Here is a 144179-nt window from a genome sequence, read left to right as displayed (position 1 = left end):
TTCAGTTGCAGTTCTTCTTTTTATTTTAATATAAGAAATATTTGAGAGTATTTTCCCATACTTTGCTCAGACCACTTCATCTCAAATTCACTTAGGAAAGTGTTTATGTTCTATTTAAGCAGAAGCTAAGTCTGTGTACTCAAATATCCTTAAAGGAAATTGTATTTTACAAATCATAAATACATTGCTAACAACAAAGACATTCTACCTTTCCTCTGGAAAAAAAGCTTATGAGTAACTGTTGACTACCAAAATAGGAGGTAGCTTTCCACTTTGTTCACAATAATCTATTATTTTAATTCCTCTAAGAAAAAAATTAAGAGAAAAGTAAGCAAGGAGTTCAACTGAAATTCTCTATTTGCAGCAAGGCAGCCTGGTGAATTTTTGCATTATTTACTAATTCAAAGTAAGCAGAGAACAGGAACTCCAATAATGAAACGTGAACTTAAGGTGCAATTGAAAGTCTCTCTTTCAGAGTGCTCTGGATGTCCCAAGTAATGTTTTACTGTTATTCACCTATATTATTTGTACTGTACTTTTTTTCCTAACTTACCTCAAGTGCAACTGAGGCACATACAGGAAAAGATACTTAATAAAATGCATTAATAAAGTGAGGATCATTTAATGATTACACTCACTTTATAATGATCGGGCTGTTAAAAGTTCACATAGTACATTGATTCTTATCTGACAGTCTCCAGGAGCCTGGAGGCAACTAAGAAAGGGAAAGTGTTAGAGACAGTTTGATTAACTACCCCAACCCAGTTACCAAACTCTGGCAAGACCAAAGGCAAACCAAAAAGCACAAGCTGGAAGGAAATTCTAGACCCTAAAGAGAAGAGGCACACATTTGGCATTAACTTTAAAATTGTCATTGCATAATTCCTGCAACAGACCATCCTGCACCTGATAGCAACTGATACTGACTGCAGCAAGGAAACACATACTCACTCCTCTGCTCCTCTGCCCCATTCTGCACCTAAATTATGCAACATGGTGCTATGTGAAGAAACAGATTCCTCCACCCCAGTTGGTAAATATCTTATGCCTGTATGAGGAATTATGACAGATCCTGGTTGGAAGGACTACAAGCTGCAATTCGAGTACTACAAATAAATTTTTGGTGGGTTTTGTTAATGTAAATTGCTTGGGTTTCATTTCATCCTGCAGCTCTGAGTTCCACAAGTTAAATGCATGCACTGTGTACTGCACTTCCTCACTCACTCTAATGAATCACTCTTTGGCCCGTTGTTGTTCTATTTTGAGTTCTTTCTTTTTCTTTTGTTACAGGCAAACGTAATGAGAAGCAGCAGACTGGCCTGATCTATGCCCTTCATTATTTTATATGCCTCTGCCACGTTCCCTCCTGATCTTCTTTCCAAACTAAATAATAATCCTGCCCTTTTTAATGTAGCCTTATGAAAGGCTTTCAGATGGCTCGACTCATTTTCTTTGCCCTTCTCCGGACCATTTCTATTTCTGTTATGTCTTTGAGATAAGGTGACCAAAAGCGAACATTATTTTCAAGGAAAGGACGCGCCATCGATTTATATGGCAGCATTAAAATATTTTCTTCTTTATGATTTATCCTCTTTGACCACCCTCACATTGTATTCTATTTCTTTCTGACTGACAACTACCACCATCCTACAGAGCAGCCATCTTAATTGAACTAACTTCATTGACTCCTACTTTAGTGCTAATTCAAAACATTCAAACATGCCTGAGAACCTGAATTTCATTGTATACCATTTTATTCTATTTGCCAAATACACAGTCTGATCAGCCCTGGAATTCCTCAAAACGTTATGCAACATGGATTAGCCAAAATTATTTAGTCTGGCTAGCATATCACGTCACCTCCCACAGATAGTAGTAGGGAATGTAGGGAAGAGAGGAAGGCAAAGGATGCAAGGAAGGCCAATTTATTCCTGTTTCCTTGGTTTCCTTTTTTTTAGCGGGTGTTCAACTCAAACCAGGACCTACCCTGAAGTTGTTAAGATTTCTTATGTAGTCTTTATGCAGCACCCTGTAAAAATACCTTGAAAAGCTAAATGTACTGAATCCACTAATACTCTTTTCTGGCCTACTTTAAAATAAATCTCAGAGTCACACTGACTTTTAGCATAAATCAGAGTTCCTTCTGATCCTGGAAATACCATTATGCTCCACATTGCTGAAACCATGCTTATTTACGCCTGTGACACACATGTATGTGCCAGGTGTCCCAGTTCTCTGACTGCAGTTAGGCTGAACTCATCTAAGCATTTAAGCCCAATGCTTAGTTTTAAGTCAATGTAACACGCAAATGTACTTAAGAATTTCTCTTAGGCTTAAGGCTATGATTTAGGGAAACACTTAGATGTGCACATTTACTCAATTAAGCAAATGTGATAAGCATGACTTCATATGCTTAACCACCTCACAGGGCTAAGTGAAGAAAGTCTCCAATGAAAACAATGGATGTGCAGTGAGATATGAAAAAGAAGGGTTAAAATTCTTTTTAAAAAAAAAAAAAAATCAGATCAGTCCTTAAGCATCAGCATCTAAATCAGCAATCCATGTTCAGAACATCAAATATATCACGACATCACTGTCTTGCTTTTTGTTCCTTGTTGTTCCTCACAGCTAGCAACTGCAGGAAGAGCTAGGATAGAGGTTAACTTTTCTGCAGGTTTTTTTTCCCTCTTTTAAAAATCTGTTGATAAATGCATCCCTGAAAGACACTGAATCAAAGCCCAAAAACTGTGAAATTTAAGGATCTGTGAAGCATATACAGAAAGAACATATGCTTCCCCAATGTCCTCAAATCTGCTTCAGTCCTAATCTTGGAAGGACCATCTCTAAGGGTGAGAGAGTAAATGAAACCTCAATTCCTCTGTCAAACACAAGAGCACAAGTGCCTATAGCGGCAGGAGTTTTACTGCTACAAAAATTGGGAACTGAACCAAGAACACCAACACATTTCACAAAGGCCACTGGAAAGCCATTAGTCTTTTGCTCACTGAATTACTACTAAGGATAGCCAAATTCACTTGAATAAAAGAAAGACCAAACCAAACATTTATCTAGAACCTTATCAGATATTAACCAGACCTTGCTGAAGCTTTGAAAGTGGTCACATACTATTTTTCTCTTTTTTTTCTTTCTGTTTTGTATATTCTTGAGTTTCCTGGCTTTGGATAAAAGTACCTGAAATGTCAAGATACCAACTGCTCTTGCAGTATTTTCAATCTGTTTTATAGATTCAAGACGCTTGGGTATTTAAAGTACAGTTAAGTATGCCCAATATATAACTTTTTTTAACTGTTCTTTTTTAAATTCCACCCTTGCACTGCACCAGAGTCAGAGGACAGCCACATGGGAAGCTGAATTAATACAGAATGAACAGAGAGAGTGGAAAATTTAGGATCTTCAGCAGTCGCCAGTAAACTAAACTTTAGCTTAAGATGGAAAGAAGCATTTAACTTCAGGGCACTATGGTAGTACCAGTGACAACAGATTTTTTTTTCATTTTTTTCCTTTTGAATTTAATGTTAACCAGAGTACTGAAAATGTAAGTAATACATTATTTCCTTGACCTGTCAAGAAGAATGAAGAGGAAGAAATGTGGATTCTTAATTGTAGGATGGAAAAAAATAAAAGAAAAAAACAACCAGTGCTCCAAAAAAATGAAAGGATCATTTGAATGAAACAGGTATCCACTTCAGGCTTTGCTGGAGTACAGAGATCCTGACCAAGAGTGGCTGTTTCAATCCAGGTGTCTTTATTAAGCAAAGATTGACATATATGCCCAACATGAAGGAGCTTTGTGATTGGTAACAAATGTCTGCCAAGGCTATGATGACAACAAAGCAGTAGACATATGTAGCTTTCAGTAAACGTGATTTGAACATAGGTCTTTCAAGATGAATGGCTAGCAAGCTGACTTGCTTGCCAGCTTCACCTCACTGTCACCTAACTTACAACAATTCCTTAGAGGAAAACACATTATGTAGCACAATGTCTATAGTAAAAAGAATTATATTTACTAAAACTTCCATACACTGTATGGTCCCTGACTTATTCACAGACACCAAACTAGTCTGTCAGGCTTCTGTTGAATTTATTTAGTCAAAACCTCTTGACAAATCCAACGCAAAATGATAACTACAGAGTTACTAGGGTGTAAAGAAATAACATGCAAAAGATGAGGGTCTTACTTTCCATTTTGGTGGCTAAGGACTTAGCTCAAAAGTCATATAATACAGACACATTAATCTTTGGGAGTTCAAACATCAAGTAAGATAGCATCTGGAAGAAATTATTTACATTATATTTTTTTTCTTTTCAATTTATTTGCACAGCCCTGGTTTATACTAAAGGGGAGACAGATGAACAAAATTGGCCCGACACAATTCCCAGTGAAGTGCACAACTAGTACCACATCCAAGGAAGCTAAACCACAGAACACTGAGTCTATACTCTCTACCCTGATGGTGGGTCATCCCAAGAAGTCACCCATGATTCCCTGTGTAAACCAAGTATACATGCCAGCAAGGAAACATAGAGCTTTGACAGGTCCCCTAGCCTGAACAGCCAAGGGAGGTGGCCTCCATACCTTGGGGAAGTGTGAATTAACCCCACAGCTGAGACGTGCAACAGATCTTTCCACTGTATCTCACATTTGGTATCTGCTTAAATGCCTGTTGAAAGCAAGGGTGCCTGTGAGGTGGCTCAAAAGTGATTTAAAACAACTGTTTCAACATTAGTATTAGAAAAAACACAACACAACCCAGCAGCAATTATCGCAGCCTAAACCAATTAGCCATGTTGTTTCTTTGTGTATCTGGTGATGGCTCCTCATCCGCAGAACTCTCCATTCCCTTCATTCTTCTTCAAACATTACCTTGCAAAGTGTCCAGCCCCTAAGCTCATCAGAACCACTGTGACCCGATATTCTGTAGGTAAAAACTTGACTTTCTGCTGATTTATTAAAAAATCTTATATTTTACTGCTCACATGCACTCTCTAGAGCGTGGTCACATGATCACTATAATGACAATCTGTCTCTCTGCTAACATTTCTCTACTTTGGTTATTTGTTTGATAAAGTGAGGAGCTTCCCTTTTGTTGCCCTTCATCAGAGCTTAATGTCTTTACTTTGGGATCAATATACTTTATGAATAATTTTATTTCCTTCTATTTTTATGGTCTTTTCTCCTCATTATCATACTGAGTTTATTAGCTGGTGCTGTCAGTATCTTTACCCTGTCATATGTTCCTGAGGTACAGTAAATATCACTTGTGTTGTAATTAATATGCACACCCTCTGCAGTAATTAAAGCACAGACCCCTTCAACCAGCTGAGCTTCCTACACTAATTCCACCTTATCTTCATAATGAACTTATTGTAATCTGAAACTACCACTGAATATTCTTCAGTAAGGATAGAGAATGAAATCTAACGAGATGCAATAATATTTGTGAACATGTTAATATGAAAAAAATGAATTTAATTAGCCTTAAATCTAATTAAATTTCCCATACAATCAAAATCCCCCCATTTATCCCACAAAAACAATGATGGTGCAACACTAGTGCTCCTTCAGAGATTTACACAAAGATGGAGACCAGATACCTCATCGTCTCCCCACGAAATTCTAACAATTAGCTATCTAGAGGGTTCCCTGACCACAGATGATTATAGGAAGGACTGAGAATCTCTGTTCAGGGATGCGATTTAGAAGTAAGATGGGAAGGTAAAGACGAAGAGGCAATTCAAGCTCCCTGAAAGGGGACGTAGCAATGAAACAGTTTGGCAAGCATTCCCAAAAAGGGAGGGGAGAGGAACATTGAATATATAAGCATGATAATATTGCACAGAACGATTAGAGGGAGACTGGATACAAGAGATTCAGTTCTTATTTTCTGAAAACATTTCCATATGGGAGACTAGCGCCTAAGGTGCAGACTCACACAATAGGAAGAAAACTGGCAGGCTACATAGACTGAAAATTGGCTGAAGGGCAAGAAACAAACAGTGGAAGTAAATGGGATTATTTCAAGGTGGAAAGAGGTTACCAGTAGGGTACAGCCCAGCTTTCTAATTATTCACAGTAATGACTTGGATGATAGTATGGAAAGGATCGTTTCCAAGATTCTAGTAACTGGGAAGCACAGCGGTAATAAATACCAATGTAATCCAATAGCCATTTCATTAATAGTTAATTTGAGAACCAGAGAAGTTGCATAGGAAAGTGTTTGCATGTATCACAAAGCAGGATTGAGACATAAAACGGCACGAGAATTGAATGACCTTCCCTTGTAAATGGTCATTCTAGAAGAGGCTAAGCAACAGCCATTGAGCAGCTCCTTGTGCTTTATTGATTGATGTCAATCTGTCCAGTTCCAGAGTGTTAACTTCACTTTAAAATGTGCCCTTTTCTGTCATTCTTTTCCTGTAACCCCCTAAACATGCCTCATTTCCTACATCAAAAAATTACGTGGTCAGATATTGATTTGTGACTGGCTGACTTCTGAATAGCGAGAAAGCAAATTGACTTAAAGATATATGTGGATAAATAAAGGAAGCAAAAAGCCCCATCCCTAAATTTCTGCTCAACTGGACTGACAATCTAGTGACTAGAGGAGCAGTATGATTATTCTCTTCCAAAGTACAGAGAACTGCCCTAAAATGACAAGATTGCTCCCAAATTCCCTAGAAGAGGAGGGTCATATTTCATAAGCCATTGTGGAGAAACCATTAGTCCGCCCCCCACCCCCCAAATGACATAATCATTATTATTTTTTCTGACTCATGAAAGAACTTACACAGAGATGATTCCATTCACCTTCCAGACCCTCTAAGTAACACACAGCCAATCAAAGGAGGCAGAAAAAATCCCACAGGGCTTCATTTATTCAAAATTCTCCAGGTAACCCTCACAACTCAAACACACTTCTGCACAAAAACTGCCTTGTTTGCCCAAGCAGAGATGACAAAAAGCAACTTATGCCCAACATATAAAACCAACTGGTTTCACACCAGTTTCCCTGCCCTATAAATTGAGAGTTACAAACAGGCACTTGCGGTGCCCCTCACAAGACTGACTCTGCATGTTTGCTGCAGTTGATGGACCAAGCAAGCAACTCTGGGTATTTTTAATTTTCTTTCAAGCTGTACCTGGAAACTAGTGACCTAGGTTTAACTTTTCACTAATATGAAATATTTTGGCTATTACCACTCAAAGCCTTCAGAATTTTCAACTTGGCTGTTGAAAAGAGTACCAGGATTTCAAGCTACAGTGCATCACATCATGCCAGGGAAGGTAAGAGCAGAGAAGGGGCAAGAAAAAAGAAGGTGTAAAACTAGGACTGATAAGAGAGCAGAAATAAAGATAAGGGAAGAAAATACTATAGTTTTGTCTTCTATATCCCTTTCATGAACCCTACAGCCCTTAAGCTTTCTCTTCTATATCCCTTTCATGAACCCTACAGTCCTTATTTTCTGCTTTCTACAGTTTTACATGCGTTCTTTTTTCTCTGGCTCTTATTTCTAGGTACGATCACAGAATTCTCCAGTTTCGAAGAGTAGACTCTTATCGTCAAACTGTATATGTGAGCACACCCTCCAGGAGTCTGTGTCCCATTGACTTGAGTGGAAGAAGTTTTGTGCTTTTCATTTTGCAACTGAAGTTCTGGTAGCTCCTACTCTAACTGTTGCAGACATAATGCAAAGATGGGCCACTGTTCTGACTCAGTAAGGCATTTCTTAGGAACTTAATAATTACATAGATCCATCCCAACAGCAGGACACAGTGAGAGTCCTGTTAACCACAGCTAAGGATCCCTAGCACCAAAGGATCTGAGTGGCAGGGCACAACAAGAGTGGGTTGCTCTTCAAAGGAGATAAGACAGGAGCTGAGGGTGATAGCAAAGCAGGCAGGGCAACGTCCTCCCCATGGAAGCACACAGTAAATAATCAAAAAAGGTCCTGTGACAGTTACCAGTATCAGCCAAGAGACTGCTGATTGTCAGGCAAACTTACAGCAAAAAGGGCAAGTAACTCCTGAAGTCGAGTCAGCAGGTCTGGGATTCAGAACAGGATCAGCGAGGTATGTGGTCAAGCACAGGCTCACCTGCAGGCAAGCTCAGGCAAAGAGTGAGGCAAGTGCCAGAATTTAAAAGCAACTTCTGAGCAAAGGGGAGGAAGCCACCAGCACCATGTTTCAGGCAGCTCTTTTCACAGCATTCTTGTCCAAGGTTACATAGTTGTACGATAGCAGAGCCAGTGCTGAGCACAGGCAGCTAAATTTTGACAAGGTTCCTGACACCAGAAGGAAAAATGTTAGCTTAATCAAAAGGATTGCTACAAATCTCACTTCAATGTCATCCTTAAACAGTCTAATACAAGTTTTTGTCTTCCATTCAAGTATCTCTTATAATCCAGAGTCACAGACTGGTTCTGGCAGTAGCAAACGGCAAAATGCCCAGCCCTGCAGTCTTCCTGCCCTCCAATTCCTTCACCCTCTTTCTCTTTGTAATTCACAAAGCACTATTTTCTTTCTGAGTTTTCTTTTGAATTGCTATCAGCTTTTTTTGAGCAAAGAACACTATGCTCACATATATATATTTGATCATGTAACTACATAGCTCCTCCCAGCTTTCAAGAAATTCTTTATGATAAACTTATGTTCTGCAAGCAACATTTGCTGACCATATCCCAAAGCATCAGAGCGGGTAAAGAAGCAAATTATGAGCAAAGATCTCCCTGAAATGTCTTGTGCTATTGTAAAAAGCAAAGAAAGGAGGGAGTAGGGTTGGCCTCTTTTGTCACAGGTGACTTTTAGACAGTTCAAGAGAGGTATCTAGGCCAATGCCACCACCCTGGACCAGCAGAGGGGCTGGGCAGACATCAGCTAATGAGTATCTCCTGACACAGCTGACAACCCGCTGGGAAAAACCATCATCATGAACCACCTAAGAGCTGCTCAGGACATCTCCTTTTCTTGGGAATCTGGGTTGTGTAATGCAGGCCATGTAACTTTCAGCCACGTAGAGCATTCAGCCAGTGGAGTGGCATTAGTTGTCCACTCTCAGAATGAAGTTACCAGTTTAGTTGTAGGATTCAATAAAGCCCCTGCAGACCCGCTACGTGACGCAGATTTTTAAGGCTCTCATTTTCTTTGCAAATACAGCTTTTCCCCTGTGATTACCTGCAGACACAATAACCTGGTTTGGCACAGCCTAGTCACACAGAGACGAAATCTGAATATCTTGACCTTACTGCTGACTCCAAAACCTTAACAGAGCCCACTACTTACCTCTGGGACAGATTCTCCACTGTTTCCATTCAGAACAACTCTGTGAAAGGTTAGTAAATTTCTGTGAGATGATCCTAACTTATCACTAATTTGTTATAGTCTTTTGAGTTAAAGCAGCCAGATTCCAACCCTGTTAGCAGGAAAAAAAATAATAACAAATTAAACCAACCACCATTTAATACTTGTCCCACTCAGGTGCCTTCTACACTAGCTTTTCTGCTGTCAAGCATGGGAAAGTTGTCTATACCCTCTACCTCTCTGGACCCAGGCCTCCCATCCCCTCCACTGCCAGACCGCTCCTACAACTACTGCCATCCTTCTCCTTAATGAAAGACCACTGGCATCTTTTCCTCATATACTTCATCTCCCTCCTACCAATGCTACAAACCACTTTTGTTCCCCTACTCACAGCCTGACACCTGACCCACTTCACCCATACCAACCCCACTCTGGATGAAGTTTGTATCAGACAGAGTCCCAGTTATTAAACACTTTCCTATGCAACTTCTCTGGTTCTCATATTAAACCAGTACCATTCAGAGTCATAAATACATTCATCTCTGCACCACCCATGGCACTCCCAATGCCAGCAAAATGGCCTGCTGCTATCCCAGCTGGCCATTCCCATGGCCAACAGAAGCCCAGCAGTGCTCAGCAGCACATGCTGTGCCCCATCTCACACATGCTATGGGCTTACAGTTCCTTACGTGGGAGGAAGAGACATCCTACCTGAGGATGGGCTAAATGTAGGACAGATCTTACTAGTGACTAGTGACTAGAATGAATTCTTCTGAAGTCCAGAGGTGGATCAGGTAACAACATCAGATCTGTGTGTGAAACTGTCTGGTTCATCTGATGAGTAATAGAGAGATACAGCTTGTTTACTCAAAACCCATCCTAGAGTTATTCTAGGCCTGACAAGTTCTTTTCTGACACTGAGATTTTTCATTGTTTTGCAGCTTGTTTAGTCATCAGTAACAGTAGAAAAGGTGTGGAAAACGACTGTCAGTTTGCCTTCACATTTTACATCCACTTTGTGTAAGTGTGAAAGAGTATCTAAGGCAGACAGGAACAGAGAAGCAAAATGCCCAAGTCCATACTGCTGACTTTCACAAAATAGAAGCTAGCCTCCTTAGCACCCTATGTTTGGCTTATGCCCTATTTCCAGAGGAAATCTAGCAGGGATCTCCATTGCACTAAGGATGAGGAAAGTGTTGCTACAACTCCAAGAGCCAAACACTGCATTCTGTCACCAAGCAAGCCCCTTTTGAAATCAGTGGGTGTTTTGCTTCTTTAAAGACCTGCCAAACTTTTTCCTAGACAGATATTTAGAGGGAAATTCATTGAATTTATACAGCTAAATACTGTAAGCCTTCTTAGCAAGAGAAGATGCAGACAGTCCTATCCACTAGAAGCAAACACACTTGCTCTGCAGTCTGCTTCTCCTGTGGGTTTGGAGGCACTGACAACATGTACCCACTGAGAAATGGAAATAAGTGGAGGCAGATTAAATTAAACTGAACTTAAAGAAATTAAGTTGACTATCACTTCACCACCATACATCTCCACTTACACAATGGGAGATCTATACCAATGTGGTCAGGAAAAGACAATACTGTAAAAAAAACCCAAGTTGAATTGCAGATAACTGAGAGCTCCATCATCAAACAGAAGTGAAGAAAGTGCCCCTACTTGCTTCTGTCTCTTAGTTTGTGTAACTGCTAGCATGTTAGTTATTTCATTAGCTGAGAGGCTTTTTTTCCTACCTACTTAGGCAATAGAAAGTAGCTTTAGATAATTAAGGTAGTTATCATTTACATTCGCGTTTTATAAAATCCCTGAAGGACCTGTTTCCACAGTTACAGGTTACTAGGCTCTCACTGCAGCTTAAGTCTGAGAGGGGTCACAGCCCAGAAGACTACTGCACGTTGTACAGGCGTCCCCGTTACAATCTTTCCTCTCGCCACTAGTCTATGCTGTTGTATAAAGTTCAGAGCAGGCCTGGGGAAGCTCAGTGCAAATGTTGGGATGATCACTTTTGTCTCAGTCTTCTGAATTCAATTGGAGAACGGTATGCTCTATTGTTCTGTTCTGTAAAGTATATTTAGCTTGCTTAATTAACCTATATTTCAGACAAGTCATGCAGGCATTCACCTAACTCTGTATATGTCTTTGTGATTAAAATTTAATGAAAGGGAGTCTAAAGTAAATTCCTCCATGCTATGGTTCTGAAACAGACAAAAAAAAAATCAAAACATCATTTCTGTCAGACGAATTATTATTATTATGAATTTTTCTCTGCAAAAGGAAAAAGAATATGGATCAGAAGGAACACAGGCTGAGAGAAAGGGTGCTTCTGGTTATGCTTAATAAATCCTACTTCAACTGGAGACAGGTATAAAGATGTAAGAGTGTTCGATGTGAAATCCGGTTGTACTATCACAGGAGCTACTACATAGTTGTCAGAAGAAAGTTTATATTTCCTTGTAATATGTGTGAAAAACCATGTAATTCTTTCTATATGTACTTTCTCCTAAACAAATACGCAGCAGTGCTATCCCTAAATAAGGAAAGAAAAAAAAAATCAATGCCAGGCAGACTAGCACTCATAAGCAGCCCTACAATAGCAAACCAGTATGTGTCCATGAAGGAAGAAAAAGGGATTAGATAGGAAAACAGATTTCACTTTCAAGCCTCTAGTGGATTCTTAAAAACAATGGAGGGAAAAAATGATTTTATCCACTGCTGGGAGAAAAATGCTTTGCCCAGTGTCCTTTAAACTTCTAATTAGAGCAACTCGAGAGTCACAAAATACACCATTTGCTTGGTCCTGTGTTCTATGTTAAAAGATATTTTTAAAAGATATTTATTGCTAGAATGAGATGAAGTTTGGTCTGATGAAACACTGGCATTATTATGATCTTTGTACATATTAATGAACTTTTAAGATGTAAATCATTGACCCACTAGGTGGTCTCATGGTCTCATAAATAGCAATCTTTTGCATTCCAGCATCCAAATACCTAGTTAGGAGCTTTTCAGAATGCACATTATAGGTGATACAGACCATAACAAGTACTTTGGCAAGGGAAAAAGCCATTCCAGCCTATTGTGTCAATTAAAATGAAGGGATTTTTATGTTATGAACCATATGTTCAAAGAACATTACATGTAAAATTACATACAATCATTCTTACTATGACTATGACGAACACAATAATCCCACTATATTAACATATGGCTTCTGGTAAAATCTGATGCTGGTTAGGTTTTCCACTTAGCTTGTATAAAATAATAATTCCTTACTCTCTGCTCCAATCACACACACACACAAAAATCAAGGTTAAGAAGATTAGAGCAATTAGATGTGAAAGTGAGATCTGTAAGAAGTGATGGTGTCCTTTTAGCCAGTGAAAAAGTTTCATTGGTGGTTGAGGAGATGTGATTTAACGACAGGAAAGGGACTCAGATATGCTATTGGCATACCCAGCACAAGCCTCTTTCCCCACCCCTCCTAAATTTCTACAATCTAAACAGACATACAGCCAAAATCTTTGGGTCCTCGAGTAATAGGGTTCACACCTTAGTACAGAACACCTTCAAGTCATACTGCATTAACTGCACACACAATCTTTCATGTGCCCTGAAATAAAAAGCATAGACAGAAACAAATCCTGAACAGCAGTTCGTAACAAGTGCAGTGGCATGCACCCTGAAATATGTAGTGTCCCAGTTGCTGGCATTGCTGTCTGACTGCAGGACTGGGTGGCCTTTGGGGATGCCACCCCATCACTCAGGGCTGAAGCAGGTGCCCAACTTTTCAATTAAGTGTGGGTAGATCAGGCAACTTGTTGGTGCAGCTGCTACTGCAGAAGAGACCCACTGTTTTAAGGAAACATTTAAACACAATATTAAGCTACTGAAAATGTTTATCAGTTTTTAAAATTATTAATTCTATTTTTTACTGATCTATTTACCAAATTAAGACAATATTTCAAAACTAATGTCTTCCCTCTAATTATTATTAATAAAGACTGCTTATTTCCCCTTAACAAGAATTCATTTCTTTCTTCAAATTAGTAACAGTCTGTAGTAACTCAGGCACCACAGGGCCTGATTCCAGGCTCAGTTAATCCATAGTAGCCCCAGAACTTTCATGTAGCAAGACTGCTCCCACGTGTACAGCTGTAAGGAGCTATCCCTCCACCTGTACACTTTCTTGAAAGTTTTCCTGTCCTAAACTCCAAATCCAGCTCTCCCACAGTATTGAGCAAATGAAAACCTACAGCAGCACTATCTTAGTGCATACTTCTGAAGCCAGAGATGCTACATGCACTGAGTTTTACCACATGAGCATCTGATTTGGCCATAATCATTAGAAAAAACATTCCACACATTTAAGCAGATGAAGAAATATGCAGAAAGTATTGAAGAAACATTGCTGAAACTAAGCAAGGCCACCTCAGGAACTCTGGCTACAGTTCTGTGTTTCCCAAGATGCTCGAACAGAAGGTCTGTGCATCTTGGACCATCCTTCCTCTTGCTCTAGGGCTGGCCACGAAATACTGCATCTCAAGCCAGGGCCTTTCACAGCACACCTGCACACAGAAGACACCTGTGAGAACACAGCAAGGAGAAGTCACAACCTTAAGGAAGAAGCAGCTGACATCTACACCTCTGTTTAGACCACAGGGTTTAAGGCAGAGAAAGGGGAGAGACTGAAGGCCCCCTGCCTATTTCTTTGCTCCTGCTGGCAGCAACTGAGGTGCAGGATTCTGGGTGAATCAGGCACCACTGACTCAGCCCCAGAGCAGTCCTGCCTCCCACCAGTCTTATCTCAACTTTTTGCCCCAGTTTCATGTATTTGCTTGGCTTTTGTCCATGTCTTTCCACTGCTTTGTTTGGTGGGGTGTTTTTTTCATTGTCCATACACTGCCCCCTCACCATCACCCCCCCCCCAAGCCCTGGCTGCTGTTTCATAAATGCCCTTCTGACACACACTCGTGCTTGAGGAGGTTAAAGAACTTTTGCCTCTCAAAACTTACGTCCTCAGTTTATCCGCAACCTCTGTACAGTGAAAGCAACTGCAATCAAATACCCTCATGTTACCCAGCATTTAGCACAGCCCTGACCTGACAGTGCCATCCTCTCTAGGGAGGAGAGGTAATTTAGAGTCCCTGATAGCTTTCTTCTGTCCGACTGTATAGTACCGGATGTTGCTTAATTGTATGTGGGCTGTGCTTTGCTTGGTGCCTTTTTCCAAATTAAACCTCCCTTCATCATTTTAGCACAGCTCCTATACTCCTGCTTTAGCTTCCTAAAGCTGCATCTGTACAGCATCTTCACCCAAGCATCATATAAAATGCTAAATGACTTATGTAGGTCTTCTCACTTAAGGTCATTTCAATTATGGCAACATCAACAGATGTATATGTTCATTAATAAAAGTGTGATATGTGTTTGTGTCCCTCTGAAAGTTCAGTCAGAAAATTATAGATTATACTGAGACACTGCAGGAATTGCTACTCTGTAAGTCAAATGCTCTATTATTAAAAATGTCATCCCATATGAATTTCATAAATAGCAAAGCCAAGAACAGAGTAACCATTTTAAAAAGTCTAGAGGGGATTCCATAACAACATTTAAATGCATTACTACTCAAACAATTTGATTGGATTATAAAATATTTAAAACTGCAGCTGTACTTGTGGTGTTTAATGTTGACTATTTTGATTTCTGGAACATCTTACCTAAGAAGAACAAGTTTACAGAACTAATTACATAATTAATATATAAATATATAAGAAAAATCTATCACCCATGGAAATACATAGTTTCTGGAGTACTGTATATAGCTGGCTCATTCTACATACAAATAAAAGAAAACTGAAAGAAAGTATTGGGCGTTAGAGTTCATTTAAGGCTTGTCCCTGGAATAAAGCAGGACCTTATTTTGCCAAAAGTATCCCAATGAATGAAAATAAATATCACAAGAGATAAGGGACAGTGCGCTAAATAGATATTACCAGCCAGATTCTCAGGTGGTGTAAACACTGGCATTGATCTGCTGTAGTTAATGGTTACACTGACAAGTTTGGCTTTATTCTCATCCAGTGTCCTCTATTTTTTTTTCCAGGATCCCTCTTACATATGTATTAGGTATGTTTGGGTTTATAATTAAACCTTCATTGACTTTTTTAAGCAGAAAGGACAATTTAAAAGCCTATTTTTCAGAAGAATAGCTATGTATTAATCCACAAATATATACTGATGCCCATATGTTACAGATATCCTTTCATATGCTAACCATACCTCTTCTGCCAAACTATCTGTCATCTCTGCTGCTTTACCTGGATGAGTGTCAAGACATAATTCATCCAACACATTCCCGTTATTGGTCACTGCGTTTGACAAAAAGCAACCTTGTTTTAGAAGCACAATGACTATCAGAAGTACCTTTTGTAACAGCTGACCTCTTCCTGGATTAGACTAAGGTTTTGCAGCTTTAGCTATGGGATCCATTCCATAAGCACATCCGCATCCTTTCTACACGTGCAGAAAAAAGTGTGGCTTACCTATTGCTGCCAGAACAGTCACAGGAATGCTTAAGTTCAGAGCTGCCACTGGGACCTTGTCAACAGTGCCTGCTTTTCTCCTGCAGGCAGCCTGACCAGCTAACAAACTCAGGCAGCGTACAACTCTTGCCTGTCCTTGCACCAGGGGACAATGGACAAGGTCTTCTCTACTTGACATTGCTCCTCCAAAGGCAGCCAGAATGGCTGGAGGTGCAAGCATGCCTACAACACATTTCAGCATGTGCTACAGGGGATTTCAAAGCTGTGGGTGCAAATAAAGGATTACCCAGCAAGGTCATTCCAAAACACACTTCTACTGGCATAATGTTTAAATAGCAACCTATTTTTGGCCATAAGATGACAGCTATGATGTTTCACTTGAACTTAGAAACACAAGGACAACCTTCCACACTTTCCATTCCTTTATATGACTCATTTCTTAAGACATTTTCTTTTAGGCTGATCTGCACATATGCAAATTCAAAATGCCCTTCTGAAAGTTCTTTAATCCTACCCACCATTTAGACTTGGCATAAAAGCATCATCCATGTGTCTCAGCAAGCCAAATGACCTTGGAGACCCTGTTTTCCTGAGGGAGAGTCACCTGTATTTATTTCTATTAAACAGAAATTAACTTGGACCTACACATACCACCTCATTTGACATAGTTAATTCTAGATTCCAGAGTTACCATTAAAACAAAAAGCACATCCTACACACTGAAATTAGTGGGAATTAAGACTTCAGTAACACACACAAGGCTATAACAAAGATAATCAAACAGCATAAGGATAATCTGCTAATTGTTGAAATGAGGCGGAACATCTCCACGGCTTGTCTCAACAGCTAGCCCTGGGCTGAGTTGTGTTTGGAGTTCAGGAAGTTTTTATCATTTTAAAGTATGTCAACCTCCTGTACTTCAGGGCACAGCAGGAAGCAGAAGGAGGATTTTGCCTGCCCTGAGGTAGGCAGTTCTTGTCAGGGAAATGAAGATCATCACCCAGTCCCAGTTCAGCAAGTGAACGCTTAGGATTCCAGTTGACTGCATGCATATCTACCAGGCCTTCAAAACCAGGCCAGTGCCTAACTGGTGCACATTCTTCTTCCTCAGATGGTCTTTGAAAAATCATCCGGTCTTTAAAAGGAACACAAACCTGAAGTTTCTGTAATTTCTTGGGCTTCTATATGACAAAGAGGCCAAAGGCTGCTGAAGCAAATTAGGATCAAGCTCTCAGTATATCTTTAGAATTATTTTGTTCTCAGCCTGAAAGCAGAATTTGACATTCAGTAACCTTTGTAAGTCCAAAGAAAAGCTATTGACTTCACTGCAACTACTATAAATTTACACTCAATATAAGTGAGAGTGGAGCCATGCCACAGTTTGGTCATTACGCTATGAATTCATAGCATACAGAACAAGCTCTGCAATTATTTCTGGTGGTTTTATTTTAAATGTCTAGCTTCTTGGTGCATGGTAATTTTCAAAAGTAGTCCCTGTCCTTGATCATTTCAAATGGTGTTTGAAGCACTCGGACCTTAAAAATCTCCTTGGCTTCTAGGAATAGTAACTTCCTATGACTGATTCTGAAGTTGTGACACTTAAAAGAGAAGTTCAGAAAAAGGTGTGCTGGAAATTTGTGCATGAACCTATGTACAACAGTGGAGAGGTAAAAACATCACAAAACTTAAAGGAAACAGAATGCCAACAGAGCTTTTCACTTATGGCTGTCTTTACTCCTCTCATTCTACCTATGCATATTTTCCTTGAAAAAAATAACTAGGTATATGGAAAATATATGAGCAAACATTCATAATCAGGTGTAGCATGAAGGAACCTGCAATACCTTTCCCCCTTACTATAGCTTGTTCAAATGATCATGCTGACATAATGTTTGCCAACTTGCAGTTATAGGGTGAGCAGCTCACACTTTGTAAAAGGTCAGTGCCCTACTGCATTCCTATCACCTTGGATATAATGAACATACAAAGACTATTTGGCAGAGTACCTCTGAAAAGGAGCAAGTGAGAACAGGCACCCAGCTCAATTCCTCATCATTAAAGCAGTGTTTAGGATTCAAGTTTTATAGTGGGAGGGATGAATTTTCTCTCACAGAGTTAGTCTTGATTTACACCAGATTAGAATTAGTCCTCACAACTGGAGAAATCTGTTCTACCAGTATGGTGATGGAGGCATTGATCCCAAACAAATAAAATGACTTTCTCTTTCAATTACTTTGGGCTTCACTAATTAAAATAATTTTGCTAATGAAAGCTGCAAAAATATTCACACAGTTCTGTGCAGTCAGACTGACCTTCTGCTGATGTTTCTGATGATGGCAAATACCTTAATCACCAGAAAATGTACAAGCTGTAGAGCCTCTTCTACAATCTAAGAAGCAAAAAAACCTGAAAATAATAGTTCATTAGATACTTCAGTATCAGTGGCAGGCACCAGGTTCTGTGCATACACACATGGTGACTTAAAGGTGCTACCACATCATCTGATCTCATGGCTTCATTATTTCTTGCTGACCAATTGACCAAATCCATTGGTATGATTTATAAGCCACACCTGCAGATCCTGTTGAAACAGGGACAAAATTACCAACTCAAACAGGCAGTCAAAGTTTAGGCAGAACTTTTTTTGAAATCAGGTTATTCCATGAAGGCTGGAAGAGCAGGGCCAAATAGTTTTTCATACACACACTAATATAAGCATCCATAAAGTAATGGCTTAATGCCAGAAAAATGTGTCACTCACATATTTATTAACATGTACACCAGTACATTTCAGAGTTTTCACATATTGTTAAGAGTTGTAATCATTGAGGGTTTTTAATCGGCACCAGTACAGATTGCAATGATATTGTAAACAAAAAGAAAACATTTTGTTTGGGTGGACCGGGAAATGTAGGTGCCCCACTAGAGAGCAAGAGAAGCATATTGATCATTACTAAATTCTTATATTCTTAATTGAAACATACATTTTTTCCACATATTTCGTTCCAAGTCCTAAAAAACCACTGTCATCCTAAAGCGATTGTGTTAATTAACTAGCTTCTGATGCACAGCTCCCATCTTGACTTTTTCAATGTTTTGACACACTGACATATCATTTTTAATTGTGGTGCAGTCTGAGGTCTGCACCTTATCTTTAGAGGTCTCCCAAGAAAAATCCAACCAAACAGTGGTTTAACCATGCACATGGGAATTATTTCCAGATGTAGAAATAAGAAGGCAGACAATGGAGGGAAATAGAGGTGAGGAAGTTTTTGTCAATGCAGAAAAACATTAATCCCCAAAAATATTTTCTATCTTGGAAGCGATATTTAAAGTGCTGCAAAAATACAGATGAATCGAGGAAGTGATCATAGCAGGCAGAGATCAGAACTAACTCCAAATAGTCTCTCATCTCCCTACACTTTCAGTTACATTTGCCATTAATCTAAACCTTTGCATAGATTCAGCTGTATGCTTATTGTTATCAAGAATTAAAAATATGTGCTAAGTACCCTGCTCCACTTGGCACATTTCAGCCTCTGTTTTGTGCAAATTCAGCAATCACATCACTGTATTACAAGAAACTTCTTGGAAAAGTTCAGCCTCCTTTCAAACACAAACTTACCTTGCAAACAGAAATAAGGATCACAGCCCTAAAATGTCCCAGGATTTATTAAAGAATGCATATAACATCTCCTTTCCACTTTATAAAAGAAAAACAATTAATAAAATATTTATGTATCACCAGGCAGACCACAGATCACTGCTGTACTTAGTATCTGTCCCCTGTTCTTGACAAAGGGTTTTACCAATTTCTGCAGAAAGATAAACAGTAAAACCCCTACTCTAATGAGCATGTGCACAATAGGTAATGACTGGCATAAGTTTTGAAGCAGGAGGGTTTGTTCCCCTATAAAAATTCTTCCTCTTCTCTTTAAATATTTGCTGTTAGAAATCTGGATAGTCTTGTTGTATTTTTATAAATGTCACTCCTTAGCCTTCACTGATGTCTTCTGGCAATTAATTATTTATTGTAAGAGTTCACTGTACACTCATTTTTAATGTACAACCTTTCAATTTCATTGTAAGTTCCTTTCCTTCATATTTTAAAAACTGCACGGTTGAAAATCAAAAGGCAGCAATCCCAGAAACCCAGGTCCTAATAGATGCCACATTAACTAGACATTCCTGAACAACCATGTGGTACTACCTGACTGTGTGTGTGTTTTATCCTTATTTACCATTTGTATGGCTGCAACATGCAGAAGACAATGCAACTGTGAGTCATGGTGACCTTATTCTAGGCAGTCTGCAAAAAGACTGTCACATCCTTAAAGGCCTTGCATAGAGGACAAGACAAAACACAGAAGGTTTGCAGAGAACCCCATCTACAGTCATTTAAAGTTCCCAACTTCCAATGGCCTTATACTCCCATTGCTGCACAAATTTTTAGTTTGAGTCTCACATCTCACTGCAGATGCAGAACTGGTTTGATCCAGTAAAGCAACCAGGCAGTGGTCATTTGGCTAATTTCCTCGTAAACTGGTGTACAAGGAAACCCGACACGGGTTTCATCCTGAACAGTACAGGATAAACAACCATGGAGGCTCCCTCTGTTCCTTCCCTCTTTCACAGGAGCCCACTGAAAGCACAAAAACTGCTCCACCTGCCAGGTTGAAGTTGCTGTAGCAAAACAACTCAGTTACCTTTTGCAGCACAGAGGGGTTCACACCCCATTTTCCACAAGCAGGACTCTCCCTCTCACAGTTATGTGTGGGTGCTGAGGAAAAGAAAGGGGGTTGTGTTTATGATACCTTTTCACATTTCATGTAGCAAAATACACGAATTGATACCTGCCTCAAACCAGCTCTGCACAACTTCACAGTTTTCTGGCATTTACAAAGGATTGTGCAAGGCTACATCCTCCCTAAGCAAAGCCTTAATCTGTTTTCAGTCAGTTACTTCTTTTCTAGCAGCAGATATAAGGCCACACAGTCAAATAATGAACTTGTCTTTCATTTGGATATAGTTTATTAATGACAAAAACGCTAATCCATTAATCAATTTAAAACAAGTTGGTAAATGAAAAAAATTCTCAGTCTCCTTTAGTAACAGGATCACATGCATCTTAAAAGGGGGCCATTATCTCCGTGGGTTTCTCAGCTGAAGTTAAAAATCTAAAAATGATTTTCATTCATTTCTCATTAATATGCAAAATTATTCAAATTAGATAGTAATTAACCATCTACTCAGTAGAAAACCTTTTCATGATAATTTATGATAAACTCACTAGCAGCTTTGATTGAGATTGATTTTTGGTGTTGAGAAGCTATCATGAATACAAAAAAGCACCTGAAAAAATATTTTTAAACACCTAACTTACTGCTCAGCTAATTATATGGTAACCATGTTCACAGATTATTTCAAAGGGAGGCCTAAAGGCAAGATACTAATGCTGAATGAAACAGGCAAAACATCCTTTTGAGTTTGTCCTACATTTCATCTTAAAGCTCAGCTTTCTTCACATCTCCCAGCCTAATTCATTTAGAATGTTAAATGTTTAGCACTGTTTAATTCAGCAAATGGATATGTTGGAGCTAGGGCTTTGCTTGATAAGGCTTACAGGATTGCTTTCAAGATAAAACTTTTTTGAAAAAAAAATCAAAATACATTTGAGAAATTGTTGTTTTACAACACAGTGTTCCTGGGAATATCCCTGATTTGTAAACAGACCCTAGATCTATTTTTGCAGATGGCGACGGGAGCTCAGTGGGTTACAGGGTTAATATCACGGGCCTGTTGCACTACGGAGAATGTGGTTTTGTTCTTAGTAGCAAACATGAGCTTCAGAATTGGGGGACATCATAGCTCTAAACACTGGGGATTGCTCTTCAAAAATGTTACTCTCTTGAAGTGGGAAAACCAGAGGGAAGGAAGCATTGACCCTGCGCTGCTGAAGTAGAGGTACAGGGAGAAAAAAAACCCTATTCAATACCTATTGCTACTAGAGGGAATTGCTGTGAGCACCCATGCCAAAGAGGCAGGACTACGGAGGAAAGAAAAAACCTGATATTCTTAAAGGCTTTTCCTCCAAACTTGATCACAGAACTAATGCAACCAAAACCTGACAATATTGTAATAAATGAGATATATACTGCACATTCCAAGGATTTTGTGTTATTATTTAAATAATTGCCAACAGTAACATGATAAATAGGAACCTCAAAGCCAAGCCTCTTGAACTATGTCATCTGGAGGAAAAGAGAGAAGAGGAGGGAAAGGCTGCAGATTTCAGTTACGAGCTCTGTGACTATTCCTACCGCTTAGCTCACATCCAGAGCTGCAAGGCCTGTTGTCCAGAGGAAGTCAAGGCTTGCATGAGCTAAAACACAATGCAGGTAAATCTTTTTCAGTCTTTAAACCAAAACTCTGAATTGAGTACACACATATATATGCCTAATAAACATGTGGCTGGAAAATGATACTGTATGATAGCTTTGAACAAATCCCTGTTCTTATAAAGTACAATGGTATCAGCATTCACATACATTACACCTTGGATGAATTTTATTTCCTGCCCAACTGTAAGCCCGCAAAATCCTTTTCCTCATCAGCATGCTATATAAAAGTCCTTGTTAATAAATAATCCCCAACTGTACTCCTTGGCCCCATGTTATTTTTTTACATTGAAATGTATTTACCCTCTATTGACCTAGTACCTACACAAGCCAAAGACTATTGAATCTGACTGTATTGTTCCTCATTATTTACCCTGCCTCCAATTGCTTCCAGATGGTACTGGTTACAATGACTCTATTCATTCCTCCCTAGAAGACTGAGAGGATGGCAATGGACAACCTTCCCCAAGAGCCCTCCTTTCTGCAGGCATAGAAGGGACCACATTCATATTGACTGCATTCATCCACAGTCATGACATGAGAATATTTTCAAAGGGTAATAAAAAAAAAAAAAACCCTCTGTCAAGAAGTTACTGATGATATTCAAAATAATATTTCTTCTTCCTGGGACACTGCAAGAATCATCTCGGATGTGGTACTGTACTTGCAGAATATTGAAACTGAGATTCCTGCTCAGGTAACATGGCACGCACAGGCCTCCAAAAAAAAGGCAGTTTTGGGGAGGAAAACATCTCTCAGCTGAAACATTTAACTACTAGATCAACGAGAAGGTAGACACACAGGGAAAGATACTAGAAAAGAATTTCAGAAGGACTGATGCATTTAACTCTTTTCTGAGAGAGCAGAGACTACAAGAACAAGAAATTCATCCTACACTTCCACATTCATTGCTTTTCCCTAATCTATTTCTCCTACTTTGAGATTCAAATAAATTTAAGGTATCCATGTCTTTCATAAAAGCAGAAATAATAACAATCCTCCAAGTATTTCTCAGACTTTTATTCCTTCCATTCAGATATGTCAGGGAAATTCAAAAGTACAAACTCCAAGCAATGAAGTAATTTTCTACTTATTTTACTGGTTGGGAAAGCGCAGTAAATGAGAGGTTTGGTTATATGTCCAACAAGCCACAAAGGAATTGCCTGTTGGAAGTAGAAATAGTTACTTAACATTAACCTGCAGCCCTGGGCATTAGTCACCAGATTTTCTTCATGGTTTGGAGACAATACATACCAGTGAGAAGTATGGCTGAGCAAGTCCAGAATTAAACACGCTCTGATAAGCATGTGCTGTTCAGGCAGCTGGCGGGTTATGGTGAACCGCAAGAGCAAATAACATCACACTTTAATGTAGTGCAATTTCTAATCTGACAGACAAAAGCTTAACAATAACCAATGGCTGGCAGTCGACTCCTGAAGAAGTCCAACTGGAAATCAAGTGGCATCTCTCTGACCACTCCGCACCACTTGAATGAGAACAAAGCAGCTGGAAAGCTACCTAAGCCAGCAAGTTAAAGCCATCACAGCTCTTTTGTTGCAAAAAGAATCCAGCTTAGAAAGGTTTTGCCTCCTCAGGAGTGCTGGAGCAACCCTTTTCAAGAAAATGCTACCCAGATGCTGGTGCTAAGTTTGCAGCTTCAAAAAGGATTCAAAACGAGGTGGGATAACATACGGCCTAGTGGTAAAATTAGACAGCAGGGAGAGGACAGTAGCTACACTGGGCAAAATTCTCCTGGTGTCAGCCTATTTACTTATCTTCAGTGGGGGTAAAAAACCCCATAGCTTTACCCTTGTGGTTTTTTATTTTAATTTCTTCTTGCTGCTTGTGGAAATATGAAACAGTTAACAACCTTCTTTCAGTAATATATGACTGTGAGGGAGGAAAAACCAGGGACCTAAGGAACCTGGCTTCTTTTCTCCTCCCTTATTATAAAGTCATTTTTCAAATCACCTTTCTGACACATTTGTCCATATTGATTAGCTGCTTTTAGAATGACATTGTCTGACCTGTCTAAATCCATCAATTGCTCTCCTGCTGATGCTTAATTCCCAGGCTACTTTAGCTTCTAATGGTATGGTATGAATATTATTCATAAAGCCTTTTTGCTGAAAAGATCAATAATCATGTACATCTTAAGTTTGCATTCTGGGTGTTGTTCAAGTAGCCCTTTAACTGGCTACAGACTCTTCTATTTTCCTTTTATCACTGTAGACAGTAAATGTTTCATTAGTAGCATTTAGAGAGTACATACTTGATACTATATCCCCAGGAGTTTCAACTGAGTTATTAGGAACTTGTTCAGCATTAGGATTAATGCATATTCCCAGTAGTTTTCATTGCATTTCCATTCTGTGTGCCACAAACTCTACTGTTAAATATGTTTTGTCCACTTAGAAACTGTTTGGTAGGGAAGGCATGCCTTAATTGTTCCCAAGACATTGGGTAATGCTCTGCTGATGGGCACTAAGGTTGAACTAATAGGCAAGTAAGATGCAGTTTAGCTTCAGCAGGTTTTAAAGTACTAATGAGGCACAATACACTGAAGTTAAGAACTTGTCAAGATGGGCAGTTCATATAAAAACTTGAAACAACCCTTGCTTTTTTTTTTTTTTCTTTAAAAAAAACACAAGCAAAGCCAAGAGAACATGTTCAGGCTAAATATGTTCTAGATTAATTGATAGATATCTGTCATACAAAATCTAAAGGATTCAAACATCGCCTACATTTTGCTAAAAGTATATCATTAAAAGAATTTTTAGGAAGGACTTTTCAAAACTAGAACCCCAAGTTGATGAAAACACATAGGTAATCTGCCTGAACTCCAATAGGTAAGTAGGCTTGTTTTCAGTTTGCAAGCGGGCAAGCTGGATACCCTGTATTCCAAGCTGCTGTTTACACAACTGCTCGCCTATTCTTAGCAACCTTTGCAAGTTGGGAAAATTTTAGAGCCTTATAAGTATGAATACTGACTACTTCATGACATTTTCCTGGAAACCCTCTCAGAACAAGCCCACAAGATTCTAAGTATTTTAGTAACTACAGGATTGATTGGAACTTCATTGATTTTCAACTACCGCATGCCAGGCTGTTGTGATCAGCAACATAAAATATTTCATTTTATGACATAAAAGTTTAGGTGTCCTGCTGCTGAGAGGTATCAGTCAAATTAGAGGTTCAAACGGAATATTATCCTGCTGCTGGTATGAGAGTGAAAATGATACTTCAGTTCACAATTGGTACTGAATGTCTTTGCAGTCAGCAGCAGACTTCTGCATATACTTTTGCAGAGCCATTACTTCAGGGTTCATAAAGTGGAAGACAGCACTTGTGACAATGCTGTAGAATTTATTATTTTTTTCTAGAACACAAGTGTTGCTTACATTGAAAAGGAAAAAAAAATCAAACTCATTTTTAGAAGGATCATTTTAAGACAGGCATTTCAAACAATTAAAGCCCAAGTGTTTTGTGGATAGTGATTTTTCACAGATGCTTGAAAAATTGTTATAATATCTGCCTAAATTCATTTTTATGAAGATCGCTGGAGACCTGCAGTAGTGGGCAGGGACACTGTAGGCTACCCATGGGATCTGGTTGGTTTTGTTTTTTTTAATATGACTGCCTCTCTGACCATGGAGCAGATGATTATTGTAGGTAATTGGAATAAAATCTCCTCAGCGCTTGAAAAGCTCAAGCTATTTTAATGCTGAGGGATGAACAAAAAGCATTTAATTAATTAAAAACATCTTTGTTTATCTTACATTTAAACCTTAAGCAGGTTTTTTCTTACACAGCTAATTTTGCTCACCATGCATGCTTATTATATGGACTTTTATTTGCATGCTTTACAAACTTAATGCAAGCCTGTACCAAGTGGACAGTATGTGTCCTACTTCTAGTGACTCAGTGGAACTATGGAGCATAAGTACTTTTCTTCCACAAGATCTATTCAGCAGTATATTAGGATTTCCTCATTTGGGCATTCTGTTAAAGTATTCAAAGAAAACTTGTTGCTGTAGTTATAGAAGTTTGGATTTGGCTGGGTTTTTTTTTTTCTGTACCTTTCTTTTAGTAAAAGAATAACAAGAGGACTGAACTGCTAAAGTGTTTGGAAAAGAAAGTATGATCTTCAGATAGAAGCCAAATCTGAAAAAAGTCCAGAAGATGAAGTGCTAAGCCTCCAACCTAGATTACATGCTGATTTCCAGTGACTTGGCATGGGAATGGTGACATACCAAAAGGTCTAAATCCGTCAACCAACCAACATATGACTTTTTGCACATCTCTACCAGAATCTTTCAATTCCATGCTATAGTCCAAGTAAATGCTCAGTTTCACAGGAATGCAGGATCCGCTTGAATCTGAGACTCTCCCACTACAGAAGTTAGCCTCCACAGTCTGCATTCCTACATAAAAACAGTCTGCTTTACTCACTGTACCAGAGCACAATGGGAAACAGGTAGCCTCTTGCACTTGGAAGCCACAGAAAGCATTTCTGTATATGCTTTTGATGCTTCTCCTGGCATGCTGCCACTCTTCTCCCTCGATACACCTAGGCCATGTAAGAGTGGCAAAGTTGTCACAAACCAGACACCTGAGACTGTTCTGCATAAAGGTACCAGGGATAAAGCCTAGTAAGTGAAAATCTGCAAACTTTTGGTGCCATGAATTGCTTATTTTCCTCTAGCAAGTTGCTGTCCTTTAAGAGAGACATGAATCAGAAATCTAGAGAGGCACAAACAAGCTTCCAGGATTGGACACTGAATGTTACTCTGAAGATCTCACTTGGTCTCTTACATGTACCACTGACACATCAAACATTTCCCTCCCACACACAGATATACCTTGTTATTTTGCTTTTGCTGACCCTTCAGAAGATGACCTCCTTTGCAGCTTTTCATACTCATACAGTACTTTGAAAGTGCTGTTGTACTGTGCTTAACCCTGACCCCAAGGGCAAAAATCACTATGCTCTAAGGAATACTGCAGCATTTGTGGGGGGTTCACACTTATTTCTTACTGCTAACCTTGTATTTTCTGCCCACCACATCATGTAGGTTTTCTGGACTCGGTATGAAGTAGCAGGAAAGAAAGGGAGAAATCCAAGTAAAGGAATTACTCTGAAGTTTTGCTGCAAAATCTTTTATGATGCTTCCTTAGGAAATTATTAAGAAAGGCTTCATTTAGTATTATTGTGCAGATTTTCACAGTAATATCCTTTTTCTTCTAAGCAAGGTAGATAATATTGACAATGCTGCCAAGCAATTACACCAGCAAAGCAAATGCATGGCAGTGTGCCCCTACAATTCCTCTTCTGGCTGCCCAGCATGCAGCTCAGCAAGCAAGGATACAGGCCACTGGCAGTAGAAGAAACGGTGTTGTTTATTAACTGCAAAGCTTCAGGATAGAGAAATGCCACTCAGGCTTACTACACTTCCCATATAAATAATTGATCATTTTAGAGCTCAGCACAGTTACTACAAGAGCATGTAATGCACAACAGATCAGGTATTTGTTGATACTTAGTGCAGTATGTAGGTTGTCCAGGGGAAAGATGACAAAACTTTTTCATATGGTTCCTTCCTTAACCCACCATTTGACAAGACCAGAAGCTGAATGTAGCTGTGGGAACTGCTAGCTCAAACAGAACACACTATAGAACACACTGCCTCACCCTTTGCAAGATCAGCTTGCTCTGTCATTGCCAGTAGATTTCTTTGAAGTCTCTGGAAGTCAGTGAGTGTCCCTTTAAACGGTAAATAGCATGTATCATCATCCTGAATGTTAATCTGGCACATTGATAAATCTTAGCCTTCCAGCTGTCACTTGGTCAATCCAGCCCATGAATTCCCAGTTCATGCTTTTCATCTTCACCAAGGCACGTACAAGTCAGAGAACCTGACAGAAGCACCACTAGAGCAGACACTGCAATGAACCTTCCTGCTATGAATGGCTCTGTAGCCGTGAATACGCCCGACAGAGCCTTACCCTGAGATTAATATAAGAATAATGTTCCTCAGCATGAGACGCTCCTAGATCTTTTTCAGGATGTTCTATCTCAACTAGGAAGATCACTGTCCAATGCAATGGCAATCCTCCTGGCACATGCTGATTTGTACATGTTAGAAACCTTCAAACATATAGCCATCTTCCCTAACAGCAAATTTTAGTGTAGCGGTGTATGCAGTGGATTTCTCTCCTAATGACTCTTTCATGTCCTATTGTATCATGACACATCCAGTCAGAGACATAAGACAAGTTTGCAAAGCTGATGAAAAGGAGCTGACAAGAGCACTTTAGCCAAACTTACATTTTCTCCTAAATTGATGCCTGTGATTTAGTGACACTTAGAGTAACAATAAAAGCAAACTCTGGAATTGAGTAAACAAAAGCCATTTCCTGCATATGCTCATGCTTTAGGGAAAGGCTTGGGAACTTACAAAGTCCTTACCAGTACGTGAGCATGAAAGTCTTTTCTTATTTATAAGAACCGACTTGGGATTTTTTTCAGCTGTGAATCTAAGTGCTACCAATTTTCTAACATGAATTACATGGCAACCTTATGTGGCTAAGAAATGGTAAGAATTTTTTACCATTAACTCTAGTAAAAAGTGCTGGTTATCTTACTGTGGGATCATCTTTTATTTTTTCCTTTTAACACGTGAGAATTGCCAACTTGATAGCACAGAAGTCTGCATCCCCCACAAGACACACTTATATAATAAACGAAACAGCAAGTTATGTCTCCCTACTACTGTACTGCAGTGTTTCAAGCCTCCTTTGGAAGGACAACTGCAAAGAATTAGAATATAAATCCTTTCTAATGTCCATTCAATCCTCAGTCTATCTGCTATCACCACTAAGCAGAGTGCCAATTAGTGTCAGTTGTAATGGCGGTTTGTGTACTACATTCTTCAACTGGGAATGGAACTAAGAGACCATCATCTCATTTCACACTGGAAACCAAAACAGTCATCATGCAGTAATAACTTTTGGTCACTGCTAACCCAGACCTCATCAAACCAGTGACCTTGAAATGAAAAGGTCTATGCCCCACTCCCCATCCTTCCATTTCTCAAGCAGTACAGCAACACCAACAGTTCTCAGGATTGGAAAGAATCCAAATATAATGGGTATGTCACTGAACCCTGAGCCCTAAACTGGAAGCCAATGAGAACTATTCTCTACCACTCTTCCAAGGGAAGATTAGAAAAACCCAAGCCACCACCCTAAAAATAAAATTAAAAAACCCCACAAAACAAGGATTCCGTTTTCAGCAACAGGCTGTGAACTAATACCTACGAAACTCGTAATTGCTGACCCCAGGACATCTCTCACCACTGGCTGATAGCCATTCAACATTTTCCTATTGCAACCACCTCTGTCAATCTGATTTATACACAGCACATTGCATATTTTGGACTCAGTCCACTGTAACTGACTACTTAAATTATTGGGTCCTTATTTATTTGAATTATTAGCTCCAATTAATTGAAGACATTTGTTACTGAGCCAGTGTGGCTCTGTTACCCCTGTATAACTGGAGCCAAATAGTAAGGTTGTTTGGAATAAGATTAAATTTTGGTTCACCATCTTTCATTTCCACTTTAAAATGTTGTAAATACTGCATTAGCCGTGTTATAATATACACAGTGATCTCTTACTTCTACTCTTGTGTTGTTTTTTTGTACAACAGTTGCTGTCTTTTCACTTTCAGAAAATCAAGACCCAGAATTTCAAGTGAGATCTCTGTATAACTATATATACATATATGTATCTATGTGCTATAAAAGTTACAGCACAAATATCTACATATGCTGTCAGTTTTAAATACATTAATCCAAGCCTCTGAAAATACTCAATATGTGAGCATTCTAATTTAGGTCCATGATATTTAAAATTACTAAGGCTGGCTTTTGCATCACACATGAAGCTTTTTTTTCTTGTTAAAAAAATAACTGAAAGCCTGTTTTCTCATGCCCAAGTAGTCTGTTATGACACACGGATGGAAATGCAGCGTGGATTGTCATGAACAGAGCAATAATCATAAAGTTAGAAACAAAAGAATCAGACAGAACAAAGCTTTTTTTTTAAGATTCTAAATCACACACAAAACATTTGTTCTGCTCCAGCTCTTTGTGAACTAATTGGCTCTCCTGGAGGGACAGGTAATTGTACTTGACTACACAAGCTGTCCTGAAGCTCCCTTGGAAAGCTCCAGTAAGCTTCTAGTGTTAGCAGCCATCAAGGATTTCACAGGTCAGGCATCGGATCGATACAGCTAAAAGCAGCAGGGACTGTAATGTCGACAGCAGGTTTCAGAAAACGCTGCAAGTGCCAGTTTGTTCCCCTTCATGCAGAAGCTCAAGACAGCTTAATTAACCCTTGGAAAATACAATTTATCCAGAGGCTCTGCAGGTCTGTACTAGGCCTTATTGGTGAACTGATAGCAGAGATACTGTAGCTGGCAGCTCTGAATTCCCATTTCCCCCTTTAATGCTGGTTTAGTTCAAATGCAAACAAAACATGATTTTAGGTGGACATGTTCCCCTTGTCCTGAAGAGCATGCTACAGGAGGCTGCCAAGGCAGCTGTTATGTTAGAACTCGCTGGTGATTTCAGCAGAAGCCTGGCCAAGCAGATGCATTGATCAGTCAGGTCTTAGGTTGTGTATGTGTGTGTGTATGTGTGTGCGCGCGTGCGTGTGTGTCTGAGTGTGTGCAGTAGAGAAAAAGAGAGAGAGAGAGTCATGTCCCACAGGTCTAAATGCTTCTTTGCCCTCTTGTAAAGATGTTCCCTTGTTAGTTGTCTATTTTTACTGTCTTTTAATACCACATGCCCATGAAAAGTACAGACAAGGTAATTTTCCACATCCCAAACCACCTATATTTTAGAAAACAAAAAATTTGCCAGGGGTGACAAACCAGTAAGAAGTTAGCTTGTTTGATGTGATATTCAAATTTGTGTCTCCACTGTCAGGCCAGCAGGCCAAAGCATTTTTCCTTCCACAGCTCTTTTCAAGCTAAGGAAATCTAAGACACTGTGCATAGAGCAGCTAGGAAAGGAAAACTATTCATGTTACTGAGCCTTAGCAATTTTAATATATAAACCTGCCTGTGAATTCAGTTAAAATTATTTAAAATATTAACTACTTAATTCCATTAGTTATGTTTTTAATTCGTATATTTTCAATTAAATCATGCAAATGTATCATATTCAGTTTATATTCATTTTCTTTAGTGAGGGAAAATATGCCACTTTTGCTCCAGAACATCAGACCCTCACTGGATTATCAAGGTAGATACCACTTTCTTTTCACAGGTTTGTTACTGTTTCTTATAGTAAAGGACTATGTGAACGAGTAGGATGAAGTAAATAAAACCAAATTTAGATTTAACATGTGTGGCATATGATCATAGATGCTCAAGCATGCAAGTGAAAACTTGTGACATTAACTATACAAATTTGAATCCACATTTTCATCTTCAACAACCACTGAAGTCATAGGAATTTATGACAAAATACAAAAATGCTGAACAACAAGCAACCAGGATTCTTAAAGAAGCAAACACAAGCCAGACTGTATCTGTGATTGTTGTATTAGCACACACCTAAAAACAGCACACAAAAAGCACTCGATAGAATTATGTAATACATCTATGTCACAGTCCTCCTATCCCACGAACTAGATATTAATTTTTCAGGATAGCTTGTAGAAGACAGTCTGCTAGAGGTAGTGAAAGATGCTGCTTGAAGGTCTGCAAGCAAAGGGTGATGATAGATACTTGACACATTTCAACCTGGTATGTTGCTACCTAATGGGGAGCCAGAAGGTTCTGAGGTAGGCCCCCACTCATTTGACATTTGTATTAATGACAGGCAAGAAAAAATAAAACAGTGCTTGAAAGACAAATGCAGAAGTGAGAAAGGGTTGGACTGTTCCCAACATAGGTGTACAAATGCAGAAGATACACAGTTGAAGTGCTTGGGCTTACTCGTGTACAGGTTAGTTTTGCATGAGCAAAATCATCTTAAATACAAGTACACTGCACTCATGTTGCCAGTGAGGAGAGGGTTTTGCAGAGGAATTGACAACAACAAAGAATACATTAAGGAGGTGAAAGGGAAAAAATTACATCCACTTATAGCAACTGTAAGTCATTCTCAAATTCTGGAGACAATCCAACTGTTTTACAGTCTTTACTTATAGCTTGGACTGCAACTAGAACATGCTTGAACAGACCACAGAATCCAGCTAGTTAAGATTTGGGAGATCAAGAAGGGTAAAAGTAGCAGGGCTTAATGTGTTGTCCCAGTTCTTAGAGAAGCTTGAAGCTGGACTGAAGAAGGTGCAAGATACTAGACTGTGCTAAGGACGAGGTTTATCATCGTTGCTAGAATATCAGTCAAATAAATGAACATTTTTGACTGAGTACACAAGCATGTCCATGGAAAGACAATGAGGCATGTAGGATGAAAAGAGTGAATTCTCTTTCTACCTCTGACTCTGATCCCCTTACTGTTTCTGGTTTTCCTGTCACTTTTTATTTTTATCTGCACCTTTAGTTGTGCTTTTACTGTTTGGGGGTGTGTGGTGTTTTGCAGTATTTACCACTGCAAGGACATAGCCTCTACTGGAACTGCTTGGTGCTACCATAACACCCAGCACCCTCTGACCACAGCCAGTGTGTGTGTGAGCACCAAGTTGGTAGTTAATGCCACAATAAGCTCTTATGCTTAACAAATTATGTATAGCTGCACGTCATGTTTGGGAGCTGTTGCAACACATGCTACTGTCCATGCTGGTTAGACTGCTTTCTTTCATCTGTCACTGCTTGCAATAGATTTGGGGGAAAAACCCCAAACAAACATATTGCAAGCATTTTCTTCAGAAAACATAAATGGTTTCCAAGGACACAAAAGTGCTTTGCAGTATTTTATGATATTTCCAGATTATAACAGGTAAAGATCCTTAAGGAGAGCTCAGCTCCAACATGTTCTAAGCAGTGTTATTCATGAGAACCTGCAAGAGCAAAATCTAAACTTGTCATAGTTAACAAAGTCTATTTTAATATGAACAAAGAGCTTTTACATTCCCACAATACAGTTAAACTAAATCCTCCTGTTAATTATCAGGGAGTGCAGGCTCTCCAAGGTTGAGTACCTATTTCTGTTTAAAGGTTGACACTTTAAACTCCCTAAAATCCACATACTTGCTCAAATTGCTTTGAAACTTGGTGTGCCTCATGGGGATGGATGCAAGGTAAGGTTAGAGTCATAAGCTTATGGTCACATTTTCCTGTGCTTTTCATCATATGTCTTGGAAAAAAACCCCAGCTTTTCCTAACTGATAAAAATCTGATAAACTGTTTTTGCATACCCTTAGTGGATCAAACTACAGCTTTCCACAGTGCTCCAAATGTTCTTAACAATCAACATTCGGCACCCTGTGTCTAAATTCCTGATCCTAAGAAACTATAGAACATATTGGGATGTTGAAATCAAGAATGGCTTCCACCTTGAACTTATTGTACAGAAGGATGGATAATATTAGCTTACTCTATACACATTGTATTAGCTTACTCTATACAATGTGGCCGTTCACATTGAAACCTCAAAAGAAATTCTGAAAACCAAACGAGTACATATTATTAGTAATGCAGAAACCTTTGGTGAAAACATGTTTTATTTTTTAGGGTAAATAAAATACTTTTTCCAAAAGAAAGCAAGTTACATGTATGAATTTTTACTTGGTGGACAGTAAAGAGATCAAGGAAGGAAAAGCATTAAGGGACCCAGACAGGTAGATCACAAGACCCTGAAAAAGAACTTGAAGAGACCAAGGAGGAAGGCAGCATGCAATACTCATGTTTTTTCTCGTTGGCTTAATGAATCAGGAGAAAGAGACTGGAAATGATGACTAGGGACACTCTATGTTTTAAGGAAAATTAGGGAAGATAGACTCATTTGTTTTATACTACATATTTAAAATTCCTGTAGCCAATGCGTAATAAAAAAAAAGCCCAAATGTTGGGCAATGTGTCATATTTGTGATGTCTCTGTTAGTAAGCAAGGAATTCCTGATAACATAAAGCATCTGCTTGCTGATGGCTTTGTGAGAGAAATATGGCATGAGTTGATGACCATACGCTTAGTTATTTCCCTGCAACAAATTGTTGAGGGGGCTGTCTCAGCTCAGGGCGTGTGGTGTCAAGCCTTATCAGGAGAAAGTAAAGTTAAGCTTTAATGCTATTTATGCTCAAAAAGTCTTAAAACTAATACATGCCCCTATATATATAAAGATCTGTACTTCATTTATACTCCTCACTATCTGATCCATTTGTTTTTACTGAGAGCTTTGATACTGAGAGTTTGAAAGTCCGGTATCACTGGCCCTTCCTTGTCCACCTTGCCATGTCTACAAATATTTTTGGGGGTAGTGCTGCTACAAAAAACAAATGCAGAGTTTGTACAATATGTGGAATAGAGCTTCCATGTGTGTGCTACTGTTGCATATTAATCAGTAAGATACAGTGAATAACAGTAATCTCAATTACAAATGTGGCTTTAACATCCCTAACTGTTCTTGTAGTCAAGCTGAATTACCTTAGTGGTGCTAGCTGTAAAGAGTACTAGAAGAGAAAATAGCCCAACAGGAAATTTCCAAAAGGAAATTTGACTAGCACCAAAAATAGGTCATTTGAGGTTCTGCTCAAAATTCAGTCTAAGAGAAACTCTTGACAGAAGCATTACTTATTGTAAGTAGGATGTTTTCCATCGTTGTTTTAGAGGCCAGACTGATTTTGAAAAATCTGTATATAAACTTTTGTATTTCATCTAATTAGTTTTTTTAATATTGCATTAATACCTTTCCCCACATATATCACAAAAATCATGCAAAATATAAGCTTTAAATTTTGTCTTTAATTTTAGTGACTTAGCTCTAAGCTTTCATCACTATTGTTCATATGAGTCCAAATGATTTCAGAGAGCCAAAAGGCATCAGATAAATCTTATGAAAACTGCTTCTTGAAGGAAGTACAAACTTCAGCAACAAGAGGTAGGAAGAGCCTTTTGTTCAATCTCCTATAAGAATGCCACAACAGAGCTGCTTGCCCATCTGTCTGAAACACATACACCTCCTGGCACCATATCTAACAGTGTCAGGTTCATAAAGGTTCTGGACTGAGGTTTCCTAGGATTGCCCAGATGGGACATGGAACCTTTTCAGAAAGGATCTAAGCCTTAAGAAACAAAAGAATAAATGCTGTTATAGCATATCAAAGTTGCCTAAGCCTCTGTTCAGAATGTGCCCAGTGTACTCTGAAACACATTATTACCCCCTTCTGATCATATTACAAAGCAGTAGCATATTCTTGCTACAGCACTCAGGCATTTGAGTCTGCAGGTATGTACAACTCATTATACGTAAGAATTGCTTGCAGAAGCCAGGGAAGCAGCATTGGAGAAGCCTGTCTTGCAAACACGAGCATAAATCATGCCCCTGTAACAGCAGACAGCTGAAACTGCAGATGTCCAGACCATATTGCTGAGAGCATGCTGGAGGTCAGAACTGCTGCTCCAGGTTGGTCCAAAGCGAGTGAGAAGGGGACACAGGTGGCATAGAGATAGTCAATACAAACCCATGTGACAGACAGAAGTGTACCTGACACTCCTGGGTGAGCAGCATGCTGCCCATCATGGAGAAAGTCTTAGCTTTTCATGATTTCTTACACTTAATACAGAGCTGAAATTACTATATGAGCCAATAGTTGTATTTCATCTAAGTCCAAACAGATTATGAAAGAATCAGATTGAACAAGATGTCCCAACAACTGGGGCAAAAATTGGAACATTGGGTGTTGTCAGGAAAAATTACCAACTCCATAAAACTAACAGCCACTTCTCCAAAGATGAGCTCACACCCCAGAATGGGGAGACGCAGAACACCGGTACAGAATTAGGACTTCATCAGGATCAGGAATAATAATAATAATGAGATGATCTATGGTCAACCCCCAAGATGGCTAGAAAAGTCATAGAAGCCAACATATGTATAGACAGAACATGTCACAAAGCTGAAGGTCTCACAAAACCATAGAAATTTGTTGCTCTAGGTAGTTACCTAAAGGTGAAGTTAGCCCCAGCTTTCTCTTTCAAGCTGTTGTGGCTCCACTCTAGGATTTTTTTAAAGGGCCACTCCTCTGAAAGCAATCCTGGGAAACAAGCATATAAGAGGGCTTTTTTTTGCCTTGCTAGAAAGAACATAAGGACCATACAGTTAGAAAGAGACAGGCTTTAGTTTCTTTGTCACCATGAGGACGTGTGCACACTACAGTACAGAATAAAGCTTACAAAAACTGTGGAAGAAAATGATTTGCATAAGCTATTGACTCTAATTTTCCTCCATGTACCAGGCAAGCATCCTGTGAAATAGCAGGACCCTCTCTGTGGTTTCAGGGATTATAAAGCAACCCTCAACAACTGTTTAGATAGGAACCTGTTTTAAATCCTGAAAGTCTGGAATCACTTTATTTAGTCAGCAGTGGAGCAAAAGATGATTTAGAAATAGCTTCCTGGTGTGCCTGGAAATACATCTGTATCTCATCAGATAACAGAACCAACATGGCATAGTTCAAATACAGGAATTGGTTATATAGATGATGTATTCATTATAGGTACAAATTAGGAAGCTCCTTTGGGAAGATCAGCCTATTCTGAAGGTCACTATCAGGTCAGATTTATTCCAAAGCAGCTTCTTTTTACAGACCCTAGAACTTACAGACTTCTCATATGCTTAGTTTTTGGTTCAGATGAATTTTCATTTGTGTTTTGCTTTTTAATTTCAGAGAAGCCCCAAACTTCAGCATATGCATTTGCTGTCCTTACAGCACTTGAAACCTTCACACTGCAGTGTCATACCTGGCAAGAACTGACACTTGCCACAACAATCAGTCCATTTCTGCTGATGGTGCAAGGCTCTTAGAGCCCAAGGTGTGTGCACTGAGCCCTGTTTCCCCTGTGGTTCTATGCCAGCAAGAGGAGATTATACATTTCTGAGCAGAGAAGCAGCAGCATAGCTGTCCCTTACCCTTCTCGCCCCAGCTGGTTCTCACACTGCAATAAAGCAACATTAGAGTTGTACAGAACTAATGCTCGTCATGCAAAGGATCTGAAAAGTTTTTCTGTGAAGTAGTAAGAGAGGAGTGTGGAATAATCCAGGAAGGAATAACTGAGAGGTAAAGGTGGGTCTTTTCCAAGAAGAGTGGTGTGCAAGGTGATGGGAAAAGCAAGGGAAAAAGCCAAGATATTAGTAGGAAGAACTGGGTAAAAACCCTTGCAGACACAGACAAGGAAATAAAGGTCACACAGGTGTAAATTAGTATGTATTTCTGCCTTTGGTAATGATTTCTTGTGGGACCTTAGAAGAGACATGACTTTCATATGGGTATGTAAAGTGAAGATGGAGACACTTCCCCATCACAAGAATATGACAGCAGCTTAACTACTTGGAAGGAAACACTGCTGCTTAGATAGGGTACATCCACACCAGAACAAGTACTAATGTTTTTGTGTTAAAAGTGGGTAGTGGAAATAATCAATGCAAAAGCTTAAATAGCTTCTTGTGGCAAGCCAGACTCAGGAAAAATACACAAAATCCTATCTTTTCTTTTCTGAGCAGTTAGCCAAAAACTCCAGAGTTTTAGAGTTTATTCTAGTTAGAAGGCGGAACTGGCAATGGAGCTGCGTATCCCCTCCAGGCAGTTCTGTTCTGTAAAGAGCATACAAAAATCCAGTTCCCTCAAGACAACAGGGCTCAACAAGAGGCACATTTTTCCCCCCACTCAGATTCCAAGACCCCTTCCCAGTCAGTGTCTAAGCCTGTAGCCTTCCTCTCTAGGATTTTCCTATGACCCAAACATTTAACCTTGTTTTTCTTCTCTGTCCCCTACTGTCAGAAGTGCAGATGCACACACTCAGTTAATTCCACTGGTTAATGTTGTAAACATATCAGTGCCCAGAAATACATTTTAGTGCTATTTGTCCTCACTTCTGTCTACTTTTAACAGACAGAGATATGGTGTGCTAGATTTGGTTTAAAACTAAAAAAAAACATGTTTGCTCCTTCTGAAGTCTAGATGGGAGGACAATTCCTAGACTCGCCACTTCACTGTTTGTTCACAGTACTGGCCTTTCTTAAAAATGAGAAAATTATATAATATTTAAAGTAGTTTTAGCTGCTTCTTTCTATTGCATCAAGAATCACCTTTATTGTCACTATTGTGCTCGGATACTTGAAGTATCTCAAAGGCTTCGCTTTCTTATTGAGGCAAATAAAATTTCATCTTGTTCTAAAAAATTGGAAACCTTGTCCTTAAAAGAAGAATTAGAAAACATGAAATCATAGAAAACCAGGACATAAATAAAAACACCTGACAAACATTTACTTATTTTTTTCAAGTCAGGGCTAAAATGTTGCAGAGGTGGATATGTAATTTTGAATGCTTGAGTCTGACAATTCTGCAGATATAAAACCTAAATTTTCCAGTTACATAGAATTTGCATGACAGATGAGAGACTTACAGCTACTTCCCAGCAAAAGCAAATCCATGTATGAAGGTGTGTCCAAGACTGTCAGAAAGCATGAATAATTTTTAACTCTCTATCTAGCTGACATGGAAATGTCACCACTTCACCATAAGTCCATAATATAGGTAATAATTCTTATGACATGGTCCTTACAGAAGATTTTCTTTAGACTAGAAAATACAAGAATATACTTGAATATAGCAGATGCCTTCAGCCTACACTTCTGTCAGAATTAGGATTAGAATTTGAAAAACCTAATTTTCGAACGTGCAGTTGGGAGTGACTGCCTATCATGCAAAATATTAAGTAATACTAAATGGTAAACTGCTTTCAGAAATCTAGCTTTTCTCTAAAAATCGTGATTAAAAACTAAAAAAATAAAAAAGCCACAGCAAAACCCAAACTAACCCCCCCCCCCAAAAGATAATCATTAAAATAAAAGAGGGTGCTCTAAGTACTTGCATCAATTTGGAAATTCTGTAGATTTCTGACTTGATTAGGTGGAAAAGTTAAATGGTTAAAAAAGTCTCTTTCATCACTAAATTAAAGATTCTGCCAAGTATTTTCAGTGAAATCTGTGAAATCAATGGATCACCCTGCAGATGCATGACTCTCTGCAGGTTCAGGGTTTATAACACTTAGGGATGGGTACCAGAAAACTGGCCTAACTCCTAAAGCCAGCTGAAAAATAGAGAAGTTTGGATGCAGTCTCTAGCTGCCCTTAGATACGACAGATCTACCATCACCAAGCAGTTTCCAAGAATGAAAATTCTGCAGTTTTTCAGAGTGTTAAAAAAAACTGAATCAGACTGAAAATACACCTATCCCAGCAAGATAATCCTGTTGAAAAAATACCACATGAGACTCAAACAAGGTTCCTTCTGAATTCTTCTGAAGAACCAAATGCTACAAGGAGAGAAGATACAGGCCCTATTCTGCAATGTTTGTGTATAACAAAGCTCTTGTTTGGAATTGCTTTGAAGAATCTCCTGGGATAAGCATCAAATTATCAAAAGTAATTTTGGGGCCATATTTACAAGAGATGACTAGAGAAAAAAGCAGAGACTGATAAGTATAAAGCAGTCTATTGAGTGTGGCAATGTAATCCATTAGGAAAACATGCCAAAACATAAAGGAGAAAGTGTTCCCTATAATGTGCTACAACGCTAAGGGCTGTCAAACATAATTTAAGCAACATAGCTTCCAAGAAGACTTCCAAAGTTCTATTTAGTGAAGGTTTTGCACAAAAGCTTACCAAAACTTTTCAAATATACACCTCTAAATTTGAAGAATACTAAGCATTTGCAGAAAAAAAAAATATATTTTTATATATATATATGAACACACATATATATAGACTGCACTGGCTGTTTTATCACCTTGACTCAAACAAGTTCACAAAGATTTTAGTCCAAATATCAGCCTAATCAAAATGGTGCTTTTTGGAAAGGTATCCTATTGACCTTATTAATGAATGATCACATAACTACTTTAATCTTTTCTTCCTGTGCAGACCTCCAAACAATATTACATTGAAGTCCAGCTGACCTATTCAAAAATACCATCTTCTGAAAAATCACATGACAAACAGGAAAAAAGTGAGAAAGTGGAAGTGAAAAAAGAATCACTGAGTAGTCTGTTCTAAGCCTTGTTTCGACAGAAAACTGAATTTTCCCTTGGCTTCATTGAACTGGGACTTTACTTCAAGTGGAGAGGAGAAAAAATAAGAGAAAAAAATAGAACATTACTTCAGCTTGCAATATAACTTGTAGTTACACAATGTGTAATGATTAAAAGGAAGTGAGATAAGTAATTTAACCTGTACATATGAGACTTCTCAGATCTTTGAAAACTTTATGCAGACAGAATCATAAAATATCCTGAGTTGGAAGGGACCCATAAGGATCATCAAGTCCAACTCCTGTCAACACACAGGAAGTTGTATAGGAAACTGTTACCTTTCCTTTATTTAATAAATTAAGTTTTCATACCATTAGATCAAACAGAACTTTATGATGCTATGCAAACATTGATTAAATTGAAATTATTTTAAATACTCTGTTCTATACATTATAATTTAATCCATTTGTTCAGAATTGTAGAAAAATGAGAGGTCATTAACAATGGTATACTTCAAATGACAATTTTAACAAGGTGTAAAAAACAGAGAAGAAAACACATTTAAAAGAATTTTCACTTAATTTAAAAAAGTGCATCTAACTGAAAAACTGTTGTTGTAATGGGTATCTGTCACAAGATACACTTTTATGAAGATAAAAATAGTATACATAAATGTTTTAAACATTCTTTGTAATCTGGAAATCATTTGGTATGACACTACCTTCCTGGGATACCAGCAGCACTGTAGTCTACCTCAAAATCACTAAGCAAAGGCACTGTATTACAAGCCTGACGCTTTGCTGCTTTCCTTCAAAGTTAATGGTTTAACTAAAACAAAACACAACCAACCACAACAAACAAAACCCCCTACCCCCAGATACAGACGTTTTATGATTTCTTAAGAATATTTGTTACACACCTTGGACAGGCATCAGTATACTTGAAAAAGTTTCATGAAAGTATGCAAGTTTCATGAAGATCTCAAAACTGGTAAAGGTGAGTTGAGTTCCCTTTGGTCCCTCACACTTCTGACAAATATCTGTTAGTTATGTCATCAGACAAAAAAGCCTGTTGTTGGTCACTGTAGCAAAGACCTGAGATGTGTTTGGATTCCATTTAAACTCCAGGAGCAACTTCAATGCTGTGACCACACAAATAAACACATGTGCTTTTACACTTCTTCCAACTGCTTCCCCTTTCAAAGCAGTAAAAGTTTTTTAACAGTTGCCTTCCCTCTCCGTCCCTTTTATGACAGTCCATAATCTTAAGCTTGTGACAAAAAAAAAAAAAAGACTTGCACTTGTAAGTTAGTAGTTGGATGCATAAACTACAAAGCTTTTGCTTTCCTTGCAAAACTGCAAAGTGCTCGAATGACCTCATATGTGAGCATATGTTCTCTTGAGACAGTCCCTTACATACTAGCTCATAACACGTAAGATATAAGCCTTTTAAATGAATAAACTTGAAAGCGTGTTGCATGCCTTAACAGTAACTAGTAAACCAGAGGAATTTTGGAATCAACTCTTGGACTTTTCAACGCTGTCTACATTTCTGTTTCATCTACGTGTGTTTCATGGCTCATTCAAATGTCAGCATGAAAATCACACTTATAAACACAGCCCTCGAAGCATTTATGGTTTTTTTACCATGCATTCTGAACAAGCTTTTTGATATTTTCATTTTATAACCAATTAATGAAAACACACTCTTAGCTATAAAGAGGAAATAATGTCAGGTTCCGACAGATGTTTTATATGCGTGCTGCATTTATTACAATGTTTTCACTGTAAAGCTGCATAGTGAAGCTGCAAACAATATTTTATTTATCCACCTCACCTTAAAAATAGATCTTGGGGACCCCTCAGGAAAATCAATGAAAATCATTCCAGACATCGAAAACAAAGTCTCTTGAAGTTGCAGAAGTCTCCAACATTCTTGCCCAAAAGAATAAAAAGCTAGGTTCTTTCCTTATTCTCTTTTACTTCTCTTTTTACTATCTCTTTAAACCTGGAATGTAAAGTGTTTATTACCCTTTATCCATTTACTACACTCAGACGTCCTTTGCCTTCTTTTTTTCTGGATTTCACTGCACGAATGAGAAGCTGAGTGATTATCACCAGAACCATTCTGCAGAGGCTGAGCCTCTGTCTTTATCAGAGTGATTATTGTTTGCAGTAGTCTCGTAAAACTGTTTTGTCCTCAACTACAGAGTTCAATATGGAGATAGTTTTTATGCTTTCTATGTTTAGAAATGACCTCTTTGACTAACACACAAGCCTCCTTCTTCTCTTAAATTTATATATATTTTTTTTAAAAAGCTATATTATACTACCAATTTTTCTTTTTCCATCAGGAAAAACACTCTCCCTGCTATAACAACAAAAATTTCGAAATCAAATTACCCCTGAACTTTACCAAATGGCCTTGTACAGAATCTCAGACTAGCCGATGAAAAGAACATAAATCTTTTAACACTGAGACACCTGCTTAAGTTCTGCCTTTTCTAACTGAAAATTATAATGACTTTTTCATCAACCTGCCTTACACGGTTGCGTTAAAGCAACATCCAGCATGAGCAACACAGTGTCAACTAGGGCAGCATGTCTCTGAGAAGGATAGAGCTCCGCGAAGAAGCAAATTCCTCTGAGGGCTACAGTGTAGTCTCTCATGAAGCTCATCAGGAATCACAAGCACAGCTGCATTAAGGCTTTCTGCACTAAACAGCAGGTTACTCATGACAGCAACTGCTCACTAAAAGAGGTGAGTGAAAACAAGGGAGCAGGAGGGTTTCCACAGGGCAAGGTAACTTTTCTGCAGTGGATTGACACCAAGTTTTTGCTCAGTGCTGCTAAGACACTCTAGAGAGGCCATTCACAATACAGATCAAAGGTGATCTGGGCAGCTACCAAGCACACACTCTTATTTAATCAGGAAGGCTGCATAAGAACACTGATTAAATTAAAGCCTTGCATTAGATAAATACAAAAGCATCACAGAATCGAGGAGTCAAAAAATACAGATTAGTTCCCAGAGGGTGTGTTTGGAATTATCTCATTCCTCCTTTTGCTAAAAAATGACCCTGTAATAATACAGAAAAACCAGGGGCACAAAATATCTCCCAAGAACCAGAAATGAACCTCAATCCCTTATACCCTTAACTATTAAAAGAAAGATTTAGAAGTCACAGTGAAATTCCACTATAGAGTCAAAGAACAAAGCACATGAGAACTAGAGAATGACAAGATCACCAATAGCTTGAGGGAAACTTTGAAAACTTAGAAACAGAAAGGAAGCATTGTAAAAATTAAGCAGTTCCAATTCATCTAATTGTAGGGAACAAGTACCCTCTGCAGGGCACTAAGACTGAACAAATTTCTATTTGGATTACAAATTTATGTTGAACAACTGAGCACAATTGCTATAAAACCAGAAACAACACAGATATCTGATAAACAATATGCTATGGCAAACATGTTCCGGTCACTGGATGATGGTGTCTATTTTTGAGTGAACAAGGATACAGAAGCAAGGAACAAGGCTTCCTTTTAATGAAACAGAAGTGGCATCCAGGGCTACAAATATCCAGTGGGTACACCTTTGCTGACAGTGCATACTCTTGAAATATCTAGAAATTTTATAGATGCAAAGGCTGTGACAGCCACCGTCTGGTGAAGGGGCTGGAGGGCAAATCCTATGAGGAGCAGCTGAGGGAGCTGGGCTATTTAGCTTGGAGAAGAGGAGGCTGAGAGGAGACCGTATCACCACCTACTACTACCTGAAGGGAGGTTGTAGAGAAGTGGGTAATGGTCTCTTCAGACAGGTGACAGGAGATATGACAAAGGGAAATGGCATGAAGCTGTGCCAGGGCAGGTTTAGATTAGATATTAGAAAAAAATTTCTTACTGAAAGAGTTGTCAGGGCCTGGAACAGGCTGCCCAGGGATGTAGTTGAGTCACCTTCCCTGGATGTGTTCAAAAAAAGGGTTGATGAGGTACTTAGGGATATGGTTTAGCATAAGATGGGAACGGTTGGACTTGATGATCTTCAAAGGTCTTTTCCAACCTTGTGATTCTGTGATCCTCTGTTCAAATAATCACAATCTATACAACTTCCCCCTGTAACTGCCACATCCAACCTCATTAATGGGGCCAAATCTGTGGCCTGTCATAACTTGGTAGGATGGAAGAGCTCAGAGATTTACTATGAAAGAAAGATTACTTGTATTGCCTGTAGGCAAGAAATTTATCTCACAAGACATCCGTAAACCTTTCCTCTATTCCATACTTCATATTTCACAGTTAGCACTTAAGACAAACCAAAATGGTTTCTAGATATTTTAAAGCAAGCCCAGTTTTGGAAAGCTGAGGCATGGATTTACTTACTCTCTCCCAAACCCGTGACTTGACCATTAACTTTATCTTGTAACTGCTGGCTGGGAACATTTGGCTTTGTGCCATCAAGCCTCATTAAAATAATCTGAAGAAATATAATCTATTTGTCAATATGCATTATGTATAACCATCCACCTAAGAACATCTATACTTGGTGACTGACAGTATTTCCCTCCTGTAGGAGAAAGGACAACCCACGGCCAGGTATGCATTGTATGGCTGATGCAACATCCAATACTGTGCCTGCACAGTATCCTTTGAAATCTGTGGTTCCAGAGTTTAAGGAGGCTTGGCTGCACTGCAGAGGTTTTGAGGTCCATATTTGGGTTGGATTAAAGCAAGGATTCCCGGGAGATCATCACCCTGTGGTTACGGTACTACTTATATATGTGTTCTTGCTGTACTACATAGCACACGTTGCTCTCCTACAATGCTAGTACATGGTAGGCTCACCTTCTGTATGGGTAACTCTTACCTTGCTGCATTACTGGTTTTTTACATGCCTTGCAAGCAGATTTCCAAACAGCTTCTTTATAGATTTTCTGCCACCTATTAGAATAGGGAATGTAACTCCATTTTCCTTATGCATATTGTCTCTCTCATTTGGATTCAGACGCCCTTCACTCCTTAAGAGTAGGGTCAGCTCTTTAACAGAGAAAAAGTGCAAGAGGTTATTTTTCAATCTGAATGTGATGCTCTCTATACAGTGATACAGCTGCTGGCTTACATCTGCTTCCTGTAGTCTTTGCAGTGTTTTCATAATAACACAAATACAATCCTATATAACTTTATATAGCTATGTTGCATACAAACCTGCGTACTAAAAGCTACTACTTTCTCCTTACAATGTTTCATGCCAATCTCTTTCAGGAATTTAGCCACATGCCTACCAAAGCGTCCCACCCAAATTCAGAGAACATCAACTAGCTTTTAGCATCCATTCCTCATGCTCCACCAGACACTGAACTGATTCACATTGAGAGGACACATTGGAAGAGATATACTGACTTAACGTGGGTGTACACAAGCAGTGGTGTAACAGGGGAGAAGGGGAAGCATGGGTGTTTTTCTCTGCTCCAGCTCCACAGAGACAGGAAGAGAGCGATGTGCACATGTATCTTTTCCTAGGTAAAGAATAGTACAGCAAGAGGGAACAGCCTCAAGTTTTGCCAGGGGAGGGTTAGAGTGCATAACAGGAAAAAAATTCTTCACCAAAAAGGTTATCGAGCATTGGAACAGGCTGCCCAGGAAAGTGGTTGAGTCACCAGCCTTGGAAATATTTAAAAGATGTGTAGATGTGACATGTAGGGATATGGTGTAGTGGTGGACGTGGAAGTATTAGTTTTTCAGTTGGATATGATGACCTTAAGGATCTTTTCAACCCTACATGAGTCTGATTATAATCCAGGTGAAAACAGGAGTGGACTAGGATAGATTAGATCCTAATGACCCATTGATTAATTTTTTTTTGTTGAAATTTACTCAAAGTAGGTAGCAGAACAGAGAAGGGAGCTATACTCCACGGGAAGGTTGTCTCTGGAGATTGCCTAGGGTTTGGTGTGTACATAAACAAAGTGAGTACACATTTTCAGTGGTTACAATGAACAGCTCTTTCATTATTTATGTAAAAATAGCAGCATATGAAGACAAGGGTTCTGGAAGGAAATCTTTTTTTCTTTTCTTAAAGACATGCCTCTGGATTCCTGCAAGTGATATTTATTATCCTTAAGGGATTTCATCACACGCCTTCCCATGACAATCTACTTTCCATAAAGCCTCGATCTGATGAGCTACTCAACTACAGTAGGCTACTGTAGTGGTATAATGACAATGTCAGGGACAGACACTTATACAAGGCACTAAGGCAGTTTTATACAAGCAGAAAAATTGTAGTCATCTGAGCTGAATTTTTAGTTGTTTCTGTGCTTTATTTTGGTGTTGGTTTTTATTCTCTTGGTGCAATCTTCCAAGTGAGGCTTGACACAGCTTGCAAAGAGTATGCTCAGCATGGCAAAGTCTGTGCACCATTGGTTGAGATACTGGAAAATTCCCCATGTAACTAAAAAAATTAAAAATTACTGAAGCAACAACTACTTCTCAACACTGCCTGCCCCAAATTTCAATAGGAATCTCCTTCCTACCCAAGCCACTTGGACCTCTGCAGACTCACACATGCAACAACTCTGTTCTTATTTCAGCATGGCAGAAGGTATGGAAGTACTCAAGGAATTGTCCAGATCCTCCAGAACTGTTGTCAGAAAGAAATAATTCTGATGCTCAGAATTATTGTCACAAGAATGACCACTGTACAAATCCTTACTGCAAAATTAAACTGACCCTGAAAGCATGTGACACTGCCTAAACTCAGCTTTCTACTACTCAGCAAATCCATGACAAGGTGGTTTCAGAGTTAATAACTACTTTGCCTTTCTATGTGAGCAAAATTTATTAGCACAAAGAAAAAAGACTTTCAGATGAAGAGATCCTAACAGTTGCTGCCTCTGGCATAAAATTTTGTAATCCATTCATTGGCTACCTCCAGGTCATTGTTTCTCCAACAAATTTATAACTTCTAATATTTTGAGCCCATCTTCCTCAATGATGCTGAAATGCAGACATTACAGAAGTAGGTTAAATGGTATTTTTAGTGGCTATAGGTATCTCAGCATAAAGAGATAAAGCCACTACTAATATGTAAATTATACTCACATTAATTAAACCATAAAGTACCTCAAACTGATGTATATAAACTGTGTAACAACAAACACACTGCTAGGTTACCATGTATAGACATGAATGAGTACTTGCACGTTTTTCTTTAAGGTAGCCAGTAGAAGTCTGTTGGGTTTTCTTGGATTAAATGCTGAATGTGTTCCACTATGATAGACTTGTTTGGGAACACAAAGGTTTACTCCATGTGTTCTCACTGTTCACATAGCATGCACAGATGAGCCTAACTCATGAATCCAGACATTGTGCTGTACAAACAAAGCAACAAAAACATGGCTTCTGCTACTACAAAGAATTTTTACCTTGTGATCATAGCCCACATTTCAGAGAGAAGCCACTTCCACCTCTTTCTACCATGTCTACTATGGACAAGATCCAGTCCTAACAAAGGCCAGTGGATGCCACTGTAATATACGCCTTTTACCACAGATGAGATCAATCAGAGAAAATGCAAATTGCAATAAAACTGCCAGACATTCAACAACAAACTATTACAGCTTTCAAATGACAAGGAAGCTCTGGCCCTGAGCAATTCGATTTAACTTTGAAGACTGATACAACTTCAGAATTGGCCCTGCTGTATGTACTGTCAATGGACCTGATGACCTTAAGAGTTCCTTTGTGGCCTAAATTCTATGATTTTGTGATTACTCTTACTAAAGGGAAATATATATGTTTATGCACTATTAATTTACACCTTGCAACTGCAACTTGTATGTATGATACATTTAACTCCATGAACAACCGAAAAAGCTTCATTAGGTGTGCTGCATCCCAAGAACTTACATATCATGCAAGGAATCAAACCCCCACAACAAATTAATAGAGGGCATTACAGCATAAAACAAAGAAGTCAGATATTTCCTACGAATGTTTTCAATAACCAAAGATTTTATCTTCCTCTGCAATGATATGCAGACTGTCTTGTCTAAAGATGGCAGCTTGATAGTAATGCTTGAGACCTGGACCTGGTTTTGCTTCATCATTTCTCCTAAGCCACAGCTCTATCTCCACCCATGTTTTAGCTCATAACAGGGTTACACTTTCTAAGCAAAGTGCCTGATGGTCTCCCCTTGTCATGCTTTGGTTTGTGTTAGAGAACAGTTGTGGAATATAAGTGACTCTTTTTGGAGCAAATGAAGCTACAGCAATATGACTAGATCTTGAAAGGTATTTCCTGGTGGGTTCTAGGATGCTGTTAAACCGACTCGCCTGTTAGACACTGCACATCAAGCATTACTAAAAATGAGCCCTGTGATATACCTGTAGGGTGAGTAAATATGATCCATACAGTACTGATCACAGGAAGAGAAGCTCAATGTAATGGCCTACCGGTTCACAGCACTGGCAGAGCAACTGACAGAAAGCCAGCAGCATCCTGAGTTCCTCCTCCCTTCCCCTCTTGGGTGTTGAGATTAAATTGGAATATCAGTAAATGAGAACTATTGCAAGCTACTGCTCAGCTGGCCAAAAGTCCTTTTAATGCCCCAGCATGGAAGGAACAGTTTGTGGCTTTCATACAACCTTTGACGCCCTATTTGCAACTTTGAGAGATGACTGCTGTAGTTTGTCCTAATGCCCATCCCCTGGCTTGCTTACAAATTCAGTTTCACTACTGTGCCTATATAATACCTTAAATATTGGCAATATAATCTCGATTCGCTGTTAAAGCAAGTATGGAGTGTACTGTAGTAAAACAAACAGCTGCACCCTACATAGAATAGTTCAAACCTCCAATGAAATACTGAAATGAATCTCTACAGTGCATCTAGCTTTATTGCAGAAAGATGAGTCCGTGAAGACTATATATACAGAAGTATTATTTTTTGATGGAAGTATAGTAGTTAGCTTTTAGAAAAGCGGCACTGACTGGTTTTCCTGTGCTCCACTTGCAAGTACCATGTACCCAGCTGTCCCTTCTACACAGCTTTATGTATCACTATATATTATTTATACTTGGAAAAGTCAGAGCCACACAGGAGTCAGAACTCATCCACATAACAGTTACGTAGTAAGCTATTGACGCTTTTGTGTCAAAAGTATTTTTGTTTATTCAGCAGTCTTACAATCCACAGACAACAAAAAAATTTTAAAGAAGTTTCAATTAAGAGACAGTTGTGATACTTCCAAAATATATTGTAGTTCTATATTGATTTAATGGTCTGTTACTTTTAAAGTGTCTGCTTTTAGAACAGTTGCACATAGTTGCCTTTATTATTACAAAAGCACTGTCAAGTGTGAAAGTATGGAATTAGTGTACTTACATTAAAGAAAATTAAGGCAGAATGCCCATCATCTTAACTTTATGTTCCTTTAATAGGCACTCATTCTTCATCTTTTCCTTTCAAATGTGAGGAAGCTTAAAAGACTTTAACCAGGTTTAGTTTAATAAGAGAAAATAAGAGGACTGCCACACAGAAAATGACTAAATTATGCTCAGTTTAGGGGTTCCACTTTTCTCTTTTGCCTCAGGCTTTTGGGACATTAAGGCCATGTTATAAATCCTGGTCAGTGCTTTTTTCTAAAGAGCAGAAATGAGAGTTTATTAGCATCACAGTGGTTGCCTCAATAATGACAAAACAGTTGCTCATTACTGCTCATTAGATTCATATTAGATTCATTTGCAATAGCAATACATCTTCTATTCATACTCGATTGCAAAACAGCAGATATGATTTGACACCTGCTGTAGTACAGAATTCATTAGAAAGTAATAATACAAATAGGAATTCAATGGATGGACTTAGTCTTCTGCCTCTGATGGGTCTAAAATTTGTCATTTAATGTAGAATTTATATAGGATAAATACCACAGCAGGCAATCAGCTTCTCTGAATCATATGTGCTCCAATAAAACATCACACACAGAAGCAGATACGCAAAGAACAGACATAAAAACAAGCAAATTAACAGTACCATATGCAGTAATATACATGAACTGGCTTTGTTCATATGCCTACTATAGAAATGGAGCTGCTAATCTTGAGAAACAAAAAAATGTGAAAAGTTACATTTTCATCAAAACATTATGTCAACAAGTAAATAGGTTTGATTTTCCCTTAAAAACTTCTGGGACAAACTGAGCCCAGGATACTACTGAAATACTACCCAAATACTACTTAAACCCCATTGTCCTAATTTGAATAGTGCATAACCACTATTGTATCACTATACTTCGAAGTACCAAACTAATAATGGTGTTAAATGGGCCAAAATATCTCTTCTTTTTTTGTAGAGAAACCCATGAAAAAAAAAATATCTCAAAACTCAGTAGTTCTTTACCTTTTTCCTGTGCAGGGGATGAAAGTATACCCAGGGATGAAAGTATACCCAGGTAATAGGTCTTCACATCATGAACTAGAGTTTTAGATGGATAGGTTCAGTCCAAAAATCTACCTGTGTATATTGTAAAAATAATTCATGTTACCCTCAGTCTTGCTATTACCTTTCATGGTGTTTCTGACATAATTTCTCAAGGTACTAAACAAATATCCCCTTTTTGTCCATGGTCAAGCTCCTAATTAATCTATCAATTAATACCCTACTACTTACTGTTTATACAAAGGAGTTAGTGTGTCCCTACACCTCAAGCACACTTAACATCTAAGAAACTATAGACATTTACTTGCACCACCTCTGAAAGTAAGTTTCTTCACAATTTCTTTCCAAATCTAAGATGACCTCTTTCCAGCAGAAGTCATCCTTATCCAACTCAAGTCACAATCCAACTCTGCTTTCCACAACAGAATGGAATATGATCATTCCCTTCAGCCTGCATTTAGAGATAACATCTGTGATTTAACACTTAAGGAAAATACAGGACAGTAAAGATGAATTCTCAAGGAAAGACTACCAAACACATATTCTGAATTGCATAATAAAAATACACAATCTGATACAACCTAGAATCCAGCCTGATGTCATATTACAAGCACACGTCATTCTGTGATTCTTTTTCCTCCAAACCAGCAGTCTAAAAAAACATAGCCTCAAATTTTGTATTATGAAATTCTGTTGTGTTTCTCTTGTGTCAACACTCCAGCGCATCGCAACTTTATATGCGTCAGCAAATAGTATAGGACATTTCTGTCATGCTGTTACTGTTTGTAAAATTAGTAATACTGAATTGAACAGGTCGTGAAGTAGGCCCTTAGTAAGCCAGTAAATTCTTTGCCATTCACAATTTCCCCTTTCAGTTTGTTACTCCTTGCCATTTCCCCACTGGTTTACGTTTTATGCACTTATTCACAATCTCTAGCTTAATTAATCCTGCATTAAATGCCTTGTTGAAGTCCAAATTAATTGGTTCTATCACACTTCTCTTGTCAAGCAAATCAGTTGTCTTAGCAAAGATAGATACCAAGTTAGTTTGGCCTGATGCAAAGCAATACTGAATTTTATTCCATTTTCTAGTATCATGGACTGTTACTATTTCTTTCAAAATTAGTTCTAAAGCTGCAAACTCTTGAAATCAGGCCACCGGTTTTCAGTTGCTCAAATCACTTTCCTTTCTTAATTGTAAGCACTTTCTGTATGGCATTGTGTCATACTAGACACATTTATTGTCCTTGCTGTCTGTAAACTATGGAATGGAAGTTGTCATCTTCCCTCTTGACTTATGTCACCTAACACAAAACACTCAAAACATGTATTAAACAGAAAGAGTGCTCGAAAAACAGCATTTTAAAAGGCATACAAGTATTCCTTCTCCAAGTGGGCACTGTTTTCTCAGGACTTCTAAAAACTGTGCAGTATTATTTAAAGGTTATTTCAATGCATGATCTCTCATCCCTGCTCTTTACAGAGCAGACTTTATAGAAAAAGTCCTCTATGAGGAATATTTAAAGCCAGTGGATCTGTCTTGGCTCAGCTAACCATTAGAACAGCAGTTGAAAGCCTGGATTTAGAGTCCCCCAGATATCAAACCCAAACCATCAAGTTATCCCATTGGTCTCCTTTAACAACTATGGTTCCGCTCATGGAAGTGACTGCATGGCAATGGGTAAGGGAACCCTAACAGGTAAGGACAGCACCTTGCCTTCCTGGGCATGCTGGAAAAGCAACACAGCGCTATCTTACCGGAATTATTATACACTCTATTTGACACTTCACCACTGTTTTTAATTAAAGAACCCCAACAAAACAAGAACCCAAACACCAAAGTACAACAACAAATTGAAAGCAGTCTCAACAGTCATTAAAATCAACTGCTTCCTGATTTCTCCCAGGAAAGAATACATTGGCACCCTACTACTTTCCTTCTAGATGGGATCTGAGAAATAACAATGCAAATATATTAATATTACATGGTCAGGACTACTTTCTATTAATATGCCATTAATATAGTGACCTTTGCACTACATTTAAAGCTCATGAAGATCAATATTTATTCTGAGGTCAGGCAAAAAAAAAAATCAATCTTGCCGTAAAATGAGTCATATTTAATATATTCTATGATCATAATTAAGTTTATATATCTAAAGTAGCATTGATATGTGAATAATGAATGCTATGACAGATTAGTTTCCCTTCTCAAACAACTTTATGGGAATAATTTCAGAAGTGGAAAGATTTATGTGAGTGTATTCACCTTCTCCTGAGTGCTCTGCCAAATTCCTCCTTGTTTCTCTAAAGCTTTTCACATACACTGCTGTATTAAAAAAAAATATCAGTGCTTCTTGTGGAGCAAGAACACTGGTGCGCTACTGCTAATATTCCTGTAATTTCTTCATTTGCATTCCCAGACATCCCTTGAAAATACCTAGCATCTAAGTAATAACCACCACAGAAGCTTAGCAACCTGCCTCCTGCTTTCTGGACCAATGTATCTTTTATACCCAGGATTAAAGGCACAAGAGGACCAGTGAAGGCAAATGTACTTCTTTTTGTTCGCAACACTGTGACAACTTTAACTTCATGCAAATTTTATGTGTTCCATATGTGTTTGGAGGGCAGGAAGCTCCAATAAAAAAAATTTGAAAACTACAGAAAGAACATAAATTCAAGCTGCTTATACAGGAAAACATTTCTAATGCATCACATGTCCCATAGTAAGATAGGCCTAATGTTCATCACCAGGTAATAGCCATGGCAATAGTACGTACACTGTAACTCTCACCTGAGAATTTCAGTGCCTTAAAACAAGCCACTGCACGCTTCAGACAGATGAAACGAAACAGATATGAAATTATTTGTATAAGGTCACTCAGTAGCAGAGCCAGAATTAGGATTCCTGGAATTAGTCCCATAAAGAAAGTCATTCCTGATCCCCTTCTCTGCTCTACCCACTAGACATTCTGCTCTCCCTGCAAATACAATCCATTCTCATAACAACAATAAACTTACATTATCTCTTTGCACATTTCTGAAAGTCAATAAACATGGCTAAGTAAACACTTCTTCAATGCTCACAAATAATTGCTTTCTAAAGGTATGAGCAGTAAAACCTCTGACATATGAGTTAAGGAACACACCCAGGGTCCGACTGTCTTTGCAGTGGCAGGACCTAGGAATAACATTTCATCCCAACAGCCATTAAAACAATGCGAGGGCACAAACAGACTTGGGGAGAAGAAATCTGAACCTGGATGGACAGACAGATTCTGTAGCTTATTTGAAAACTAGACATTACTTTCTCCCAGTTTCCAGGCTTCTGTTGCAAAAGATATGGCTTCCTTGTATTAATCCTTTATTCTGGTTAGTTCAGGTTGTAGAACTGATTACACATTTCTCTGGTATCAGTAGCAACACAAGTGTTAAAGAGAGACCGAACTTAAAGTTGCAAAGGGTAAAGGACCCTCTACAGGAGGAATTTCTTTTCTGGTCAAAGAACAGTGTGGGAGTAATGCATTCAGGTTAGCTGGCATTAAAGCAAATGTCACCTACTGCCATTGTCATCTCTTGTACTGCAATAGAGTTTTTAAAGTAATTTGTTTCAAGGTATTATATTGAAGGTAAAAATTCTGGGATCTTCAGGTATTCTATTTTCTTTAAATAGAAACCTAGTTTCTTGCCTGCCTTTTAAGAGTCTCAGCTGCTTGCTTCTGCTCAGTTTAACACAAAAGCCTTTAGTACTTTGAACTTATTGTGAGATGCAAAATACAAGAACTGTCTATGTGGGAAACCTTAATCAGTCAGGAAGTTGGTAAATTATGACTTCATGCCATCCATATTGAGCGTCCATTACTCCTGGACATAGCACATTAACTGACTCATTAGCTATTTCAAACCATATGGACTTAGGTTTGGGTGGGTTGCTCTGATAATATCCTGAGGTGAGCTTCCTAATTATTGTAATTATGTGATCTCAATCATGGGGCCAGTCACACAAAATAGAGTCAAGAGTCTTTAAAATGGGTGTCAATGCACCTAGACAATGACTGAGTTGAGCAACATGCCCCCTGGATGTTGGGGATCCCTTGATACTGCAAAAAGTAATTACTTTAAAAGTTCTAAGAAACTGGCAGTGATCACAGTGACAACTGAATAAGCACAGTGAGCGCATAGGACTCTCCCAGATGCATGAGCATGAATAGATCTTTCAGCAGAAACTGGGAAGCAGTCTGAAACTTGATGCTTTGCTGTCAGTGGTTTTAATACAGAGATGTTACATCTTTAGTGTAAATTTAGCCGTGATATTTTAAGTAACAAGGAAATCTGGAGTGGAGGGAGGAATTAAACGTGTAAGTCTAAAATGTCAGTGTTAAATACCACAAAAGCATCACAATGAAACAGTGAGAAAAGCTACAGCTTGCTCACCTACTGTAGCAAATTTAAGGGGCTTTGCGTGATACTGCAAGATTTCATGTAATTGACTAAAAAGTTTTAAACTATACATAAGGTTGGAGCAAGGAGAAGGAGAAAAAGGATTAAAATAATTGGAAAATGTACCAAATACTTACCATACAATGACTTAAAACAAAGACAAAAAGAAACACAGCCTCAGAACAACAAAAAAAATTGCTTGATATACTACTGAATACATCACAAAAGCACTTAATCTCCAATAACCTCACCACACTTTTAAAATACATCCCACAATAACACACCATATCTTTTTGTCATCCTCCAGAATTTATTCTAGAAAAAATAATAGAAGTAGGGCGCTGTTTCTGAAACACAGATCAAAATAAAGCTTCTAAAGTTTGTTCCTCACAGGTTTACTTCCAACTTTCAAATTGCTTCTTGGGTGCCCACAAGTCCAAAAAACCAGACACCAAACAGCAACAGATCCTTAAACACATAGCTAGATAGCAGAACCACACAATAAGTTACTAGTTACAGTGATCCACCACACAAAGCAACCTATGCTCGTATGTTCCCCGAAACTAGACCACTATATTTACCTTACAGAATAGCCAGTACAAGGTACTTGCAACCATCGCAGAATAATCCAAAACAAACAGTACCAACACTTTTTTTTCAGTAATACAATAAAGAGCAGACCTGTACTAAAGCTATAGAGTGTCTCAGGTTCCCTCAGAGAGCATGCATCAATAAGTACATATCAAACAAAATAATAAACCCCCAAAGATATCAAAAGCACCAAAACCAACATATAACCAAAACCTCCTCTGCCACTTCTAATGTATAACTGTGAGTAATGAAGAAATGCCCACCTGCATGAAATAGAGATTCTTCGAGAAGGGCCTGTGATGCTCAGCTGTTTGCAGCAACTTGCCATTAGAAAGCAAAATGACAGTAACCTGGTAGCACTTTAACTTGTATGTTAGCAGGACTTGTGGATTATTTACTCTTACTGGTATATACATCTTTACCCCATAAGGGTTCTTGAATTTGGCAGTAATGATGGCTATTTCATTTTGAGGAGAAATTGCTTCCATCATAATTAGTCTCTCCTGGAGAAAAAAAAAATCAACCAAATGCCCCACCCTTGCATCTGTAATCATGTTGGCCATTCACTCCCTTTACATCATGTCTCCAAACTGCTAATTTGAAGCAACTGTGAAGAGGCAATGGAGGCTGACTAAATGAAGCTCAGGTTTCTTGGGAGGGTAGCTAATTGGCTGATGATAAGCAAGGGTTAAAAAAAAAACAAAAAAAAGAAAAGAAGCCCTATCTCCAGTTCAGCCCAATAGGAAAAGAGGGGATTTTTAATCCCACCCACAAAACACAGTGATGTGCTATTTATAGGGCAACAAGCACTTAATGCTGAGTCTTAATCTGTTTAGAGTTTTTGTCAGGTGAAGTCTTTGGTCTTTACTAAGCTTAAAATTAAAAGTCTATGTGTTAATTTTTATTTAGGCCAATCTTGTATGAAGTATTTATTAGTGATATTTGCATGCATGTTTTGTCAGCCTACTGTTTATAGTGTTTTTTAATAAAAGCTTTGATTTAGTGTTGAAAAAGGTTATTTTTCAATAACAGCCTGGTATGTGCATGAAACCTAGCTTTTTACTAGGTTTTTTTTTTTTTTGTCTAAGTGATATTACTCATCTGTTACATTCTTGTATATTTGTCTTTGAAAGTTTTCAAACTCTTAGCAAAAACATTTAGCTATTTAACTTTACATCTATCCCTTCCCCAAAACCCTAAACGCACAAATATTTTCTGTGACTTAAAGGGTATATATCTCAATTTTTTAAGTTATATGTGATACCTTCAAGAATACAAACTATGATATTAAAGGTTGCTGGGACTTTAGATAATCTTGCATTGGGAGGGAGTTAAAGTTGTAAAATTACAAATTTTTATTTCTTTTACAATTTAAAGATCTTAAGCTGCAGTTATTTATGTGAGTATTAGTGTTGTATGAGTCAAAGGCATGTTATGTAGTCTGACTTAAGCTTTCAAAGACAGTAACAGATTGTATTACCGTACTGTAGCTGTTAACAATGAAATAGACTTTTGTGTGTCTATTTCTTCTTTTAGTTTTACTATTAGCTTGTAATGTCTATTTCTTGAATAACCTGTTCTGGTGGCTTCATTATTCCTCAGAGCTGTGGGAACTTGCTCTCTTTTTTTTTGATCTTATCCTTGCTCACAAATAAAAGCTATTGAATAAGCTCAACAGAAGTTATGTTTCTGAACTGTAAAGTTTTGCACTGAACCCAACCTTTTGTTAAATCAATGTATTCTACTAACTTCCTACTATTATTCATGATGGTTTGGTAGGAACAAAAGTGAAGTTAATGCAGCTTCTTGTGTGTTTAAAAATAAAAAAGGAATATTTAGTTTTGGTTCTTTAGGAACATGTACCTTTCTATTCACTAATTAGTCTGGTTTTCCTCTGTATAACTTCTCCAAATTTGGAGTGGTTTATCTTGTTATGGGTTTTTACCTGTTTCTGCTACACAGAAAAGCCCTAAAGTGTATTAAAAATGTTGGCATCTGCCATCAAACTAATACTATCATTGGAATCTGCTATATGTCTACAAGACTGATCCAAACCTCATCCACTTTGACTTCCTCATCCTGATGCTGTATTTCTGGGGGCAGGGAAAGATAGCTCAAAAGTAGCAAGCTCTCAATATGTGCTACTGTTTCTGTTCAATCATGTGAATACCTTGTTGCAATGGTTTAGCAAAGCAGCTTCTTCCTTAGATGGAGGCTGGTTCTGTGATTCCCAGGCAACAATTTGAAGATGACTTTCTTCTGTGAATGCATAATGGTAGTGCTCATCCCAAGTGAGGTCTTGCTCAAATAACCTTTGGATAAAGGTGCTACCACTCTCTCCAGTTGAGTGGTTTATGGTTTCTTTGATGCAGCACTAAGTATCTGTGGTTTTGTTTGGGGTTTTTTGAAGAAACCACACCTAGGCAACCCCAACACTGCTCTCCTACAGCCTGCTTTGGTAGCTGTTACAAAATGGAGAACCCCATGCAATGCTTTATAGCAATCTTGAATTTGCTTACTGGCAACTCTTTAGCTGGCCCTTACTGTAATGGAAAAAAACCACAAAGCTTGCAAGGCTGATGAAGTAGAAAGCATATTTCGGTTGATTCTAGTGATTGCAATACATATTTTGCAGCCATAATCTGTGTTACTACTTTAAAGTTGACTTTCAAATTATGTAGCTGCAGATGGTGTTTTTGATTTTGATTAGTCTTGGATTTTTTTATTTTTTTATTTTTTTTGTAAAAGGACGTATAGTTTTTCCCTGGAAGATGTGATGGTCTCCAGTGAGCTCTACTGAGGTGCAGTGTGTGGGCTGGGTGGAACCCAATAAAGCAGAGCTGTGCTCTGTGAGCTAGAGGGAGTAAAAAAAAAACAAACAACCCCAACCACCAACTCCTTGTGCCCTCTTATCAATTCACAAACTGAGGATGGTGATGAGGAGGGTCTGCTCCTGGGTCAGCTGTATTTGTCCTCTGTTGCCGCCTCAAGCAATGGCTGACCAGCCTGTGAGGGGTCCATGGGCTCTTCTCTCTGTGCTGTGGGGGTTGCTGATGGTTCCTGGGGTGAACTCAGGAGGTGGTGTATGCTTGTTCTGGGTAAGGATCTAGCTGTAGAAGCAATCACTGACCTCTACCACGATAATCTTGAGGTAAAAAGTGAGGTGACCATGCTAGTTCTGACTTCATTACAGCTCCTGAAGTCCTTGCTGCACCTTGATATCTCTGTGGGCTCATTTAATTTTAAACACGGGTAGGGATCAGTCCGATCAGCTACTCCTGTATGCACCGAAGCACTTAAGGGGGGTGGGGGGAGGGAAAAAAAGTAAATTCCTCGCTTGAAGTGTAGCTTAAAAAGACGGAGAGCCGAAGCCACCGGAGCAGCCGCGCCATTTAACTTCTCCATTCCTCCTGAGGCGAAAAGCCTGCGCCTCAGGGAGAGCGGGAACCCGCGCGTGCCGGAGGGAGGCGCGCGGCCCCGTGAACGGCCCGCCTCACGCTTGGAAACGGGGAGGGAGGGGAGGGGAGGGCAGGGCCGTGTCCCGGCTGGGGCTGGCGCGGCTCTTCGCCGTTCCCCGCCCCCGCGGTTTCCCGCGGGAAGACGGCGGCCCGCCGCCGCTTCCCCTTCGTCGTCCAGCTGCGGGAGGGTGTTTGCTGTTTGGGCCCGGTCTGGGGGAAGTTCCCGGCGGGGAAGTTTGTAGCCGCCGCCGGGGAGGGGCCGTGGGGGCCCTGCGGAGGTGGGTGCGGGGGGGAGCGGGTGGTGGGGCCGAGGGCGGGCCTCTTGTTACCGCCGTTGGAGGGGAGGCCGCAGGGAATGAGCCGGCCTAGCCTGGTACTCAGCTGAAGGGCCTTTCAGCTCTGAGGGCGGGGAAGAGCCTTCCCGGCAGTCGCCCTGAGGGGAACTCCAGGAGAGCACGGGGAGAGCCTTGTCCTGCTCGGTGCCTGCTGGCCGAAGGAAGGACATCGAGAGTTTCTTCCGACTAAAGTTAACTTTTCCTTTAATTTCGCCCCCCCACACCTCTTCTAGGTGTGATGCCGCCTAAGAATCGTGGCAGAAGCAAGCTGCCAGTTCCTCTCCCGAGAGACATGATCCTGAAAGACATCGAAAAAGGAAGAGTCTGGAGGCTCGGCAGTCAGATCGGCCAGGGAGGCTTTGGCTTGATCTATTTAGGTAAAATACTCGCGGTGGTTACAAGGGGGTTTTGTAAATTTCTTTGTAACTTTCTGCCCTGAGGCAGGATGGGTGGAAAAAAGTTCCTTTTGCTCATATGATGGTGGTTGTCTGTGTTGAAGTGGGGTTTTCTGACGTTTGCAGTGTCCTTTTTTTCAAAACTCTTGCTGCTGATTTAGCTTGTTCTCTGTGGACTGTCCAGCCCAATTTGCTAGCTCCTACTGCACTTTTCTATGGAGCTTGGGTGGAGTAGGCAAGGTGCTGCTCCTGTTAAAAACTATCACAAGAGTGCTGATAGGTGATGCTCTTCAAACTAATGGAAAGGCTTTTGTCAGCTGATTCTTTGGTGAGTACATCATCCATGGAACCAATCAGGATCTTTTTAAGTTAAAGTATGTTAACTTTTTATGTAGAGTTTTAATGTTCAAAACTAGTATCCATAAATTGACTTCCTTTATGCATAAATCACCTATACCTTATTTTTTTAAGCTTTTCTTTTTTGTCTGTTTCTGCCATGGGAAATACAGTTTTGATTGCTTCTCAGTCTTGGTTTTTTTCCCATTGATCTCTTAATGATATTTCCTTCATATTGAGTGATTTGTCAGAAAGTAATCTGTTAATACACTGTTACACAGCATGAGCTTTCCACTTAGTATGATTTCCAGATTTTTATAATGAGACAAGTTTTCATTAGAACACGCATAGTGTGTCATGCATCTTTAGTAACTCCTTTCAAATATGCAGAGCTGTGCTAGGTTCAGTGTGGTTTCATGGATGCAAAGTTGTCCATCAGTGTCAAATTGTAGCATCAGACACTTGCCACAGAGAGAAAAAGTGTGCATTTTCTATGGAAAGGTTACCATGTTTGCTCTTTTCGTAGTTGCAGACATAAATGTAGCACATGTGCACCACTGGTCTTTTGGTGACAGATTTACTGTGATCTTTGCTACATCTGTCTGGCTATCTCAGGGTGCTTGTCTGCTTTCAGCTGTTCAGAAACATATTGTACTGAAGTTTTCTTCCTGTCCCTCTCTTTTTTCCCCCCTCCTGTCCATTATGGTTAATCACAAAGAACTGAATTGCAACTGAAGACTCATATTTTATTTCATGGTGTGATAGTCCCATATGTGGGCAGAGTGATTGCCCAGGCCTACTGTTCTTCCAGCCATTAATGTGTGGCTATAATCTACAGGCGGGTGGACAATTTCACTTGTGCATCTGGACTTAAGTTGCATCTTCAGGTTTGAGAGGAGAAACTTTTTTGGGGGGGTGGGAAGGAAGGTGTAAGATGGCACTTTTATACAGGCATTCAGTGGAACTGTGATGCAAGATTTCAGCAACAACCTAAATGCCACTGCTTCTGCTTTTCTACGAAGTTATCACAGCCACTGAAAAGTCTGTAGAAAACTAAGGCTGTGTATGTTTGCAAGAAGCTTCGCATAACAGAAGCAAATGAGTAAATAGCAACAGTTGGTGGGTATTGCTCCTTGTTGTAACCTTTAATTAAGGCGAGAGTTTGGTTAACTTGGGATGAGATTTGGTGTGGTAGTCAGCACTGAAGTTCCTCACCAAGTGCATGATTTGAGACTGTCTCTAAGGAACTATTTTGAATTCTTGTGTTGCTGTTAGTGGTTGGAGTGCATCTGGGCAGCTTCTTGTAGTAGGCTTTCTGGTTTGGTTTCCTCTGGAATTCATATAGTTCACACCTACCTAGTAGCTCTGCAGACTGAACCAGTGAGGGTGGTAGGGGTTTTGACTAACTACAGTTACTAAAAGGCTAGTGCACTTTTAGAATATTTATCTTCTTTTTCCTTTTGATATATCTGAATGTTTATTGTGACCTTCTTTGAAACATTAGTTAGTTATGTTTGGAAGATGTGCATAAAGCATATATAAGATGCTACTGTAAGAAAATAGACCGTAGCTAAGAAGTAAAGGTGTCCCTGGCTATTTCCATTCAAAAATAAAGGAAGACAGAAACTTGCCAAAGATTCCCACAGAGAGAAGAAGCTGAAGAAACTGCTTTCTGCATCCCTAAAGGGTAGTGGGCGTAGCATTTTATATGTAAGACAGTAAATGTTGCGTTCCTGAATCACTGGGAATATAGCTCTGTCACTTTCTGTTGCAGTCACATCACACTGGACCTTGTGGGTGGTTCATGCAGATTTGATTAGTTTTCTGTCTGATCACAGAGACCACTGAGGTGATATTATATGCTGTGGTTTGTTACAGTTTGGCTCCCACTGACATGAGGGTGGAAAACGGTTGGTGGGTTAGTTGAGAATGAGAATGCAATCTGGGACTCTTGGTATTACTGTTCTGTGTTATTTGGTGACAGCATGGCTGAAGAAATACAACTGCCATTTTTATAATGGCATTTGTGTTCATTTAATCTCTTCTTTCAAAAAGGGTAGTGAACATTACATGCAGTGCTGAAGGAGGGCTTACTTCCCCTTTTTTGCTCACCATACAATTAAAAGAGGAAATGGGTAAGATTTATCCCCATGTACTGGCACTGGCTGAAATGTTCTTGTTTAATCCACTTCTTTATCTCTGATATGTGTTTATATCATGTAAAGTATGCCATTCACTAGCTTTTGGGGCCTTGATCCTATAAAAGGCCACTAAACTTTCAGTGGGAAGCTATAGAGAGGTGGGCAAGACAGGAAAGTGGAGACAGATTCAACTGCCTGCCAGATATGAACAGCGCAGACCTTTTATAAAAGTAAAGGTTAACTTTGCTGGCTATATCTTTTAATACGTATTTTTACAGTAGCGGCGTAAAGATTTTGATGTGCGTTGTTATAGCTTAATTTCCCATTAAGGGTACTCCATACTCCATTAATCTATAACAACGTTCTTGAGAAATTTTATGGTATCTCTGCAAAATCATATTTACAGTGGATGCATTCTGTTCACTAAACGGAAGTTTCTGTTCACTAAATCAAAGCTGCTTGAAAGCCATTTGCTGACCCTCAGCCCTGGGATGCAAATAGTCTCTTCAAGTGCAATTATGTACATGCAAGTTACCCCTACCTCCAAGTTCTGCCCTGTCTTACAAATGTTTTCCCCGATTTTCTGATAATTCTTACTCGTTCCTGTCTGTTCCATCTTGTCTATTTCTTTGTTGTCTTGCCCCTTTCCTTGGATACCCTTTGCATTTTAATTCAACCGGAGCAAATCCAGCAGGAGAAGGCTAACAAATACTGATTGTTCCAGATGCTTCTGAAGAGGAGAGCTTCCTCTGCTGCCAGAAGCAATAGAAGCTATCTAGAGTTGTTCTCTTAACCACTGCTTTCATTGTAATAAGAGCAATATGGATCATAAACAGAAGTTAACTGTACTCTTGCATGTTAGAAGTTTTATTTTATTTTTGTAACTTGTCCTGATTTGCTGTCAGGCACCTCAAACAGAACTGTCACCCCTTTGGTAAAGGGGAGCAGAATGGAGAGCAACTGGGGAGGAAGATGTGTTGGTGGTCTCATGGCTAGTTTGCATCCCAGAGGAAAGCAGTATCCATACATTGGAAAACTAGGCAAGAGTTGAGGAGGGTACTACTGAGAGCCTTACATTCTCTCATTTATCTTCCTGATCACAGCCAGTAATTAATGTCAGTCTTTATATAAATCATTCTCTAGTCCTGCTGGAAGCACTCTATTAATACACGATTTGGACTGAAAATCTGAATGCAGAAAGGTCACATGGTGTTTTGTTAAGATTCCATTGTCACAGTGAGGTCTGCTGTACACAGCCTTATCTACTTGCAGGCTTCTTTCTCCTGGAAACTGATGGTTCTGCAAAATAAGAGAGCCAGTGGGATCCTGGGGTGCATCAGGGTGAGTGTGGCCAGCGAGTCAAAGGAGGTGATCCTCTCCCTCTACTCTGCCCTGGTCAGGCCCCACCATTGTGTCCCGTTCTGGGCTCCCTGGTATAAAAAAGACAGGGATCTCCTGGAGGGAGTCCAGAGGAGGGATAAAAAGATGATTAAGGGCCTGGAGCATCTCTCCTATGAGGAAAGGCTGAGTGAGCTGGGTCTGTTCAGCCTTGAGAAAAGAAGACTAAGGGGTGACCTTATTAATGTTTATAAATATCTGAAGTATGGGATGCAGGGGGAAATGACCAGCCCCTTTTCAGTGGTCTGTGGAGACAGGACAAGGGGCAATGGCTGCAAGTTGGAGCACAGGAAGTTCCGCACCAACATGTGGAAGAACTTTTTCACAGTGAGGGTGACAGAGCCCTGGGACAGGCTGCCCAGGGGTTGGTGGAGTCTCCTTCACTGGAGTTACTCAAGACCTGTCTGGACTCCTACCTGTGCAATATGAGCTAGAGAGCTGCTTTGGCAGGGGGGTTGGACCTGATGATCTCTCAAGGTCTCTTCCAACCCCTGTGATTCTATGATTCTATATTTGGTTTTAATATTTACATGCACATGTTTGTCAGATGGAGTCTTTCACAATAGAAAGTGTTATGCATGTATATTGCAATGGAACTTTTGATAGGTGAAAAACTAGGAGTTTTGAAATCATTTCCCACAGCTGGCTGTGCAGTAGGTGTTTGTGTGTTGCTGTTTGTTATTTTTGCATGTGTTGTTACAATATTGGAAGCTCAGGAATGTGTGGATTGATAAAGTCATTATCAAATTTTGCTCTGCTTGGTGATCTGTCACCAGTACAGACAACACAGTGTCCTTTTTCCCTCCTGGTTTTCCAAGAAGATACAAAGAATATCTGCTTCAGCAGTAAACAGTGTTTAAATGGGTGAATATTGTCTTTTAATACTAACAGCACAGGGAGCTCTGGTATTCCTGCAGGTGGGAAAGAAGTGTGGTTGGGGCCTTTCCTGCTTTTTTTTTTTTTTTATTTTGGACCATAGTACACTCTGCTGTTTATATTCTGAGGCCTGGTGTTCTGGGAATCAGGCTGAGGTGTGAAAGAAAGTTTGTTTCTATTTCAGAAAGATTAATTTAATAATTTGTGTAGCTGTGAACAGGGCTGTACGTGTGTCGTGGTAGAGAAGCATTGATGGAAGCACATCCTGTCCTCACACTGTTGATTCCTTGGTTTGCGTTAGGAAGCTGGCTTAAGCAATTGGCTCTAGAGAGACGAAGTACTTCAACAGTTGCTTCAGTTAAATTCACTGAAAATATTTGCTGTAGTGCAGCAAAGAAATTAAAAATGCAGTAACAATACTAAAAGATGGATGTTCAGCATGATTTCTATAAACTCAATGGTATGAAGAATATTAATAGCAACCCCCTGTAATTAATAGCACTAGCAAGTAAGTGGTTAGGGATGGATTTTTCTTAACCTTCAAATGTTAAAATGCATTTCAACAAAGGTCTCATTGTACCTGCAGGTGTGAACCTTAGTGTGAAAATATATTCATTGGCAGACAAACACCACTTCAGGAAAGAGTCTTTTTATCTAGTCACTAATAATAAACTGTATAAATATACATATAGGAAGCAGATTACCCAATTTTTTCCCACTGTCTGAAGGGAAACTGAATCAAATTCAGCCTGATTTTGCTACTCAGTAGTTAGTTAAGTCTGACCACATGATACAGGATCAGCCTGCACCATCTGTTAAAGAGGAATACCTCAACTAGCTCTTGCTGTCTCTTTAATCTTCCCTCTTCTTTTTTTTTTTTTGGTCCTCTGTAGGCTAGAAGTCTTACCTTTGAAAGCATAACCCGTTTTTACACATTAGAGGACATTAGTATTGCACTCTAGTGTTCTGCCACATAATATGTGGCTGTTTTTTTTTCTGTTGGTGGTGGGGTTTTTTCCATATGTATGGACATGTGATTTGGGAGCTGTTGTACTCTTTATTAGTCCACCTTGTGAGAGTTCTGGTCAAGGACTGAGACCCTGGCATACTAAATAAAACTTAAAACTTAAAAGTCAAGAGAGCAGGTTTGACATTTTTTAAATTTTTAAAAAATTTTTATTTTTGAGATTTGTGTTTCTGAGCAGTATTATATGGTAACATGAAGAGCTTTGGATGACAGATAAGACACCTGTTGCCTTGTGGAGGACACTCCCTTCAGCCGTCTTTGGCACCTGTACCCCATTGGAACTGGCATGGTATCTTCTGAGTGGGCACCGTGTCAGACTAGCAGATGGGCTGGAGCAGAATCTTGCCAGAAAACAGTTTGTGCATCAAGTTTTAAATATTAGAGGCCTGGACTCCCATCTGAGTGTGCTGTAAGACCAGCCCATGCATAGCTTTTCTGCCTGGGGTTAAAGGATGTGTCATACCTATTCCAGTTTAGAATAATTAACTTTGGAATCCACAGTTTGACTTTCATTGCTGTAGAATACAAAACTTTGGCTCTAGTGAATCAACATTAAGGTTTCATAGAAAGATCAGTAAGAAATACAGTGAAAATTCCTACCAGAACTGAATGCTCAACTTGGAGGCATTTGCAGTTACCTGCAAAAGCAGTTCAGTAATTGAGCACTGCTTTTTATGAAGACCAGTTTAGTTAGCTCTTGTGGAAGATATTTTCACAAGCACAGTACAGAGGACTGTGTACATATGATTCAGATAATAAAATTCCACATTCATAAAGCTACCTAGAAGAAGAACCTAGAAGAAACATTATTTATAAGCACGGCTTGGTAAAGTCTGTCCAGGAAATGATGATGCATCTTTAAAGTGGCAACATGAGCAAGGAAGCATTAAAAGTGGACTGCAAACACCCTTCAAACACCAAATATTTCAGTTCTTGGAAAATACTTGATATTGCAAAGGGTGGGAGGGGGAAGCAGGTCTTTGTTTACCTTTGTATATTTGCTGTAGTAGGAAATATTTGTGTGTTAAGTAGCAATTGCTACTTTTTATTTATTTGTGTAGAGTTTGCTTTAGTAACTATATTCCTACAACTTGGACTGATTATATTTTTTGTGTTTAGATGTTCTGAGCAACACTTCTCTCCTGCTTGTTAGCCACTGAATTTAGCAGTTCTTGGCTTGGCTTAAATGGGGTCAAAATTTTCCCAGCTTTTTTATAGGTATCCTCTAACCTGGAAGTATGATATTTTTTGCAGTTAATTTTTATTTCTGAATAAAAGTAAGCTGGCTGTCACTCTTCAGGATTAATTAACCAATGAAACAAAGCAAAAATTAAAACGCCATCAACTCAAGAAGTTGTGAAAATAATTGCATTAATGTTTCCCAAATAGATACATCCTCAAAATATCTACCAGCTGTGGACAGGAACAGGGAAATTTTTTTTTACAAGCTGCCAAATCAATGCTGTTTTCTTTTCCACTGTGTAAACTTTGTCAACAAAACTGGTTCTGTGAGAGCCATTGAAAATATTTCACCATATTCCAAATGTGACTGCCACAAATTAACTGCTAAAACTACAACAAGCACGTTTGAACTGGCAAATAGAATTGGCACGTTCCTTTGTCAGACTGCATGCAATTGCGCTGTGTGGTTGTAGGAAATGGCAGTTCATCCAGAAACACTCTTTTGTTACCATGTCATATTAACATTTAGAAAGCTACATTAATTAAGGTTGTGGCAGTCGGCAACAGAACTGATGAAATTCACGATTAAAGCGGATGATAAGACCGTAACTGCTGTGCCTGGGTGAAACTAGGGAATTCTGGACATGGGTTAATTTGAAATAAGTTATTTGCTGTGTTTTGTAGGCACAACAGTTGGAAATTATGGCAAAGAACGTGAATCTTACTGCACTGCTTTATTTCAGAGTGCATTTTAAATTTGTGTGCTATTTATTGGTATGGTAGCTGCAACTATGGGATGAAGAGGAGGAAGGGAAAAATAGAGTGTACCCTTTGCAAATGTTTTGTGAGACTTGTCTTGGCATGAGGTAGAAACAGCCACATCCCCCTCCACAGCTTCATCTTGTACCAGTGTTCCCAGTTAACAATTATGTAGACAATGGTTTTGATTGTGTGCATACATCAACATCCCCCCCCCCACCCCCCAAACATAAGGCGGCTGTTCATCTCTTGTTGATAAAAGCAGCAGAAACTGTAAACTCTCACGCTTGTTATGCTATTTTAAACTATCCTTTGCAAACATAATCTCGCCATATAGTGCTCCTGGTACTCTATGTGTGTACTTATATGCCATCAGAGACCTCCTGCCTATCAGCATTGCTCTCCTGCAGGGTCTCTGCTTACTGTCCTGCAGTCTAGCATTTAACTGATTGTAATATTATAAATAGCCATGTGCTACCAGACAGAACAAGGCTAGCACATGGCTAATTACAAGTATACAGTAATTAACTATGAGCTAAACTCGCAGGAGAGTATGTGGTGGTGGTCTATGAGGTATGTAATCAGACTGTTTGTTAAACCTTGGGAGCCTTTCCAGTCTGTTAAGTAACTATACATAGTAATGAGACAATTTTTTAAAAACCATTTATGTTTATTTATGGATAAAAAAATAGTCTTATTTCTGAGCTGTAGCTGAAGTTTCCCTGCCTGATATATGAATGGCTAATTAAAATGATGTAACAAAAGGTATGTGTGCAACTTCTGCTTAGACTTTCTAAGCATTACCTAAGAAGGTTAGAGTGTTACTCATTGTGAATGTTATGTCTTGTTTCATAGACATGCAGTAAAAACAGTACCACTTCTCCTTTTGTAGATTTGAATGTTCTGTTGCTCATTTTGTGGAACATTTGTTTCTTTATCTTCTTGAGCCTTATCTGATGTTTTTCCTTTTTCACATTGTAATGATTTTCAGTTAGGTTTGGTTTTATGTTTCTTCATGAAGTTCTTTCAGTGTGACTCCAAGAAGCGTCCACGCCAGTGTAGTGTTCAGAATCATGGGGGTGAGACCCTTTTGCTGGGCTACCTCCCGTTAATTGCTCTTCTTCATTACCCTGAAAACTGTTACTGTGTCTTCCAGATTACCATGAATGAGGCCTCTCTTTATAAAATGTCAAGATGTCTACAGGGAAGTTAGATCAGACTTTCAGATACATGTAAATTTAATAGTTCTCTGTACCTATCAAACCTCTGTTAAGGAGTTTGATATTAAAATACATTCTTACACACAAAATCTTTTTTGGTATGTGTCAGTAAGGGATCACATCTGATTCTGTTTGAGTAATGTGATGGCATTGAATACAATGAAAACACATGAGTTTTGTTCCTTTGAACTGATGTCTTCAGCTATCAACACATAGTGTGTCCAGAAAGATAAAGACTTAAGCACTTGTGCATTAATTCCAGGTTTAGCACAAGAATATGGTACGAACAATGTTTACCAAAAACTGCCTTCCTGGTTGTATGATAGCTTTAAATAGTCTTCTGAACGTGACTGATACTTGTCTGAGTCTCTGGATAATTCACCCCTTCTTAGAGCTACTGGTTTAGTATATGTTCATTTTATCTGAATGTGTTGTTAGCACAGAATCATTCACACAGGGAAGTGTCAAGCAGAAAGCAATGGGAACCCTGCTGGCGTTTGGGGTGTGTAGGCTGCCAGATTCACCTCGGATGCTGAATAAAGTTGAAGGAAGATGGCAGCTTGAGCAGTTGAAGGAAGTCTGTTCATTGTAAAAATATTTTTATGCCCTGACCATCAAAAAATGTGAGCTTGAATGGTTTGATTAGATCTAAGTTTAATTGATTTTTTTATTATGTGGATAAAAGTATTCTATTTTTGTGTGTGCTGATAGTTGAAGTGTTTCACACCTGGACTGTTGTTGGTATTTGATCATTGTAAGAAGTTTAAAAGGGACACTTATTTCTTAGGAACTATATCCTTTTTAGTCTTTTTCAGTGATGATTCTAAAAGATGATTTAGTCTCATTAAATTTTAATCCCAGTGTGGCTCCGTGTAGCTTCAGTAGTATCAGAGAAAACTGATAGTTCTCTCAGGGTCAGAAGAAAATAGGATTGCATTGTCTGTGCAGAGGTTCTGTCTCTTGGGCTGTAATTGGCACCTATGGTCAATTATTGTTTTGAAATCTCTACTTGCACTAAGAGGCACAATCCCTCATGTCCCCTTTAGGCAGGTGTGGCTGTGCTATCCCTAACGTAGGCCAGTGTCTAAATAATGTCAGAAAAGAAATCAAGGTTCTAGGGCCAAATTAATTTGTAATAGAGGAAAGCAGACAAGCCTGTCTGGAGGCATAATGTAGGTCATAACTTTTAAGTGGTGTCTTTGTCACGACAGTGGATTGACAGCAACTAAACACAGAGGTTATCCAATTGACTAGAATGGCTTAAACTAGTCTGTTATAATGGAATACCTCATTGTGGTGCAATGGGGACATCCTGCTTACTCCTTAATTAGCATTGAGGGATAGAGTTCTGAATATGTGAGTTAAAATTGCTTCTGTACTTGTTGATTAGAACTTCATTGTGTGTGTGTTCATTTTGTTCTTTGAACTTGGCAAAACTCTGATCGTGAAAAGTAGGAATTCAGACAAGATGTTGGGCACCTGTCATGTATTTTTTGTCACCTTATGTAATGTTAGGCTGGGCTTTGTTTGCAATTATATTTTGTTGCATACAGCTTGATCCTCATTTCTTTCTCTTTTTGCAGCTTCCCCTAATACTGATGTTCCTGTAGAAGATGATGCAGTGCACGTAGTTAAAGTGGTAAAGTGTAGATCTCATTTCTAAATTGACTCATATGCAATTCTTTCTCTTCATTATCTGCCCTTGGTTGTGGCTTGGTGCAGGGAAGGTTCCCCTTTTTATTTTTATACTTTGATGTACATTTCCATGACACACAGTATCTCCTCGGCTTCATTCTTTCTATTCCTTGATTACTGCCCTCAACAGTTTAGTAAGGAAAATTGGACAATGAGCTTAAACACATCTGATCTATAATATTTCTGAAAAGTGTCTTAATTCCTGAAAGAACGTGTTGTTTATGAAACTGTTGCCAAACCACTTTTGTTTTTAGCTACTTTTAAAAATTACTTTTCAAATGGTATGATATATGGAAGGTGGAAAAAATAACCAGGTTCCATCCTCTTTGAGTTTCTATACACTTTTCTTCAGAAACTATTGTCTTTTCAATGCATTTTATGGTACTAATTTTACTTATTTATCAACAGGAATATCTTGAAAATGGCCCCTTGTTTTCTGAACTAAAGTTTTACCAGAGGGCTGCAAAAGAAGAGCATAGTAAGTAATATGTCAGTTTTGGTTCAGGCAGATTTAAGGACAAATTTGGGTTTAGCTGCTTCTGATAAGAACTGCTGCTTCAGGGTCTGATAGCCAACTCATTTAATATACACTGAACTAATACTAGTTGGTACTACAAGTTGGTGGTACAGGTTTCTTGATTTGGATGCCATCCTTCTCTTTTCTGATCAGAAGGGAGAACGGAAGCATGTCAAATTTATTATGTCTATGCTTCAGAGTGCACAACGATGAATGGGCTCCAGAGAGAGGCCAGCCTCAGAACAGAGGTACTACATCAACTAATTGGTGACCATATTTCTGCTGGTAACTGCTTCCATGTGCAGAGCTAAGAGTGTGTGTAATCATTAGAGGATTCCATAGTAATCAAGGCACTTGATTCTGCAGGCACTTAAGCATGGATGTGATTTATTCATGGGAACTGTCCTAAAGACTTTAGATGACTTAGATTGCTGGTAGACATAAGCACTTTTGATAGCTTGAAGTGTTCTGTATTGAATAAAGTAGAGGTTGTAAGGGAATTATTTTTTCAGGTATTGATAATTGCTTATCTGCCTTCTAAGGGAACAAAGTGCCACATGGCTAGAACAAAAAACTGCTGCTTGTTTTGGAGAATGTAGAGAACTTCATGGTAAAGTTACAGTCTGAATTGTTTGCTATGCAAACTGCCAAATAAGTCCTGTTTTGTTCCATTGTTTCAATTAAATTCTTGGCTTGATAGCTAAAAAAACCACCAAAACCCCCCACCCCAACACCAAACCTGAAATTCTCTAGCTACCTTTAATCCAATGTTATATTTTATTATTATTACAGTAAGAAAATGGATGAATCTCAAAAAACTAAGATGTTTAGGAGTTCCAGTGTTTTGGGGATCAGGCTTGGCTGAGTACAAGGGAAAAAGGTAATAAGATAAACTGTAATTAAGCCTCAAATTGACTGAAAATCCATTTTCAGCAAAATGGAGATACATACTTGCTATCTGATACAATCTTGCAGTCTTGTCTTGAAGGATTCCTCCCTTTTATGTATTTCCTGGTAGCTATAGATTCATGGTCATGGAGCGACTGGGGCAAGACCTTCAAAGAATCTTTGAAGACTGTGGAAAGAGATTTAAGAAGGAGACTGTTCTACAACTTGGAGCACGAATAGTATGTACACAGAGAGGGGAAATTGCTGTCTTAAACTTGCTGAATTCATCTAGAAAATTATCTTTCTCATATAGTTCCTTTAGGTAGCTGTTGAACTTTAAAATTAAAGGTGTAAATGGTATGTATTCTCTTATTTTTCACTTTTTTCCCTTTTTTTTTTTTAAATAAATTGAGTATTAAGTATAAAGTTAGAAATCAAGACCCCTTGCTGACTGGAAGTTGATGGGCTCAACCAAATTTTTTTTCTAGCTGGTTAAAACATAGACCATGCACTTCAAAATGTGTGTCTAGACTGAGATGTGCAAGCCTTTTCTCATATGCTTTAACGTGTATTGATTTATTTTTTCCAGTGTCTGAAGGGTATTGTATTAAACATGCATATTAGTCAAAGTTCACGATGGGTGCCCAAATGCAAAATTATCAGGGTGCTTGCTGAATGCACTGACTCTACAGGCCAAGATTAGGCTAGTTTGCAAATACCAGTTTTATTTTCAAGTATGGGTAGGCTGGCATACTAACCGGAAGATTTTATATGTGTTTCTTTGTAATGCCATTTGTGTTGTGAAAGTCTCGTGTTACTGAACAGAGGTGCACAGCAAATGGAGTAGAGGCAATGGTCAAAGGTTGCAAGAAGAGGAACTCCAACTAAATATCAAGGGAAGGTTTTCTCGGGGAGAATGTCTTGGCACTAGAACATGCTTCCCAGAGGTTGTGAAATGTCTATCCTTTGGACTTTGAAAATTTCACTATTCCATCTCTTGTACAACCTGATCTAACTTTCATTAATCCTTGAAGGCAGGGGCTTTAGACTGTGCACCTCCAAAGATTTTATTTTTTTTTTTAATCTAAATAATAATAAAAGTGAAGGGCTCATGTAGTTACATAATTGCTACACTTGTAACACTCTTTGTACCCTCCAAAAGCCAGGAATACATTGTGTGATTGTCCTTTGTGTGAGTTGCCTGGTGCAAAGGTGGTTTTTGTAACAGCTATAGCTGTCTACCTCAGTAAGGTGCTGAAGAAGTATGGTGATGAGGGAGGTTGTGACATGAAAAGCAGGTCACGCAGTAGTTGGCAAGATCAAATATATTATAAACCTTCAGGGCTGATTGAATATGTTCATTTTATGAGTTTGGTGTTCTCAACAGTTCCTCCAGTGCTTTTAAAGTACTCATTTCATTCTTGTTTCATGAGCTCAGAAGCTTGTAGTCATAGGTAGCTGCACAGGGATACTCACAGCAAGTATGGCTTGTTTATGATTTACCATCTGCTGTGTTCCTGGTGGGATCAGACCCTGTGGACAGAGTGGGTGGTCCTTGGGCTCTAACTCAGAACCAATTTGTCAGCTCAGTCTGTGTAGCTCTTGATTTCACTGTTTAAGTGAGAAAGATTTGGCGATCGGGTTAGGGGCAGGGTGGAGATGATGATGATGATGTTTTCTGTTCTAAATCCTTTCCTAGTTGGATACTTTGGAATTCATACATGAAAATGAGTATGTTCATGCTGACATTAAAGCAGCAAATCTACTTTTGGGCTACACCAACCCACATGAGGTAAGCATGCTTACTTATCTACGCTGTTACTCTAGTGTGCCTATAACTGTTCAATAGCTTTATATATATATTCTGTGTTTACAATTCACATATTAATGAGGTTTATGCATGAACATTTATGTCCTCTCACAGCAAATCTGAGAGTGGCTCTGTGGAGCTTAAGGTTTGAGAAACAAAGCAGAGTTTTGTCCTGCTTCGTCCCTTTGTGCTCTGCTTGCTAGAGTAGTGGTGTGGACAGGTTGGCTAATCAAGAGAAGTTAGAGGACCTAATATGCTGTTCCAGTTTATGCCAGTTTATTACTAGAGTTTAAGGATGTGGCCCATTGTTTCTGCATTCTTGGAAAGTTCTAGCTTTCTAATGTTGTCATGAATGGCATTTCCCTGCCGCTAAGTCTTATGTCCTGCTTACTATAGTGGATTATAGCAGATGAGTAGGATTAAGGTTGCTTCTCTCTAACAGTAGAGCCTAAAGCTAGACTTGAAATGGAAGTGTTTCTGTGGAATATTTTGAAACAAATCTTTTCTACACTCTACATGCTCTTACATGCTCTTACAATATCTTTTTTTTTTCCCAGTTAATAAAATCTAAGCACGTTTTTTTCTTGGAGAAAATATTGTTTAGGAAAAAAGGACATCTCTAACTTTGCCTAAATATAATTAGCTGTAAGCAAGGCTTCTCCTTTTCTTTAATTTTTTGGTTTTCTAGTGCAGTGATGAAGAAACAGATCTTGCAAAACAGCTCGCTGCTGTTGGAGGTTGAACCATTGAACTATATCTGGTTTTTTTAAGTTTCAAGATAAATGGTTAATTCAAATTTAACTTTTCAGCTTTGCAAAACACATAGTTTGAAAACTATCATGACTGTTTAAAACAGCCCTTTTTTTAAAGAGTGGTAGCAGCCAGTACATAATCTCAGTTTATGGTGTTTACCAGCCTGCTGAATCCAAGGAAGGAGGCTATTTAGAGGCAAAACGATCTGCTACCCATTCCCATTAACATAACTCAAATGACTCTTTTTTTGTCTTGGCTATTGTGTATTTTTTATGACAGCATGATATGCTGCTGTTTTTCACATTGAAATGATTTTTTGGAAGTGTCCATTTACAGTAATCATAAAATTTTAAGACATGTAGCTGACTTTGATTAGCTGCTTTTGAATTAGCTGGTTTGTGGGGTGATATTCTGATTTGTTTCTCATGTTTGAGGACTGGGCTACTAGTATCTTGTTTTCATGAATAGTAAATTCATTGACAGATTAAAATAAGGTACTTGTGAGTTACTGGACAGAAGCTTTAGGTGGAAATATAACTTCACATATTTCTTAAAATAAATCCATAGATACTCCAATTTAAGCAGCTTCTAACTTGTTGTGTACAAAGTGCATCTTACTTCCAAGTCATTGTGCAGAATTTAGTTTCAGAAAAATTGCTTTTCAGCTGAAATATTTCTATACAATATTTTTAAAAATTCACATTCTAATTCAGAAGAGCTAACAGGGAGTTTGTAATATCTGCTTGCATTTGTAAGGTGTGAGTTGAACTTTAATTGCTGTATGCTTAAGAAAACTTAGAGCTGGTCAGATATTATTCAGATAAACTTCTTTGTTATGGGTCTCAGAAAATCTGCAAGTGGCCACAGGTCTGCTGGTTTCACCAAAGCTATGATAACTCTGCCATACTAGTCTAGAGCCATGTAGGCAGTGATGATTATGTCTAAATGTATGTTAAGTTAACATGTACTATATCTAGCTTACAGCAGGGCAGATGTCTGAATGGGACTTTTTCTGGTAAAAAAAAAGAAATATTTCCCAGACATAACATAACATTTAGAAACATTTGTGCTCTGTGGCTAGCAGGGCATAAAAAGAAGGAATAATTTCATCAAAACCACAGCTAAAACTTTCAAATTGGCAAATCTACATATGTTACATACTTGAATATCTTTCCTCTGAAATTCTTGACTCTGTGCTGTCTGCCCCCATCCTTCAGGAAATGTCCTTTACCTGAGTTAGGAGCAGTACTAGACAATATCCTTACACAGATTCAGGTATTGAGAACTGTGCATGTGCACTTGCACAGATGATTTTGTATTTGTTCTGTCCTGGCTATTTGCATGTGCCATTCATTTGCATGTAATTTTGCCATGAAAGTTACTTCTTCCTGTTCCAAACGTGTCCAGTTCCTATGTCAGACCTCATGATGTTGTGACAGCCTTTTTACAAGTCAAGCTGTCTTTATAACATGCTGGTGAGCTGAATGTATTATGTATTTTATGAGAACAGTATTTTGGGAAGCTCTGTGGAGCATTGCCACTGACTATATAAGACAACAATATGGAATATCCTGTCCTGTATCCTCTAAACTGTTGTTGAAGATGCTGTATTTTAATTAGGCAATTTTGACTAACCATAGACACTTCAGATAAAACCTCAGATGCTGTTATTGCTACCAAATGCCTGTGAAGTGTTTTGTCCAGCCTTCTTTCACTGTTAAAATGGGGGATAGCTAGATTGCCTTGGGCTTTTTTTTGTTTTTAAAAAAACCCCAAACCGCAATGGAACTGGGAGGTGATGTGATCAAACTAATCTCATAAATAGGGAGTGAGAGCATGTAGCCAGTGGCAAACTGAAACTCAGGAATACAAGCTGAGACACCTGTAGCTCCACTGGGAGCTGGTGTAATAAAGCTGTCTGGTCTAACTATCTCTGTTGTGAGTTTTGGTTAAGAGTTTTATGCTAGTAGGGTCTTGTTCTTTAGCGTTTAGGATTTAAAGAGAAAATTGAGGTGTTCTTTAATTCTAGAAATTTGGGTTTGAAAGAAACCCATATCTAATATCTAAAAATAAAACGTACATATTTAAAATGTATTTCCCTATGCTTTTTTGGTGAAGAGGTAGAAATTTCTGTTAAAAAAAGAAGCAGCATGTGTACCTTTATACTCAACTTTGTCATTTAGTGGCTGTTCATGTGTATTATTATGTGTGATTTTGCCAATGAATTCCTGCAGTTCCAAAAAGGATCATTTTTCTGTGTCACGCTTTGTGCTGCCATGCTCTCTTCTGTAAATTAACCTGGTAAATTTACACCACAGCCAATAAATATCCTAGTCCCCTTTTTGAAAAAACATGTAAAATCCATACTGCTGTCCCCTACCTTCCTTGGCAAGGCAGAGAAACAAATAAAGTAAAGGTCCTGTCACTCTGTGACCTCCAAATGATGTTTAGAAATGGTTAGAAGATCAGAATCAACTGACCTCAAAGAGCAGCTTGCTGCAGATCTATTCAATAGAAGGGAGCGAGGCCATTCAGTGAGTTACAGGTCAAAAGATCAATTCTCTAGTCAATATGTTTCTGAACATGGACCCGGCACAATGACTGACAGAATAGGAGTGATGTACTGAGGGAAGTACACAGCCCATGAATCTTGGAGAGGCCTGAAAGAAAACTTGATCAGACCTATAAATTACAGAACAAGTGAAGCACTGTCTCAGTATCGCAGTGAGTTAAAGATAATTTGGTGCATAGTAGGAACAGTTTGTATGATAAAGCAGAATAAGCCTTATTGATACAGACTCTAAAAAGAGAAATTCAAATCCATTAAACTAAATTAAATGGTGAACCTATTAAAAGGGACAAGCAGTCACCAGATGAGAGCTTAAAATTGGAGTTTTTAAGAAATGAAATAAGGTTTGGAAGAATGCCTCTTCAAAATAATTACCTGGTAACATTCTCATTTCTTCCCCCCATAGAACATGTGGGCAGACATGCTGCAGTGTTGCAGATTCAAGGCTGTACCAAAAGCTGCCTATTTGGATTTTGAAGCTGTGAATTTTAATTACATTTGCATCTCAGTTCTGATTTTTGATTTTAAGTGTTTCTTAGACAATATAGTTGCAGTGTAAAATTCTCAGACTTGATTTTTGTAGCTAGCCATAACTGAAAATGGAAAAAAAAACCAAATCAAATTGTTTCACAATGATAACATTTAAAACCAGCTTTTAGTGAACTAACATAGCTGATGCAGAGCTCATGGATTGATCAAATGGGAAAAAGAGGCATGAAAACAATTCCAACTTGAAGCCATTTTTCATTGTGAAATGAGTCATTGTAATTCTTCCTCTTTAGTTCAGTATGACAGATTTGCTAAGGAGGAGATGAATTTAGAAAAATGAAAGACTTTTCTGTTCTTCACCTGTTTTTTAGCAAGGATACAGCATGCAGAGATTCCATACAGAAACAGTTGAGTTTTAATTCATGGACGTTGGCTACACCCCTAATCCTAAAGTGTGTCTTCACAAGCAAATCTCCTTAATTTCCTTTCATCAGTCCTACTTTTGCATTTGGACAAAACTGTTCATTTTCTTTAATTTCTTTTTGTAGTAGTGGTCCAGATGTCTTCGAGTTCAGTTGATTCCAGCATCAGGACTTGCCACTGTCAGGTCGCAGAAGATTTCTTCCCCTCTCTCCTTTCTTTAACCTGCTTTGTGAAAGATGCTGTTTCTGTCACGAACAATGTACGCAGCCTCCCTGTCCCAAGATGGACTTTGGTTTACCTCTCATCTTCGTGTAGTGTACAGTCCAACTGAAGTTGACAACATTACAGCCATTAGCAACCTATGGGCCTCTTACCTATTGGCCTCTTATTAGTAGGTATCTACTTAATTATTTACAGCACATTATGTAAGCCTAGAAAACTTACAAAGAAAATCCCTGTACTGTTATCCTTTCACTGATAAATCTCCTGCTATGTGTACTTCAAGATAAAGAGAATAGCATGAGAATCCAAAGTGCCAGGCTTAAGACTACCCAGATAGGTGCAGTTGTGTATCATAATGTATGCAAGTTGTAAGAATTCTGTAAGTTTAGCACATATTTAGCGCTTTGGATATAAAGCACTGTGAGGGAGTCATGCACAGAAAGGACAAGAGGGCTGCTGAATCTATGGCTGATTGCTTCTGCACAGAAATAATTATTTGTGCCTGTGTGGTTGTTCGCTTGAAATAAGATGGGCACGTTCATGTTTGCATGAAATTAAGTGCAAAGACTTTAGAAATCTGGCTCCTAATCTATAACAAAATCTATTAATAACAGACCATGCTAAGCACTGCAGAGTCTAGTGCAGACTCTGTGTTAAAAAAAGAGAAAGTTGAAAAAAACCAACAGTTAAAAATAAGCAAGTGCAGGGGAAGGCGTGTACATTGCAACACAGTTAAACCCAGCTGTTCTAGGCTTATGTCACTGTTGCACCTTCATCATCTATGTTACCTTTTCTTGTTTCAAGTGTCTTGTTTATTTTAGTCTGCATATGTTTTGTTCTCTTTGTTCTTATTTCTTCTGTTGTTCTAAAAAAAGCATGCAGATAAAAATATTTATGCTATCAAAACACACACTAACATTGACAGTTTTTCTCAATATTCTTTAATACTCATCTTCTTTTGCTCCTCCCTATATTTTTAAACACCCCCTACCCTCCCTCCCCCCAGACCCAGCAAACTACCAATTCATTTACTACCTGTACCCACCATGCTCTGAACAAACTTGGAAGGACACGTTGTGTTACATTATCAAAAAATGACAACCAGCTATAAAGAACTATATATCTTTTTAATGATGAAAGGGTTATAATGAGAATTGATGAAATGAAATTAATGGTAATTTAAAATAATGTAGTCATTCTGATAATGGTTGTGGCAAGGTTGTAACAGTGCATTGCTGGCTTTGTACAAGCTGAAGGGGATGGAATTTTGTTGGTGGCTAAGAAGCTTTGCCTTTGGAGGCTGGTCTTGGTTGCATGTTTGTGGAAAAAATCTGGTGTGAAAGTTGTGGAAGTGATAAATAGCTCAGCTGGAAGTAAGCTGAACAGTGACACTTGTGACCAACTTCTGGAGCAAACTGTGGTGCATGAATGTGAATGACTTTTAAGAAGTGATTGCTTCTTGGTTTCCAGGTCTTGCCGCTGTCAGTCAAGGCAGGATAACCTGAAGCTACTTCTCACTTTTAGAGGAATTTTTCAGTATAGATTTCAAACTGCCCCGCTGATGCTACTGAAGGTATTTTAAGCAAATCTGTTGCTTAGAAATGGATTCAGAGCACACAGTTATTGTAACTTATCTGTAAGATAACTGGTAACTTTTTTTACATAGTTCATGTTTGAGTAGCAAATACTTGTGGCTACTTTCTAGCCCCCTGTTTTAGTTTGAAAGACCAGCAGCCTTGGTGGTATCTTACGGGAGTCTCTCTCGCATAAGCTGGTCTTCCCAGCCCAGACAGAACTGGAGAGCTGGCAGAGATGGTTTTCTTGTATTTATTTTTTTCAAACAGTTAAAAATCTCATTTTAATGTAAAGCATAGCCTGAATTTTTAGTAGTTGAAATCTTCTCTGTATTTAATCTTTTGTCTGTTCAACTCCAGAAATCTATAGTCAAGTAAAATCCAAGAAGTACCACTTTGTCTGGGAAGAATACACCTTCTAGCCTAGTCCCTCTCCATCTCAGCCCACAAAGGATGCAGAAGACTCAGAAAACTTGATATTAGGGTAGTTTAAATTAGTTCTCTCACACCAACTGTGGGCTCAATTAGGACAGGTACCAGAGCATCAGGAATACGCTGGAGAACAGATACAGGAGAAAATCAAATCGGTCAACCCAACAAAGTTTATGCCTTGTCCCAGATTTTCTGAATGTGCCTACGGTCCTTAATCTCGTATCACAGTTTGTATAGTCTGTCAGGTGAAAAACATCATCAGTAATCTTAAAAGCCATCACCCTGCAGGAAGTGAGCACTGCATCCCAGCTTACACGCTCCAAATAAGCACAGATCCTGCAGCAGAAACAGTAAAACCAAGAGACCAACCATCCCAGGATTTGAAACTGCCTGGAGCACAAACAGGAATCAGTAGTTCAACAGAATGTGCTACAAAATAACACGTTAAGCTTTCTTGAGGGTTTTTTGTTTATTTGTTTTTTCTTCCACTAGGAGTGACATAATTAAATTAAAAGTGAGTGTCAGAAGAGTTTAAAATAAACTTTGAAGGTATATACTGTTTTTAGTTAGAGGAAACAAAACCAAGTTTCAAATATTTTTTTTTTCTTTATAAGTGGAAAGGCTCTCTTTGTGCCTTCAGATGGTTTAGCTTTTGCCCCAGAGATCAGTTTCACTGGCAATATAATAGTCTGCAGCATTTTATTTTTTTTATTTTTAAACAAAACTACTATACTTGTGTATTTATATAAAAAAAAGCAATTACCTAATGTGAGAACTGGTCAATGTAAGGAGCAAAGGCCAGGTGGGAGTGTGAAAATGACAGTGAGAAAATAACCTATGGGATATTGTGGGGTGGACAGATTGTGATTAAATTCCAGCTGCTTTCAACAAGTTACTGCTTGTCAGTTGTGCTGCAGTAATTGACCATGTGCATGTATTAAGTCCACTCCTGTTGGAGGGTTGAACATGTTAATCTGAACTTCATAGAATGGATTTGTGACTTTAATCTAAACTATGTGAGTGGCAGAATTGCCATGGATGCAGCACTGCATGCACTATGCCTACAGAGAAATAGAGGCATAGGAGCCAGATGGCATCTTTGGGTTTGTCTTGACAGGCAGCAGAAGAACACAAAGTAAAATTCAGCTCTCCTGAGCTGTTCTGTTTTCAGCTTCAAATACCAGAAAAGTGAGCAAGACTAAGTTTAAAAGCAGTCAATACTTTCACAGTTAAGTCCTAAGAACATGCAAGTGCATCTCCCAGATATGTCATTCAGAATTGTGGGGCTTCATCCCTCTGGTTATTTAGGTAGCTTTTGTGAAGCATCTTATGGGGGGTTAAAAATCAGGAGTGATTTACTAAGATCTCTTTCTGTGTTGGTGGACAGGCTAACTTGTTTTGCTGTTTTATCTCACACTTTAAATAATTGTTGCCAGTTTGAAGTTACTGACAGTGACATTGAAAAAGATGACACTACAGTTAGGCCCTGACCTGTTGTCATGTTCCCTGTTGTTGCTGGAGCCCTGTGTCTGGTCCAGCTAGAGGATGCTGCTGCCCCTTGCTTACTCTGTGGGTTATAAGTTGCACTGCTGCTATGAAACAGTATGGTCTCAGCTGCTGGAAAATTTGAACAGGGGTGGATATGTGCCTGTTTTAAGTACAGAGAGGAAGGGGTCCCATAAGCAATGTGATGATACATAAAAGACACATTGCAGTGTATTGTGTCTAGATGCCCACCTGGAGAGGAGAGAGCTTAGGAACAAAATAAAAAGACTGAAATTCTGCTCGACTCTGAAATAAGATAAGAGTACAGTACTGGAAGGATTTAAATGGGGAGGGCAGCTGTTATAGCCCCCAGTTGTACATATTTTATCCTGAGGCACCATTTGGTTTAATAAAATTTAGATCTAAGGCTGTCCTTAACCTATCAGTTTCTTAAGACTTAATTATAAAGGTTATACTTTCAAAGGACAAAAGCATTATTCATTTGTCTGTTCATGTCTTCCAGGTTTATCTTGCAGATTATGGACTTTCCTACAGATATTGTCCCAATGGGAACCACAAACAGTATCAGGAAAATCCTAGGAATGGCCATAATGGGACAATAGAGTTTACCAGCTTAGATGCTCACAAGGGAGTAGGTAGGTTTCTTTTTTTTATTTCAGAGGAGTGATTACAGAATGAGTAATCAGGCTGTGTGAGCTGATGTATACAATAGAAGTAGTCTTGGGGATTGCTCAGGGTTGATCAGACCCGTGTGTGATGACCTCTTCTTGTACCTGGGAACACTTCTCCAGGGCTGGTGGGGAAGGGGAGGGGGAGTGGGAGCAGCATGATTAAAATGGAAAGGCTGCTGCATGTACAATACTGGAAGGTGGTCTGAGATACCCTAAGAAGAGCTTGCCATTAAACTTAATTGGTTCATGTTGGGAGTACTGGTTTGTGTTTGCTCTACTCTGTAGAGGCTGAGGCAATATTTGCTAATGTTGCATTACCGAGGAAAAATGTTTTGAGTCTGCACTGTCCTTTAGGGAGAGCTGTGTCTGAGTGTCACCATCTGTGTTATGAGAGGATATTTCAAGATGACATTCCTTCTGCAAGGAGAAAAACCTTTTTTGAAGCCATAAAGTGTTAACTTTTTGAAATCTTTTTCCAGTAGCCTTTCATATATCTTACTTATTTAAACTCACTTTGATGGTATTGGAAACACATTTGCAGGTAAATTACATACATAGTCCTTTTATTGGATATTGATTGTACTGCCTTGCATTCCAAGGCAGACTTAATTCAACAATTCCCTAATTAGTTAAAGTCATAACCTATGTCTTGTATTCATTTACCATTAATTAAACCTTAGCTGTTTATTACACCGCAGTCCAAATCCAATAGCAGACCCATAGAGCCATGGAAAAGGGAATGGGAGGTCAATATCGAAAATATATGGTGCAAAGTCCCACTGATGGCTGCATTGTTCACAATCAATATGGTCAATGCAACACAACTTTCTTAGTTGCTATGTCAGCAAGACAAAAAGTCAATTCTAATGTTATGCTAGTGAAAAAATGGTGATTATTGAAAAACTTTGACTCTTGCTACAAAACAGTGTTTTTTGTTAACTTTTCTTTCCCCTGTTCCTCCCCACACCCCTAAGATCACCTATAAGAAAAGGAATGGTTTGCTGCTGCCAGCTTTACTGGGATCACGGTGTCACAAGCGATAACTGTAGAAATTTGTGCTTGTTAATAGCTGCTGAACTGTTACCTTAAACTAATACTTTCTAACGAGTTTTAGTTGGCACAAACAACTGTATATTATTGCTTTTTCTATTAAAAGGACCATTGACCATGTAATGTAGAGGGTCTTGATAATTTGCCGGCGCTGTTAAAACCTGCAATCGTTTAACTCTGGTCATTAGGAAAAATGAAATAAGACTGTCAAGTATTTGCTGCTAAGACAATTACACGACTTCACCTACTAGGAGATATTTTGTGGTGAAGAGAGCACCCATTTCAGACTCTTCTAGTCCTTCCAAGTGCGTTTTCTGGAAATGTGACTCAGGTTGTTTTTCCTGGTGGTGTGAGCAATGTGGACACATACTGGTGTTTGATGTGGATGCTGTTTGAAGAATAGATGGTATTTAAAGTATTTGGGATTTGGCAGTTGCATAGTTATAGCAACTGGCTTGTCTAGTGGATGAGTGTCTGGATGGACATGTCATTACGGGACAGATAATTCCTTTTATTTGAAAGAATGGGCAAATTTTAGACTTGGGCAGCAAAGGGTGTGCGCCTGCAAGGGTGAGTTAACTTGTGTTTTGCAATCTGTGGGTTAGATTACCCCCTCAAATAGCTAAAGCCACGATGAAATTGGTGAAAAGCAGAGGATTCCAGAAAACAAAATATTCAGGAAGATAGCTTGTGGGAGTTTACCCCCATCTTGCACTTGAAAATGTTTTGCTTGTTAATAGTTGCAAATAGAAAATCCATAGATTTTTCTGATGCTCCTGCCAGAAAAGCCTGCAGAGCATGATGTGATATGTTGGTATGTTGCAGAGAATCCAAACTATTCACACTGAATGCTGCAGCTCTGACCTTGTAACAGCCTGAATCCATTAAGGTCAAATTACTAGTTTCCCATTTGCAGCAGGTCTCTCAACATCTCAGGGAAAATATGCATCTGCAGTGACTTCTGTCAGAGGCTGCACAGGTCCAGATGGCAGAATGCAGCTGCTGGTTCCTCTTCTCTCATGTCTTGATGTGTGGCTTGGAGCAAAGGGCTGCTTTGCTCAACAATCTCCCGTGCTCCCAACTCATGATTGAGTCTCAGAGCAGTCTCATGTACCAAGTGAGGTGGGGTGCTCCTCTGAAAAGTGTTTAAAGACTGTTTTGCTGTTGGCAAATCAAAGCTGTACAGGCAGCTTTCATTCTGATGTTACCCAGTTTTTCAGGGTGGAATATTTTTTTCACTGGTTCCAATTTTTGGAACTATATTGGAATATAGTTCCAATTTTTAAATGTTATTTTATATAAATGAGATCCTATCCAGAGGGCATTTGCTGAGCGTACATAGCAACATAAATATATCTCAAACCTTCTGAGTAGTACCAGTTGCTGTATTGAACTAGACAAATGGGAACATTCTGACTTGCTCTGCTTTTATTCATAAAGTACCTACCTGAAGATATACAGCGATTTGAGGTACATTCTGAAACTTAAAATTATGATTTTGTTGCTTTCAAAAGTGCCTCTTGGCAATGCTTAAAGCCGATAACCTCCTTGCATAAAGCCAACCAAATGCAACCGCTTCCCACTAATTCAGATCTACGCTGGTGTAGAGAGAGATTAACCCAGCCTATTTATTTCTCAAGATCTCCTTGGAGTTCATCAGGTGTAGAGGTTATGCAGTCCACTGAGATTCAGAAAGTTTCCAAACAGTGATCACTGCTTTGTAATGCTTTTAAGTGTACATGGTTCTTCTTTCAACCTCTGGTAAAGGCCAAGTTAGACATAGGATTCTTGTGGCTGCTGTGCTGAATCATTACTGTAGCTCGTGCCGTTGTACGCTGATGGTACTGGTGGCTTTGACTTTGTGCTGGAACTGAAGAGGAATTCCCCCTGAGCTGTGAAAGGCTGCTCTGCCTCCTGTCTCAGCTCTTCATGCTGGTTTTATCTTTGGTTTTAAACAGCTCACCTCTGCTCAGTGTGCTCGAGCCCCATGGGCTGGCTTTTCTGTGCCACAGCGCTGCCTGGGGGCTTGCAGACCTTGTTGGGTGTTTGCAGGTATCCATCCCAATGCCAGTTGCATCCCTGTCTATGTTGAGTTAGCTTTGAACCAGGTTAGGGCCCAAGCTGGACTTTGCCACAGGATCTGACCCACACTGTCAGCCCTCCTGTGTTTGGCAGAATCTCATTGCAACCAGTGTGTGGGGAGTTTAACTTAAAACTTCTTTATTTTGATGTAAATCTCATATGGCACAACTGTACTGTTTTAGCGTAGCATTTGCGTGTGTTCGTTGTATTCATTTTTAAAGACCATGCTGTATAAACAGCATTACATTTTTGTTTGTTGATTGATAATTAAAGAGAATTATATCTGCACCCAGTGTACGTTTAAAAAATTGTTACATACTTTAGTGTTAAAAAGTAATATTTGGATCAATGCCTCCTATAGATTTTCGTAGATTTTCTACTCACTGAGGCATGCAGTCAATACCTAATTTCTCTGGAGATATACTGCGCTTAACATATTGAGTTTTTTTTAAATACTCCAGTCCTGTGCATCGAGTGCGTAAGACCAGTTTTAATTTGCTATCATTGATGAACGTGAGAGTATGAACTGTCTATGCTGAATTCCCTCCAGCATATATTTGTGTTTGCCATAGATTTCAAGATAACTCTTCCTTTTAATGCTTCACAGTATCCAATAGCAGTTTTGCCATCTCTTGCACGGGGTAGAGCGCCAACTGAAATCTTTGCAGAACTCCTATCTACACCTGGAATGATAAAAGCTGCTTGAGAGGGTAATGGTGACTTCTGACAAGCTTATGGGATACATAGAGTGTCTGATGATGCTTGCCTCAATCAGGCCCACTGGTCATCACCTTTCTGTAGCTGGTGAATAAGTTTTCTCTGAGATGATTATTATTATTATTAGCTTAAATTTTCTTCATTTTAAAATTTTTTCCTTAAGCATAAATGTTTTTTTTTTTTTTTGTTTATTTTCATGCCCTGTGTGAGGGAAGGCAATTGGAGCTATGCCTGGTGCTATATATAAGCCAGTTCTTTGTGCTTCTTGCATTGGGTTATTGCAGCCTGCACTCCTTGGGGTCTGTCCGAATCCTAATACGCTGTGTTAGTACAGGGCAATGCCAGCATTGGGCTGGTTGTAGGGAAAGCTCTGCAGTTCTGATTTTCCCCACTGGGCTGACAGAACTGTTGCTGTTTGATATTAAAAACATAGCTCAACACTTGTCCATTTTTAATTTTCTTTTACATAAAGGGGTTGACTAGGGTATGTACAGGGTTCATTTTGTGAGGAAGGACGTGCAAGAATATAAACACCTATCCCTGGAAACTTATTCTTTCTGAGCCTGCATGCCTTCTAGAAACCAGAGCTCTAAATGGCTCTGGATCAACAAGTTTATTTGGTGTCTGTCCATGTATAGTTAGGAGTCAGAAGGAGCCTGTTAGGGGTATTTTTGTCAGTGAAATGAGTTATTGATTTGCTACAGTTTGGTATGTATTTCCCAAAGACTGTGTGCAGGACAAACTGTAAATCCTAAAAACAAAAGGAAAATATAACCGGTCTTGTGAAAAATGGATTGAACTTTGCAGTGTGAAATAAATAAAATGGTTGGATTAGAAATGTGTGTCCAGCAGAAGAGGGAGCAGGAGGTCATGGTAAATGAAAGAAGGGTTGGGCTTTAGCAAGGAGAAGATTGAGTAGGTTCCTATAACCACCTCTGTAAGTTTATTCTGTCCTGACAAGAATGTCCAGAAGCAGCAAAAATAAGATGATGAGCATCGTAATTTTCCACCACAACTGGCAAGCGTGGCTGAGAATTGGGGGCTTTGGCTTCTCATTCTCTGCAGCAGGAATTCAAAAAATTAGTGAACCTCATAGCTGCTTGTCAGCCCTTTACCTTTGTAATTTATATTTTTTCTTCCACTATGGAGAGATACATAATATATTTTCTTCTCAGGGTGAATTGCTTCAGTTATGTTATTCTCAGCTAAGCCTCCGTGCCTTCATGTAGGGTATGTATGTTTGTAGTGTATATAAAACTTCTTTAAGGCCTGACTCTGATTTCATTGATGTGATTGTTAATTCATTAACTTCAGTGGAGTCATTCTGGTGATTTATTTTGGCAGGAGTAAGGACAGAATCAGGCTTTCAAGCTTAAAATAAAAATTAAACCATAAAAATATTGTGAAATAAATATATTGCCAACATGTTCCCATTAAATAATATTTATTATGAGGCTAAAATAACAATAATAACCCCCCCTGGTTAATAGAAAAGTGAAAATCTAGGATCTATTAAAAAAGAAAGAAAAAAGCCCAACAAGATTTTAGTGTATAGAGAAGTAGGAGAATTTGATTCAAATAAGAACTGTTCTGGATGTACTTTTCTAATAGTGACAAGGTATCAAGCAGAATTGTTTTATTTTTACATTCAAAGTGACATTTATTGTCACATTTAAAGTGAAGCTGGACCAACTTCTCTCAGCTGATGTTTATCAAGAATACCTGTAATCTCCAATTATATTAGCAGATTTATTTTTTCAAGTAAGCATGTAGTTGCTTTACTTGGGTTTAAAAAATAATTATTCCATTGTTCATAAATATTAATTCATGAAAGATTTAGTTGAATAATTTTTAAATAAGGATCTCAATGATTTAAAAACTTGAGGAAGTTAGCATCTCTAACACCAAGCTGACAAAGCAGCAGAGAGAGAATAAGCTAGGGCAGACAAATAATCAAACATTGACATTTTCATGTGGTTTTATGAAAAACATATGTAAATGTCTTTATGTAGTGACACTTGTGGTGACCTGGGAGATAAAGTGGTGTGGAAATTTACCATCTCCCTGTAAAACATTTCCCATTTTATTTATTTTTTTAAGTGATGTATGACTTAGTTACTACTGTGGCTTTTAGGAAGGTATTAGTAAAGTCGTATTTATGCACATCTCCCTACTAGTGATGGCTTTACCCCAGTGTTAGTCAGGAAATGGCTGTAAGAGCTGCATGTGAGTGAGAAGGTAATTAGTCACCGCCAAACTGTTAACTGTGAAGTAAACTTTATCATCTGGGGACTGTTTTATCAGAAAACGAGTTATCTTTGGTTAGCTTCTGAAATCTAATTGACTTAGCATTATTTACAGATACATGTCAATTAGTCTCTCAGTGAAAAAAATTGGACCATTGTAATTTTGACAGTTTTTCTCAAAAGTTGGCTTCCTGGAGCCTGTCTTACACAAGCAGGTGCCAGAAAAGCGTTGTGTGAAAATTAGAGGATCTGCAATCAAAAATGCTGTTTTATATGGTTATAGTCTGGAATTGCCATGATGGAAAAAGGACTTGTGAACACATGTGTATGAATGGAATTGTTCCACAGTTAACAGGAGATTTATGGTTGAAGAAATCACTACAGAACAGCAAGTGGTAGAGATTGTGTTTTTATTTTAATACAAGAGCCAAGTCTTGCATTAGGATGTTGCTGAATCTAGTGCAGAAAATAAACGACTCCCAAGGGATAGCGTAGCGTTCTGTTAGATTGAAGGGCCTTTAATAATCCTGTAGTCTAATAGCAGTTAAAATAGGGAATGTATAAGAACTAATCTTCTGCTTTTACAATAATGTGTGTATGGTAACAAGAAACAGTTATGATGTGTTGGCACCGTAGCTTTTAGCAGATGACTTCTTAAATTAAAAGATAAGTTTGCTGAGTGACTTTCTGGAATCTATTTAATGAAGACCCATAAAATATGATATCTGTTTACAGCTGGATTAACAGCACTACGCTCAACTACTAGTCTTTACACTAGACAAGAAGTACTGAGCAAATTTGAAATCATCTTTTGTTCCTGGAAAGTGCAAATTCTTTTTGGAAAAGCATAAATTTAACTTCTACATCTGTCTGTCTTTAATCACGATGAACAGTTTCTGCTTTTGCAGATTGCACGTGGTGTTGGCTTGCAAACTATAGGCTGCAAGTCAAATGTGTACAAAGAAATATTGCAGCAATCCTGCTGCTTCAGTTTGTTCAAGTTGGTTCCTTCTGTATAGCAGCAAGAAGCAGCAATTCTGTTGGTATTATATTTTTTTGTTTAATTTCTCTCGGAAAAGTCAATTTATAGATCTATAGATTAACTTCTGTTACCTGTTTTTCTGCATAGATGATGTTTGCGGATGGGGTTAAGTTTGGATTGAATTATATCTGCTGTGTTTGTATTCTGCAGTTACTCTATCTGTTTGGGGTATGCTGGGTGAGAGTAAATTGTTCCTGAAATAACTTGCTTTTCAGAAGTAGTATTTTACACAGGGTTTACTAAACAGCAAGTGTACTTTAGCCTGCGCTATGATTCTTCAAGCAAACAGTTCGTGGTACTTGTAAGCAGACAACTCTGGTGTGTAAATGTACACTAGATGGCAGTTTTGTCATATCTTCCAAGTTGAAACAGCTCTGTAGGAGAACAGGAAAGGCCATCAGTGTTTAGTCTGCACTCACAGGGTCCCTGCATGACCAATGTGGACCCCATGGACTTCCTGGAACATGTGTTAGCAATTTAGCAGCAGACATTTATTTCTTTGTTTTACTGCTTGGCTCTTTGAGAAAGTGTTGGTACTCCGTTATGGGCTGTCTGGATCATGTCAGAGGCCATGGGGATCAAGTCCATGTGACAGGCCAGACTGAGGAAGGATGAAGTTGGAGGAGGTGAGGAAGCTGACCCTTACTTCAACAGTAACAAGTCACTGCCTGTCTGTGGACTGTGGCCAAAAGCTGGGGCGGTTTAGGTCTAATACAGCTGAATAAACAAAACACTTTGCCCATTTGGCTTTTTCATATTTCATCAACACTAGTTCAATCAAAGTCTTTTCTATTTCCTAAGAGGAGGTTCTTATTCTTCATCTTTTTTTCCTCTCCCCCTCCATTTTAGCCCCATCCAGACGAGGTGACCTTGAAATCCTTGGCTACTGCATGCTGCAATGGTTATGTGGGAAGCTGCCCTGGGAACAGAACCTCAAGGACCCTGTAGCTGTCCAGGCTGCAAAAACAAGGTAAAAATAAAACAACACACACATGTACACGTGTATTGCTGTGTAGCATCCTTGTTGTGTAACAAAACAGATCTGAGAGACACAGCTTTGCATCCTGTAGAAGAGTAGCTTCTGAGAAAACTAAAACTTGATCAGGAGACATGTTAGAAGCAGTTAAAAATGTGAACTCAATGTCTGTATATATGCCTTTTTCCACATACTTATATATTTACTGCTGTGGAGAGGTGATACGTTCAAGCATGCCGTACCCAGTCATTTCATCTGTTGTGCAGTTTTCCAATACTCTCTGTGAATTAGTGCAGGGTTTTTTGCACACATCAAAGGTGGATCTCTGTGTCTGTTAAACTTATGGTGCTTCGTAGGGACTGCAGTACAAACCCCTCTTGGAAGTCTTTTCACACGTGCATTCAATTTGTTTAACTTTCTATATGTTGCTATTTTTCAGATGTTTTAGTGTAGGTTTTTTAACGTTATCTAAGCCCACTGCTGTTACAAACAATTGAATACCAAAATACTAAAGAACTTGATTAAAATCTTCCCTTTTTCCCAGCATGACTCATTTAGAGCTTACTAAAGCAACGGAGTGTATTAGTGTTTTCTTTTTTCTGCTTTCACAGTTGGGACTTGAGAGAGTTAATTGCATGTGGTACAGTGTAGCCTGTAGAAGGCTCTACAGAAGAGTAGCTACCCATAAATGTAACATCACAATTGGAGAAGGCAGCAAACTTTTAAGTAGGGCAAGTCACAACAGAGGTACACAATAGGGATAGCTGATCCACAGAAATCAATCTGCAAATTCAGTGTGGCATCGGCTCTCAACAGAGAAAAAGGTTAGCCTGCAGACTGTGGATAATACAGATTGCATCTGTAAATGTTGACATCGTATGTTATGTTTAATATTTCTCCTTTAGAAGTTCTGATCATTACACAACCCCCTGCAAGGTAACACTTATACAATTCAATGTTAAATCAATTTAATCAATCAAGCTGCTCTCCTAATTCTTTCCTTGCTGTTAACCCTTCAGTTACTTGCGCTCTCAGGATGCCAAGCAAACAGATGCTTAGAGAAAGTGCACAGAAAATGGTACAAGTTCAATTTATCAGAAATATCTTTTTAGTCTAATAAATGATGTTTCTGCTGTTAGGTAACTTGCCCAGCTCATTCCTATTTGTTTATCTTAATTTTCAGTGCCTATACTGTTTTCAAGGGCCAAAAAGAGACACACACATATATATATATGCACATATCCAGTTGCTTATAAGTTAATCAGTACATTAAGCAGCACAATTGAATAACTTGTAAGCGTGTTGGTCCTTTGCTGCAGAGTCTGTGTGATGGTGAGGATGAAGGGGCTGGGCCTGTAAGGCAGTTGAAAGGCAGGAGCCTGTGCAGGACCTCAAACTCTGTCGTCATCCTCTCATCCCTTCACTACAACTTGTTAGTCTGTCGTACCAGTAATGCTGGAGTGGTTAGACAACGGTGCCAAAGCTTTGGGCATTGGTAAGGGGATATTTAAGAATGGTATGTGAGTTTAGAAATGTTTGTGCTGTAATCAGAGCAGAGGCTTCATTTGAATTGGAATTTAAACTCGATTCCAGGAAAGTGTTTAAAAGATTTATTTCCCCGAAATTGAAACCCTTATTTCTGATACTAAGCAGGTTACTGAATGGAAGGTTATTAGCCCATATACCCCAACTTTATGTGTTTGAGAATACTTGTTACTTATTTGTGGAGCTTTATGGCTCCTTTAAACAAACAAAAAAGGGATCCCTTGACAGTATTAACAGCCAGACTGAACTAAGAGATTTCACTTAGGGCAAGGGAGCCTGTGCAGCTGCCGGTTCCTACAGGTGTTCGGGGATCATCCCAGTTTGTGCCTGCACAAAGATGAGAACGGGTGTTACTTCTTCTGTTTTTAGGGTACAATTGATTCTGAGGTCCAGTGTCCTTCACTGTTTCTGTTCTGGATAGACAGAAAGCACATCTGTTGCCCTGCCCTTCAGTTCCTGGAGTGCCTCGGTTAAGGTCGTTTAACCTCCCTCTCCCCTTTTGTCCCTGCCGTGCCTGCTTCTAATTTTGAGCCATCACCCAGCTGCCTGTGAGCTACATGGCTGAGAGAACCTGAAGCTACGTGACTAGTAGGCAGACCAGAATTGTTTCTTAAATTCCAAAATACAAATATTAATCATTAGGCTGAAATTGGAACAAGAAATTTCAGCTCAAAGAATTTTTCTTCTTTCTAAAAAGCCTAAAACATCTCCAAAGAAAAAACTTGACGTTGAAGTGCAGTCTTAGCTGTAAACCTGGTCTTGCTGAAATCAGCAGTCTCCAAAGAGTTAAAAACATAACTGGTAAGAGGAGATTTTGTTTTAAAAGCAGTCCTGTGAACCATTAGCTACCCCGGAGGTCCACTCCCTTTGGAATTGAGTCTTGCTGTCTTCCTAAATCCCAAATGAAGAATCACCTGCTCCGAAACCCCATTAAATTGTTGCACTCATGTTATTTCAGGCTTATGGACGAGCTCCCAGATTCAGTGATGAAATGGGATTCTTCTGGAAGCAGATGCAGTAAGTGAGCTTGTACCATGTTCCATAGATGTCTTTAGTCTGTTACAAAAAATACTTCAGTGTCTGGTGAAAGCAGTACAAATGTGTAACACAAATTTAACAGTTTAAATTGAAGCCATTGTTAAATGTAATTGCTAAGTTTTGCACCTTAAAGTAGATGCCTTCACCAAGCCAGAGCCTATGGAGTATTACTGGGCTCTGGTCTTGGGGCAAACCATAGTGTGCAAGTGGAAGTCATGCTTGCATCAACCCATTGAAATCAAGCCCGTGTGAACCACTCTGAGACAAACATATCCAACAGAAGAATTCAGCCTGCAACATCTGTATTTAGCTGATAACACAGTAGTTATGTAATACCTGTTGTTAGATTATATGTCACACATTAATTCAGGGTGCAAGTTAATTGAACTAATATTTCTGACTGCTGTGGAGCTGAATCAGGCCCTTCATGTACAAGCTTGTTATATTTTAAGCATTTTTACCTAAAAGGCTTGTTTACTGCAAGGGCAGAAGGTAAATTTCTGGATGCTCTTGAATGCTGGTCACTGCAAGAAATGGTACTTGCTGCTTACTGATGCAGATCCTTAACACTTTTATTTCAGGAACTCTAGGGATTTGGTTTGTTGTTTGTTTGTTGTTTTATTTTCCCTGTTGCTTTCCTGCATTATCCCATAAACATATCCTGCATATCCCATAAGAAGAAGAAAGAGACATTGAGGGATAAATTTGAACCCCTGTGTGTGCTAGTATTGAAATCTTGATCAGTCTGATCTGTGGTGTATGCCACAGAGTGCATAAGGGATTTTAGCAGTGTGTAATCTGAGGTGTTAGGAAGCGGTGACTGTCTTAGAAGCAGAAGTAGCTGTTAGTATGGAAATAGTAAGCGACTGTTTACAAAAGGTTTAATGCTTAGTATTCAGTTTGTAAAAGCAAATGAGTGGCCTGTTTGTCTCGTCATCTTTTTTTTCCTTCACTGAAATACAGAAGAAAACCAGGGAAAACACCAAACTTCCTTCATAGGTCAGCATCCATTTTTGCTTTATTGATTTATTCACATATTTACATAACATTTCTGTATTTGCATTATTGGGGTGAATCATGTAGCGCAGAAAATCTGTTAATGATGTGTTTGCATATTTAGCAGACCTTTACTTCTAGGATTTTTCCCGAAGTATCTGGTGCAGTACTCCACTTTTAGGATGCACTTGGGTCTTCAACCAAAAGAAATGCTTGACACTCCCTAATATGTTTTTCCCTATAGCATTATTTCTGCCCATTCAGTGGTTTCCCTGTTTCTAGAACCACTCGGTAATGATGGCAAAATAATACTGCTGTGAGACTGGTTTAGGATGTAATCTCAAAACCAATATTTGTCCAAGAATTAGAAGTTTAAAAAAAAGTTGCTTTTTTTCCAAAGCATTTGAAGTATCCTATCCGTGCAGATTTAAATAGCATAGTGGAGAGTAGTTAATATTTAAAGGGTTATATGCTCTATCAAATAGAAAATGCTTCTGTTTTACATAGAAGTATTAATATTTGTCAATAAAGTATTTTGATTAATTTTTATACTTGGATAGCTTTTGGTGCTGTAAGAATTAATGTATGTGCATGACAAGATACAGCACTTAAGGCTTTGCTTGTTCTGTGTTTCCAGTGTGCCTTCAGCTGAAATTGCATCATCTTTACCAACATGGGATTCTGTTCTGGAATTAAATCCTTTCTGAATTTCTAGGTCTACACCAGGTGAAATTTACACTAAAATGTGCTCTACAGGTGAAATAGCCAAGTTTTTGGCATGTGTTTATGACTTAGCTTACGATGAGAAGCCAGAGTATCAAGTGCTCAAGAAAATCCTGCTGGATGGACTGAAGTCAAGTGGAACTCGCTATGATGGCCCTCTGGAATTTTCCACTGCATCAGGCATGCGAAATCACCGCGCTGTGAAAGCGTCAGAAGTAAGTCAGCCAGTTCTGGGATTATTTCTGATGTCTCCTGCTTGATTGTTGCCTTTTCTTTTGTATAAGAGGAAATAGTTTTAAGATCTTAAAATGAGACTGACACAGCAGTTCTTTTGCCTTAAATACACCATGTTTGTTAATTCCTGTTTCCCCTGGCTTTGCTAAAAAGTGGGATGTCAACCCTTAAGGAGGAAGAACTGTCATGAGTCCTTTTGACCTGCAGCCTCCCACTTCAAAGCAGTAGGTCTGTGGAGAATGATTTACTTTCAGGATAATGGGGAAGTCAAGGACTTTGTTCACTAACATCTTGAAGACAAGCCTGAATGCCAGGTTTTTCCTTCAGTCCAGATTAAAAGCAAAGTTACCTTTATTAGTGCAAGCATTTAATTCATTTTCTCGCTTTCAAACTGTTCTTTGTCATTTGCCTTTATACTCCTGCAGCCCCTAATGTGGAGGAGGTATTATTCTGGGATTTAACTGTGTTATTGGTATGCAGCGCGATGTGATGCGCTAACACGGAATTTAAAAGCCGAGAGCTATCCTGTTATATTTTCCTTTTGTGCTTTTAAATCTGAAACTATACAGTTAATAAACCCATGTTTTAATAAGGGGAGATTGAGGTAATTAGCAGTCTTGCCGGACTTGCTGTGAAATGTCAGTCCCATCGTACCTCTGCCTGGAAATTCCCCGTATGCAAAAGCCCCGTTCCTGCCTCCGATGTGTGTGCAATAAGGCGGCAGGGTCAGGGTACCATTCATTTTTAATATTTCTGGTGAACTTTGGACCATCACAAGTGTACGTGAGCCAAGAATGCAGGATGCAAACTAATGTGACTGATAGGCTGCTAGATGAATGGTGATTCAAGTATCAGTGCACAGATGGTTCTGATTTGCTGAGTTTTGTAGCTGCTGCAACTGAAGACATAAAATATCCTTCTAGTCATAAATTAGCTCTTTGGAAGCAAAACCTTGGCACCAGAGCTTTACAACCTTCAATTAGTAGGGAAAGAAGTATTTGAATGACTGTGGTATTGACATCTGTAGGCCTGCATAGTAATCATTCCTAATAGAAGAGAATATCTGTTTGAGGGGGTTTTGCATGGCTAATTAACCACCAGTGAGAATATGTAATTTTTTCATGATCTCCTGATTGTCACCTTTCTCTCATGATACAATTACATTTTATTGTAGCAAGTGCCTCACAAACCAATTGTCAGCACTATTTACGTATTATGGAAGGCAGAACAAAAGTTCATGTTTAATAAAAAGGCATTGGGTTTTGATCTTGGTAATTACAGATAGTTATTTTAGCAATTTTATTGACTTTTCTGGTTTTATCACTCTTTTTTTTTATTATTTTAACAAAACCAAAAGCTATTTCAGTGACAGTGCTTCTCTTGCTACGATGGAGACCACTTTGTCCTTGCTAATTTGAGAAGGGTTTTGGCTTTTTTTAAAGTTTGTACTGTTTTCTGAACTGAACTGAAATCTCAGGCAGCTGTTAACTGATACCCAGCTGATCCTGCTGGATCTCTGCTTCACAAGAGTCTTTGATTTCTTAGAGTCAGATACTGAATACTAAATCTATTTTCTTCTTATTGCCTGGCCTAAGACTTGACAGTGTGCTGGTATAAAAGATGATCCTGACTTTCCGTGCTGGAAAAGCTGCCATAGCACTTGCTATTTGCAAGTGCATAACCCCCCTGAAAAATCCATGTATGAGGAGTGTCAGTTATCACCACTCCTGTGCTGGAGGACTAAGCAGAACTGAGTTTGATGGCCAAGAGCGAGATCAGAGCAGGGAGTATGTCTGCCTGTTAGTAAACCTCAGCTCCTGTCATCACTTTTTCAGAGAAATTTTTAAGGTTGAGTGTGCTGCTTCTTGGAATAGTGAGTAATGTGAGCTGTGTTCAGTGATCACCTGGTCCCATTGCTTGCATGTGCTAGTTGCTTATAACATTCACTGCGAAACACCTGCAGAAAAGAAATTTCTAGGGCTATTTGGGGGACTTAAGAGGCACTTAAATATAAGCTGAGAGAGCAGATAACTGGACTTTCTCTAAATTTATTGCTATTTTCAGAAAATCTGATTTTTTTCTCTGGTTATAGGCTGTGGAAAGATATTGGAGGCCTGGTGCACTTTGGTGCTGCAGCCCTCCTGACAAAGTGTTGGATGACAGGCAGGCACTTCCCACTGCATCTCTTCACGGCACTGTCTGTCGTTATCCTAGGTCTGACTCTTTTCATCTCGGCCCTCCGCATTCCCTTTCCACCTCTCTTTTTATTCACCAAACACTTCTCCCATTAAAGAGGCAACCTAAGAATAGTGGGAGCCACTACAAACAAACCACTGTCTCCTCACTTCTTGCTTATGAGCAGGATCTGACTCCAGGTGACCTGATTCCACCTCTACCAGTTTGGTACGTGGGAAAGAGGTGATTTTGGGTCAGTTCCCTTCTGAAGACCAGTAAACACCTGTAAGTACCAATAAGGGGATCCTGTAACACTAGCTGCTTGAAGATGGATGTGAAGAGGAATTGCTACAGAACATGAATTTTAAGATGCAGCTCCCTGTCTAGTACGTGAATCTAATCTTGAGGTGACATAAAAGGTGTAAGAGTGGCTACACCCTGGTTCGTTGTTTCAATTGCATGTCAAATGGAGGCGATACACTGATCCTGTTCACTTTCAAAGTGGTTTACAGCCAATTTTGGTGTTGGATGTTGCCAGCATATTCACCTACAGTGGGAGTGCTAGTGCTGGGGCCAAATGAAGTGGGGTAAGGCCAGCTGATTGCTTGCTAGCTCTTGTAGATTTCAGATTTAAAAAATTATGACTATACCAACTGACAATTTTGATTAGTATGTTTTTATTTATGTTGATTTTTAGGCATAAGGTAAGTATTTTCACAAGTGTTGTGAACCCTGTTTTGGAAGTGATGTGGTCATTCAAGGTATGTGTACTTTGTGAACAGGATGAGCGGTTCTTGCGTGGTGCAGAGAAACCAGCGTGCAGCTACTGCTCAGCGTGGTGTTTTGAGCCTCACCTGGGCAGATCCATTTCTTAGGGCTATCTAGAGTGTTACATACTGAGGTAGACTGTTTGGAACTATCCTGAGTTGTTATTCGGAACAGGTACAACTTTCTAAGCAATAATTATTTTATATTCTTTGTTTAATCCAAAAAACCTTTTACCAAGTGCTTGCTGGCACTTCCCTTGGTATTCAGGTTGTGCAGTTTCTCTCCTGTATGTGTTTAACTGGGGTAGAAGAAAGCAGCCCAACATTTCTTTTTTAGCTGCTAGAGGTAGCGTGTGTAGCAAACAAGTGTGTATAGGGTGGCTTGAGCATCCTGTTCCCAAACTAACGCTCTGTGTGCAGAGAGAAGTGGTGGGAAACTGCATTCGTCTCCCCTCAGGGACCCTATTGTTTTCTTGGTAGAAACTTATTGCAGTAGTTTTCTATGGAGTGGAAAACTTCATAGCATGCTGATTAAGTTCTTAAATTCTGGCATTTTAATCTGAGGATTTTAGTAGTTAACTAACCTCAAATATGATTGGTAATTGGCTGCATAAAAGGGTTGAATGGGTGTATTCAGTCTTACTCTTCAGCTGTACACAGAAAAAAAAAGATGAAAAAAATTAATCAAGGTTTTAGTGAAAATAACGTAGAACAAAGTACATCTTGGTAATCACTTTGTACCCCTTTAAGTGTATTGTAACGAAGAGATTCTACCCTGTTTTTCTTTCATATAAAACCCCAACTTGTTAAATGGGAACAGTTTCCAATAAGCACAAAAACACAACTTTAAAGATATCTTTATTATTAATCCGCCATTCTTTGCTTCAAGCAGTCTGCTGATCACAGCCTGGAGACTCCGGTACAAGCTAGGAGAGCGAAGCAGAAAAAGCCCAGCTGTACCTGAGAGCATCAGGCAGTAAAGTGGTGAGCAGAACAATTTTTAAAGATGTTTTTGGCTAATAATAGCAAGGGAGATAGAAGTCTCCGGAGTCTGGGCACAACAGTGACCTGGAGTAACAAATGCTCCTTCCTCCTCAAATGTAAAAATTTAAATAAATACTAGCAAAGAAAGTAGCAAATCTCCTCCTTACTGTTTATTTTGTATAAAAGCTACTCTGGTCCTAAGAAAAAAGTAGGTATGGACAGAGGCCTGTTGAGGTTTTCAACCTGACATAGGGAAAAAAGAGCTAGTGTAACTTCCCCTGCTTGCTTGAGCAGTGAGTATGCAGTGTGGATTGTAGGTCTTGACACCGGGGAGTAACCTAGGGAAGTGTGTGTCCAGCTTCAGGGGAGGAAGGACATGCTGCCATTCCAATAGGATTGATAATGCAGGATGGGTGTAGAACAGGGCAGCCGTACTATTGTATGTTCTGTGTAAGAGGGGAGTTAAGATGTAAGATGTGTAAGATGGATGTCAGAGAACACTGAAGGTGTTCAAGTGCGGAACTGGAGAAGAGAAAAAGGCAGGGTTGGATTCAGTTTATTTTGCAGACTTCCTCTCAAATAGGTAAAAGGAAGAAAATTTGAGAGTACTTAGGCTATGAGAATTCCAGAGGATTTTTTTAGGCCCAAAGCAGGAGAAGAACCACTGGTTCATGCAGGACCTGGAGTGGTGAGAAACTGTCAGGCTTTGTCCAGAGAGCAATTCCAAACACCTCAGCAAGACAACCACCGAGTGGGTACCAGCAGGCACTGCCTTCTTTCATGTGCCTACATTGAACATAGCTGAGCTGGCACAATGAAAGAATGATGGGTCTGCTTTGTAAGATGCAGCTGGAAAGCAGGTTCGACTTAGGTATAAATTAAAGCAAGAGCCATTTCTGTGCTGAAAGGGGAACATCAAAAAGGTAAGCTAAGGGATGGCACTGACCTAAAAAAACCCTGAACACCACCCCATCGAACTAGAACAAATCCCACACTCCCAGCATAGTGAATCTCAAGTTCTGCTTCATCCTAGGAAATGCAAAAACTTACACAAATTAAAACAGCAAATCAAACTTCAGAGAAATGGTGAGGTTTCTAGGCTAAAGCTTTATTAGCAAGAACTCCACAAAAACTTTTGCAAACAGGTTAAAGGTACAGAAGGCTTTCAGCAATAAATATAGATGAAGTATCTTTAGAAGGCACTTAATCATACCTAACATTACACACTTCATAGAGTCTACTTATACCTGCACATTCCAGAGCCAAGGACTCTTTCTCTAGAAATTCAGTATTTAGTGTAACAGGTTTTTTTCCCCCTACAGAACGACCCTGCAAGAGAATTACCACTGCTCAGCCCCACAGCGATGTTCTGGGAATCCAAACAGAAGCACCATCAGCTCTTAACTGCAGATCACCCACTGTCATCACAAGGAACTGGTGCTGACATCACTTGGCCTTCTCTGTTTGTCCTAGTCAGGCTTGCATTTATCGATGAGACGTATCAGTACAGCGTGGCCATACTTGTACTTCTGCTGCTAATAGTACTTTCCTTGTATTGTCTTTGATGTCACAGCTGTAGTACCTCCAGTGTAAGTGCAGGGCTGTTCCCATCACTCAGTTTTCTTCTCAGAGTTTCTTCATTGAAGACTTCAGTGTCAGGGGCTTGGAAAAAAGTGTTTTAAAATAATCCTGTCAGTACAGATTGTTTAAGGGCAGGGTCTCCTCAAGTTTCCCAAAACTGCACCCAACAGTTAGGTATGCACTGAGCTCTTTGTATGAGGCTGTTTTGTTATGAATGTTGGGATTTGCTTATTTTTAAACCTTTGCTACAGCAACATTAAAAAAAAATTCACCAAATACACTGAAGTATGATATTTAATTACTTAGACACAGGTACGTTGATAAATGTAGCGGTCTTTATGCTGTATCAGAAAACCTTTAGTTAAACACTGATGCACTAAAGACAGGGGAATGTAAGCATTTCCTCTCTTGATTCCAATGGGTAAAGGGGAAGAGAATGGTCACAAACTGTATTTTACAACTCACTTCGTTATGGTTTTTGCCTTTATCTAAGCTACTACACAGTTTAGCTCACTCATTTTCCTTACCTTATTGCAGTAAGGACATTCGCCGAAGATGACGTTAAAACTCTGCCTGCTGGAAGGGAGACCTTGCAGCCACTGCAAAACAAGTGATGGCATTAGAATTCACATTGGCTTTAAGAACCATCTATTAGCAGGGGTTTCCCCCAACAGCTTATTTGATTCACATCTGCTGCCAGGGTGCTTCTCAAGTGAGAGATGCCATATAACTGCAAAGGGAGGCAGCTTCCCTTCCGCAGGAGGAGCTGTGGTTTGGCAGCCACAAGGCAGCTTGGTGACTGGCCAGTGTAGCGCTCCTTAAAGGATTTTGCTTCAGCTGAAATTTAAGCAGGCACCTTCTAGAGTCTGTGAGCAAGTTTGCCCTAGCAGTTACTTACCTCATAGAGACAGGCCTGGTGGTAAGGTTGTCCGCAGCGGGGATCATCGCACACGTGATCCGGAGTAGCACCGTCGAGGCGATAGGCATAGCAGATTCCACAGTCCTGGGCAAAGTCCTGAAAACACAACAGGGTTTAGCTTACGGTACAGCCACAAGGAAGCACCAGGGACACTGAGGCAGAAACAACCTGCATCTGTTTGTCCTTGCTTTTGCACTTTTTGTTACTTAAGCTACTATTTTTGCCTTCACAGGTGTGTTTACACTATTATGGGGCAAAGAGAGGATTACTTAATGGGTGTGCGGGGCTCTGCTAGGCGGTATTTTATCCTCTCCCTGAATTAAGTCTAGTTTGACAAGCATTTTCATATGCTCAGGAGGGGCCTCACTGTTTCTCTCTTTATTAGACACAACACTCTGTCGTTACTTGGACATCAGACCTGAGACCTCACCCTCAGATATTAATTTAAAACTTTCACAAGTGAAAGCAGAGCTGGTAATCTAGCATTGTCAAAAATTAATTCCAAGATTGTTTGAAATGCACCGGTATTTGGATGGCCTCTTGTTCCCTCTAAGCAGCTCTACCTAATTAGAACCTAAGTCATCAACATCCATAACAGAATGTTTGGATTTTCCACCCCTCATTAGCTACTCTGGAACTTCCTCTATCCCTTTTAATAGCGAAGCCTGTTATTAATCGCCTTACTGCTATGAAGGCCACAGGAAAGTGTGCACCTCTAATCAAAGGTTAACAAGCTCTGACAATTGTTGCTTCAAGTTCAGAAGTCCTTATGACAATATATTAATCCAATTACCTCTCTTCTAAGTCTCTTATTTTCCCATGGAGTTATAAAGCAACCATTTAAATTTTACTTTTGGAGAAATAACACAACGGATCATTAACAAAAAGCAACTTACACTTTTCTCTAACACAGCACGAGATGGAAAATCAATTTCTAGGAGGTCTTTCAAGTTCTGTAATAAACCCACCTCCGGATCCCTGCAGGTGAGAGAAGGGGGAGAAAAAGTCAACGCTGGGAAACACAAATACCATTTCAGATTCAAACCTACGCTATTGGTGAGGCTTACCATGAATGCATGTTGTTGTTCAGCTTTGTCCTCAAAGGGTTAACCACTGCAAGGAAGGTACGTACATCAGTACAGCATCATTAGGGTCCCTTTCGTTTCCCCCACCCAATCTGACCCCTTCTAATTAACTCAGCACTGAGTGGGTTTTTTTAAAATTATTTACCTACATCATGACTGCTCTTAGTTTTGGAAATTCATTACACTAATATTTATAAAGATTACGATAAATGCATATAATATTTTTACTATTTACCTTTATTATATTATTTATATTATTTACCTTAAACAGTTGGTAAAAGGCTGTGGGACATGAAGTAAGGGACTTAAATTATTTCCAAAAACAATGTATTAATTTTAATTTTTTTTTTTAAAGCCAATTTTATTGAAATATAAACACAATTGGGCAATTGGCTGTACGACACAGGGTTCCCTCTACAGCGTGCTTGGAAGGCACTGGAAAAAAAAAGTGTGACACTCAGAGCAAACCAGCATGCTGTGGATTGAGGCTGTTAAAAGCCCAGCATCTGCTGTGCAAACCTCTCCTGCGCACATATTCAGCCTCATTCCCGGCTCTGCTTAAGTAAAGTTTACCCCAGGAGCCCGATGCAGCTGATGCTGGTATCTGCTCACCAGGGATGAGAAGCAAACGGTGCGTGTCTGCTGCCTTACCATGGTCTGCTCCGAGAAAGTAACACTCAGGGAGCATGCGTGGGTGCTGAGGATCTACCTCCACACTCACTGAGACGTTGTTGCCTACAATGAGAAAACAAGTGAGGCACAGGTGAAGCTTTTCTTTGCTGGCAAGCGTTTGAAAAGCAGAAGCATTCATGTGTTTTGAGACAGCAGGTTGGAAGTGGGTCCTTCAGGCTGGTTCTTACCCACCACCTTTTTTGAAATTAGTTATCCAAGTTAATTGTACAAAATATCAGCATATATTAAATACTTATATTTCAATGGGCTGCAATTAAAAATAGCAACTGATTAAAATAACTCCAATTGATTAAAAGAAAACGCCAGTCTTGCCATTCTTACAGACTAGTCTTAAGGCTTATTTGCAAATAATCAAACTCAAGCTAGATGACTTTTTCATCCATTTGAAATCTTAGTGAAACTTCACAGGTACTGGGGATGCAATTGTTATTAATTCCTCATCTCCATCAGTCAGAGAGAGCAGCACAAAGACAATATTAAGTCAGTGCTTCCTTGTCCCATTGTCTGTTTCCCCCCCCCCCATGCCCCCCAAACACATCCCTGGACTAATCGAGCAACAGCCTGGTTTGGAAACAGTACATGCTTTTCTTTCACAAGATCCCTCAATCCTCCTCACAAGTTCTGGTGTTCCTGAGGGGCAGGCACCTCAAAACCCTTCTGCATCCAGGTTAACCTCGCATCGAGTTCTCTTCTAAATAAAAACATTTTGTGTTATTAAGGGGTATGTTGGGCTCACCCTCCTTGAAGAAACCAGACTGAATGAAATCAAAGTTTGCTCCTAACTGAAGATGGTCTGTGCCTGACAACAAAGGGCCAGACGCCTTGCACTGCCCTCCACTGATCTGATGCAAGGCGGTTCTGAGGCTTTTCTTTCCTTTTCACTTCTCTGTGTCACAGCGACCCAAGATAAAGCCGCCCTGGCTGCACGCACGCACAAAGCAGCGGCAGCGCCCGACCCATGTCATTGCAGCCGGTTGCTGAACTTGTCCTGCCCCTTCCCATCCCCTCCCTCCACCCCCAGTGAAGGAGCGGCCTCAGCACCCCACCAGCTCCTTTCCTTCTTCACTCTGTGGGCGATCAGGGAACAACTTAGGTCTACTTTGGTCCATTGTATGTTCTCAGATTTTTACAATGTGCTATTGACATTTCAGATTTCAGCTAAAAATCAGAACTCTTCTTTCAAAGATAACATTTTCCCCTGTACCTCTAACCTCTGACAGCAGCAAGTTTCTACTTCGTAATTACAACACTCCGTAGCCCAAATATATATATATATATACACACACACGCACAGTTACACACACACACGTATATGTAAAAACACCTTAAAATGCCTAACATCAGCATATGAATTAAGGTTCTTTTTCAGATGGTTAACACTGTAAGCCTCTCATTTCCTCTCTCCTCTTATTTCTTTCTCCTTGCCACCTGCCTCTTTCAACCTCCTTTTCTCTGTGCACTAATATTCCAGGACAGGATCAAATCTAAAGTAATAGTGTGGCTAAAAAACCCCAAAACCTGGAGTTAGTGACAAGATAAGGGCCTCACCTGAGCTGGTTTTTTACAAATACAATTTCTCTAGAGTTACCATGCAAATCCTCAGTGTTTGACAGTTGCACGTTGGTAACTGACACCTGTACAGTATTTTCCTGCAGAAACTTCGCTTCGCATGACACCATAAAGTTGTCATTAACTTCCAAAACAGGTTCAGCATTCTGTGGAAGGTTATCTTCCCCAATACACAAAATAAGAGAGCATGTCTTGCTGGTTTTAAGCAGCACCTTTCATTTTCCCAGCCCCAACAAGCACCATCCGATTCGTTAAGCAAAGCAAAACAGCACCCCAAGGTTTCACTTCTCCAACCCACTGCCTTCCTTCAAACCCTTCCATACCTATTGCGATCCTTCTCCTCGTGGCACTCCGGGTGGGGTTTTCTGGCTCAAGCACCCATGTCTTCCCATCAATTTCATCCATGGCATCCCAGAATTCTTTCAGCGATTCCAATGCTGCCAGGAACTGATTATAAATGTCTATTAAGGAGTTCTAAGAAAAGCAGAAATGTAATTATATGTCATGTAGTTTCCACCTACAGCCATACAGAATATTTAGAAAACAAACTGTAGGCAATTTAAGAAGTGTTTAAGTCTACAACTGCATCACAGTAGCATAAACCACTGAAACGGAGTTGTTAATTGAATCAGCACAGGAAAAGAGTAGCTCTGTCCCAAGTACAAATAGGCAGCCTAATCCTGGCCGTCCTAAAATGCTGTGATGTACTCACATCCTACCCGGATTTCGTTTGGATTTTTTCTGGAAGCTGCTAGCAGCTCTTAAATTGCCTTGTAAGAGGGACAAGGGGGTGGTACCAGCTGTAAATACCCACGTAACTAAAGCAACTTCTTTATTTTCTGAAGACTTGAAGAAGCCCAGCCTAACTAAGTCATAGTTATCTCAAAATTAAGCGGTGTAAAAACAAGTACTTAACATTAGGTTTCAAACCATGTAAATACGGTAAGTAGAAGGAGAAACCATCTAATAATCAGAGGATTACACCCAAGGGAATTCAATATTTGAGAGCGGATTAGATGGAATCAGAAAAATCTTTCATTATACGGGACAACGTAGAGAACAGCAACGTGGAAGGAGTCTGTTTAAAATCATCAGGGAGCATAAAAGAAGTCACTATTTCTACAGGGAAAGGCTTCTTCAGGTAGAGAAAGTAGAGAAAACACTCAACAGCCAACACCCTTCCAAACGCAGAAACTGAGTCGCTTACGCAGAACACAAGCGAACAATTAAATGCCTGAGTAAAATGCAGGAAGGACAGAAGAGAACTGACCTGCCTCCCCCAGTCAGGATAAAGAGATGGCAAAGACAGGTTTTTTTTAGAAATAAAGATAGCAAAAAGATTTCAGATTTTTCAGATCTCTTGGTCCACGAACAAGTTCCTGGGGTCAAGAAGAAAAAGCAAAGCAAACGCTCAGCTCTTACAGAGGTATTTTTCTATAAACAACACACATGGAATCGTCTCCTTTAATCTTTAGCAATTAAGTTCCTCCTCCTTTGTCCCCTGGACAAAAAGCAGCAAATTAAAATAAGGTTCTGAGAGGAAGAAATAAGCAATTTCTATATAATAAGTTTTTCTATTTCAGGCGTACACAGTTTAGAAAGAAAGGGTGAAGCTTAGAAATAAAATGCTACGTTTTCCCCGCTGTTATTAAATTATATTAAAGTAGAAAAGCACTTAAGCAGGAAAGTGTGAATACTGCCAATCTCCAAATGTAACGCTTATTATCTTTAAAAGCATTTTGTTACTTTTATAATACCTGAAGTAATATAATAGTGTCAGTCACTTAACCACATCTTAGAGTATAATATCTTCATCTTAAGTACTATTATTTCCAGTATTTTAATAATTTTCACACCGTCCTGAAATGTGATCTTTTGTGCTCTGATGACACTTAAATTAATAGCATAATTTTCTGGTACTTGCAACAGTTGCTTTCCATTTTGATTTTTTACATTTTTCTATATCACATACAGATAAATCCTCTAATAATCATTTTTATCTTTATCTTCCGGGAATTCAAAGGGTTTCACTAGAAAAAAAGAAATATCAAGGGATTATAACCCACAGATAAGTTTTAAAATCCAATTAATTTTAATACTAATTGTAATTTTTCAATGATGTTCCTTAAAAAGGTAGTTAAATCTTTTTTTTTTTTTAAGGCTCTGTTCACTTGATCTTATTTGCATGCTCCATTGATGTTGCCAGCTGTCTCCTGCTATATACATAAATGCATCTCTATTTAAATACATCACATGCTTGTCATGCAAACCCTGAAAACTATAACATTCACTTTTTATTCGATGAACTGACTGAGTTTTGGTCCCTGCCCAGCACCTTCAGGTGAGACTGTTTATCACACACCTTTTTTGTGTGTTTACACTACACCAAGAGGACCCTTAATAACACCAAACAGCCCAAAATCTTTGTTCTTTGGTAACCTCTGTGCAAATGCAGTGCCATTTGCGCCAAATACATCAAATATTCTCTGGAAAAGACAACATTAATAATTCAGGAGATCATCACTAACTGCCCGCCCGACTCCAAAAGCCACTGGCAAAACCCAACTGGTTACTCCATCCTCTGTTTCCACCCTCATCAGGCAAAACATCCATTCTAAGAACACTGAATGCTGAGGCAGCTTCGCGTTTCACAGAAACCAAAACCAAAATGAAGATATTTTTTATGTAGAACCCAAACCTGCTGAGGATGTCAACATCAGCTGCCCTACCTGTATGGTAGGAACGAGTCAGTAGTGGAGGTGAGGAAATACCAGCCCTGGAACAGTCATAAAACCTTAATGCAGTACTACTACTACTACTTTTTCCTTGCTTATAAGTGGGGAATAGATATGCTGCACGATTTAACAATCCAGTTCCCTTCAGCTCTCTACAATGACCACCACAGCAATCTGAGAAGATGATTTTCATCAGTGGGTTTATCATCACAGCACACTCTCAGGTTACATGGCCTCATTCTGGGTTTTCACATGGAAAAATAAGAAAACGTTAGTTAGGAATCCTCAGCTTGACAACCCTTCATCTGGTTTTGAGAGGACTGGGTTTATTACAGCATCACCTCCTGTGCCTGCAGTCATGGCTTTAAACCCACACCACATCTCCAGATTTTCCAAAGTTCAAGCTGTGAGTGCAGCACACAAGGAAGAGGATTAGTGATGGCTTGTGAAAGGCGCCGTCAGTGACTCTCAGCACAGGCCATTTGCTCTTACAGCAGCTGTTTCAGAAAACTTTGTCCTGAATGTTACCACAGAGTATCCATACTCCCCTTTCATTTCAGCAGCACACACCCCAGTCAGTGACCACCAGATGCTCTGGACCTACTTGTTTCTGAGGGGAATATGCCATCTCCCAGGAACAGGTCTCCTGTAGTTCCCATTCCTATCCTCTGCTCACTCATCTCCATCTCCTCACAGGCAGTGCATCGCACCAATTCTTTCATTATTTCTTATTTTAACTTCCGATTCAAACACTTGTCCCTAGTTCACCCCTACGGCCTGTACAAAGATTCCTTCAATTAAAGGAATAAAAAGGAATGGGAAAGAACAGTCACTCTACCTTTGGTTCTTATTTCTAGAGCCACAGAGGCTGGGAAGGGAAGAGAAAAAGCCTCGAGCCTGTGCCTGCCATAAAACCCACAAACCCTTTTCAGTCGCTCTTAGGAAGGCTACTAATATGTAGCTAGTATGGCTGTACTGGAGTAGCTAGTATGGCTACTCTGCCTGATTTCAAATCCCTGTTCCAAATCCTTGATGAACTAAATCTTAATCAAATGGGGTAATAACATTGTAATTAAGGTAAATGCAGCACAACTTATTACATTTTTTTTTAAAGAAAGGGAAAAATATTGTCTTTACGCTGAAGATTTTTCTGCTAAAATTCTTCCAAAATACGTTCATCTAAAACTTAAAGGAAAAGTAGCCCCAACCATCAGTATGGTTGCCCACTTGCCCTTTAGGAATTCATAGATGGAATATAATTTAATTAAGTGAATAGTGGCTGGATGGAAAAAGGATCACTTGAATCACCTACGTAGTTTATGATTCTGTTTGTTTATGACTGTTTATTTCTCACAAACGGTAGTTTACCAATGCCCCCCCTCCTTAGCCCAAATCAGAGACCCAACGCTCTGAAACCTTTATCAAGCATCTTATCAACCATCCCCATGCTTTGCATTTATGGACACGTACAAAGCTGGTATCTGTGAAGCTCCTTTGCTATGAAAAAGCACAATTACAATACGTTTCACTGTATTTTCATCCGAATAACCTCACTCATACCACGCTGTATTACTGTTTCATTGCTGGCTGGCTGCATGACCTCATTAGTCATTAATTCCCACTCTCGTGACCTTCATGTAGCCAACCAGGTGGGCAGTGGTCAGTAGAGAAACAATACCCTGACGTGAGGGCACTGGAATAGGGATGCGCTGAAACCACAGTGGGGTTCCACGTGTACGCTGAAGTGTGGAGACAGCACATTTATCTGGTTATTTAGAAAAAGAATATAACTGAAATAAGTGGATGTTCTTGCACTTGTCATTGAGAAGCACTCTGCATTTATTTGGCACTTACAACAGTAGCAGCAGCAGCAGCATTGCCCTTGGTGCTGATTTCTTACTACTCTAAAATGTCTCCTCTGAGCCAGAATACACTGGCTGTTGCTGATCATGCTGTGAGACACCTGCACTGGCTACTAGGCTTGTCATGACGCACAAAACCCTACCATCTTCAGCTTGACATTGTGCAAGTTATAATTATTCATCCAAATGAATATGTCAGAGCAGCAGCAGCAGACCTCTCATCAGAGCAAAAGAAAAATACATCAAAACATTATCAACCCAGCAGGAAGACAGGGACCATAAGGAAAATTACCCATTTTTAATATGGATGCCATAAAGCCATGTCTATTATTATACAGAGGGGGGAGGAAAAAAAAAAAAAGGGAAAAAAAAACAACCACCCAACAACCCCTCAAGTTTAAAGTCTGTAAGCCTGAAAAGAACCTGAAACAGGCAACAGCACACACAGGGGGGTGGGAAAAAAATAAAACCCAATTACCTGATATCTATTTTTATTTTCCTTCATAGGAGTTTATATTCTAATAGCACAACTGCATCATTTTAGCTAAGCCTTGGCAGCTCCTACATTTAAGACGGCCAACAAATATTAAAATTTAAGACCTATCAGTATGAAATTTTCATGTTATTTTATGAGAAAAATAGGAATAGCACATTCTTTTTCCCTTCTAGGAACCACAATTTTCAAGTACTTGAGGACCTGCTAAATTCTGCTGCCAGTAGTGTTTCAGCATTATCTAACCTTAACCCTTATCTTACCATGGCACGAAGACTGCTCACCGCAATCATCCCCATGCATTTTGAAAATAAACACAATTTACGCAATTACTACACACTTTTTTTTGCACATTCCTCCCCCCACCCCGAAGTGTTAGGTTCATGTCACCCACCCAGATAAGGTCAATTTTCAAAAAAGCCCCTGCAACAAAAGCCTTTCCATCAGTACTACACTCAGGTTGCCGGGATTCAGGTCAGTATTCCTAACAGGCTACCTACAGCTAGAGTGAGTATCTCAGGATTGCAAACGTGTTGTCAAACAGTCTGTAGGTAATTCTAACTGCAAAAAGGTTTTAACATCTTAAGTTGAGGTTGTCACATTTTTGAACATTAAATTTCTACTTATATTATCAATGTAAAATATTCCCTCCCATCTTTGACTCATCAAAGGCACCTGCTTCATACCATGTTTTTCAAGAACATTTTATTAAAACCTTTAAAATTACTCACACTAAACAGAGAGGCAATGACCAGCAAGGATATTTGAGATGTTGTCCATTTGAAGTAATGTATATTGCAAGGCCATAAAATTCATAAAATACTATTAAAAGTATGTATGAAGTTTGAGGTTAGAAACACAATTTGAAATGCTCCAAGTAGTATATGTATAATAGTATGTGTAATCCAGCATAATTCAATTGTTAATAAAGAATTAAAAATAATTTACATTGTTCCAAATCAAATCAGAGAATCAAAACCTGAGATTACAGGTGAAGCTAAATATATTTTTCATCTGTTCTTGCAGTTATTTCCTCAAACTGTGAGGAAAATCTGAGGTGACACACTAAACCTTGAGCTTGGCAGTCAAAATTACATGCCCATCTTAAAATCATTCTGATGCAACCTTTCAGCCACATCCCTATGTAAATTCCGTTCCATACAGACGGGCTTTATCGATGGGCAGGAATCCTCGCGAGAGTTAGGATTATGAAACCCCATCATTTATGTTAAATCTATTTTCCTGAATTAAATGAAATTAAACATCAACTATTTTCTAGAGATAATTCAAATTAACTTACATCTAAGTGGTCACATTTAAATCCATTTAATCAAGTACACATAGTCTATTAAGGAAAAAAGAAGATACATGAAATAATGCAAGAGACTAAAAAAAGACAATGGCTCTTGGTACTTTAAGAGTAGCAGTTAAAAGGTGAAATCTGAATTTTATTAAATACTTTCCTGTTCTTTTGATTGCAACTGAAAAAGTTTTATTGGGTTATAAAAAACTAGAAAGAATAACAAACTGGGGGACTGCTTTTTTTAAAACATCTCTCAACTTTAGAGGGTGCTTCTGTTTTATCTTTTCCTGAGCGTGTATCTTCCCCAAAAAATAGAGCAGTTTACCTGTGGCATCCAAGAAATAATAAACTGAACAGGAAAATCCACAAGGCAATCCGGTGGTTCTGCTGGATACTGAGGGAGGGAAAGAAAACACAGATTTAAGAAGTCAGACTGGTACTTAGCTCCCAAATTTGATAACAAAATACGATCACTGCAAGCATCTTGAGAATTCGGCTCTTGAACAGTATGCACTGCATTTTCAGTAGTTATGAATGTTAATGAACATTTAAAGAAGAAATCGACATGTAAACTTTTTTTATATATCAGTTTTCTAGAAGAGGTGGGAGAATTGGAGTTTCCTCTGCTTGGTTTTCACAGGATACATTAAAAAAAGAATTTAAGACAAGAAAGAGCAAGTATTTTTTAAAACACTTCTCAATTACCTGGATAGAAATTGTAAACAAGAAATAAAAATTACTATCTCAACCATTTCACTAGTCAAGAACTAATTTTCAGTTAAATGAGAGTATTTGCTCTGACTGGCAACGTTTTTTGTTTTCAAATTGAAAGTAATCGAAGCATGTAACAATTTAGAAAGAGGTGAATGAACACACCCCCAAAATGAAAACCACTCCCTGCCCCCAGCCCCAAATTAAGAGATATCAATCACCAAGGAAAAGAAATAAAATGCTGTGTGAAGAAAAAGGAAGCTATAAAAGTTTGATATCTCCAAAACTAACCACTGACCACTCATACTTGTGAATCTCTTGCTGTTTAGCATCTGATACAAAATCCAGGGAAAACAAACTGCTTTTTTTTGGAAAGTAGCAAAGCAAATAAAGATGTAATTACAAATAAACTATGTCCTTTCTCACAGCACCTATCCAAAATTTTATTCACATGAGAAGCTGCCTCCTTTTAGTCCCATTCAACCTTTCAAGTTCTATCAGCAAGGTATGCAGCAGTTTTATAGAATTTTATAGGAACCAACACAATATTAGAGGGAACCAGATATTAGAGACATACAAAAAAAAATTTCCAGGTTCCTCACATATCTAAGAGACTTAAGGCAAAGAGGTGCTGCTTCCCATAACCACTCCCCAAAGTCAATCGCTAGACATAGACAACGTCCTTACATACGAGACGTCTGGCAATCAGTCTATCAGTATTTTAAAAATGTGTCTTTATTCTATGTAAAAAAGTAATTCTACAGTAATTAACTATAAATGGTTTTCAATGGCAAAGGCAGAAAAAAGACATAGCTTCCCTAAAGCATCCATGTTTTCAATGCTTTGATTTAAATAACAATCTAGTGGATTTATGGATTGCACAGAAATTTATTTACGCTTGCTTTTTCATGCATCTTTTGAGTTTGTGGTTTCTCTTAGGGATCCCCTTTCTGAAGGCAACCCCTGTAACTTGAACATCTTGTGGTTTACCTGTCCAAATCGGTGTCAGACAAGTTAAATAACAGGGTAGTGAAACAACGAATTTGGATAGGAGGGAGTTACAACGTAGAAACATGTATCCAACAAAAGCTGTTACAGCTTCTTGTATTGTAGTATTATTGTTCTTGTATTGTTGATGTTATTTTTCATGGAATACTTCAATGTTTGCATAGAAATAAGCTTGTTTTCAATGTATAAAAGCATGCCTAGAACAAACCAAGTCCAAACAATTTTCCATAGGATCAGTTTTAGGACGACTCCGTTTAAATCCCAGCAGCACCAGCCAATTCTGTGTTTGCTTTCTTGGTAAGGAAATTCATTTTATGCAGTCTTCTGTAGGGTGCATTTGAACAAGTGCTTGCAAACAGATTCTGCTAACTTTACATTACTTAAAAAAACAAAGCAACAACCAAAAACCCAGCAGTTTTTCCCTGAATTTTAGTAAATTTTTCTTTAATACCAGAATATTGTTCTGTGCATCAAATAATTCCCAAGAACTATGCAGAGATGATCATGTACATCTGTACAGAACCTTTTTAGACCTTGCAGGATGAAATTCTATGTAAAAAAATGTGATTCCCCAGAAGACAGTATCTTAAAATACTATCCCAGAACATATCAGTGACATCATACATTATTACAGTTACATTCACATGGACATGCCAGAAATAATCCTATCATTCTTTAGAACAATTTAGGCTGCTATTAAACAAAATATTTACATTTTATTTTTCAGCATACAGCTAAATTTATTTTGAACAAATTTTCCAACCTCTGCCAAGTCATTCAGATAATCACCAAAGCGTCTTGATTACTACATGGTATCCAAATTCTTGGGGTCTGAAACAGCCTGCACCCAACCCACTTCTCACACGATACAAAATGAAATCTGATAAATAATATGGTTTCATACTTGACAAGACCCAGCTTTGTTTTCAGAAGAATTCTCTAGCAATTTATTAAAAATTTGAATCACAGAAGGTTGGGGATGGAAAGGACCTTAAAGATTATCAGGTTCAAACCCACCTGCTGTGGGAAAGGACACAAGATTTCTGGACCAGGCATTTTCAAGCAAAAAAAAAAAAAAAAAAAGAAAATCAAAAAGCTATTTCACAAAATGTGATCTGTGCATTAAAAGTATATCCTCTTATTATGTTTGAACTCATTTATAGAAGCCAAAATTGTGTGGCACATGATTTGTCTAACATACCTAACTGCACAACTGACCATCCTCAATTCTTCCTGATCAACCCAAGTTTCCCAGACACTTGATGACAAAAGTGGTTTAGAAACAGAAAGTGTTTTAAAAGGACAGTTCCTAACACAAAGCATGTTAAGACAAGGATAACAGGTGGAAACATTTGACAATTCAGTAGTCTTGTGGCAAGTTTAAAGGCTGGACATGGTTAAAAAGGAGTAGTGATTGATCCTTCACCAGAACAATCACTTGGAAAACAGAAAATTATGATCACTTGTTCTAACAGTTATTTACAAGTCTAAAAGGCCTCTATAAAAATTCTTTCAAAACTTCTTCCCCCATTATCTTGCAGAATAGACATACTAATAAACCAACTCTCTAAAAGCCTTATGAATTAAGAAAAATCTAGTTATTTTGAGGAAGCCTTAAAAAATTTTTCTCCCACATAAATTCACCTTTCCATTTAACTTCAGGGTGATGAGATGCTGTCGACCACAAGAGTCTTCAGCTTTTAGCTTGATAGTTGTAAGGCCAGTGTCTACATACACAACCCTGGAAGAGAAAAGACAAGTGTCACAAGAAGCGCGGTTTGAAACGTCTGCAATACACTTATTAGTCTGTTACAAATATTAATCAGAGGAAGTCCTATACGCCAACCATTTCTGCTGCTCTAGATTTACTGCTGTTAATACACCAGTCTACTGCTTAATGCAGTCATATATCTTTGGGTTATTTACAACGTGTGTCAAGGCTCATGCTGTGGTCAGTGAGCACTGTGTTTCAGTTTTCCATCACTGGAACCTTTGACACACACAGCATGTTCCTGTCAGCCTCTACTTATGTGCACATTAAACTTCCTGTCAAATCTTTGATCCATTTCTGCAGTTTCTGACTGTATGGGACTTTTATGCTCTTGATTTGCTTTTCTCTCCGATGAAGTTCTCTTTTATTATCAATATTATTATTGTGGAAAATTCAGTGGGTATTGGTTCATATTCTGAAATTGATTTTCTGCAGAAAACAGTACCCAAACTGGTACAGCATGAGTTATTTATGATGATTTACCTTCATTTCATGACAGTTTTACACAGCCTACATGCACTCAAGCAAGTAACAAGTACATACTAAATGTAAGTAAGTTTTAAAACTTCTGACATCGTCGCCAACTCTTTGCTTAAGGTCTCACCAATCTGTGCTGCCCCCAACAATGAAGATGAATACAATTGTAAAGCACTTTGTTCTCCAGAAGAACGTTCTGCTGGGTAGCTTCAACAGCTGCCAAAACTGCTCAGACTTCTTCATATATTCACCAGTGCACTGGGCAGGTGGATATTTTGGCATTTTTACTATGTCATTCTTGCATGAAGATAAAAAGAGGTCCAAGATTATTATACAACTTATCACCTAGACTGATGGAAGGGCCTATCAGAGTTCAAAGAAAGCATCTGCTTGCTGACCTAGGTAACATTTTTTTTTAAGCCATTACATACTAGCTCAGTCATTCGAGCCAGCATGCTGGGAAAAATGGTTCTCTTTCAAGTGAAACAGGCAGCAGAGTTGCAGGAGCCTGTACAAGAACAAACAGACCTATGCCAAAGGGTGTGCACATTCCTACGAAGGAAGTGAAAATAAGAAAAATTAGGTCCATAAAATGACATAGCCTCAGTGAGGGAACTGAAAAATACAGATGGAAAAGGCAGTAGTGGTAATAAGTAGGGAGAGAGATATATTATTTCATGTTTAATGCTGATTAACTTTAATGCAATATTAAATAGCTCTACAGATTCCTGGGAGTATTTTGACACTCCTTTTCTCTACAACAGTTGAAAGAAATACAAGCCTTGATAAAAGCATAATTCAACTGCAGTCAATTATTCGATTATTTAGAAAGAATTAGACTGTTCTTCTTCTAACTGGAAAGAAGTCATTACTCCTGCTTTGTTGCAACTTTACCTTAACATTTTATCACAGAGCTTTTATCAAGATAAGAAAGTACCTACATTCTACCCTTCCATCCACTGTTGCCTGGAGCGGGGAAATCCTAAACCAGCAGTTAAAGCAAAGAAAGGTTAATGCAATAAAATCTATAGCAGCGTCCAAACCAGAGCACAACTGGTGCCTGCATCAAACCACCAAGATGCAAGATAGTAAAAGTGAAAGGAAAAACTACAGGGATGCGGTCACGGTGTTTAGGATATAAAATTCTCTGTTCTGACAGTTATCTTTGGCCATTTCGCTCTTGAGGAACCAAAAAGGCATGAATTCTTTTGGTTTAAAAACCAAACATCTCTGCAGATCTTCACTCCAAATTGGGTAGGAGGGAGCAAAATTAAAAAGTGATTTTTATTTACTAGATAGCAATGGACTTAAGTATCTTACAATTTACTTCTGAAATCCTTGAGGGTTCAGTACTTTTACAATTTGTTTAACAACCTGGCAGCCTCTAAAATGTCTATTTATGTATTTAAAATAGAAGCATACACATGCCATTATATTAAAAAATATAGTGACAATATCATTATGTTCAATCATATTTGTAAAGAACCTTTGCTTCAGTTTTATTGACAGAGTAAATTAGACACTTAAAGAAAAAATATGTAAGCATTTGGAAAAGGTGTTAAGAGCACTAATAACAGCTACCACGTTAATTATGGAATACATAACAAAATGATTTTCACATTCTGTCCATTTTTAATATGTTTTTAGTTTCAGTATTCATATTTAAAGTATCTTTTAAAACCAGTTGAAAATGTGAATTTTCACTGAGCTTGGTGGAAAGAGAATAAACCCTAAAAAGCAGTACATCCATCCCCGCTACAAAGCGCCACCACAATCTAGACCAATCTGGACATTTAAGTTTGACTTCAACAACTAGTCACTAGAAGATGACAACTATTCGAGCTGACCAGACAATACCTTTAAAGCATTATTCATTACAAACCACACACTTAAGAGGTTTTCTAGTAAAACATTGTCTTCCCCTTCAAAACTTTTCACAAACAGGAAAACCAAGGAAAAAAAAATTCCTCAAACTAGGGGCATACAGGGCTGAAGAATGCCCAGAAGGAAAATTCATAGCTAGCTGACCTGAAAACAATAAACTGCCTCTGGGGAATGAAGGAGGATTTGAGTTTTCCATTTAGGATAGAAAAAGGAACTTGGTAGCTTTGTAGCTACTTCTTCTCTAACAGCACTCTACCAAACTTTGGTTAAGAAGAAAGTCAGTTCTGTAGGACCAGAGACTGTTGCACACCACTGTAAAACTGTGGTGGGCTGACCCTGGCTAGAGGCCAGATGCCCACCAAAGCCACTCTATCACTCCCCTTTTCAGCTGGACAGGGTGGGGGGCATTCCTCACACCCTTCCCCTGCTCCAGTGTGGGGTCCCACCCACAGGACAGAGTCCTCCATGAACTTCTCCAACATGAGTCTTTTCCTATGGGACTTTAATCTTGACCATCTGCCCCAGTGTAGGTCACTGCTATGTCTTTCAGTCTCTCAAGCCCAGACTGCTCCAGCCCAGTCCTCCATGGAATGACAAGACCCTTGCCCCCAGCAAACTTGCTCTGGTGTGGGTCTATCTCTCTCTGCACAGGCTGCAAGTCCTGCCAGGAGCTTGCTCCAAAGTAGGTCACAGCATCTTCCGTATCTCTCCAGTTGCTCCAGTGTGGGGCCTCTCCACGGGCTGCAGGTGGGGTCTCTGCTCCCCATTACCGTCCATGGGCTGCAGGGGGACAGCCTGCTCCACCATAGTCTTCTCCATAGGCGACAGGGGTATCTCTCCTCTGGTACCTGGAGTGCCTCCTACCCCCCTTCTTCACTGACCTTGGGGTCTGCAGTTTATTTCATCTTCTCATTCCCTTCTCTGACAGCAAAAAGCTCACACATGCGGGGTTTTTCTCCACCATCACTGATGTGTCTGTCCTTGAGCCCAGCTGGCATTTACTCTGTCAGACTTAGGGGAAGCTCCTAGCAGCTTCTTACAAAAGCCAGCCCTGCAGCCCCCTGTCCTCCACTAGAAACCTGCCCTGCAAACTCACAACAGCCATATGAGCATCTTCATACAACTGTATAATCAAATCAGGAATTGTTTACATAGGTGATTTTCAGTTACATAAAACTTTATTCCTCTGTAGGCTTCATCACTTTATCATATAGAAAAAATGGAATAACCACAGAGATGGAAAGCCTCACTTAAATCCCTCAAATACTTTAATTCAGCACAAGTGATATTTAATCAGGAACACACGAAAAGCCAGGGTGCCCATGGAAACAGAAAAGGCAGAAGACACATGCCAAGTTTTTTTTCACAAAAAGCATCAAACAAAAAGGCACCGGAATTTAAGACAAGTGGGATCACAACTCACACTACGGACTTAGGAGATACTGGCAACATATATGAATCCACATGAGAGTGATAAGAGTCCTACAAATGTTTTATAGTCAATAATTTATCTTTCCAAGATATTGTCATCGAATCAACTAGCAATATTATGAGATAGTAGAAGAGCCTTTCCTGTAGCTTAACACTACTACATGTGCTCTACCTCCCACCTCAGCTGATTAGGTTTGTGCTGGTATTTTTTCCATGCTTTTAAGTGGAAGGAAGTATCCTCCTTCAGCACTTAGTGCTGAAAATTTGGTACAATTTCATAACCTGCCAAACCGTGACTTTTGTGTACAACTATTTGAATACAAGAGCATAGTCACCCTCCCCCACACCTAAATTAGGTCAAGAAATCAAGTTTTCTGTATCACAGAGAAAGTGATTATACCTAATCGCAGCAGCAAGCCCATTTGCACTCTTCATTACTGTTTGTACTTTCAGTGGTTTAAAAGAAAGGAGTTGTAAGATCATTGCAGATAATGCCTTCAATTTGTTTCTGAGAAACTTCACATATTCCTTAGATGAAAGCCATTAGAACACAATAAATTTGTGCCACACCTGAGAGCTTCTTAACTCATTTGAGAGGTAAAGGAACCATCTATTGCTTTGATTCTCTTTCAGAGAAAATATCCTCCAGTTTTTCAGTTGGATTTGGATGCAGGCAGCTTCCAGCATGACCCAAAATGCATTAGAGAAAACTAAGTCTATGGTCCACAACAAGCCAATTCTTTCCCAAGAAAAATCCTGATAAATAAATCCTGATGCTTCTCAAGGTGTGAGCAGCAATCAATCCTTACTAAAAAGCAGGCTTCCTTTTGTGCTGAAAGACCATACCAAGATGTTTTTAACTAACATGCAAATACACATCGCCTGCAACTCAAAATCAAGCCTAGGTTAAGAGGCCTTCTTAGTTGATAATATTGTTAAAAGCACACTAAAGTTACCAATGTACTTCAAATCATCTCCCTAGGCTGTTCTGCATCCAACTCATAGTAAACCAGATATGAACCCCCGCAAGTATAGCCTAGCCCTTTGATTTGCACTTCCCCAACAAAAAAACCCAACAACCACCAAATAACCAGAGACCTTACCTTTAAGTCAATCAAGAGGTATATCTTTAATGAATTACATGAATACACTGGATAAAAGCACAGCAAAGTTGTATGCCTATACGAAGACCATCCTTGCCTAAAAAACAGGTCAAATTCTGCCTTAGAAGCACTCTCTGATAAACACTGATGTGATTTTTAATAACAAACCACTGGATGTATTGTATGAACAGAACATCAGAATACCAGCTTTGAGATAAGCTGCTAAATTGTATTTTGAAAGCATATTTTTAGTATATTTAGCTACACATTATATTTATAGATTCAATTAAGTATCTTATAGCTATATATCAGTGCCTGTTTCACTGGCACAGGGTTTTGGAATTTGTTGTTTTTTTCTTTTTATTTATTTTGGGAGAGCAGGTACGATTCAAAATTTATTTCCCATGTGTTTAGGATATTTTAACTAATATTCTCAGACCTGAGTCTGAGAAATTTGAATAGAACGTCATCAGCTGGCACAACTACATATTTAATAATGAAGTAACTGGAAAACATTCATCTATTTTAACAAAGATATTTTAAATCTTTAAATTAAATAAAAAGGGCTTTCAAAGCAAATGCCTACTTAGGGTTAGTCACATTATTAATTTATATACAAATCATGTACAAGAACTCAATATTGTTTTTAGACTGAAGGCCTCTATTTCATTTAGCAGAATAAACACTTGTTAAAATGAGCTTACCATCCAGGACTAAGGTAAAAGTAGATTTGTCTTGTTGAAAACTGCAAATGCAGACTTTTTTTCTTTTAAACTTTCATTTTACTGAATCTAAAAAGCAGCTTCTCATTCAAAACTCTTCAACATCCTACAAAATCTTTCATCTTAACCCCTTGAAAGGATGCACTGTGAGAGTAATTGCATATTATTAAAGACAGCCTTCAAACATATTCCATTCCAGGCTCTCTGCTGTAGGAGTAAAAGACTCAGTATCAGAGAATTTGCCAATGATGGCACATGTGATGGCAGGTAAAGCCTTTAAAGTAAAAGTCTGCAAAGCAGGAAGCTTTCTGGTTTGCTGAAAGATTTCCACACGGACCTTGAATACTAGATCGCAACTGAGTGTTCCTGTAAGAGGCATGAGGAGAACAACCTTGTTTTCTTCTGTATAGGGACGAAATTAAATTTGTTCTATGACCTCATCTGAGAGTACATGGGACTGAGAATAACATAATCTGTTTGAACTCATTCAAGAGCCTAGTGAGAAGGTAGCTATGTGTACATTTCATGCCTCAACAAAGTCAAATATCCTCTGCTAACGTGACATTCTTGCCCACGGTGTTAAACCAACCATTTTGGGGTGAAAAGATTCCACTGTAGTTTTTCACCCACAAAATTACCTGAATTGCCACTTCTTGTTCCACAGATACTCAATTTAAAGTACAGCATATACACAAAAGCGTTGTCTTGGGCACACTGAGCCTCTATCCTCAGGCGACAGTTTATACTCTCCTTGGGCAGTAGCCATCATTTTTCCCACTTGGAAATGCTTTTGGTCACCCAAACATGGTCTGATTGCAGAGGTTTTTGAGACTAAGGAACACTTTTCAACAGCTCTCATCTCTGTCTGAACCCATCTGTGTAACCAAAAATATGTTATTCTCTGTGGGCAAAGAGCTGGATGTTTTGAAGTCCTGGATTTACAGCTTTCCAAATTGTCCCTTCCATTCACTATTTTGTTAATTGTAGATTTATCTTTTTGTGGATTAATTATGTTATTCCTTTGTCTAAGGAGATCCTTGTGCTATGGAGAGCAAGGCAGAACAGTTCTTTAAAAATAATTATTCTAGTTCTAAAAAAAGAAGCATTAAAAAAGTATAAAGGTATGTGATGATCAACCAGAGCATACAGGAACGTTCAAAAAAAGTATGTACCAAGTAGGGAAAAAAAGAAAAAGGAGAATTATTAAAGTTGCATTAAGCACGTTTACTATGCTTTAAGAATGTTTATAGGTCAAAGAAGAATTGATTTCTTACTAGTAGCATCTCACCTTTCAGCTCAGTTATCTGAGACTGGAAACATACCTTCAGTTTATACAGGTTTGGTTTGGTTTGTAATTTATAAAAAAAAACCCAAAGCAGAAGTTATTAAAGCAAAACCAGTTTCTAAATAGGAAAAATTAACAGAGCAAGTATGTTGATAAGTTCAACTCACAAACAGAAAAAAATCCCAGGTAGTGATAATGTCTGTTAAGAAATAAAATAAACATACTTATTCCAACCCAGTATTTCCAGATCTCTGATAAGACAGGAGTAGTATTCTGGCGGCCGTGGTATATGCAGGTCTGGTGTATTCTTTAAAGCAATTTCCTGTTTAAAAGAACATTAAAAACATCATTAGGAGACATTTCAATATTTTTGCATCTATTTAGTCATGTGATTTTTGCAACTCATTCAAAAATATTAAGCTTATGTAAAATTAAGTGTACACTGCATTTGTTTTGTTATAGCCTCCAGCTAAAGCAGACAAAGAAGCTGTTTGGTAAATTACTTCAGATACTGGTAATGAAAACATCTGCAATTTAAAAAAAAACAACACAGATGTTTACAACACAGTCTTCAGATGCAAATATCAAATGTGCCTCCTTTTCAACTAATAAATTTGAAGTCAAGCATCTTGACTGAAAGAACATTTCAAAAGAAGGTTCTATTAAGCCCACAGCTGTCTCCTGGGCTCCACAGTCACAAAAGACAACACATATATGAAATCATCCATATTATTATTAAGTAGCTATATACAGCTTTATATAGCAATAAAAAAATTAAAAATCAAAGAATCAATTTCTCAGTTTTAATATCAGAGAATAAGTTTTGGTACAGACACTCATCAAGTACGCTGTAATGTGTTAACAAGAAGTTTGTATCACAAAGGTAATGCCAGGTTAGAGAGAAAAACAAAACCAAACCATACATTCCATATTTGTGTTGTGTTACTTGTTCTTTAAAAGTGTACTTATGTTAAAATTATGCTTACAGGACATATAAATAAACCAAAGTAAGGAATTTATTAAAGTTATTTAAATAAAACTTATTTTAAATAAAAGAAATTAGTAAATAGAATTAGTAATACAACTGGCGCAACAATCATTTCTGCCCAGTTCTCCCACACTGTCTTCTCTTTTTTCTATCTGCGCTGAGGATCATTGTATGTTACTCTTTTGAGTTAATTACTACTTTTATTGCATTCTCATTTTCAGAGTGCTTGTGCATCCAGGAAAATAGCTTGGAATAACTATTGTGAAATATTCCAAAATAGCCACATGGAGACATTCAGCCCTATTCCAAATGCCTTTGCACTGTTTAATGTAATCCACCTTGAAAGGGATTGAACCAATCCTGAGGAACAGCACTGCAGAGACAGTAGTGGAATACCAGAAGAGTATATTTGTTGTTGTTTGAGGAATGCTTCCTGTGGTTTGTTTCTAAATTGAGTAGTTGTACACAAGTATTCTGAGCCAAGAATGCTCATAGAATGTTTTGCTAACAGACAAGAAACTGTCACTTTAATGTTGCTGACTAAAGACTTTGCTACTCCTCAATCCCAGATTAGAAAAACTTTTTAAAAAGTAATAAACAGCAGTCTTTGAACTATAAAAGAAAGCCTTCTTCATTTATTGGACAAATTGTCACAAAGGTGAAAGCACTGTCAGCAATCCACCAACTATATAATCCCTTATATGATCATAAGCCTTCCTTACCATCTGAACAATACCAGAAATTCCAAGAAAATCATTGTAAAGACGACTGCTTTATACTAAAATCTCTTGCTGGGATTTTAATTTTTCTATAACATTCCAGTCACTCAAAATCCTGAAGGATATTTTCACAAATATTGCATGAACAACCTACAAAGTCATTTCACAAAATAAACCACAGAAATCCATCTATTGAACAGGAAACAGTAAAAAATGTCAAGTGAAAACCAAAGCTTTAAGAACATCGCTTCTCCCATATATGTATTCTGTCACTTACCAAAATAGTTTTCAGCTCCACCATAAAACTGACAAGATCTGGACAGCTGTATAACCTCTGGAAGGAACATAGCATCAGCTAGTTTACTTCAATTCAACTTTTTGTGGTAAACAATTTCAGTCTGTTTATTTTTCTACTGTTGTCAAACCAACTAACATAAAACTCTGACCATACAACACATGTTTAAACACTTCAATTACAGAACAAGCTTCCCAGAGTTGAGGAAACTTCACAAAAAATTAACCACCACCTTTGTCACATCACGTCATATATATTCATATATATATACACATTTATATAATCTGTGAAGACAGTGATGAAGACTTTATTCTTCGCTAATGAGAACAGAAGCTTTGGAATCTCTTAGAAATGTTGTTAATTTGGTTACATTTATAATACATGTGTGAGCATATTTTTTCAGAATTATTATAATCATATCGTTAACAGAATTTGTTATATAAAGTTATATACCTGCTTTATATAAAGCTACATACCTGCTTTAAAATATGACGATATCCATGCAGGATCTTCTTTAGGTGCCAGCTACACTCTATCCTAGACAAACAGTATTTTGTATAAATTTTTAATTCACAGTATATGATTTTTAGAAGAGATCGGGAAGTCTGCTACACGACAATGTGCAATTTTTTCTTCAGAAAAACAAAGGAAGAAAACCATGCTTTAAAATTTCTTTGAGTTTCATAATCAGAGTTCTTTAAAACTTCTAAATGTCACTACCCCAAAGCCCATTAAAAATTAAGTATTTATCTACCAAAGCCTGTTCTTTGCAGAAAACAACATAATTCTTGCAAGCTAATATGACTTCATAAAATATACCAATATTTAAAAATGATATTCTGAAAATGTCAAAGTTGCCTATAATGTCATTTTAAGTATCTGACCTGGAATATAATAAAGCTATTGAGTACCACATCTGTTCACAGCTCAGAGCAGGCTGTCCTAGGCAGAGGTATGGAATACAAAGCTCAAGACTAATCTGGGTGCACGTGCATGCACACGTGTAGAGGAAGAGGAGGTTTAAAAAAAACCCCATGCTAACCAACATAATTGCCTAAATTTACAATTTTGCACTGAATTTTCTGTTTCCCAAATGGTGGCATATAAATTATCTGATTTAAATTAATGTGTTTTTCCATTTTGTATTTATATATAAATATAACTAATTAATTAAAACAGGTTTCTAAGTTAATTAACAACAAAATATTTTGATATAGGCCATGTTTATTGTCAGCATTTAACACTAATGCTGTACAATTTTTATTGCTAGGTTAAGTTGAAACCAGTAAGAACAAATTACAAACACTGATACTGGAAAAAACAAATAATTCATACACATATCCGTCACTACTTTTACCAAAATAAACTTGTGTTACACACAATTATAAAATGGCTTTCATAAAACTCTCTTACCTTGCATTTTGCAGTTGAAAATCCACTGGTAACAGTATCCTGATATGGAAGTCTCTACCCTTGAAAATAAACAGTTAACAGGAAGGTAGGTCAGCAGGGAAAGATAGTTAAGATACTTGTGGGAAGTATTCTCCAATAAGATCAGCTACTAAAAGTTTGTCTCATCTGACTTTCTGGAATATTATTCAGGATTTTGTTATTTAGGAGAAAAAAAGCTGCTGGTTTTGGCTGGGATAGAACAGACCCAACCTGAGCTGGTTTTGGCACCCAGTAACTCCATACAACACACTACCTCTCCTGGCCTGAGTGCTGCTGTACCAGATGGAGCCTGAAGTATGGACTGAATGACCTCGGTAGAGATTGTGTGGCCATTTTACAAGGGTGGTCCATAGACTCATGGAATGATATCTGCATGTCACATCAAAGGATGAGAAAGCAGTGGAGAGGTTAATGAGGATCTGTTGGACAGTGTAGGACCTGAGCATGATGTAAGTGGTATGGAATAAGGGGTGAAGAATGTGCTGGCTTTGGCTGGGACAGAGTTCATTTCTTCCTAGTAGCTAGGATGAGGCTGTGATTTGCATTTGAGTGGGAAACAGCGTTGATAATATATTTTTTTTGTTATTGCTGAGGAGTGCTTACATAGAGCTAAGTCTTTCTCTGCTTCTCACCTCACCCCAGCTGCCCAAAGAGATATTCCACACTATATGATGTCACGCTCAGCATATAAGAGGCTGGGGGCAGAGGAAGGAAGGGGCAGATATTCAGAGTGATGGTGTTTGTCTTCCCAATAAACCATTTAGTCTCCTGAAGGAGGCTGAACACCTACCTGCCCATGGGAAGCAGTGAATTAATTTCTTCTTTAACTTTGCTTGCATGCATGGCTTTTGCTTTACTTATGAAGCTGTCTTTACCTCAATTCACAAGTTCTCTTACTTTCATTCTTCCAATTCTCTCCCCCATCCTGCCAGGGGGAGTGAGAGAGCAACTGTGTGGTGCTTTGCTGCTGGCTGGGGCAAAACCACAACAGTGACAGGTGGAAATAATGCTGATTTTAATTCTGAAGTTGAAATACTCTTGACCTTTAACTCACAGTAGCCAGTAAAAACTCATCAACACACCACATTTTATAAAGAAAAGTAACACCTTCCAGAAGAATAAACATATCCAAATTTGGACAAACCCAAAAATAAGATTAAATCCAAGTCATGCTGAATTACATGAAAGTCTGTCTTCATCTCTAGCAAAGTCAAAACAGACTCTTATCATAGAAGTACTACACTAAAAATGAACTTGGGCACTGATCCACAACACATTTCAGCAAGGTTTTAGAAACCGTAAATGAAAACAGGCCCAAGTACACAAACATGTTTTTTTCCTGTTAGTGGAATCCACATGGAACAGTTCCTAAATGCCACCTACTTGTACTTTCAGCAATTGTCCCTATTTGTGATACTCCTCCTCCTTACTTACGGGATGATTAAAATAAAACTGAAATAAAGAAGTAGGTTGCAAGCAGGTTTAACTCCTCCCCAAAGGCAAGAGAGTAGTTCACTCATCTCAAAGCTTTCATTTCAGACCTTTCCAGCTCAGAATCACATCCCCAAATTCTCAGATTTTTTCACCAGGAAGTTAAGAACACAACCCGATTTCCTCCTGTGATGAGACGGCTAATACAGAGGATGCTCTATCTCAAAATCAGAAGGGCTTTTAACAGTTTCCCATAACATCCTCAGATAAACTCAAGAATGAACTAGATAAGCTGGCAGTGAGGTAGACTGAAAACCTACAGAACTTCTGGGCTCAAAGGGTTGTGATCAGCAGGACGAAGCCCAGCTGGAGGCCCCTGACTGATGGTGCACACCAGGCCTGGGGCCCATGCTATTTGTCCTTCACTAGTGACCTGGATGATGGTATAGGATGCACCCTCATTCGGCAAGTTGGCAGAGAATACAAGACTGGGAGGACCTGTTGATACACTGCATGATTGTGCTGCCATTCAGACAGACCTCAACAGGTTGAGGAAATGGACTGACAGGAACCTGGTGGACTTAAGACAGGAAAGTGCAAAGTGCGGTTATTGGGAGAGGATTTGCTCCATGCACCAGCACGTGCTGGTGGCTGACCAGCTAGAAAGCAACGGTGCAGAAAAACACCTCTCAGACAAGGAGAGACTGGGGGAGCTAGGTCTGATTAGCCTGGAAAAAAGGTGGCTTGGGAGGATCTCACCAGTATACACAAATACCTGATGGAGAAGTCTAATAAGACTCCAAGTGACAAAAACTGACAGGATAAGATGCAACTAGTACAAGTTGATATAGGGGAAGTGCCACCTAAATGCAATGAAACAAAACCCTCAAAGAGCAAGAGGTTGTCAAGTACTGGAGCAGGCTGCCCAAGAGGTTTCACAGCTTCCATGCTTGGAGATATTCAATCCCCAGAAGGACATGGATGGTCCTGAACAACCTCCTCCAGCTGACACTGCTAGAGAACCTCCAAAGCTCCCTTCTAACCTCAGCATTTCTGTGATTCTCAAAGCAAAACCAAGATACCCGTTTCAAAGCTCTGGCACATTACTTGCTTCCAAACTCCTCCAAAGCTCATGTTTACCATATACTTAAATTAAGGATAAAATCTCTGACTTTGCTACATTATGGGCTTAGCCTTCATCAAAAAATCATCTAAGGACACATATTCACATTCCCATCTTAACTTTCACATTAACTCCAGGATGCATTCTAACAGCCTTTCAAAACTTCCAGCTGTTGGAATAAAGGAAATACAAACACATGCTTGCAAGCGTCATGTAAAAGTTGAATACTTCCTGAATTTTGACTGCAAAGCTACACTTTTGAAAGCACAAGCATGTCGACTCCGACTGATTTTTTTACAAGAAGAAAACCCCATCTCGATGTAAATGCACCCAGCTCAGAGCGTTTTCTATGGTTGGTGTGCACACACACGTGGTATTTTAAAGCGCCGTGGCTGCAGCGTCACCGCGTAGTGCAAAGCTTGCTTAAGAGCATCCGCTCTCTCACACTGTCCTAACTCATCACTCTCAGCCTGCCCTAGCTCATCACCGGACTAACTCCGGCGTGTCCGTCCCGTTGCCCCTGCACAGAAATTCACCAGCTCCTCAGAGAAACGATGCAGCTGCTTCGGCTGAAACCTCCCAGGCACAATTAAGCGAAGGGAAAACACAAACGGTCATTCGCTTCAGCCCTCGCAGTAGGCAGAGTGCGGGCACACTGCACCTGCCCTCTGCTACCCGAAAACATCCCGAAATTTGCCAGCACAACAAATCCAGCCCACAAGACCGCGCAGACCGCGCTGCAGAAACAAGAGCCGTTCCGGGTGCGCCAGCCGTGCAAACTCGCGGGTCGGTGGCGAGGCCGCCTCTCCGCGGCGCCCACGGCGGGGGAGCGGGCGGAAGGGCCCCGTTACGCCCCCCGCGGCTTCTCCCGCTTCACATACCCGGCGGCTCCGCCCTCGGGCGGGAAGCTGCCTGGCCCGGCGAGGGGTGAGGAGGAAGGCGCTCCCTCTTTACACGCTCACGGAGCTGCCTGCGGCTGCAGAAGGCCTTCAGAAAGACCGACGCGGAGTAACGGCTTAGCGGCGCACGACTCCAGTTACCTGCGCGGTGACAAAGCCCTCGTAAGCCGTCCCCTCCCGGTTCTGAGGCAGCAGTAGCGGGCACTGACGGAGCAAAGTCCCCCAGCCCTCCATACCGCCCCTCCCGCCCAGCGCGGCCATTCGAATCCGACGCGCCGCCGGACGAGGGGCCGCCCCTGTCGGCAGACGGCGCACGCGCCTGAGGGGAGAGGGTGGAGCGCGCCAGTACGCTGTTAGAGCGGGCGCGTGGCGACCGTTAGCCTGAGGCGGGCGGCGCGTTACCTGAGGCGTACAATCCTGTGGCGGTTCCCGCGCCGAAAAGCAGCTTCTGGGAGCCCGAAGGGCGCGGCTTCCCGGGAGTCGAACGGTACCCGGTCCCCGGCCAGTACCACGGCTTCCTCACACTCTAGCATGTCCCAAAGGGTCAAGGACACCAGAGCTAGCAAGGACCGTCGAGCAAGGCTTTTAATATGGAGCCTGCTGCACCAAGCAGTGCAACCCAAGGCAAGGGGTCACTTCTGGCTCGATGTATATATTGCTTTGCTAGGAATTGTAGTGTGTTCCCCTCCACAGTATATTTGGGGTGATAAAAACTCTTCTGTCCTCTCACACAGGTGTTAAGATAAAAAAACCTTCCTCACTTTTCTGGGTGGGCTACCACTAGGAAATGGCAGTCATTGTGTTCGGGAAAGCCTGAGGAAGGAGACTTAAAACAAAACTCTGGGGTCTATTATGTAAGCTTCTGGAAGCCTTAAGACTTTGCAGTGTGTAAAGCACAACAAAAGACAGTTTCAGCCTAAATAGACATGAAAGAGACACACGTGGGAAAAAGTTTTACAAAGGGGTAGGTGGCTTACCAAAGTCACCTAAGACATGTTACAGAAGTAGTGACTGAATCTTGAGAATCAATGGAGGCTGTTTCCCTTGGGAACAAGTGCAATCTGATTAGCAAATGACATATTAATGAAGTTTGTAGAAGGGCATGTTTCTAAGCCAGCTCATAAGGCCTCCACTGTTGGATAGGGTATGAACAGCAGATAATTTCTGTGAACTTTTCCAATTATTCATCTCCTGTAGGAGGTAATTTCTCCCAATGGTTGTTGAGTTGTTTGTATCTTAAACCCATGCACCTCACTGTGTAAATGAGTAGAGAAGGCTCAGCAAAACATAGAAGAGGCAGTATTTGCAGGAACTCAGATGTTCCAGGCCAGGGAAGTAGCTGCAAGTGTTACAGCAGTGTTATAGCTTCTTTGATTGCTAGCAACAGCTCAGAACCTGAGGGATAGGAGGTGAAAGATTTCCAAGACCGGCCTTTTAAATTCATCACAGTACAATTTTCAGGAATGTGCCAATGAAAACAGAAAACACAGGCCAGTTAACATGGGGTGTTTTGGTGTGGTTGGTTGGGATTTTTTGTGTGGTTTTTTTTTTTTTTAAACACACCTTGCAAATGTCACCAATCATTTCCAGACTTCCAGCTAATTATAGTGCACCTGAGAAAGACATGTTCTAGCAGTTCAGCGCTTAGTAAAAATGCTGCTCTAATCACCCCTTTTTGCTTCAGATGACTCTGGACTGATTCAAGAAACATTGCTTGAATATATATTCACAAACAAGGTTAAACACCATTTTATTGAACTTCCGTGCCCATCGTTTGCTCCCCTATAGCAGTTCATGTGCGTTTCAATACTGCTAGCGCTGTTCATGTGCATTTCAATACCCAGCATAGCTCACCTTGAGTAGTTAATCCAATGCTTCATAGTAAATTGCATGCTTCATATTATCTGTTAATTTCATTTTAATCAAAATATTTCTTCTCTTGCACTGCTTTCTCTCAATATGCATTACAGCAGAAATTACTTTATTTAAATTGTGAAGTACCTCTCTCCTTTACCAGGTACAGAGATTATTTCTTAATTGCATCAAATGCAAAACTGAAAACAGTTCTTCTTTTCTTGGCCATGTTTATCTTGGTCTCTGACATGAAAAGAAATGTCAAGTCACTTTAGCCAAGTGCAGTTATGGAGTAATGTATCTAAATAAAGATATTGTAATATTAGAACCATAAAATATTTTAGCACTGGGGACCAGAGAACATTAATCATTATCTTGTGCTGTCTATACTGCATACTTTTCAACTTCATATAAAAATGCAATTACTTGAAATATCATGTTACTTTGATCTGGCACACAGGCTTTTTTAAAAAAAGAAAATAAAAGCAAGAAAGAGGGTTGACAGGTGTACTACTTCAGGCAAAGGAGTCCTGATGCGATCTTTCAGCCACCTTTAGTAATTTAATTACAGTCATTGTTTGCCAGAAGAATCATTATGTTATTAATTTTTCTATTCAGGTATCACATTCAGCCAGTTAAGTAATCGAAAAAAATTATGACTTGAGTGACAAAACAAATAGTATGCAGACCAAACACTTGAAAGTGAGAATTTCTAAGCTAGATTTTGTTAGTAAAATTATCCCACAAGTAGTCAGACAGAAAGTACATTCACAGAATTCACATGAAACTATCAGTATCCAAAATAATTGAAATAATGCAGACTTCTTAAGAGCTTGATTTTTTATTTAAGGATATTATGAAAGGCAAGAAAATAACTGCATTATTCTCCAACATAAAACAATAAATTTAAAGCCATGTAAAATTGCTAATACTGTTATTGCTGCCCTTCATAATTCAGTGTCATTTTATTCATTTTGCCCCTAAGAAGTGACCTTTTCTGTGCATATTTCCCAACGTTTTTCCACAAATCCCTGAGTGACAGAATCTCATCCTAATCCCATTTCCATTTTGATGCTACAGAAAAGCACTGTAAACCTTAGAAGCAATAAGTAATCATAATGGAAAGATAATAATATGTTTATGAAATCTGGATTTTATAATAGCAAATTGAAAAATTACAATAGCATTTCAAGCCATTGAAGGTCAATGTTACTAAGAGTGCAAAGCCATCGATCAAGTGTTTTTTAAACTTTCATAGTTTAGATTATTGTTTAATACAAAACATCTCTATTTCAGAGAGCACCTCTTATGAGGTGATTCTACAGCCTGCTCTTAAAAGCAGTAGGTGTTTGTAAGGAAAAACCACACTAGAACAATATTGAGTATATTTTAGGTCTGCTTAAAAGACAGCTAAAGACATAACAACTTCAGAGTCCTCTACAAAATGCATCATAAGCCACAGTTATAGAATTTCAGCCCTAATAAATTCTTAAAGGTAGAAGCATATGAAAGGACACAAATACAGCAAAAGCGTACTTTTAATAGCATGAAGGTGTACTGTTTTCCTGCAGGTAAATTCTCTTGCTAAAAACTGCACCAAAAGTATACATACTGAAAACCAGTGAAACTTAACTTAGGTCCTAGACAAAAAAAAAAAAAAAGAGCTTAAACCTAGTCCTCAGTAAGCTAATTAGTTCCCTCTCTTGAGAGTCAGTTTTCCAATGTTTGAAAGCACAAATTAGACACACTAGCAGCCCTTGGGACTAAATGGAGTTTTCTGTGACTACTCTCCTACTGAAGGCTCACTGGTGTGAAGGACAGTCATGCTCTTCCCTTCACCCTGTTTCTGACTTTGTATCCCCTTCTCACTTGTGCCAACCCTGGTTCCCCATTGATCCCCTTGTAGACTGGGCCAGTTTGTTCACTGACCAAAACCTAATTGTCTTTTTTCTTCTCCTCAGTGCATTAGTTTTATCCTGGCCTGGCTTGCTCAAGCTGTACGCAAGCACTCAAGCTGACAAGAAAGCATCCCAAGGGCACATCCGCAAGCCTAACATCCTACTGTTTCCAAAAAGGATATTTGATCGGACACTGGAAGAGCACACAGGTGAGAACCACCAGGCTTCTCTTTCTACCATAATCCTCTCAGTCCACAGCCTGTTGCTGCCAGGGTTTTAATTTACCCTCCCACATTTGTTTTACCCAAGAATTTTTTGCTACAGAATATTATGAACGAGTTGTATAGAACTGTCTTGCACTGTACTTTTATTTCTGGCTACTTAAACTATTTTGCATCATTAACAGTTCACAAACTTAGGTGGAGAATCTGGACATCTTTTTGAATACCTCAGTACAGAGCAATGCAGTTGGTAACAAAAGCATCTAAGGCAGGAAACCTGTCTGTTCTGATGATTTTAATTGCTATTGTTCTTCTGTATTTAAGAACTTTAATATTAGAAAATATGCACTGATGCCAAAACCAAGAACACTGAATGATCTATTAACAATATAAAATGATTAAGTAAGCATTGGATTTTTTAAGATGTCTTAGGTCTAGAGGGCTCTCAAAGCTCATGTTCATCTTTATACATACAGGCAAAATCTTGGCACTGTCTTTGGCAGATGACCCAGTGAGATGACTCATGTATGAACATTAATGCATTCACATAAATTAACTTCTGCAGATGAGAAACAGAGGTTTTAAGACCAATTACATCTTTCCAATTTGTACAAATAGTCCCCTTGCAGTCAGTGGCAACTCAAGAAGATGAGGCCAATCCATATGTTGTATCGATTCTGAAGGCACAAGAGTATGTAGTTAATCCCTTTCAAACCTTGCAGAGCAGAACATCTTGGAGATCTTCCAAGCAGCCAGATGAAAGTTGCCTTTTAGAACCAGGGGATATATGATGTTAAAGATTCCAAAAGATGCTAGGCCAAAATCTGACTTTGCTTTTACCAGTGTGAAATGAGAACATTTCAGTGGAGATGTGTGCCAACAAATACAAACCTGATGATTATCTTGCAAGATAGACTATAATGCTAACATCTTCTTTCTTGTTAATTCCCAGAAAAACTAAACTGAAGATAACAAACTAAAATATAGTCATTCCAGCTACAAGTTTTTGACCCCCAAAACATTTGTCAGGCACTTCACCATAGCTTTGAGGGGCTTTTGCACTGCTAATAGGTTTTACATGGAGATTATTCAGATACCAGAGTGATAATTGACAGCATCTTTCTGGGTAGGTTGTAAACCAGTAAAAGTTACAAATGCATGACAGTCTGTGTGTGCATGGGAACGGGATCTTCAGTACACACAACTCATAACATTCATGACAGCTGTTATAGATGTGAAACTGGAGAATTGTCTTTCTGTAAAGTTCAAGACATAGCACCTTTAGATGTGTTCACACCAAATTTTTGTCCCTCAACCAGCCACTGAATCTGAGTATTTTGAATCTACAGTAAGTATTTCACTGGTGAATTTTCACCCCTTTTGGTGGGATTTTCTAAACCCTGTAGGAACACAAAACCATCCATCAAGCAAAGTTCAGAATCTGCAGGGTGACACCCAGGATCCAGTTCAGAATCCTCAGATTTCTGAGTGTTGCTGGATCATGCCAGTAACACTGAGGCTGAAATTAACTAGGTTACTAAATAAATGTTGTATTTGTACAACATTGTGGCTAAATTCCATCCTTAGTGCCCACTGTGAATCAATATTGTCTAGCAAACTAAAATGAAATGCTTGTGTTGTGCAAAATGATGGAAGTCATTCAGACAGAGCCATATCACTGAACGCCATTTCCCCTACATTTTCAAGGTTTCCTCACCCTCAGTTTTGAGGGTGAGGAAGCTTTAGAACTTACATAAAACCACATTTTGAAGCAAAACTAAATGTTTTTATAAATGTCACAATGACATAAACATGTAAAACAAAGACTTTACATTTGTATGCTACTTGAACCAGTAAAATTATTCCATATGCCCATATTGTTGGGAAGTACAAAGTATACTGACAAGAGACTAAAATCAGAAAGGTGGGTCATTGCTCCCTGTTACACTAAGAATGTCTTTCATAACTTTTAATCCTTGAAACATTTAAGAGAGTTGCCTTAAAACTCACAGAAAAAGTAGCTATTATTCATGGATAGCAGTCTGTGAATTTGGGCAAGTCTATTCTTTGTCTTAGAAACAAGTTGAATACTTACTGTTCTGTCTGAATTTAAAGTTGTGCGATCAGTGGCTTAAAAGTTCATTGGATCTACATCTGTACCATGTGAAAAAAAGCTACTGTTTGTTGAGAATAGTTTTCAAGCCAGCAGCTGCAACTTCAGTAATTTTACGCTAAGCAAAAAGTTTACATTACAGCACTTTATTACATTTAACTTTATAATAGTTTTAAGTAAATGCCTAAGAGAGGGAGACTGTAAAAGTAGAGACTACTGTGCAGAAATTAGAAAGAAAAAAAGGAAAATACATAATGTATGATGTAAAAAGAAACAGATAACGAAAATTAAAAGGATTTTACTAGAGAAAAACAATTTCATTTTATTGTAAAGCTCTAAATGAATAAAATAAAGTCTTTGAATGTGAAGATGATTAAAAAGACAAAATCATTAGCTAAAGATATTTACAAGTTTAGACTTTCATTTTGATTGTAATTTTAATTAGCTGGACACTGGGGGGGATGAAAATGAAAGCCTACATCATCTACTTACTCTTTAAATTGCATTCCACCTTAATTTTCTGCTCTTCAGTTCTTAATTTTCTCTATTTTTGTTCTAAGTAATCCGGTTATCAGAATAAAGTGATTTTCTCTCAGCCAGGTTTAACATTCAGTATTTGAGTCTGTGAACCAAAAGTTCACCCCACTGCTTCAATTTTTATTCTTTCAATAGCAGAAACTCTCCAGGAAACTTTTCCAGTCTTTTGTCTGTACAGCAGGGTGCTTTATGTACACATGACAGTTATGTAGCTAATAACAAAGGATTCTATTTTAAAAATAATTATGTTCCATTTACACAGTTTCCCACGGAATTTACTCATAAAATGCAGGATGCACCAAAAGATTAAGTGCTATTTTCCTGTTCATTAAAGCCATTTTTCTAAATGTAACTGAGTTATTTGCCTTTTTGTCTTGAAAGAAACACATGCCCAAGAAGTGGTTAGAGTCAGTTTATTCTTAAACAAAAGAACTAATTGCATCTAGGCTGTGTCTGCAGTGTTACAGTTAACTTGCTGATTTGTACCCTAATGTCAGGCCATGGCTGGATGCTCCTGTCATGACTAGCTTTACTGGTTGAAGATGCTGAAGGCACTGTTGACCTGACTGTCCCTTCTGCACCCAGAAGTGCTTCAGTCAGCCTGACTGAAGGAACACAGTAGAGCCTCCTCCTACTAGCAAAGCCATCCAGGTTCATTTTAACATTTGATGAAGGTAATCTGGCAGATTATTTTGCTTTTTCCAGAAAAGTTCTGGAAGCAGAAATCTGGAGCTGAGATTGCTGCAGATGCAAAAGCAAGACAGTCAAGTCACCATGTAAGCATCCTCGGTTTCAAGCCTTGTCTGTATGAAGGATTCCTCAGTTTCTGTCCTTCCCTGAAAATGACTTGTGAAGTATCATGAGATTGTTCCACAAATTGACTTGTAGTTGGCCCATGAGGATGAGCTATGGAAAAGCATAGGGACTGTCAACACATTTAGGGCTTTCGCCTGCACCCAGAATGGAAGATGTTATATAAAGGAAGCAAGCCTGTATTTCAGCCCTTATTCGAACCAGGTTATCTGGTTTGAGCTAGAAAGTAACTACACTGCAATCAAAGTTTTCTCTTAACATTAACTCTGCTGACCTTTATTTCAGTAAGTCTTCATTCCTTTCCAAATAGTTGGTTTTACGAACAATTCAGTCCCAAGAGATGTGTTATATACCCTTCTTGGATTAGATGATTGGTTTTTACCTGGCTAGAAAACAGCAAGCATAGTTTAATCTTGACAAGTTCCTTTTGTCTCATTGTTTAAAAAGCAGTTCACTCGCAGACCACCTTGCTCTGTCTTTCCACTTCAGAAAAGAATGCAGATAGGATTCACTCAGGGCCTTTCTGTAAAGGTTTCCACAGAGTGTATAAACAACCTTCAACAAAGCCTACGAATACCTTTCTGTACCTGGGAGTTCTTCTCTTTTTAGTGTCATTTTAGTTCAGATCAGCGTTGTGCTTTTGAAGCAAGTATCTGCTTGTCCTGAGGTTCTGTGCTTTGATTCACATCATGATGTATTGAAGCACATGAACTGAAATCCTTTTGGATTAAACTGAAGTAGAAAGTGCTGCAATGCATCTAATGCACTCCAGCTGAAAATGAGCATTCAGTCAATTGAACCCAACTACAGATTTTTTTAAGTTTAAAAAGAAAGTGTGACATGGACATTGCACCCTCATCACCACCTATTTTGCTTTAAATTAACACTTCTCCTGGTCCTCAAACACCGCTGATGCAGATGCAAGTTTAAGGATAATATACTTCAAATTCAGCACCTTCCTATTTCTAGTTTCACTTACCTTTTATAGAATTAGATGGTCATCATGTAGTCAGGCTCTCCCAACTAATTCTAATAGATTCAGAACTCTGTCAAGATACAGTTGTCTGTTCCCTGGGAAGAACAGCCAATTGCAAATGTTATATTTAAAACTAAAGGTCCAATTACAGGACCGATTTATGATCTCAGTTGAGCCAATATAAATCTGATATAGTTCATTGACTTCAACCTGACTGCAGTAGCTTTATTCCAAATTTGCTCATGTGTAATGAAATGGAGTTCAGACAATGACTCAGATTATTACTTTTTAAAGAATTAACTAGTAATGTCAGATGCAATAGAGAGTCCTTCCACCTTTGAAACAAGGCTTCAAAATTATCACTTGTGGGTCAAAAGCATGTATTCAGTCCACTGGTGCTTTAAGGATTTTTCTTAAGAAAGCAAGAGGTAGGCAAATAGAGGCATGAAGACTTTAGCAGCACTACCTAGAAGTAAGGGCCGGTGACCTGTTTTGGGGTTTTTTTTTGCCATTATTGGTATTATTCAGAGTCCAGGGAATAGTTTGAATTTTCCTGTTTCTCAGTACTTTAAGCACTAGCAGAAATCTGTCAAAAGAAAAATGTGGTAGTGAAACTGTCTTTTAGGCTTTCATAGCCAGCCTAGTCCCCTTGTTTTGTGGTAATTATTTGTGAGTTGTTAGATAAGAAAGGAACAGATCTCTCATATGTAACTTGGTTACCTTAAATAGTCCAGTTGAAATAACTATGATTATTCACCCACCCCCCTCCCTCCCATATTCAAGAAAGAAAGAAAGGTCATTCAGAAAAACATTTAAGTAAGCATTTAATATAAATACTCTTTTCAGAGCTGTCCAGATCAGGTATGGTTTTAAGTAGGTCCTCTCCCCAGGGAACCTTTAATCTAGAATTCCCTGAACTTTATAGATATCACATTTTATAGGCTTTTACTTTTATGAAAGTAGCAACGAAGAAATAGGTGAATAAATGCTGTACATAGGCAGTCTGCTACAAAATAGCTACAGATAGTTGATTTTCAGAGTCACTGATTAAATTGTATTGGAACAGAGAATTAACTGTAGCAAACAAATGCTATATCAAATAAAGCACAAGGGGACTCGACAGAAGATTAAAACAAAATTCAGGTATCCAAACTAAAACTACATTGCATAGCATACAATAAACATGTTTCACCTCAAACTAAAATTCTTCACACTGACAAAAATTTCTTTCCTTGGAGCTAGAATCCTGAATAACACTACATAAGGTAGTTCCACCCACTTCTAAGCTTATGCTGGATCTGGGTTTAAGTCTTCACGCTCGAATGCTTGCAATTAATTTCAGGTGCAGTAATGACAGAAACAAAACATATGCAGAGGCACTACTTTTTAAAGAAACAACAAAACCAAAACAGGTTTAGAGAATTATCCATCAAATTACATTTTTAAGAGTGGCTATTAAAATGTTGATGAAAGAATATAAGATGATGAGTCAGGGACACTAAAAGACCAAATGCATGGGTTCTACAAGATATTACACTAAGTACTAAGAATTTCACTTTATAACCCAATGTGATTAAATAGCATACTGCTGAAAATGCAGATGTTATAGTACTATAGTAAAAAAAAAAAAAAAGTGCCTTTTAAAGATGTTTCTAATTAAATCATGAAAGATCACAAAGAAAATTGGGAGGGGTTTTAAGAGTGTTGTCATCTACAAGGCCCAGAATTTTTGGCTGATCTTTGAAGTTTACTTCTTCAAACTTTATGCCCTTGAAACCATTAAAAGCTTGAAAGATTTTTCTGGTGAAACTCGGTAAAGTTATGGTTATATTGTACTGCTCTGTAATGTATGAGAGCTGCTTGTAAGGAAGGATTATTTATAAGGAAAATGGGGGTTTAGATTGGTCTTGGACTTCTATTTCTGAGGCAGCTAAAGACAAGGTAACACCCATGGCAATGAAAATTCCTGCCAGCTGTGTAACGTTCAAATCTAAAGCATGTTTTCAAATGGCAGTTACAGTGATAGAAAAAGTAAAATGATTCATCTGTCTTTCAAGTATAAAATTAGGCTTCAGCAAGGCCAATCATATTTATACGGGATTTTTTATTTTTAAATAATCCGGATTTCATAGGTGTTAGGAGACTGTTTCTGAACCGAAAGAAGTGTGAGCATTCTGTTATGTTTTATAAGGTTAGAAGTACATGTCAGTAAATATTAAAATAGTCCATAAGTTAGTTTATATTGTGGACCTTGCTTAATCTCAAAACATTCCGGTGCTTGTGAAATAATGCCTTCTGTATTCCAAAAGCTTTTCTTCTGCCATTCAACCTACTGCCATTGTCTACTGACTGAATAAAGTACTTAACCATATGAAGTTATGGATGAATATATATGTTCAAGTGTGGGAACAAGAGCATGAATGTATGCCAGACCCCCTTGTTCTGGGATATTCCATTCATATACTTAAATCAATTTTTACAGGGTCAAGATTGGCTCTTTGTCACTATTTTCTCCTACCTAACCAAATTCTTCCTGTCTGAACAAAAAGTGTGTTTCTGTTCAGTCTAATTTTCTGTCTCCTTTATAAAAATAAAACATTGTTATGTGGCAGCTGATCTTCTTCACTTCCCAGCAGGTCAGTAGTAACTAGCTGATTCCATGGTGTCCGCACCCTTCAAAATCTGAGACAAGATACTCCTAAAAGTCAGGTGCTGATGGAATTGTGAAAGATATTCATTCTTGCAAACCTCTTCTGAAAAGAGTTGAAGGAACAAATTCTTTATAGCGTTAGACTTGCCAAGCTCCTTGGCTGACATCCCAAACGAAAAGCTCTATTGCATTTTGAAGTCTAGATATGACCTCTTCACCTATTTTTTCTGGGGAACTACTTTAGGTTGATTGCTTTATTCATGTCTTTCTTATCTCTCAAGTTCTCATAACTTTTTTTTGTTGTTTTAGTACAGTGACCGTACTATTAACCCAGTCAGTAGTGTCTGAATTAACTCCGAATGATTGAGCCATCTGGTGAAGTTCAGTTTGTATTCCGTCTCTGAGAGTTAATTGGATTTTATGTGGCACATCTACTTCACAAAGCACATTGGGGCCTATAGCAGTGTGATATATTATAGATTTAATGCATCCCAATCCATTAAAAACTTCATCAGATTCATTAACTGTAGTTTGTACATCCATTTCAGTAGACAAATCTGTTTGATCATATGCATTTGCAGTTGGCTGTATATCTAAGCATGTTTCCTCGTACACTGCTTATAACTTTAGCCAGTGGCATCTCCTCTGCAGAAAGAACAGTTTGGTTTCATTTCCTTCACATTGTAAGTGCTCTCTAATGAATCATTTTTAGTACACTAGCATTTGAACATTGGGTGGCTGTTAGTTGTTCTGCATGTTTACCACTTTTAATTTCAGACAACTTGCAAAACTACTACATTTTGCCTTTGTTTCTACTGTCACAAACTACTTTTTTTGAATGTTTGTATAGAAACAAATAGTTAACTCAGTTTCTTCATGACCATATAAACTTTGGTCTCAAATGTCTGACCAGGTATGTAATTTGTTTTTGCAAACATTAAATTTTTACTGGATATAAACCAATTTTGCAGAATGGATGCTTTCATGGTATACTTAGTATCTGTCCAAAGTTGTGAATTTAGAGATGCGACTCTATATACTATGACTGTTTTTTTAAAAGTCTTATCTGCTGAGAGGAGCTTAAGTCAATGACACTGTGGTGTCAGCAGAGCCTTGGAAGCACAAATTCTCTGTTCTCTATACTAACTAATATGGAAGAAATCATTTTTTTCCCCTAAAACTTGCTCTTACATTTAGAAATGTTTTTGTTATCAGTGTAAACATTCACTGGTATTGTAATAGCCAAACTACTTGAAACAATAATCCTGAAAAATTACAACTATTTATAGAAAGGTATTCACTATTTATAGAAAGGTATTCACTCTCCAGACAATCACATGGATATGGAATTTAAAAAAAAAATTGACAAGATTTTTTTATACTTAGCTAGTCTTTATTTATTTTAAATGTTCTAATATTTTTTCTAGAGTTACAATTTTTTCATTAAGAGAAAAATATCAGCAATCATTGTTACAAATCTTCTCTAATTTCTTTGATAAAGAAGGAATGACACATTTTTATAGGAAAATAAATCTGAAAAGTGTATCATCTTCCTCACAATACTTATAAGCTTCAATGAAAAAAACATTAATTAAATCCTTTTGGTCCAGCCTTTTGAGTGTTCCACGAGTAGGCATCCAAAATGTTTTGCACTACCACATGCATGTGCAAATATCACTTAGTTGTCTTCCCATGCTATTAGTTTAAAAAGGAAATGTTTCCATACCAATAACTTTTTTTGATAGATCAATGTTTATTTGACTTTTTTTGTTTTTTTCCTTAATTGTTCAGCAATTTCCAGCTATTTCTGGTTGCAAAGAAATATACAATAGATCTTGAAACCCTCTAGGCCTATGACGTGCAACGGTCTACATGGTTTGTCTTTTTTCTGTCTTATTTTTCTACAGTTCTTCTTCCAGGAAAATTCGGGGGTGCTTCAACTGCTTCTGGGGTTGCAAAATTCCTTCCAGCATGAAGAACAGTGATAAGTTCATTTGCTGTACTTTTGTCAAAATCCCATTTATGTCTGACACTATATAATTAGAGCAAGTGGTGGTTAAAAATCTTCCGCAAAATTAATTTCCTGCTCCTATTCACAAGCACAGATCAAGGTCATGACAGGCTGTGCTCCTCTCACATCTCAGTATATATTGACTCTAATGGAACCTCAACAAAATTTTGGAGTTGATACACCTAAAGAAGGCATTTGTCCCATGACATTATGACTTTTCCTCTTTTTAAAGACAAAATCAAACTAGAAACCCTAATGATTTAAACAGAATTTCAGTGGAAAACTTAAATGTGTCCAATAAATGGCATCCTAAAACACCTGATATTTTAAATCTATGGTAAATGTCAAGAACATTTTTCCTGTCCTCACTACATTACCTCACTTGGATCATTTGTCTTTCAAAGGACTAGTAAACCTTAATTTGCTTTAGCAGCTTTGAATGGATTTTTATTGTTTCTTACCACAGCCTTTCAACTCTAGTAATTTGAAAACTAAATATGAACTGCAAAACTCAATCAATCCTGTAGTATTCTTTTAATATCAATTTTGATATAATTAGCCCCCAAACTGTGTTCAATTACTGACAATTATTCTCATGCACTTTGAGGGACAACACTAATTTCACACTTAGCAGCATTTTAAAAGGAAGGTGATTCAAACACTATGTAAAAAAGTTCCTTTCTCAAGATCTATACAGTGTTGTTGAAGACTTTGTATGTACAATAGCCTTCCACTGTGGCACAATAATTGAATTCAGATTTTACAAAAAACACACGTGTATATGTGATTCTGTTGGGCAGGTAGCTGTGTTATTATTCTTATAATGCCAACTAGGCATACTCTAAGATTGGCTGTATTCTTTTTAAGCCAATAACATATGACAAAATCCACAGAAATTGATGGGCTGGATTAAGATAATGATTATGGTGATATAATCTGGATGTCTTCCACCCAGATTCCTTTCTCTTAAATTGTATTACAGATATTTGAAGCAACCCTCTTAGAAGTTCTACCAGGGACCTTCCCTCAGTTTATAAATAATACCTTTTCTCATCTTCATCCCATTCTTTCTCCTATCCCATATGAATGCAGGCAATAAAGACTGGTGATGTCATTATGGTACTGTGGTAATGATATACAACTTCTGTTCCAATGAGGTCGTTGGAACTTTCAGTCACTTTAGAGCAACAAATTATTTTTGTTACATCTATTTTGCTGCTGGAGTCTCTGATGGATTTTGTGACAATTGAAAATTCTGTTAATTTGTGTGCATATTTTTAAGAGGTTGCCAGTAGAGCCCAGAGCAGGGACTGGGTATTCATATTATAGAGTAGCAAAAATCCAAATACGGAAATAAATCGAATGACACCTTCCTGAAATGAGAGTTACAAAATGGAGCTAACAGATATTGATAAGTAGCAGTCTTCAGAAGATCTTCTAAATTATCTAGTGTGTGCCATGTAGTTTAAGCAGAGGAGGGAAGGAAACAGAAGAGTTATTGTGAAAACAGCATGCAGACACTTAACAACAAAAATAATAACCTTTTGTTGGGAAATGACAGCAAATCTTAGCTCTGGTGTATATCTCAATGATATGAAGGAAAGTTATTACAATAAATAAAATTGTATGCATTGCAACTTCACAAACACACTGCATGGCTGAAAAATAAAGACTGGTAACTAAACTTCTGCAGAGGATGGATGCAAGGTTATTTTAGTTTAAATGTAGATTTTGTCTAGGCGTGAAGTGTAATGGTTTTGTGTTACAAACACCATGAAGTGTAGTTGTTTTGTTACTAAGATTTCATTAGTTATAGTAGCCTCTAATGGTGAAATGCTGATTTAAACTTCCATAATCACGCCTTTCCAGGGAATCCAAGCCAGCCTACAGTACTAAGTGACAGTTTTTTGCAGTATCTTATACTGTGTTGGTTCATATTTTTTCCAGAAAGCTGAGCTGAATCTTTTCCATTTATGGCAGACCAGTGCTATTATATGTCGCCAGGAGAAAAAAGTCAAAACTTTATGAAACTGTAATAGTCAACTACAGTGACTCCTTGGGTAATGTGAGTGACAAGATGAGAATGTAATAATAGAAGGAAGCCCCAAATCATGCTTGTTCAGCAACACTGGGAAAAAGAAGATCCAACTTGGGGAAAAAGCTGACCAAAATGCAATGGAGCCCCTTGAGGACATCAGTAAATTGTGCCTCATAGGCTAAGTAGGATCCATCTTTGGGGGAAAAAGAGGAGTTGTGCATGTATAAATATAATCTTTGAAAGGTATATTGAAATGGAGACTCATACAAAGCTGATTGAAGGCAATAATTTTTCTTTCT

The 144179-nt window shown here is 38.7% G+C and overlaps 2 protein-coding genes across 3 annotated transcripts; one reads left to right on the top strand and one right to left on the bottom strand.

Annotated features, from left to right (window-relative positions):
• Positions 1 to 59630: 59630 nt before the first annotated feature.
• VRK2 (VRK serine/threonine kinase 2) lies at positions 59631 to 100795 on the top strand (the record flags this gene model as incomplete). Of its 2 annotated transcripts, XM_084262377.1 has the most annotated exons (13): positions 59631 to 59715; positions 60006 to 60149; positions 70690 to 70745; positions 71210 to 71279; positions 72111 to 72198; positions 72337 to 72445; positions 73906 to 73998; positions 82487 to 82619; positions 90642 to 90762; positions 93272 to 93330; positions 95104 to 95285; positions 99139 to 99230; positions 100553 to 100653. In XM_084262377.1, the coding sequence occupies exons 2-12, from the start codon at positions 60011 to 60013 to the stop codon at positions 99208 to 99210; spliced, it is 1122 nt and encodes a 373-aa protein (XP_084118503.1). In that variant the 5' UTR covers positions 59631 to 59715; positions 60006 to 60010. The 2 variants fall into 2 exon arrangements, with proteins under 2 accessions (XP_084118503.1, XP_084118502.1); XM_084262376.1 differs by lacking the exon at positions 99139 to 99230 and having other exon boundaries at positions 100553 to 100795.
• FANCL (FA complementation group L) lies at positions 100771 to 129003 on the bottom strand (the record flags this gene model as incomplete). The annotated part of the gene is made up of 14 exons (XM_084262378.1): positions 100771 to 100892; positions 101339 to 101410; positions 101710 to 101826; positions 102627 to 102708; positions 102798 to 102843; positions 103467 to 103550; positions 105401 to 105551; positions 111796 to 111864; positions 114834 to 114930; positions 122087 to 122184; positions 123847 to 123903; positions 124341 to 124401; positions 125278 to 125336; positions 128911 to 129003. 14 exons carry the CDS (start codon positions 129001 to 129003, stop codon positions 100857 to 100859), a joined length of 1122 nt encoding a protein of 373 aa, XP_084118504.1. The 3' UTR covers positions 100771 to 100856.
• Positions 129004 to 144179: the final 15176 nt, after the last annotated feature.

The sequence above is a fragment of the Gallinula chloropus genome, assembly GCF_964237585.1.
Source record: "Gallinula chloropus genome assembly, chromosome: 3".
NCBI lineage: Eukaryota > Metazoa > Chordata > Aves > Gruiformes > Rallidae > Gallinula > Gallinula chloropus.
The sequence above is the reverse complement of the archived record's forward strand: the minus strand, read 5'-3'. Positions and strand labels throughout refer to the sequence as shown.